General features: G+C 42.0%; 2 protein-coding genes across 2 annotated transcripts; one reads left to right on the forward strand and one right to left on the reverse strand.

Annotated features, from left to right (window-relative positions):
* Positions 1-12,927: 12,927 nt before the first annotated feature.
* Positions 12,928-26,846, reverse strand: SPMIP11 (sperm microtubule inner protein 11). The gene is made up of 4 exons (XM_073663804.1): positions 26,710-26,846; positions 24,018-24,125; positions 22,778-22,922; positions 12,928-13,225 (listed from the first exon to the last, which is right to left on the reverse strand). The coding sequence occupies exons 1-4, from the start codon at positions 26,786-26,788 to the stop codon at positions 13,177-13,179; spliced, it is 381 nt and encodes a 126-aa protein (XP_073519905.1). The 5' UTR covers positions 26,789-26,846; the 3' UTR covers positions 12,928-13,176.
* An 18,586-nt stretch (positions 26,847-45,432) lies between these two features.
* On the forward strand, positions 45,433-78,856 carry CCNT1 (cyclin T1). The gene is made up of 9 exons (XM_073663802.1): positions 45,433-45,649; positions 49,749-49,830; positions 51,679-51,807; positions 67,481-67,541; positions 68,374-68,436; positions 69,467-69,512; positions 73,704-73,867; positions 75,329-75,399; positions 77,554-78,856. Exons 1-9 carry the CDS (start codon positions 45,504-45,506, stop codon positions 78,709-78,711), a joined length of 1,920 nt encoding a protein of 639 aa, XP_073519903.1. The 5' UTR covers positions 45,433-45,503; the 3' UTR covers positions 78,712-78,856.
* The last annotated feature ends 46,414 nt before the right edge of the window (positions 78,857-125,270 follow it).

Genomic DNA, 125,270 nt, shown 5'->3' on the forward strand with positions numbered 1-125,270 from the left:
GAAAGAGAAGAAGACTGAAGTTTCCTACTGAATCAAAATCACATGATTCAAGACATAACAGAAAAATTTGGATTAAAGGATGCAAAAACAGTAAAGTCTCCAATGGAAACTAATTATCTCAAAGAGATGAACAGTGAAAAAAATATGCTACCAAATAATGAAGAATACAGAACAGCAATAGGAAAACTACTGTATCTAGCGACCGTTACAAGACCAGACATCGCAGCAGCAGTAGGAATCCTGAGTAGAAAGGTATCAAAACCAAATAAAGCTGATTGGAAAGCCGTGAAGAGAGTAATGCGTTATTTGAAAGGAACTAGCAATGTTGAGCTGAAATTACCCACAAGTGATAACTGCATTTTAACAGGATATGTTGATGCAGATTGGGCTGGAGATCCAACTGACAGAAGATCTACCAGTGGACATATTTTTTTTTTCTCTCAGGTGGACCAATAAGTTGGACAAGTAAGAAACAGTCAATTGTGACACTGTCTTCAACAGAAGCAGAATATGTTGCAGCAGCACATGCGAGTCAAGAAGTACTATGGTTAAGACAATTGTTGACAGAATTAGGACAACCACAGTTGGAACCAACAAAACTGAAAGAGGACAATCAAGGATGTCTTGTTCTTGCTCAGATTGAAAGAGTCAATCCAAGAACCAACCATATTGATGTGAAATATCATTTATTGAGAGATCATCAGGAACAAGGAGTCTTGAAGTTAGAGTATTGTCCTACTGAAGAAATGACAGCAGACATCTTCACGAAGGCATTGAATTCTGATAAACACCAGAGACTAATAAAAAAGTTGGGTTTGATTGAATAAGTCCTTACTGTTGAGAAAGGGTGTTGGCATATTCAACAGATTAGGACTTATTATAAGTGAAAGGAGGACTTTATACTAACCAGACAGCAGATGGCGATAGTGTGTATAGTTATATGCTTGCTGTAATTGTGGGAGAAAAGCTCTCAATTGTTGGTTGTTTTTACTTCCTGTGTTTCTATTTTTCATGAATGTGTTATGTCAGCAGCACACGGACTGTGTGACACTGAATTGTATCTCATGTTTAACCAGTATGAAGTAAATACTGTTTACTCAAGATATCTTGCTGATTGAAGCTCTCGTAAGTACAGTGGTGAATATAAGAAGATGCACTCTGCGACAGTTGTCAGGGTATTCCACAGAGACGACACTGGGGAGATCACACAATATCTCACCGTGCCGTCACTCTGTCGGGATTTCGTAGGGGATCCGTGAGCACACGGTCCCCACTACTCCCTACGTAGGTATCGGCAAGCGACCAGTAAGCATATGGCGTCACAGCTCTGGATTCCAATGCATGGAATGTGTTTATGCCCTCCATACAATCACTGTCTGCTTCACGATTATTATTATTCGCTATATATATATATATATATATATGTGTATATATATATGTGTGTGTATATATATATATATATATATATATATATATATATATATGTATTATAGTTAGGTCCATATATATTTGGACAGAGACAACATTTTTCTAATTTTGGTTCTAGACATTACCACAATGAATTTTAAACAAAACAATTCAGATGCAATTGAAGTTCAGACTTTCAGCTTTCATTTGAGGGTATCCACATTAAGATTGGATGAAGGGTTTAGGAGTTTCAGCTCCTTAACATGTGCCACTTTGTTTTTAAAGGGACCAAAAGTAATTGGACAGATTAAATAATTGTAAATAAAATGTTCATTTCTAGTACTTGGTTGAAAACCCTTGGTTGGCAATGACTGCCTGAAGTCTTGAACTCATGGACATCACCAGACGCTGTGTTTCCTCCTTTTTGATGCTCTGCCAGGCCTTCACTACGGTGGTTTTCAGTTGTTGTTTGTTTGTGGGCCTTTCTGTCTAAAGTTTAGTCTTTAACAAGTGAAATGCATGCTCAATTGGGTTGAGATCAGGTGACTGACTTGGCCATTCAAGAATATTCCACTTCTTTGCTTTAATAAACTCCTGGGTTGCTTTGGCTTTGTTTTGGGTCATTGTTCATCTGTAGTATGAAACAACGACCAATCAGTTTGGCTGCATTTGGCTGGATCTGAGCACACAGTATGGCTCTGAATACATCAGAATTCATTCGGCTGCTTCTGTCCTGTGTCACATCATCAATAAACACTAGTGACCCAGTGCCACTGGCAGCCATGCATGCCCAAGCCATCACACTGCCTCCGCCGTATTTTACAGATGATGTGGCATGCTTTGGATCATGAGCTGTACCACGCCTTCGCCATACTTTTCTCTTTCCATCATTCTGGTAGAGGTTGATCTTGGTTTCATCTGTCCAAAGAATGTTCTTCCAGAACTGTGCTGTCTTTTTTAGATGTTTTTGCTTATGAGTGGCTTGCACCTTGCAGTGAATCCTCTGTATTTACTTTCATGCAGTCTTCTCTTTATGGTAGATTTGGATATTGATACGCCTACCTCCTGGAGAGTGTTGTTCACTTGGTTGGCTGTTGTGAAGGGGTTTCTCTTCACCATAGAGATTATTCTGCGATCATCCACCACTGTTGTCATCCGTGGACGCCCAGGTCTTTTTGCATTGATGAGTTCACCAGTGCTTTCTTTCTTTCTCAGAATGTACCAAACTGTAGATTTTGCCACTCCTAATATTGTAGCAATTTCTCGGATGTTTTTTTTCTGTTTTTTTGCAGCTTAAGGATGGCTTGTTTCACTTGCATGGAGAGCTCCTTTGACCGCATGTTTACTTCACAGCAAAACCTTCCAAATGCAAGCACCACACCTCAAATCAACTCCAGACCTTTTATCTGCTTAACTGAGAATAACATAACGAAGGGATTGCCCACACCTGTCCATGAAATAGCCTTGGAGTCAATTGTCCAATTACTTTTGGTCCCTTTAAAAACAGGGTGGCACATGTTAAGGAGCTGAAACTCCTAAACCCTTCATCCAATTTTAATGTGGATACCCTCAAATGAAAGATGAAAATCTGAACTTCAACTGCAATCTGAATAGTTTTGTTTAAAATTTATTGTGGTAATGTCTAAAACCAAAATTAGAAAAATGTTGTCTCTGTCCAAATAAATATGGACCTAACTAATATATATATATATATATATATATATATATATATATATATATATATATATATATATATATATATATATATTTACACACACACACTACTGTTCAAAAGTTTGGGGTCGGGTCACCCAGACAATTTTGTGTTTTCCATGAAGACTCATACTTTTATTTATTAAATGAGTTCCAAAATGAATAGAAAATATAGTACAGACATTGACAAGGTTAGAAATAATGATTTTTATTTGAAAGAATAATTTTCTCCTTCAAACTTGGCTTTTGTCAAAGAATGCTCCCTTTGCAGCAATTACAGCATTGCAGACCTTTGGCATTCTAGATATTAATTTGCTGAAGTAATCTTGACAAATTTACCCCTATGCTTCCTGAAGCCCCTCCCACAAGTTGGATTGGCTTGATGGGCACTTTTTGAGTACCATACGGTCAAGCTTGTCCCACAAAAGCTCAATGGGGTTGAGATCCGGTGACTGCGCTGGCCACTCCATTACAGATAGAATACCAGCTGCCTGCTTCTTCCCTAAATAGTTCATGCATAATTTGGAGGTGTGCTTTGGGTCATTGTCCTGCTGTTGGATGAAATTGGCTCCAATCAAGCGCTGTCCACAGGGTATGGCATAGCGTTGCAAAATGGAGTGATAGCTTTCCTTATTCAAAATCCCATTTACCTTGTAGAAATCTCCCACTTTACCAGCACCAAAGCAACTCCAGACCATCACATTACCTCCACCATACATGACAGATGGCATCAGGCACTCTTCCAGCATCTTTTCAGTTGTTCTGCGTGTCACAAATGTTCTTCTGCGTGATCCAAACACCTCAAACTTTGATTCGTCTGTTGATAAAACTTTTTTCCAATCTTCCTCTGTCCAATGTCTGTGTTCTTTTGCCCATATTAATCTTTTACTTTTATTAGCCAGTCTCAGATATGGCTTTTTCTTTGCCACTTTGCCCTGAAGGCCAGCATGCCGGAGTCGCCTTTTCACTGTAGACCAGAGGTCCTCAAACTTTTTAAACAGGGGGACAGTTCATGGTCCCTCAGACCATTGGAGGGCCGGAATATAGTTTTTAAAAAAAACTATGAACAAATTCCTATGCACACTGCACATATCTTATTTTGAAGTAAAAAAAACAATACAAGAACAAATACAATATTTAAAATGAAGAACAAGTAAAGTTAAATCAACCGGTATTTCAATAGGTAGGTAACTGTACCCAATAGGCAGCATAGGTCCCCAATAGGCAGGTAAATGTACCCAATAGGCAGCATAGGTCCCCAATAGGCAGCATAGGTCCCCAATAGGCAGCATGGGTCCTCAATGGGCAGGTAAATGCTCTCAATAGGCAGGCTGTTTCCCCCTTATAATGCCATATGCAGGCTGTTCCCCCCCCTTATAATGCCCCATGCAGGCTGTTCCCCCCCTTATAATGCCCCATGCTGGATGCCACCCCCCATATAATGCCCCATGCAGGATGTCCCTTTCTCACACCATATAATGTCCCATGCAAGATATCACTCCCCTGTCTTTATAATGCCCCATGCAGGATGTCCCTTTCCCCCCCATATAATGCCCCATGCAGGATGTCACCCCCCATATCATGCCCCATGCAGGATGTCACCCCCCATATAATGCCCCATGCAGGATGTCACTCCCCTGTCTTTATAATGCCCCATGCAGCATGTCACCCCCCCCATATAATGCCCCATGCAGCATGTCACCCCCCCATATAATGCCCCATGCAGCATGTCACCCCCCATATAATGCCCCATGCAGCATGTCACCCCCCATATAATGCCACATGCATCATGTCACCCCCCCATATAATGCCCCATGCAGCATGTCACCCCCCCATATAATGCCCCATGCAGCATGTCACCCCCCATATAATGCCCCATGCAGGATGTCACCCCCCCATATAATGACCTATGCCTCCATACATTAAAAAAAAAAAAAAAAAAATCCAATACTCACCTCACTTCTCACTTGCTGCTGCTGCTCTACTCTGGTCTGGACTCCAGCGTCGCGGCGGCGTTGTCTGCGCTGCCTGTGACGGCACTCAGGAGGGCGCGGTGTAAAGACTTTACCGCGCCCTCTGACCTGAGACGTCACAGGAAGCGCAGAGCAGGAAGACAGCGGATCTGCGGAGGCACGGGGAGAGGTAAGTATCCGCCTGCCGGGGCCCTGAGCAAGCGAGGGGAAGGGCGGGCAATGGGCACCGCTCTCCTCTCCTCCGCCCATAGCCCGGCAGGCCGGATAAAAGTCCTCTGCGGGCCTCATGTGGCCCGCGGGCCGTAGTTTGAGGACCCCTGCTGTAGACGTTGACACTGGCGTTTTGCGTGTACTATTTAATGAAGCTGCCAGTTGAGGAGCTGTGAGGCATCGATTTCTCAAACTAGAGACTCAAATGTACTTGTCTTGTTGCTCAGTTGTGCTGCGGGGCCTCCCACCTCTCTTTCTACTCTGGTTAGAGCCTGTTTGTGCTCTCCTCTGAAGGGAGTAGTACACACTGTTGTAGAAAATCTTTCGTTTCTTGGCAATTTCTCACATGGAATAGCCTTCATTTCTAAGAACAAGAATAGACTGTCGAGTTTCACATGAAAGTTCTCTCTTTCTGGCCATTTTGAGACTTTCATAGAACAAACAAATGTAATTCTCCAGATTCTCAACTAGCTTAAAGGAAGGTCCATTTTATAGCCTCTCAAATCAGCCAAACCATTTTCAGCTGGGCTAACATACTTGTGCAAGGGTTTTCTAAACATCCATTAGCCTTCTTACACAGTTAGCAAACACAATGCACCACTAAAACACTGGGGTTGTGCTTGTTGGAAATGGGACTCTATCCACCTATGTAGATATTGCAATAAAAACAAGAGGTTTGCATCTAGAATAGTCATTTACCACATTAACAATGTATAGAGTGTATTTATGATTCATTTAATGTTAGCTTCATTGAAAAAAAATGTGCTTTTCTTTCAAATATAATGAAATATGTGTGTATATATACACACACACACATATATACACACACTGCTGAAAAAAATAAAGGGAACACTCAAATAACACATCCTAGATCTGAATGAATGAAATATTCTCACTGAATACTTTGTTCTGTACAAAGTTGAATGTGCTGACAACAAAATCACACAAAAATCATCAAAAATCAAATTTATTAACCAATGGAGGCCTGGATTTGGAGTCACCCCCAAAATTAAAGTGGAAAAACACACTACAGGCTGATCCAACTTTGATGTTATGTCCTTAAAACAAATCAAAATGAGGCTCAAAATTGTGTGTGGCCTCCATGTGCCTCTATAACCTCCCTACAACACCTGGGCATGCTCCTGATGAGGTTGGGGATGGTCTCCTGTGGGATCTCCTCCCAGACCTGGACTAAAGCATCCGCCAACTCCTGGACAGTCTGTGGTGCAACGTGACGTTGGTGATGTCCCAGATGTGCTCAATCGGATTCAGGGAACGGGCGGGCCAGTCGATAGCTTCAATGCCTTCATCTTGCAGGAACTGCTGACACACTCCAGCCACATGAGGTCTGGCATTGTCCTGCATTAGGAGGAACCCAGAGCCAACCGCACCAGCATATGGTCTCACAAGGGGTCTGAGGATCTCATTTCGGTACCTAATGGCAGTCAGGCTACCTCTAGTGAGCACATGGAGGGCTGTGGGGCCCTCCAAAGAAATGCCAGCCCACACCATTACTGACCCACTGCCAAACCCGTCATGCTGAAGGATGTTGCAGGCAGAAGATCACTCTCCACGGCGTCTCCAGACTGTCACATCTGTCACATTTGCTCAGTGTGAACCTGCTTTCATCTGTGAAGAGCACAGGGTGCCAGTGGCGACTTTGCCAATCCTGGTGCTCTGTGGCAAATGCAAAGCGTCCTGCACGGCGTTGGGCTGTGAGCACAACCCCCATCTGTGGACGTCGGGCCCTCATACCACCCTCATGGAGTCGGTTTCTAACCGTTTGTGCAGACACATGCACATTTGTGGCCTGCTGGAGGTCAATTTGCAGGGCTCTGGCAGTGCTCCTCCTTGCACAAAGGCGGAGGTAGCGGTCCTGCTGGTACTGTCAATGTGGTCTGTGGTCCCCACCTGCAGACCCACTCCTTTATTGAGTGTGTCTTGCTAATTGCCAATAATTTCCATCTATTGTCTATTCCATTTGCACAACAGCATGTGATATTGATTGTCAATCAGTGTTGCTTCCTAAGTGGACAGTTTGATCTCACAGAGGTTTGATTTACTTGGGAGTTATATTCTGTTGTTTAAGTGTCCCCTTTATTTTTTTGAGCAGTATATGTATATATATATATATTATATATATATTATATATATATACACACACCGTATTTTTTGGACTATAAGACGCACTGGACCATAAGATGCACCTAGGTTTTAGAGGAGGAAAATAGAAAAAAAAAATGTAAGCAAAAAATGTGGTCTGTTAAGGGGGAGGGGGTCTGCTGCTGACACTGTTATAGGGGTAATGTCCCCCAATTCTGTTAATATCCCCTATCTTGGTATATATGGCCCCCTCCTTCCTATTACACGTGACCCTCATCTCCATCCTGATATGTATGGCACCCCGATCCACCATTCTGGTATGCATGGCACCCCAATCATCCATCCTGGTATGCATGGCACCCTCATCCCTCTTCCTGGTATGTATGGCACCCTTCATCCTGTTATGTATGCCCCCCCTCACACCCATCCTGGTATGTATGGTACCTTCATTCCTCTTCCTGGTATGTATGGTTCCCTTCATCACTGTATGTATAGCACCCCTCATCCTTCATCCCTGTATGTATGGCCCCCTTCATTCCTGTATGTATGGTCCCCTTCATGCCCCGGTGTGGGGAGCAGTGACTATTCCGGCACAGAGCTGGCCACAGCACTGGAGGAGAGAGGAGGTGAGTATGAAAGTTTATTTATTTTTTCTGTGCAGCGTGACCGGGATCAAGGGGTGCCAAGCCTACCAGGATGAGGGGGCCACACATACAGGGATGAAGGGTGCCATACATACCGGGATGAAGGGTGCTATACATACCAGGAGCCGCGTTGCGGGCTCACTGTGCCGGTTATTAAGGAAAATTAATATTCACTGCTCCCCACCCCCACGGGCATGCGGAGCAGTGAATATTCATTTTCTTTAGTAGCGGGCACAGTGTAGGCTGCAGCAGGCGGCTGCTGCCTCCTGTGCCTCGCTACTCAGCCACTGTCGCTTCCCCCACCACTCACAGCCATAATATTTATGTACATCGGACTATAAGACGCACCCCCCACTTTCCTCAAATTTTGGTCACACGACCGTGCTATTAATCATTTACAGTTTCTGATGCTACAGAATTGTAATGTATCCATAAATATCGGGTGTGTACTCTGCCTCCATACTGTGGCATCCTATTTTTTTTTTCGCACACAGAGTCAGATCGCAGTTGCTACTATTTTTTTCTCACACCCAATCAGTATGAGAAAAAAATGTTTCTCTGCACGGCCTCATTGCATAACATCGGTCAGTGTGCGATCTGATAAAGCATCGGATTGCACACGCCTGATTTATATGCTTGTTTGCACGAGCCTTCGGGAACAATGGACTTCTGGATTGTTATTATTGGTTTATTATTTTCTACATTCCTATGGGCAAATAAAAATAAATCTTGAAAAGCCTGTTTAAATGGGTTATCCCAAGTTTCTTCTTAAACAGGGGATGACTTTCCGTTTGCTGTGCATCTGACCGCTGGGACCTCATGATCCTGAGAAACGTAGCTTTGAACAGCTCCATGTAAATGAAGCCGTGGTTGATCATACGCACCATGGCACCAATCACATGTGGCTCATCAGATAACTCTTTTAAAGGGAACTTATCAGCAGGATTTAGCCCTATAAACTAAAGGCATGGCGCTGTGACGCTGATTAATCTGATACCTGATGTGAAGGGATCCGATCAGTGGTTGCTTAATACTCACCTTATGAGTATTATTTTCTGAAAACTTCATAAGGTATTAAACAACCACTGATCAGATCCCTTCACATCACATAAATCAGCATCACAGCGCCATTATGGCCATGCTGTAAATTAATAGGGCTAAATCCTGATGACCGGTTCTCTTTAAGAGAGTCGTGAGGGGCATGACCACGTAAATGCAAAATTCACTGATTGGGGCATGTAGGTGTTACAGGATGTGGTCTGGTGGGGGTTTGTGTGGCAGGGCTGCTTTTTTGTCCCAGTCCAGCCCTAGCCTGGTCATACTGTGTGCGCACCCACACTGACACTTGGAACGCTACTGTGCTCCTCCAGTGTCCAGGCACAAGCACAGAAATTCAAAGTGATCTTAGATGGCACTTACTCTTACCAAAGCACCTGTTAATTATAACTGGGGAGTGATTTTAAAATACAAATAGGACGGTGTAATGGTGCACCAAGACATAGGCCACGCCAAGGGTGCACAGAAGTGTCCTCATTTGCATATAAAAAATAAAATATTAAAGTTAAAACTGTGTATGTCTGGACTACGTCCCCTATATAAGTGTGTATGCAGATTAATTTGCATTTTGGAGAAGAAAGACTCCCTTTAAATTTCATTGTTCTCAGCAACGATCATTCTGTGCACATGAAAGTGAGGCCAAAACAGGCTATTAAGTGACTGCTGATTGGCTTCATATTGCACATCAGTGGTCGTTTAAAGGCTGCAACTGGCCAATATAAATGCACCTTAGATCTAAGTACTTTACATGTCCCGACCCCATGATGACTTCACAGCCACAGCTCGTCTCTGTAGACTTCCCTTTTCTCTGGTCTTCTGCAGCACATCCCCACATGGTACCCTTAAAAATAAAAGTGTCATAATGTTCCTGAATAAAAATAACCAGCAAAGCTGTGACCTAAATAAGCCCTACACTATGCCCCTAAATACATAATTGCCCCTCACTATGCTCCTTATGCAAAAAATTATCCCACACTGTCCCTCTTATGGTGCATGGTCTTCACACTATTCTCTCCTATAAAATATTGCCACCACACTGTCTGCCCTAGTGAAATATGACAGCCACACCACCCCCTCAAACAAAAACTACCAGTGTTCTTTCCATTATGAATAATACCCACCACACCTTCCTCGCTTATGAACTCTGATCTGCAAACTGTCCCAACTCCATGTAGTCCCCTCTTCACTGTCCCCCTCATGTTATCCCCACTCCATACTGAGACCCCAATGCTACCTACTCTCCATACTAAGCCCCCTATTTTCCATACCGAGCCCCACATGCTACCCCATTCTCCATACCGAGCCCCCTCATGCTACCCCTTCTCCATACCGAGTCCCCATGCCACTCCTTCACCACAGCGAGCCCCTTCATGCTCCCCCTTATCCATACCGAGCCCCCCATGCTACTACATTCTCTATATTGAGCCCCCCATGCTACCCCATTCTCCATACTTAGCCCCTAATGCTACCCCATTCTTCATATAGAGCTACCCCATTGTTCACACTGAGCTTTGCCATTCTCCTTACCGAGCCCCCCTCTATTCTCCATACCGAGGCCCTCACCTCCCATTCTACATACTAAGTCCCTTCATATCCCTCATTCTCCATACTGAGGCCCCCTCCATTTGCCATATAGAGGCCTCCACCCCGTCCATTCTCCATATCGAGGTCCCCACACCTCCATTCTCCATATCAAGGTGCCCATCCACTCCCCCCCCCCCCCCCCCATTTTCCTCAATCCTCCAGAAAGACGCCGGTTTTGTTGAACAGTCTGGAGAAAGGAGGGAGATTTAAAAAAAATATATACAGTAGTGTTCAAAATAATTGCAGTGTGTTAAAAACATAAGCACAAAATTTATATACTAGTTTTTATTTCCATGCATTGGGAACATTGCACACTGTTTTCTAATATAAAACATGAAGAGAAATGTATATAATTTTTAACTACTTTAGAGAAAATAACAAAAAATGAACATTGGGTTGTTCTAAAAAAATAGCAGTGTCTTTACAAACTCATAATATGTAATCTTTTTTTGAGGATTTAGCATTCCTGTGAATCACTGACCTAATATTTAGTTGTATAACCACAGATTTTTTTTTAGAACTGCTTCACATCTATGTTGCATAGAGTCAAACAACTTCTGGCACCTGTCAACTGTTATTCCAGCCCAGGATGCTTTGGCTACATCCCACATTTTTTTGGCATTTGTTGGCTTTGCCTCAGAAACAGTATTTTTGATGTCACCCCACAAGTGTTCTATCAGATTAAGGTTCGGGGATTGGGCTGGCTACTGCATGACCTCAATTTTGTTGAACTGGAACCAAGATTTTGCTCGTTTACTGGTGTGTTTAGGGTCGTTGTATTGTTGAAACACCAATTTCAAGGGCATATCCTCTTCAGCGTAAGGCAACATGACCTCTTCAAGTATTTTAATATATGCAAACTGGTCCATGATCCCCGGTATTCGGTAAATAGGTTTGGCACCATAGTAAGAGAAGCAGGCCAATATCATGATGCTTGCACCACCATGCTTCACTGTCTTCAGATTGTACTGTGGCTTGAATTCAGAGCTTGGGGGTCATCTGACTAACTGTCTGAGGCTCTTGGACCCAAAAAGAACAATTTTACTTTCATCAGTCCACAAAATGTCCATTTCTCTTTAGACCAGTTGATGTGTTCTTTGGCAATTAGTATCCACTTCCCACTGTTAAAGACAAGTACTGACTTCTTGCTGAGAAATTAGCTTCACACAAGTGCCTTCTAACTGTCACAGTACTCACAGGTAACTTGAGACTGTCTTTGATCATCCTGGAGCTGATTATTGGCTGAGCCTTTGCCATTCTGGCTATTCTTCGATCCATTCAAATCGTAGTTTTCCATTTTCTTCCACGTCTCTCTGGTTTTGCTTTCCATTTTAAAGTATTGGAGATCATTTTAGCTGAACAGCCTATCATTGTCTGCACTTCTTTATACGTTTTACCCTCTCCAATCAACTTTTTAATCACAGTACGCTGTTCTTCTGAACAATGTCTCAAACGACTCATATTTCTCAGGCTTTCAAAGAGAAATGCATGTACAACATGTACTGGCTTCACCCTTAAATAAGGGCCACCTGATTCACACCTGTTTCTTCACAAAATGATTGACCTCACTAACTGAACTCCACACTGCTATTATTTTGAGCACACCCCCTTTCTAATAGTTATTTAAATACACAGACTCAAAAACCTGCAGATCATGAATGCGGAGTCTGTTGGTTTTCTTAGAATCTACTGCACCAACTGGTAAATTGTTTTACATGTGGTGATATAATTTATACTAAAAACAGTGATTAATCAGGTTAGTCATATTGGACTGCTATTATTTTGAACACTACTGTATATAGTATATTTTTTTAAAATCTTGATCCAGGCGCTACCCCCTGCAACCTGCTGCCCTAGGCACTGGACCTTCTACTGGTAAATACTGGCCTGTGTATAGCACCAAAATATTTCTTACTTCTTTACATTAGTGCTATAGGCTCAGTACATATTAAGACTGTACATTCAGTGTGATTATGGGTGATATTTAGGAGTAGATTGGGCAAATCTATCGTGTGGTCCTCATAATCAATATCTCTTATTTGAATGATATTCAATGTATTACAACAAGAGATTTGAACTATTTGTTCAGGATTTGTAAAAATCATTTAGTTCTCCATAAACCAGACCCTTGTCCCCAGGTTATGTCTAGTATTACACTTCAGCCACATTTAAATGAACAAAACTGAGCTGTAATACCCTACACAGTCCATTACCATACAATCACTCTGACAAAAATATTTTATAAAGGCTTTATTAATAATCAAAATACTACTATGAGGTCTACTACCCATGGTATACAGCATGATTCAAGTCAGTGTCTGTGTCATGTATACTGATGATTAAAAATATACCGTACTCTCTGTATATGCAGTAGATGTTTGCTATCTGTAGATCACTAAGCTTTTGCATCATTTAGATCAGATGGCGCTGTAGACATATGATTATGGAAGTATTGGGTATCAGTCGACCATAAATCACACGGGTGCTCAGAACAAGTGGAATTCTTTATTAGTTACTGCCATTTGATCCACAAACCTGCAAAAAGATAAAATAAGATGAGTTCACACATTTGTCCTACATTACTTTAGTGTAAGAGCTTTGCTATCAAGCCACCATTGATGAGGTTAGAGGCGTAGCACTCGGTATACTTTCTCTGTGCCCCGTCTTCTGATATCTACAGACCACCAATTCTTACATTACCCTTTCCTAGAATTTTTTTTTTACACTAACATTTAAAAATTGCAAAGTACAGCCTCCCCTCCCCATATTCATCTGAGCAAAAGCACGAATGCAGCTTTAAAACTGGAATATCATGCAATATGTACATTTTTCTCATTAACTTATTAACCCCAAAGTGCCTTTAGTATTGTGTGCTAGTCTCCGATATCCCCACCTACGCGGACCCCCATATATGCACATACTGACACACATGTTCTCTAGATTTGGGCACAAACGTGCAAAAATTATTGGTCTCTTATTCGTCAATGGGGGCAAAATTGGTAGTTAAAACAGGTGGTGATGGGGTTGTGGATATGCAGCTGCACCATTTACCCAATCAATTAATAGTCTCTCTGACGTTCATTTCCAGTTACATCAAGTTTAGAGAATTGTTCACACCACCATATTGCGCCTGTATTCTGTCACAGCCACAACTTCCAGGCCGGCTGCAAGTCTTAAAACCCGAATTAACAGCAGCAATCGCTGTATGATAGTGATAGTTTGGGCAATGAGACCCGTAATCAAGAAAAGTACAATACAGTTGTAAAAATATTTCATCATGTTCATTCCACATGCACTTGTATACAATTCCTACTCGGGTCGGATGTATATGATTAGGACCTACTAGTAACGTGATCAGATTACTAACATTCTTACAACATGAACAATGGTGAATCTACGGCTCAGAGAAAAGATCCTGAAAACTAGAAGTCTATCGAGAAGAAGCTCATTATTTTATTGTTAGGATAATTTACATTTTTGTTCCTTCCCATAGTTCCATACACTTCAGCCCTCCTGTGTCTAACAAAGACCTACAGCATTATCCATGCTAGAAATTTAATAATCGGCTGTGTCCGGTATTACAGCTGATCACCATTCAAGTAAAGAAGACTGATACTGTTTCTGGAGGGGAAACACATACCATGTTTTCTAATCCTGGATGTTTTGCTGCATGATTAGCACTCAAATAGGGAGCTTCTGAATACACAAAAAACAGTATTCAGACATCTGTCTAATTAGACTGATACATAAGTGTAGCAGAATACCTTATTATGTCCCGCTAGAAAGAAGCTCAGAGTCCAAAGTTTTATGTAGTGTCAGCGTTTTTTGGGTATTGAGGCAGAAGTCCTCATCCGAGTTCTGAGTGGGTACACTAACACAATGTGAGTGCTATCTAATGCCAAATTTGCACATGCGTTTGTCATGGTCCATGATTCATGGACGGATCACGGGTCTTCTGATCCAAAATCAACAACCTCTCAGGCATATATGACGCCGTCCTGTCAAGTTTTGGTCAGCAGACCCGCGGGCTAGTCTGTGCATTGTGGTCCGTAATAAGGCAGATAGACTTATATCAGTGGGTTCCCAGGATCTGGCAGACCAAGATAACCGAACCATTACGAACATAAAACCACTTAAAATTCCTTTTATAGAGTATGTCCCATATAAATGAAGTAACCATAATCAGTAAATAGTCTTTGTCCCGTTGGGGCAGTGTCCTTGGGGGCAGCCAATAACCCACCATCCTACAGGGGCGAACGAGCGTTGGAGTTTGCAGTCACACTAAAGTGTTGGCTACAAAGTTGTGCGCTCGCTCTTCTCTGTAGGTTGGCATGGTCTTTGGCCACACTGTTGAGCCCAATACTTATTTTAGGTAGTTAAAGGGGTTGTCCACTACTAGGGACAAACCATTCTCAATCCGTATGTTTCACCCTTTTAAAATGACACCTGTAGTCACCTCCGATGCCGTCCCAGCGGTGTCGGCACTGTCTCGCCCGGCGATTGTGTACCAGTGTGATGTCACGCGAACCCTGTGGTCAATCAGCGACTGCTTCACTCTCCCTGCCTTTGGACAAATTGCTTACATCTGGATGAAGTGAGAGACATTGCTGAAACTGCTGGAAAGGCACTGACACCAGCAGTGAATAGAAGTTATTTTAAAAAAGAGAAAAACACAAGGATTGAGAAGGGTTGTCCCGAGTAGTGGACAATCCCTTTAAAATGTCTAATTTAAGGGGTTACCCACTTTGGACAATACTTATTACTTAAAACATGTCACCTAATTGAACCCCCATCAATGAGCTGTGTGATCTGTCAGCAAATCTGTAAGCAAATGACCTGACACCAAAAGTTCTTACAGGGAGAGGGCAGGGACTGATTGGCTAACCACAGCAGGAGATCACCGGAGGTGGGGGGAGATCACCGGAGGTGGGTGGAAGATCACTAAAACCCCCATCAAATATGCAGCTTTTTCTACGCTCAGCATAGGTTTTCACAATAAAATACACTCAGGACTTTGTGTCTTCTGCTCATTAGCTTGGAGCCGAGGTTTATTGGTGGAAACCATTGCATTTGAGTGATATTCACTGGTCCCCACACATGGCAATAACCAACAGAGTTGTTTTATAATTCATGAATATAGTTCACTGGGAATGAATTATTCAGAGTTCTGGGCGTCAGATCAGTGGCAGAGCTGAAACAGAGTGGACAGCCCTTAATGAATACATATTCTGCAAGGGTGTAGGCAGGCAGCGTTAACCAGTACATGGCCAGCATGGACGGGGATAATTGCACTGAAGCTGCTTATTAGCAGCAGGATGTAGCAAATCCACTGTAACAAATTAAGGTTTACACATACGATGCTATGTTACTCCGTATTCATTATCAACACCTGCTTTTCTTTATTTTTTTCTTAATTTTTAATTACCATAAATGTGTCAGGATTTGTAAGGTCAAATATTTAGGAATGTCTCAAAAAACAACAAAAAAAAACGAAAAATAACAATGAGCCATCCAATATGGTGTCTTGCAGAAAACTGCTGTATGTATCAGGGCTGTGGAGTCGGTAAGCCAAACCTCCGACTCCTCAATTTCCACGACTCCGACTCCACGATCCCGACTCCCTCATACATGGCTCATGTATTCATCTCAGCTAAAAGTCTAGACCCTTAGATCAGGAATAGGACAGACATTTATAGGACATTTCAGAACTTTCCCAAATTCTTATGAAAAAAATATTCCCCACAAACTGCATTGAACAACTGTACCCTATTTATTATATATTTTAGGACTCTGAGTCGGTCCATTTTATAGCGACTCCGACTCCACAGCCCTGGTATGTATATATGCTAGATAAGTGGTCATATTTGTCCATGTCCTAACAATATTCATACAGACCTTATAGCAACTGCTGCAAACCGGGGTCCTGCTGAAGACCCATGTACCTGCCATCTTGGTCCTCCTGTGAAGCTCCGACAGAGGCCTAGCATCGTAGGAGAACCTCTATTTCAAGGTATACTGCAATACCACAGTATTGTGGTGTATAGTACAAGCAATCAAACGATGGCAGGTTCAATTTCCCTAAAGGAACTAAAATAAGTAAAAATATACAGTACAGACCAAAAGTTTGGACACACCTTCTCATTTAAAGATTTTTCTGTATTTTCATGAGTATGAAAATTGTACATTCACACTGAAGGCATCAAAACTATGAATTAACACACGTGGAATTATATACTTAACAAAAAAGTGTGAAACAACTGAAAATATGTCTTACATTCTAGGTTCTTCAAAGTAGCCACCTTTTGCTTTGATGATTGCTTTGCACACTCTTGGCATTCTCTTGATAAGCTTCAAGAGGTAGTCACCGTAAATGGTCTTCCAACAATCTTGAAGGAGTTCCCAGAGATGCTTAGCACATGTTGGCCCTTTTGCCTTCACTCTGCGGTCCAACTCACCCCAAACCATCTCGACGATGAGTATTGATTGCAAATTCTGCCAGCGGTAAGTAGGATGCCCAATCCTCCTGATTTTCGGAGACTAAACACCTGAGGTATGTCTCCAAGTTCTGACTGACACGCTCGGTCTGACCATTCGACTGACGGTGGAAGGCAGAGGAAAAGGACAGCTGCACCCCAGTCGAGAACAGAAGTCCTTCCAGAACTTGGAAACAAACTGGGTCCCCCAATCAGACACCACATCGGAGGAAACCCGTGAAGCTTCACAATCTCATTTATAAACACCTGAGCAAGTGTCTTGGTATTGGGAAGTGCAGGTAATGCGACGAAGTGAATCATTTTATTGATCCTATCTACTAAAACCAAAACCACCGTTTTGCCTGCAGAAACCGATAGGTCAGTAATAAAATCCATGGACAAGTGTGTACATGGCCTACTAGGGATAAGTTGCGGAAGAAGAGTACCAGACGGACGGGTATATGAAACCTTAAAACGCGCGCAAATACTACAAGCAGCTAAATGTTCAATCACATCCTGATGCAACCCCGGCCACCAAAAACGACGAGAGAGGGGGTCCGTGGTTGCCTTACCACCTGGATGCCCAGCAAGCACAGAGTTATGATGTTCCTTGATTACTTTGCGGCACAGATCAGATGGTAGAAATAACTTTCCTGAAGGGCAGGAGGCAGGGGCATTCCCCCCCCCCCCCGAGCCTCCAACACCTCACTCTCCAGTTCAGGATAAAGAGCCGAAATGACTACCCCTTTCTGTAATATCGGGGAAAGCGTTCTCATGGTCACCACCACCAGGGAAGCTCTGGGACAAAGCATCAGCCTTGACATTTTTGACCCCTGGACGAAAAGTGACAACAAGATTGAACCTAGTAAAAACAGGGACCATCTGGCTTGCCTAGGGTTTAGCTGACTGGAGATAAGACAGGTTCTTATGGTCAGTAATAACAGTAATAGGATGGACAGCCCCCTTCAACCAATGTCGCCATTCCTCGAACGCCAATTTGATCGCCAAAAGTTCCCTATTACCCACGTCATAATTTCTCTCAGCCAAAGACAATTTTTAAGAAGAGAAGGCGCATGGACGCCATTTACCAGGGAACGAGCCCTGAGACAACACAGCCCCAACCCCGACATCCGAACCATCGACCTCCACAATAAAGGGTTGGGAAACATCGGGTTGACTGAGTATAGGTGCAGTGGCAAAATGATTCTTTAAGGAAGAAAAAGCCTGGAGGGAAGAATCCGACCATTTGGAAAAATCAGACCCCTTCTTAGTCATGTCAGTAAGGGATTTCACTATAACAGAGTAATTTTGGGTGAATTTCTTGTAAAAATTAGTAAAGCCCAGAAGACGTTGTAGAGCCTTCAGGTTCTCGGGACATTCCCAGTCAAGAACTGCACGGATCTTCTCCGGATCCATCCGAAAATGACAAGTACCCCAAAAACTGCACCTCCTGAACAGCGAAAACACATTTTTCTAGTTTGGCATAAAGTTTGTTATCCTTTAATATCTGGAGTATCTGCTTAACATGCCCCCGATGAGTCTCAAAATCAGGTGAATAAATCAAAATATCGTCCAGATAGAACACCACAAACCTCCCCACCAAATGATGGAAAATATAATTTATGAAATGCTGGAATACCGCAGGTGCATTGGTCAAACCAAAAGGCATAACCAGACTCTCGAAATGTCCTTCTGGGGTATTGAACACTGTCTTCCATTCGTCTCCTTCTCTGATTCTAACCAGATTGTAGGCTCCCTGTGAAGAAACGGTACTAGGGGGGCCCCGCAGAATCCCGCTTCTTGCGGTAGATACACACCCCGCCACCAGACTGACGTCACACTACGCCAGACGGAACACCCCTTTTCAGAAAAAATGGCCTCAAAACCAGACAGAAAAGCAGGTAATATTTCCGTAGAGACAGTAGTAATGGAAATATCTAGACAGTTCTCATGGCAGTAATCTCCCCATTCAATAATCTCCCCGGTTTGCCAATCCACCAACGGATTATGTTTAACAAGCCAAGGTATACCCAAGACAATCTGAGTAGGAAGATTATCCAGAACATAGCAAGTGATGATTTCACAATGAACTGACCCCACCCTCACTTTTACATTATGTACAATCTGAGTAAATGCTTTCTGTGCTAGTGGCGCCGAGTCAATGGCAAAGATAGAAATAGGTTCAGCTAAAGCACAGCAAGCAAGACCATGAGTTTTCACAAACTCAGCATCAGCCATGCTGACTCTGGCTCCACTGTCAACAAACACAGAATTTTTTTCGGTTCTGCGTTCTAGCACCACCTCTGCTGTCAGGACAAAGCGGAACTGCAATTTGGCCACAAATGCACCCCTTGTTTATCCAACTCCAGACCACCGAGAGTTAATCGAGTCTCCTTTTGTTTAGGAATTGAAGGACAGGTCCCAACAAAGTGTCCCTTTTTCCCACAAAAAAAACCAAATGGCTTTTTTCTTGCGAATCTCTGGGGAGATATATGATGTAGAGACACCCCCTAATTGCATGGGTTCCTCCCCCTCCCCCAGTACTGGTTCACCCCCAGACCGCTCCGCTGGCAGAGGTACACAACCCTGGCAAGAAGGCCCCGAAGACGGTGGTCGCACCCGTTGATCCCAAAGGCGTCTATCAAGACGTATGGCCAAAGACATGACAGCCTCCAAGGACTGAGGAGTTTCATATACAGCCAAGTCATCTTCCAACCTTTCAGTAAGCCCCTCACAAAAAGAACTTCTAAGGGCTGAGTCATTCCATATGGAATCTGTTGCCCATCTACGGAATTCCGAACTGTATGTTTCCACTGACCGAATCCCCTGCTGAAGGCGACGTAGCCTAGACTCAGCCAAGGCGACTCGGTCAGGGTCATCATAGATGTGAGCCAGAGCTCCGAAAAACCCTTCCACAGATTGGAGACAAACAGAGTCCTGCGGTAATGAAAACGCCCATGACTGAGGATCTCTCGGCAATAGAGAGATCACAATACAAACCCGTTGCTCCTCATGTTTAAAATACAATTTGCCTGCCTCCTTAAACACAAAAAACTTGTCCCTACCTCCTGAAAACCTGTCCGGAAGGGCAACCTTGTGTTCAGGCTGGACAGGCCTACCTGCAGAGACTCCCATACTGGCGACCTGTAACCGCTGATGCCGCTGCTGAACCTCACAACGGAGGTCATTCACCTCCAGAGAGACACAGTGTAACTGCTCTACAAGCTCTGCAACTGAACCCATACCAAAGGGAGAAAGTAAAAAAAAAAAGGTGCACACCCAAAAACACACAAAGAAAAAAAAAATGTCAGTTCCCTTACCACCCCCCTTTCAAAACATGCTCGGCTGGCTATAATGTCATGCCAGGTGTGGGGAAGACTTAGTGTAACACAGAGGGAAAAGGGAAAGGGAGCCCAGACACTAGGGAAAGGGGGGAAGTGGAGACCTCCTAGTCTGGTCTAGCGTCATCGTGTCTCAACAATCGCCCCTATATTGCCTCCTCAGCAATCGCCGCACGCATGCCTCGCCCTACTCTCCCTGGCGTATGGCTACGGATAGGGATGGAAGGAGATGAGCACTAGTCAACCTCCACTAAACTCTATAGACAACAAGGGTGGACAAATCAGGGGGAAAACGGCTTAGCTTTAGATGAACTTTAAATAAGCACAGAGCCTCAAGCTCCAGAGAGGACGAAGTACTGCTTCTGCAAAGCTTCACAAGTAGAAATGGATATAGCCGGCGACTCCCTCTCAGACACACCAGGTATATATATACCCAGGCCAGAGAGCTAATTAGCAAGAGAGAAGTAGCCACTCGGTCGTAAAGACGTAGAGATCTCCTGCAACCCACTGCAGAACGACTGTCACCTCTGACACACCCGTGACAACTGGGCTGTGTGCTGCTGTTTCAATAAAATCAGTGTTTTATCAGCAGGAGATTATCACTACAAGACTTTCTAGTCTACTGCTCTGTATAACCCCGCCCACATCACTGATTAGCAGCTTTGTGTATATACTGTACACTGACAGAAAGCAGCTAATCAGTGGTGTGGGCGGGGTTATACAGAGCTCAGCATTCAGAAAACTGCTACATTTACAGCAGAGAAAACAGGAATTTTATCACAACTGCTGCACCCAGTAAACTAAGTCATCCATCACTGGAATCAGGGTTTCGGTTCCTACATCATGCTGCTCTCGTATTACATAGCAAAACCTGGTGACAGATTCCCTTTAAAAACAGATCCTTGTCTTCGGTCCGTGACACTCAGAGCGTTTCCTATTCTCATCCATTTTGCGGGTCAAACTTGGCCATTAAAGTTTATGGAGATCCATGAAAGGTGGGTGACACACTGAAGACATACTGTGTACTTCAGTTTTCCATCCAAGTTTCATAGTTTTTTGACCAATACATTGTTGAGTCAATGGATGTTGAATGTTCAGACAGTCTACCTGCTTCTGGGAAGAAAAAAAACAGAAGCAACAAAGATGAGAATAAGATGACACCTGAGAAAAAACGGGTCCGTTTCTCTCAGACGGTAACACTCACATAAATGTGGGAATGTAGCCACAACCTGACATTTCAGGCTGATAGTATGCAGATACAAAAATATAATGACTAGAATTCATGACCCTTCTAGAAGGCGATCTCATTCCTGTTAAAGAGGTTGTCCGGCCTTAGGCTACAAGTCTGTAGTTACTCTATGTGACTGCAGACTTGTGAATCCTCACATTGTGGACACTGCGCACTGTCTGGATTCTCCGCTGCCGACGCCAAGAGCGGGCGGGCAAATGACCTCAATTATGCAATTTGCATACTTCTGGCCAAATTCAGACTAAACTGTATCCGTCCTTGCTCAATACACTTGCATCTAGTCAGCACGGGAGACTGCTTGTATGCAAATCACATACTTGTGGCCACGCGCCCGCAGCTCCCGGCATCGCAGAATCCTCGCAGCACGCAATGTGAGGATTCACAAGTCTGCAGTCATATAGAGTGACAATTGTAGCCTAAGGCCGGACAACCCCTTTAAGGATCTTATGCTCATCAAAGGAGTATTTTGTCTAGGACGAAGCAATTCTCTATTAGGAAAGACTACAAGCATGATCTTATAAAAATGAGCTTTTCAAAAACTTAAGAAAGGGCAGAAGCTGAAAATCAGTGTTTTACACTTGAATCACTAAAGAGGTATCTGTTCTTAAGGGCAGCAGAGGATGGCTCTTATCTATGTCTATCAGTCACAGACGCAGTCACGTCTGACCGTACTGCTCCACTCAGATGCAACCCGTGAGGAGGAATAGGAAAATGGACCCCAGTTCTCAAGGTCTGTGGGATCCCAGTGATCAGATGTTTATCACCTACTGAAACACATATTTCTAGAAGAGCATTATATACAGACCTTAGTGTCACAATAAGGCTGCAAAATATATTGTGGTGGCAAAACACATAATATGCCCTAATATGAGCAAAATCGCTAAAACATGTCTTGGAATATTCTGCTCCTAGGCTTGTGTTCTTATTTAAATAAAAAATAAATGTTTTCTTGCAAGTGACATTCTGCATCTCTAGTTATTCAGCTTACAGACCTTTCCCTCATGTGCCGCCTTGTCTGCCTCACCTCGTCATAGGACTGTTGATCATGGGGTATCGGGTGCACTGGATCCAAGGATACATATTTTCGGGTTTCTCCTTGGGGTCTTGAGGCAGCCACCAGCCGTACTGCTGGCCTGTGGTCACAGGGATTTTCTGAGTTTGTTTTGGGACTGTAAAAAAAACAAAAAAAAAAAAGAAAACTAAGTTTTCTTTACAAACGATAACAACCAGTAAAGTAGTGATAGTGAGACAAACTAGCAAGGGTCGGAGCTGAATCAACAACCTGCCTCTGGTCCTACGTAATTTATGCACTCCTGACCTTACAAAGACTGCGGGATGCATACAAGAGAGTAGAAGACATTCACTTTGGCCTATGACAGCAGACAGGCGTCATGCATCTAAGTGCTTATATGTCCACCATCGGATTCTGATGATTACTATGAGACCCTTGCAATAATTGAGCAATTATTAACTATATGCCGTGATCTTGGTCACAAAACGCAGAGCAGGAATAATATTCTCTGTATGTAATCGGAGGCATACATAGAAGTGTATGGCCGCCGGACTCTGCCACTATACAACTCAGAAGTCACACAATTCTTTCCAACTTCTCTGGCACATCTGGTTCCCAAGAGAAAGGGAAGACATCGCAGACTTCTGGTAGTGCTGGCAAGTCTCCGGGCCGCACTACAAACATATGTGCACTAACAGCTGTGCTCAGACACATAAAAGAAATGCTAGGACTACAATAAGAGCTATAATACACATTATATATTATACTGGGGGATAATACCCCAGAGAGCGACACAGTGCACACAATCACAATAAGGCTTTCTAGAACTGACCCTTAAGACGGTCTCTAGTTTCCTTTCCGTTCTCAGAGATTACAGAAGACAGGGCTTTAACACCGCTGGCTCCACACGCCCTCTGCAGGGTAATGCCGGTATGACAGCCTCAAGGTTGGAATTTCATTTTAGAAAGTAGTCTATGATGCAGCCATGAAAAATAGGCCTGTGACAGACAATGGTGCTTGTGACAATAGCTGCTGTCCATGGTACATTGGCACATGTTAAAATTCAATATGCCCAATCTTTTATTTCTCTGCAGGTCAGCGATGCTAAAGAAATCTGGGAGTCACAAATCCCCACCCATCATAAACCTGTACGCTTGTCTGATCCCAGCTATGTGGATGCGGGGGGCGTCCATCAGCCCCCATACATGGACATTCACTAACAATTCTCTGGCTTGTGAGTATCAGCACTTACTTCTTAGGTGTTGGTGACGTCTTACTGTATCCCGATACTTCCCATAACTTATGTATGGAGAAGTGGGAACAAGAGAAGGCAGCTTGTTTCCGTTTTTCACATTTTCTCCTACAAAATCAATAGTGAGTTATTAATAACAGCAACTGTAAAAAGTCTAGATGTGCAGGGTAACAGTGTCCTGTAAGGATATGTTCACACGGTCCCTTTTTTCTGCGGCTTTTTTTTTTGCTGCATTTTGTAATGCAAATTAAAAGCTGCTTTTACACTACAAGCCAAAGCTAAGTGATTTCAGAGGTCTCATGCACACACTTGCTTTTTTTAGTGACTGCTGCTTTTTTGAAGCATCTTTCAGCATTTTTTCACCATAGAAAGTGACGAGCAAGTGGAAAAATGCTGCAAAAAAACGTAACGCTGCTTTTTTGGTGAATAAAATTAACTTTATTAGACATGTACTGTAGACAAATGACACATGTAATAAGCACCAAAACCTGCTTTTTGTAAGCAGCTTCTTTACTATCAAGAGAGCAGGTTTTGCCTGCAGATAAGAAAAACCTGAACAAAAACGCAGCTTGTGAACATGGCCTTTGACATGTGTATCTGATATTGAGACATAGCCCTGAGCGATGGGTGCAGGTAAAATGTTCCCAATACAGCAAGATAAAGACTGACTGATGGTCTCCACAGGTCGTTGTTCACACCGTGCAGTTTTGTACTGAGGATGGCACTGCATTAAGAGGTGCACACAAGGGCACATTCAGATGGGGCCATAATAATGTAAAAAGCGTTTTTTTTTTTACTACCCAAAATGAGGGCTGGATCCAAATGACAGATCCTTTAAGGGTGTGTGCACGCAGCATCTTTCAGGCCACGTGCACACAGTCAGTATTTGTTCAGTATTTTCCATCAGTATTTGTAAGCCAAAACCGTCACTTCTGCATTTATCACCCACTCCAGGTTTTGGCTTACAAATACTGATGTAAAATACTGACCAAATACTGACTGTGTGCACGTGGCCTTATACTCGAGCAAACCCACTAAGTTTCTCAGGAAGAAGACGTTTCAGGGCATGTTGGCCGTTTTTGTCTCTAGGCTACGTTCCCATGATGACCTTTTGATGTTGCAGAATTTCTGCACCTTTTTTATTGCGATTTTGATGCTATGGTTCTTGTCTCGTTATTGTGTCATGCTTTAAATAAAGCTGCTTTGTTTTTGATACTTACTGTTTTTTTTCTTTGACAAAACTTTATTACTATACTTAAGTGCGGATTACATGCGTTTTTGATGAGTTTCCAACATGGAAACACGTGCATTTCCTTTGTCCACATCTAATACAAATCTATGGGGAAATTCCACACACAAAACTCAGCATTCCTGCAAGAGAAATTGTCATGTTGTGGATTTGAAACCTGCACCGCAGGTCAGTTTACCCACAGTGGACATGAGATTTCTATAAATCCCATCCACTTTGCTGGAACTGTAAGACTATGTTCACACTAGGCATTTTTTCAGCAATTTTTTTCCCCAGCAAAACCTGATCTTTTGGCAGTAAAGTTTCTGCCTCCTAAAAGCAGGTTTTGCTTGTTTTTTTTTACTGTCCATTTGTCTCTTGTGCATGCTGATAAAGTTCAGTGACAAAAAAAATTACCTATCCAACTTCATTGGGTTTTGGCATAAAAAAATGCAGCAAAACCTGATACCTGCATTTTTTCAGGGTTTTTTGTGACTGCCCATTACTTTCAATGGGTGAAAAATGATGCAAAACCGCTGAAAAGAAGTGACATGCAAAAAACCATACAAAGTACAAAATACTGATGACACAAAACCCAAAGCGAGTGCAGGAGATTTCTGAAATCTCATAGACTTTGCTGGTACTGTAAAACGCAGCTGAAAATGTGCATAAAATAAAGCATAACAAAACTATGAAAAAAGCTTAGTGTGAACATAGCCTAAGAAGCTGCGTTTTTGACACAGCAAAAACACACAGCATCAAAACTGCACCAAAAGGTCATCATGGTATCATGGCCTAAGTCCTTTTTTTTTTTGCCTCTTTTAGGTAGTTTTTTTTTTTTTCAGTCATTTTTTTTCCTACATTCAGCAGTGAAGAAAACCGCTAGTGTTTTCTGAAATGGAAACGCCGGGAAAACTCTCAAAAAGACACAGAAATAGATATGTTCATTCTTCTGAGCGTTTTTTTTTCAGGCAGTTTTTGCCGCAGATAAACCTGAAAAGGATGCTGTGTGCACACACCCCGACACCCACCATAATGCAGCCGAAGCCTTTCCATAACAACGTATTCACATGCTTCATATTTGCCACGTTTTTGTACATAATCAACAAGAAAAATTGCTATAATTAATAAAAAGTATGTACATGATTGGCTGTCTATGCTGTATCTCTTCAGGCATCCTTCTACCCTTGACTGCAGTGTGAACAGGAGCATATAACGCAGCAGGTCTGATCCCACCTCACGCTGTTGGTCAGATCTCTGGGGTCATGGCTGTGAATGAGCTGTACCCCCCGGAGACAACACAAGGGTGACATAAAGGTCAGATCCAGAAGCTCGGCTTGTTCCTGGCAGCTCCTTATACAGTGACTGGGAATGGCGGAGTGTGAGGCTGAGCGGAGGCGCCTGCATGTCTGATGATCACAGACCGCGCTCTGCCTCCTCACTGCTGCCATGAGAGCCTCTCACCTGCGCCGTCACTTCCCGCCACCTGGGCGGCCCGGAGCGGAGCCTGATAGCCGAGGCCTGTGAGCCCCATGAACGCCATGCTCCGACCAACGAAGAAGCGTCGCCGGTTACCATGGTGAGCACAGGAGGTGTAAACACAGAGCGGCCGTAACCAAGGAGACCGCCTTGCAGTGAGCTGGTAGTGAGGAGGCGGCGGTCTGTGGAGGGGAGACCTGATACTCCTGTACCGGGGGGCACTACCTGACCCGCAGGAACAGTGTATTGACTCCCCCGTGAAGCAGTAATGTGTGTCATTATCACGTGGACAATGTATTTTTTAACATTAAATAAATAAATAATAAAAAATACATGTATATATCATTAACCCTTTTAATGCCCGTGCGATTTTTTTTTTCAGTTTTTCAACTTCCCCTCCACTTCTTCCCAGAGCCATAACTTGTTCCTTGTCCTATTTTTTTTTTTTTTTTACATGTTGTAGTTTTGAATGACCCCATCCATGTCACCATATAATGCACTGTAAGAAGGGACAAAAATGCTAAGTGGGCGAAATGGTGGAAAAAAAATTCAATTTTGTTTATTGGGGTTTCTCCAGGTCCGTACGGTTGCCACAATACCAGACTTCTACAGATTTTTTAAATTAAGTATTGGAAAAAATGTAGACGTTTGTAAAAAAAAAAAAAAAAAAAAAAATGGTTTCTGTCGTCCTTTTCCGAGATCGTAAAGTTTTTCTTTCGATGGAGCTGTGTTTGGGCTGTTTTTTGTGGCAAGCTGACAGTTTTATTGGTACTTTTTGGGATACAATGTTTTTTATTGCTTTTCATTGTATTTTTTTAAAGGAAGTGTGGTGCCTGAAAAAAAATCATTTCTGGTGGTTTGATTTTTTTTTTCTCATTACAGTGTATACTATACAGGTTAATTCATTTTATATTTTGATAAATTGGGCTTTTACAGATATGGTGATGCAGATCTGTTTATTTTTTTACATTTCTTTATTTTTATTGGGGGATGGGTATGATTTAATTTTTTATATTTTTGTAATTTTTTTAAACATTTTTTAAAACTGCTTTTATTTTTTATTCCGCTTAGGGTGCTTGAACCTGTGATCATCCAGTCGCTTATACTATATACGGCAATACAATGGTTTTGCAGTATAGAGTCTAAATCATGGTCTCCTATAAAGGTCAGTCTATGGCTAAACTTCACAGGAGGCCCGAGATGGCAGCAACGGGGGTCTTTAGCAGGTCCTGGCTGGTATGGAAACTCATCAGTTCACTGCAATCACGTCAAGGAGATTGACAGCAGCATCTAAATGGGTAATGGCAACAGGCGGAGCTCTTTGACATAGATGCTGTTATCTAATTTATCCGGCATGTGACATGGGCTGAGCTCCTGAGAACGCTGTATACACCTTGTCCCCTGCTCCATGACGAATTTATGTGTCGTGGGGGCATTAAGGGGTTAAAGAGATTTTAGATGTGCCCACACAATACTGACCAATTATTGACCTTTTGCTATATACGTACAGTGTGTCCCATGTTTGTGTTTGGCCACATTGTTTCCTGTTAGGCCCTGTTTACACTGCGTGCATGCCAAGCGTCTGGTGGTTCTGATGTTAGGGCATTTTTTTTACCTAAATGCAAGTATTTTAGGCAAAAGAAAAATATAATTTTTGCTATTGGACTTCATGAAAAATCTTGCACTGTGTGCCTTTTATAGCCTCTCTGTAGCACTGTCTATTGCTGCCTGTAGAATAGTTTATCTAGAAACACTTAGGCTGTGTGCCCATGATACGGATTTAATGCATTTCCGCTGCGAAAACGCATTAAAAACGCATGTCAAGTTGTCTGGCATGTTTCCCAATGATAATCCGCATGTGCTGTGCAAATTTCTGCTGCGGATTATCATTGCGGAAAAATCCGCAGCACTACCATTTCTTGTGCACAACCGCGATGAAATCGCCGCCATTAACTTGCATTGAACCTCATAACATCCGCATGCATACATGTACATGTTCAATGCGCGTATGGTACCTGGGTCTGGAGAAGAGGAGACTCTCCTCCAGACCCGGGTACCATTAGTAAAAAAAAGAATAAAATGTAAAAAATAAAGAAAAACATTATACTTACCTCTCCGGCATCCCCCGGTCTCCTTCTCCGGTGGCGTGCTCTGTCCTCGGCATCCCGCGGTGTTCTGAAAGGACCTGCGCTGACGTCATTTAGTCATGTGATGGTCAAGCGACCGCTGACCTGTCAGCTTAAAGTCCATGAATATTCTCTACAACCCACTCCCATGGGTTGTAGTCGATATTCATAAACTTTAATAGCGGGCACTCAGACCGCAGCAGGAGCCGCGCTGCGGTACAGTGTGAGCGCTATTAAGAAAAATGAATATTCCGTGCTCCCCACACCAATGGGTGTGGGGAGCACTGAATATTCATATTTTTTAGTAGCGGGCACAGTGTTGGCTACAGCAGGCGGCTCCTGCCTCCTGTGCCCGCTCCACCTCCACTGCCGCTCCCCCACACCACCCATAGCCACCATATATAGTCCATATACATTCGGACTATAAGACGCACCCCCCACTTTCCTCCAAAATTTTGGAGGAAAAAAATGCATCTTATAGTCCGAAAAATACGGTAAATTTTTATGGGCACCGTGTCGGGAATTGCAGCTGAAGACGGAGAAGAGGGAAGTCTGCGGAGAAATCTCTTAATGGCGTTGGTGCTACATGGAGACAAGCAGTGATGGGAACGACTTCAATCAGAGAAGATGTCAAATATAAGGTACCTGGATGTAATTGTTTATTTGTGATACTGATTATGTCTCATCAGTACTGTGGTTCCTGTTTGGTCCACAGTCTGATGACGACTGTTAAAAACAACTCCCAGTATCTTCTAACCATTGTCAAAGGGGTTATGCCACCATAAAGAATACATTTAACTAAGCAGAAAAGGTGAAAATAAATGGTTTTGTAATTTCCAGTTATTAAAAATTATCCTCCGTTCAAAGTTTAACAAGCTTTCATCTGCTGAAATATGCCCGCTGGCGTCATCCCAGTGCTCGATCAGCTGGCCAAGCATACGCAGTTCCTGTCATCCTAAGACAACCCCCCCCCCAACTCTCCACCCCCAGTGAGCACAACGTATGGTCCCTGCACTCACACAGGTCTGACAGAGAGAGTAGGGAGCAGATTGCTGAGAAGCTTGTCAGTGATTCTTTCCCGTGCTCAGGGCTGCTACCAGGAATTTCAGGGCCCCATACTGACAAAATTTTTAGGCCCCCTTGAAACTCCGCCCAGGCTCCACCTCCACCCCTCAACCTTCCACAGTCCCACCGCCCACTCTTGGAAAAAAGTCACTTCTGCACTACGTCCTCACTACTCACACAATGACAGTTCCCATCGAACCATGTCACATACATAGCCATCAGCTTTTGTTTTGGCCAAAAGATTTTTTAAGCTGCCACCGCGACAAGGTGGACTATTTTGGCCGGGCCTACTCTACTCTAACCTATTAAACATTTCTTATAATATCCAATACCCTTTTTTTAGCTATATTTTGATTTATCTTTCTTTAAGGGAATGTGTCACATACATTTTTTAAAACGACCAATAAAATCACATACAAAGGATTAATACCGTCACACCATGACCGGACCACATATTACCACCACCACCACCACATAGTGACTGAATAATACCACATACAAGAGACAAATACTGCCACACCGTAACCAGATCACATATTACCACCACATAGTGACTGAATAATATCATATACAAGGGACAAATACCACCACACCATGACCAGACCACATAGTGACCGAATACTACAATACTGATCATTAATAAAAAAAACCACAATACTAACATTACCATAAGTGCCATTATACACAGGATCTCTGTACATAGTATACAGTATATAGTGTCAGTGTACAGGCAATACAGTGATCACCGGTGACATTATACACAGGAGCTCTGTATATAATGTCAGTGTACAGGTATTAGGGTCTGTGCCCACTATGTGTTTTTCAAGCGTTTATGCTGCAGAATTTTTGCAGTGTAAACGCTTGGGAAATGCTTGGTAATCCGCCCCCATGGTCCCCAATGAAATTATGCACTTTCAATGCCCATGCTGCAGATTTTTCCGCAGCGTTTTTGATGCGCTCAAAAATCCGCAGCATGTCTATTATTTGTGCGTTTAAGCATGCAGAATTGCCATCTACAATGCATTCGAAAACGCATGGCAATTCCGCATGTGCAAAATGCTTGAAAAACGCGTGTCAAATTCCGCACGCATTTTTCCAGGCAAGGAGATGCTTCATTTCTGCATCGTGGGCACATAGCCTTACAGTGATCAACGGTGACATTATACAAAGGAGCTCTGTACATAGTATACAGTGTATAGTGTCAGTGTAGAGGTAACACACTGATTCAATGGTGACATCTCTAGTTGAAGTCCTTCATCTTTGTTTTTCTTCTTTATCCAGCACAGACCATCACTTCTTCCAGACAGGACTCATCTCTGCATAAAATAACATAGTTATCAAGAGCAGCTTCCAGAGCACATTCCCCAATTTTTTCCCAACTTCTACACTACACCAGATGAAAAGAAAAAAAAGTGACATAGTGTCGCCCTGCACAGTAACAGGACCCCCTCCCCACTGAAAACAGTATCCTCAAAAATAAAATACATCACAGCAGTAATATCCATAATTAGCCTACAGTAATAATATCCCACATCCTGCCCCGTCTCTCCATCCTGCCCCCACGTCTCTCCATCGCACCCCCACGTCTCTCCATCACGCCCCCAGGTCTCTCCATCCTGCCCCCATTGACTCCATTCTGCCCCCATATCTTTCCATTCTGCCCCCATGTCTTTCCATTCTGCCCCCATGTCGCTCCATTCTGCCCCCATGTCGCTCCATTCTGCCCCCATGTTGCTCCATTCTGCCCCCATAGTGCGGATTAACAAAAAAAAGTAAAAAAAAAATTCTTATCTTGCCACGGTCCAGCGGCACCTGAGCCTCTCCCATCATCTGAGGCATGGTCACCGGTGCATGACAGTGACATAATACGCCTGAACCGTGCGCGCTGATGTCAGCTGCCGGCCTGTGATTGGCTGGCGGCTGTTAACTACTGCCGTACAGGAAGCTTCCTGCACGGCAATAGATTTCAACTCGGACCCAAGTTCAGTAACTGAACCGGCAGAATCCTACTGCTGGGGCCTGGTGAGCAAAAGAGGGGGGGGGCCCGGAGCGGCCACCGAAGTCAGCGGTCGCGTGACCTGTCACATGACTAAATGACGTCACGGAAGGTCCTTTTACACCATCATGAGCCACCAGGGAGCCAGGACGCACCGGAGAGAAGACCGCAGGCCATCAGAAGGTGAGTATAATGTTTATTTTTTATTTTAAATTCTTTTTTTTAACAGGTACTATGGTACCCGGGTCTGGATGAGAATCTCCTCTTCTCCAGACCCGGGTACCATCCGCACATTGAATCGCTTAATATCCGCATGTGCACATGTAGTCATGCGGATATTAACCGATTCAATGGCTGCAATTACGCCGCGTTTCCACAAAAATAATGGACATGCTGCGGATTTTTTTGCAATGATAATCTGCAGCGGAAATTTCCGCAGCATGTGCACAGCACATGCGGATTATCATTGGGGACAATGGGGCACGTATTACCAAGCGGTTTTTAAGCGTTTTCGCTGCGGAAATTCGCATAGTGGGCAAGCAGCCTAAGAATATGAGATACAGCTGTCAATTACTGAGCTCAATTGCCTCAGTATCTATGGATGAATGCCACCTGGCCCGGGGGATTTGTCAATGTTTAATTTGCTCATATGCAGGCATACTTATTTTGTGTTAATCTAATTTTATCAGGTGGTGAACTTTGATTTTTGCCCTGTTGTAAGATCCCTGGAACAAACGGTTTGTTATTGAACATGGATGAAAAGTGCCGGTTTAATATCTCAGCCTTTCCTTTGTCCTCTATAGTTATCTTGTTATTATCATCTTTTAGAAGGCCGATACAATCTGATTTTTTCTTTTTGGCATTGGTGTATTTATAAAAAATTTTGGGATTTATTTTAATGTCGCTGGGGATTCGTTTCTCTGTAGATAACTTTCTAGCTTGATTTTTTTTACATTTCTTATTTAGGTCTTTATACTCCTTCAATGCTATTTCTGTATTCTCTGCCTTCAAGATTTTGAATGCCCTTTGTTTTTGTCTTATTAAACTTTGTACTGTCTTATTTATCCATAATGGTTTCTTTTTATTCCTGGACATTTTATTACCAGAGAGTATAAATTTTCTACAGGAATCTAGTAGTATTTCCTTAAACAAGCCCCATTAACGTTTGGTATCCCTAGTTATCATGACATGGCCCCATTCTACACGATTAAGCTCTTCCCTTAATTTGTTGAAATCAGCTTTCCTAAAGTTGCAGGTTTTTGCATTTCCTTTTTGAAATATTTTATTGAATATTACATTGAAACTTACCATATTATGGTCGCTGCTTCCCAAATGCTCCCGGACCTGCAGATCTGAAACAGTATCTGGTCTATTTGACAGCACCAGATCCAGAAGATTACCTTCCCTGGTTGGTAAAAATGTGAAGACCCGGGGTCTTCCGTGGGCGTAACGCTACTCAGACAACACAGGGTGAGGGTAAAACAGTGTGGCAATACTTTATTAAACCGCAAAGCGGACAATAAACACACAGAACAGTCCCAGCAAATACCCAAGATGGTACAACATTACACAGTCTCACCCTTCCGCTTCGCCTGGGATAGAATAGCTGCGATTTTGGAGACTTCCAGGGTTCTAGGCGAACGGTGGGTCCCTCCTAGCAACCCCAAAACAACATATCCATGGGGCCAGGTGACTTCTTTGTTCTTTCCTGGACTCCCCAAAATGTATCCATGTCTCTCTGATGGTTAATATAGTAGATCTGAATCTTTCAAGTCAGGGCCGGTACCCTTAGACTAGAATCATGTAGAATACAAATCTGTGTCTCTTTGGATGCCATGCAATCCATCTACTTTCCTAAAGGGTGTCTATCATACTCCTTTTAAGGTCTTTCTGATGTTCTTTGATTCTCTGTCCCAAGTCTCATTCTGTCTCCAGCACTACAGACATCCCTCTTTATATTTACATCTGTGTAAGGTCATCAGGCACAGGTAAGATGTAAAGGTGCAGGGCTCAAGTATCCACAACTCATCCCCCAAGATTGACTGGCAAACACCCTACAATGGTATTTAACATATCTAGCAAACATTCATTGTTCTAGCTAATCTATTTACATAGTTTGTATCACAGGGGCTCTCGTAAATACACATCATTGTTTCAGAATCAAAGAGCAGATAGCATTCAGGGTTATACAAATAGTCTGTGTTAATCAACTAAAGAAGAACACAGATTAAAGAGTTAATATAAGGCTGCGTGCCCACTATGCTTTTTTCAAGCGTTTTTGCCTCGGAATTTCCACAGCGAAAACGCTTAAAAAAAGCTTGGTAATGCGTGCCCCATGGTCCCCAATGATAATCCGCATGTGCTGTGCAAATTTCCGCTGCGGATTATCATTGCGGAAAAATGCACAGCATGTCCATTAATTTTGCGGACATGCAGCGTAATTGCCGCATTGAACCGCATGACATCCGTATGTATACATATATACATGCGGATGTTATGCGGTTCAATGTGCAGATGGTACCCGGGTCTGGAGAAGAGGAGACTCTCCTCCAGACTCGGGTACCATAGAACCTGTTAAAAAAAGAATTTAAAATAAAAAATAAAGATTATACTTACCTTCCGATGGCCCCCGGTCTCCATAGCGATGCGTCCGGTGTGTTGGGCGGCTCGCGATGGTCTAAAAGGACCTGTGGTGATGTCATTTAGTCATGTGACTGGTCACACGACCGCTGACGTCGGCGGTTGCGTGACCTGTCACATGACTAAATGACGTCACCACAGGTCCTTTTAGACCATCGCGAGCCGCCCAACACACCAGACGCATCGCTATGGAGACCGGAGACCGGAGGCCATCGGAAGGTAAGTATAATCTTTATTTTTTTACCATTTTTATTCTTTTTTTAACTATTACTTGGTCACACTATATAAATCCATGCCGGTTGCATGGATTTATATAGTGTGACCAAGTTGTCAAGCACTTTTCCAAGTGATGCTAAAATCGCTTGGAAAAGCGCTTGATAACCCGCATGCAGAAATGCATGCAAAAACGCTTGATAAACGCTTCTACCTGGCGGGAAAAACGCATGTAAAATCCGCATGCGTTTTTCCTGCCAGGGAGAAGCGGAAAAAATATGCAGCATTTCTGCATCGTGGGCACATATACATACTAGTTTACGCAACGGGTGATAAACTCACATAGTGTCCCATTCATGGAAAATGTGGGGATTAAACCATATATCAATATATATAGACCTATAGCAAAGAAATGGTATACCCCTAGAAGAGTGCAATTAATGCAGACAAATAAATTTTAAAAGGTATAAATTTATTAGAATATGTTAAAAAATATATATATACTGCAAAATGTAAGATACATATCAAATAGGTACAAAGGTGAAGAATACATGAAAAGAACGATCACCAGGGGGCATAGGGGCTCAATAGACAATGCATGAAAAATCTACCATGTAAGTAAACACAAGAGAGACAGTGTATATCATTTAAGTATGCAAACATGCATTGGCCCATACAGCAGTACCAATGTACTACATATGAATGCCAGTGTCAATTGAGCTACTAATATATGGGTATATTTATGCCAATGTAATCAGACATATAGATCAATATGAATCAGGCTTACCCATATCTGTCCGCTGTGATCGTGCCCCGACGCGCGTTTCGCGTGGTGGGCTTCCTCGGGGGGCGGTGTGGTGTGTATGTTGTCCCATGTCTCTATATATATTGCATCTAGTCGCAGCCATTGGTAGCGGCGCACGCGGGCGGGATCCCGGTATCCACCTATCATTTCCGGCTATCCTGATGACGGCGCGGGTCAGGAAAGCATTTCCTGTGACGTCACTTCCCGCGTCGCATCATATGGATGCCATAGATGGTAGTGCTATTACAGGGACCCGTTGCGCGTGCGCACATCCATTCGGCCATCTTTCTTATGGGTATAGGAAGGGCACAACTTAATACCCATTCACCAGAAACAAATATAATAAAATATTTGGGGAAGAGGGCCGAAGGGGGAGCGTGAGAACATAGCAAATAAAACAGTCACAGTCCGTGTGGGGGGAGGAAACATATACATCTCATTACATAGGACAGCATTCAAGTATATATCAGCAGATGTAGTCCCAAAGGGGATGGTCCCATATTTCTTCCACATTTCCAGACATGCGACTATATTTTTGCTTTTATGTAGGTGCTCCAGTCATTACAAGGATAAGGTCGCGTCCATCAATAGATGAAGCACATAAATAGAGACATCAGGTATGATCATATCCAACTATAAGGGATGAAAGGACATATAAATAAGAAATATATATATATAATAAATACTAAAAACATAACATACACTTAAAAAACACAAATAGGAGAGAGAGAGGAATATTAGGAAATGCGGATTAATTGTTAGTTTCAAGAAAATTATTTTGAATATTAAAGGAAGGGTGAGAATGATAGCTTTTCATTAAGTCCAGAGGGGGACATGGTGTTCAAGGTAAAAATCCAACGACATTCTCGTTGGGCTAAGATTTTCTTTTTGTCACCACCCCTGATACCACAAAATACTCTATCTATTCCAATGAATTTAATTTCATCAATGTTACACTTATGATGTTGCCTAAAGTGTTTCGGGATAGTTTTTAATGTAGAGATGTCCTCAGCTGTACTCGCAGCTTTAATGTCCCTAATGTGTTCTCTCACCCGTATGCGGAACTCACGGGATGTGAGTCCCACATAATGGAGGTTACAGGTACAAGTGGCCCGGTAGATAATGTAACTTGTACTACAAGAAATGTAGTGAGTAATCCGGTAGTCCCTACTCCCATCAGAGGATGTGAAATTAGTGGCTCTAACAATATTTCTGCATGCCATGCAGGATCCACATGGGAAGCAGCCCCATCTCTGCAGACCAGCACCGAACGGGTTCGGAGGATTTGCCACATAGTGGCTCCTAACCAGAATATCCTTCAGATTTGGACTCTTCCTTGCAGTGAGCAATGGAAAATCAGAGAGAATTCTCCTCAGAGTTGGTTCTGAGGTCAGTATTGACCAATGTTTTTGTAATGTTTGTCTCATCCTTACCCATTGATTATTATAAGTTGAAATAAATCTTAAGGGGGGATCTTTTCTTTCATTTTTGCTTTTATTCATTAGTAATAAATCTCTCGGTGTTTGTTTGGCACGGTGGTAACCCCGCTTAACGGCTCTCCTACTGTATCCACGCTCAAGGAATCGATCTGACAGGTCCCGAGCCTGAGCCTCAAAAACCTCCTCTGAGGAACATATGCGCTTCATTCTAAGAAATTGACCAATTGGTACAGCACGGATTGTGTGCACAGTATGTGCCGACGTTGCATGCAGAAGAGAATTGACAGATGTCTCCTTCCGATAAACATCCGTCTGGAGTGCACCATTGTTCTGCATTTTAATTTTTACATCCAAAAAGTCAATTTCTTTCCTTGAACATTTATAGGTAAGTTTAATATTCTTTTTGTTTTTATTAAGTTCATTCATGAAGTCATGGAGCCCAGACTCGGGACCCTGCCAGATAATAAAGAGATCGTCTATGTATCGGTACCAGCACTGCACATGGGGGGAGGCACCCGCACCGTCCATGACAACCTCCCTCTCCCAAAAACCCAGAAAGAGGTTGGCATAGGACGGCGCGCACGCCGCCCCCATCGCAGTACCCCGTCTCTGTAAGAAGAACCGATCCCTGAACGTGAAAAAATTATGCGTTAAAATAAATTGCAGGAGTTCCAGAACAAGGTGCCATAGTGCCGAATCTAAATTGCTCATGTTCAGGAAGAATTCTACTGCCTCTAATCCATCCGAATGATCGATGCTGGTATACAGGGACTCGACATCTGCAGTAACAAGAATCATATCTGAATCCAGATATAAACCGTCAATTTTCCTAAGGACGTCCGTAGTGTCCCTGACATAGGAGGGCAGAGTTTCGACCAGAGGGTGCAGGTAATGGTCAATAAACCTGCACACAGGGTCACAGAGCCCTCCGATGCCAGAGACAATTGGACGCCCCGGGGGCTCAAGAGGATTTTTGTGTATTTTGGGTAGTAAGTAGAATGTAGCCTAAAGGTATGTGCCCACGATGCAGAAATTTCCTGAGCATTTCTGCATCTCCTTGGCAGAAAAAACGCATGTGGATTTTACATGCATTTTTCAAGAGTTTTTACATGCATTTATGCATGCGTTTTTTTTCAAGTGGTTTTCCAAGCAATTTTGAGCATCACTTGGAAAAGGGCTTGACAAGTTGGTCACACTATATAAATCTATGCAACTGGCATGGATTTATATTGTGTGACCAACTTATGATATTTCTGCTTCAAATCATGCATCTAGTGTAAATAAAAAGAATTAGAAAGTAAATAAAAACCTTATGCTCACCTCTCCGGCGGCCCCTGGTCTCCTCCCAGCGGTAATCCTCTCTTCTCGGCGGCCCGCGGTGTACTGGCAGGACATGCGGTGACATAATTTAGTAATTTGATGGTCACGCGACCGCTGATGTCAGCTGACTAAATGACGTCACCGCAGGTCCTGCCAGTACACCACGGGCCGCCGAGGAGAGAGGAGGGCCGCCGGAGAGGTATGAATATTTTTTTTTATTTTTAAACTTTATAATTCTTTTTTTAACTTGCAGGTACGATGGTACCCGGGTGGGCTGAGAGTCTCCTCTTCTCCCAATCCGGGTACCATCCGCACATCGAACTGCATAATATCCGCATGTATACATGCGGATGTTATGCGGTTTAATGCAAGTCAATGTACGCAATTTTGCCGCGAAATTGCGCCCAAATTGGTTGTGCTGCAGATTTTTCCGCAATGATAATCCGTGGCAGAAATTGCCGCAGCATGTGCAGAGCACATGTGGATTATCATTGGGAAACATGGCAGACATGTTAAGCAATTTTAATGCGTTTCCGCGGCGGAAATGCATTAAATCTGCATCGTGGGCACACAGCCTAAAAATAAAGGTGTGCTGCTCTTGCCATCAGAAAGTATGTGTGGCATAATTAAGATTTTACTCTGTATCGTCACAGTTCATCTACCCGCTGACAGAGGTAATTGTCCTGAACTGTGGATAAGAACTTGCAGCTTTTAGCACAACTGGAAGATTCTATGTCCCATTGAATATCTGGATAGTTAATATCCCCCATAATAAAGACCCTATTATTATTAGCTGAATTTTTAATTTGTTGCAGAATTTCATCCTCTACCTGTTCAGCTATTTTAGGAGGATTGTAACAAACTCCAATTAGCAGCTTTCCATTATTTCCATTCCCATGTACATTTACCCAAACTGAATCTACATTGTCGCAGCTTCCCCAATGTCGTCATTGAGCACAGCTTTTAAGTTAGATCTTAAGAAAATACACACCCCTCCACCTTTTTTGTCCTATCCTTTTTAAATGTAGTATATCCTTCCATGATTGTCACCCAGTCATGGCTTTCATCCCGCCAGGTTTCCGTAATACCCACCACATCGTGTTCTGTGACCGACATAAGAATCTCCAGTTCATTCATTTTCTTTACGAGACTTCTTGCATTTGCCAGCATTTAATACTACTAGCGCATTTGTTACTGCTACTAAGCTTACTACTTTCCTTACGTATCCCAGCCCCCCTAGGTTATTATTATTTATTATTATAGCGCCATTTATTCCATGGCATTTTACATATGAATGGGGTATACATAGCACAAACAATCACAATAATTTGAACAATACAAGTCAGCGACTGGTACAGGGGGAGAGAAGACCCTGCCCGTGAGGGCTCACAGTCTACAAGGGATGGGTGAGGATACAGTAGGTGAGGGTAGAGCTGGTCGTGCAACGGTGGTTACTGCAAGTTGTTGGCTTGTCAATAGAGGTGGGTCTTCAGGTTCCTTTTGAAGGTTTCCACGGTAGGCGAGAGTCTGATGTGTTGGGGTAGAGAGTTCCAGAGTAGGGGGGATGCACGGGAGAAATCTTGTATGCGATTGTGGGAAGAGGAGATAAGAGGGGAGTAGAGAAGGAGATCTTGTGAGGATCGGAGGTTGCGTGCAGGTATGTACTGGAAGACTAGGTCACAGATGTATGGAGGCGACAGGTTGTGCATGGCTTTGTATGCCATGGTTAGTGTTTTCAATTGGAGTCTCTGGGTAATGGGGAGCCAGTGAAGGGATTGACAGAGAGGAGAGGCTGGGAATAGCGGGGGGACAGGTGGATTAGTCGGGCAGCAGAGTTTAGGATAGATTGCAGGGGTGCGAGAGTGTTATAGGGGAGGCCACAGAGCAGGAGATTGCAGTAGTCGAGGCGGGAGATGATGAGGGCGTGCACTAGTGTTTTTCCAGATTCGTGGTTGAGGAATATGCGGATCCGGGAGATATTTTTCAGTTGGAGTCAGCACGAAGTGGAAAGGGCTTGGATATGTGGTTTGAAGGAGAAATCAGATTCCAGGGTTACCCCAAGGCAGCAAGCTTGCGGGACTGGGGAGAGTGAGCATCCATTGACTATGATGGATAGGTCAGATGGGGGGTGTTGAGTGAGACGATGGAAAAATGATGAATTCAGTTTAATCCATGTTAAGTTTTAGAAATCTGTCAAAGAAGGATGAAATAGGGGACAGACATTGTGGGATTCTGGTTAGTAAAAAGGTGATATCAGTTCCAGAGAGGTAGATCTGTGTGTCATCAACATAGAGGTGACTATGAAGAGATCCAAGATAGGGCCAAGTCTGTGATGCCGAGAGATGAGAGAGTCTGTAGTAAGAGGGAATGGCCCACTGTGTCAAAGGCAGATGACAGGTACAGGAGGAAGAGGACAGAGTAGTTTCGCTTAGATTTGGAGGTTAGTAGGTCGTTGGTGACTTTAGTCAGGGGTCAGGGCAGTTTCAGTGGAGTGATGCGGTCGGAAGCCAGATTGCAAGCGGTCAAAGAGTGAGCAAGAGGAAAGGTGGGAGGACAGTTCAGAATTGACGTGCTGTTCCAGTAGTTTTGAGGTATAGGGGAGAAGTGATATGGGGCAATAGCTAGACAGAGAGGTTGGGTCAAGGGAGGGCTTTTTGAAGATGGGTTTGATCGAGGCATGTTTGAAGCATGAGGGGAAGACACCGGTTGTTACTGACAGGTTGAAGAGGTGGGTTAGGCTTGGGATGAAGACTGTGGTGAGATTAGGGATGAGGTGGGACAAGATCCTCATTAACCCCTGCTGTCTCACTCTCTTTGTCTACTCTATCCCCTTATTAGCATGACTACCCTTCCTTCCACCAGATCCTAGTTTAAAAGCTCCTCCATCCATCTGACCATTTTTTCCCCTAGTATAGCTGCACCCTCCCCATTGAGATGCAGCCCGTCCTTACCGTACAGCCTGCAGCAGACAGCAAAGTCAGCCCAGTTCTCCATGAATCAAAACCCTTCCTTCCTGCACCAATTCCTAAGCCACTTATTTATCTCCCTAAGCTCCCACTGTCTTTTTAGTGACGCGCGTGGCACTGGCAGTATTTCTGAAAACACCACCTTGAAGGTCCTGGCCTTCAGTTTCTCTCCTAGCTCCCTGTAATCATTTTTAAAGGACCTTCCACGTCCCTCCAACTTAGTCATTGGTACCGATGTGTACCATGACCGCTCGGTTTTCCCCAGCCCCACCCAGCAATTGGTCTATCCGATCTGCAATATGCCACACCCGGCAGATAACACACTGTTCGGCATTCACGGTCTCAACGGCAGATGACCCTGTCTGTCCTACTAATTATAGAGTCCCCTACCACCACCTCTGTCTTGCCTTTGCTGCACTCCTATTTCCCTTCTTCCTTCAGCAGTTTTCTTCCTGGTTGCTAGGAGCAACATCCTGCTACAGTGATCCCAGCCCTGGGCTTGCAATCCTAATATCAACTAAACAGGCATATTTACTAGTTTGTGCCAGATCAGGCACATCTCTGATTTTTTTCCTCGCACGCAGCCAATCCAAGGGAAAAAAATGCATGCCCGAGTGTAATGTGATCATCGGATCACACTTGGCTATGCAAGTCAATATGTCCACAGAAAAAAATTCTGACTGCATTTGGATGACATCAGAGTGCAGTACGATTTCCATGGACTGACACAATGGAGAAAATAGAAAAAAATGTTCTCCCTCTTATCCTAATTCGAGCGAATAGGACCACACTGTGCTCAAACTCTGATCAGAATGTGATTTGCATAATCGACCCGATTATCTTGGATGAGAGACTACACGGTCGTCTGCACCTAGCCTTAGGCTGTAAATCATGAACTACACTTATCTGTGTGATTGGCGCCCTATACAATCCTTAGTCGAGTGCATTCATAATATTAGGCATCTACCCCCTCCATGAATTGGTAGGTGTGTGAGTGGTTCTTTCATCAGTATTTTGCACATGTACTGCCTCTACCTCTATCATGGTGCAGACACCTGCAGCATCCTATAGTGCATGGTTCCTTCACCAATGGCTTGTGAGCCCCTTATGAGTGGCTCACAGCTATTGACTCAGGCAACTGTCACTCTAAACTGTATTGTCATACTCTTGGGAGCACTCAGACATTACTACTATATAAGAGAGCACTAGGGACATTATTTTAAAAGGGGGCATTCATAGTATAAAGTACTTTATAAGGGGGCCTGGGCCATTATTACTTTACAAGGGGGGTGTTAGGCGTCGGGAGTTTGCTGGATTTGAAATGGGTTCAGAGCCATCAGGGGATTCTGTGGCCTCCCATTCTGGTCCAGCCAGGGCTGATGCTGCTCAGCATTTTCATCAGTCCCAACGCCTAGCTGGTGCACGAGATGGACAAGTTGTTTCCCGGGTCTTTATCCCTAGCAACATGAAGCGTAGGTTGCGGAGGGAAACAGGGCTGCTACAGCCTAAGCCCAGGATTCTCTGCACTGAGCATGCCCGTGACATGCGGACCGTGATTGGTGGTTTGGGAGTCAGCTGATCCGGTGACCTGGCACTGCCTGATTGGTCGCGGGTGACGTCACCAATGGTGCGACGGTGGGCAGGGCTTAATCTTTAAAAAGCCCGCCCACAAACATGGCAGCGCGCTCTGATCATTGAGCAGTGATGGTGTTGTGTGGACGCTTGGTCGTTTGAGGTCCACGGGTGCTTTAGTGGAAATAGGCAGGTAGCTTCGTCTGACAGTCTGGCTCCGACTAAGGGGTCGCCATACACCCCGAGCAGTCTGCAGACGCCGTATTCCCGGTACCACCTGTAAGCCACGTGGAGAGATTCTCCTCAGTCCGGTAGCACGCCGGCTGAGAGCACTTATACACCGGCGTGAGTCAGGCTATGTGCCCACGTTGCGGACCTGAAGCATATTTTTTACGCTTCTCCCTGGCGGGAAAATCGCATGCGGATATTACATGCGGTTTTCCCGCCAGGTAGAAGCGTTTGTGAGGCGTCTTTGCATGCATTTCCGCATGCGGGTTATCAAGCACTTCTCCAAGCATCACTTGGAAAAGTGCTTGACAACTTGTTCAGAATGGTAAAAAATAAAAAAATAAACTTTATACTCACCTTCTGATGCATCCTCTGCCCCGTCCGGAGTCTTGAGCGGCTCACGCTGTTGTGTGCAGGACCTGCGGTGACGTCATTGAGTCATGTGGTGGGTCACATGACTCAATGACGTGGCAGGTCCTTCAGACAACAGCGCGACGGAAGGAAAACATCAGAAGATAAGTATAAACTTTATTTTATTCTTTTTTTTACAGGTTCTTTGGTACCCAGGTCTGGATGAGAGTCTCCTCTCATCCAGACTTGGGTACCATCCGCACATTGATTCCGCTGCGCTTCCGCAAAATTAATGAACATGCTGCGGATTTTTGACCGCAGCATGGGCATTGACATTGCGGAATGCCATTGGGGACCATGGGGTGCGGATATACATGCGTTTTTCAAGCGTTTACGCTGCGGAAATTCCGCAGCATATACGCTTGAAAAACGCTACGTGGGCACACAGCCTCACACACGCATCCTAGCGCCAACTGTGTAGTCCCTGTGCTGCAATAGGACTACAGATACTTTATTTATCACACATCTCTCGTGCAGTTAACGGAGATAGTGCGAATTCCTATTCCCGCTCCGATGTGCTGTAACACGGAGGGGATTGTTATTTAAGTTGGTTGTTTTACCTTCTCACCCGGAAGGTGTTCGGCCGCAGTCCACCAGGCTGCATCGCGGACCCCGGGGTTGGTTGCGTTCCATTAGAATAAAGTTGTTTGCAACCGTCCCCTTAACAGGGGAAGTCTGGAAATTATAACTATCAATGAGACACAGGGGCTTCTAAGATTTCTCCACATATACTGTGGCTTGTGATAATCTTTCAGAGCTGAAAGTGGCTCTCAAAGAAAGGTTGGGTTCCCCCGCCGTAGTGTGACCCAGTGTAGGTAAATACAGCAGCATTTTTTTTTACATGTTTCGACAGTGATAAGTAAGGCAACATTACCATGATGAGCTTTTGGTGTTTTTGATGTTTCAGAATTTCTGCCACTATTATTTAAATTGGGATACTTGCGCTTTTTTTTTTTTACATGCGTTTGTCTCTCTTTGGTTTGTCATTCTTTAAATAAAGCTGCTTTGTTTTTGATACTTGTTTTGTTTTGCTTTGACATATTTAGGTGCGGATCACATGCATTTTTGATGCGTTTCAGCCGCATGTGCATTTTTTTGCTGCGGATTTTTGGCCTCTAATCTAAGTCTATGGGAAAATCCTCACCGAATGCTCAGCATATTCACAAGAGAAATTAACATTTTGAAAAACGCACCGCAGGTCAGTTTACACAAAGAAAATAAGAAGTACCGTGGGCAGGAGAGTTCTAGAAATCCCATCCACTTTGCTGGAACTGTAAGATGCTGCGTTTTTGACAAAGCAAAGATATTCAGCATCAAAAGCTCATCATGGGAACGTGGCCTAAGTGTCTCGCTGAACAAAACATTGCCATTTGGGTACATGGCCAGAAAACTCCCCAGATCACAATCCCATGAGAACTTGTGGTCAATCCTCCATAAGCGAGTGGGCAAACAAAAAACACAGAAATTGTGATAAACTCCAAGAGCTGATTAGGTAAGAATGGGCGGTGATCAGTCAGGATTGGGCTGAGATCCAGATGCGGGTGGTGAGGGCCACTATAAATATTGCGGCTCTGCATAAACCTGATGCAGTTGTTAATAAAAGTGTAAAGACGTATAAACTGCTGATCATTGTACTCCAGTAACCATAGAAACATCTAGAAGCTCCAGAAACACTGAAGCAGAAAACTGTGAGAACCAACATTTGTGTCCATCTCAAACTTTTTGGCTACGGCCTGCAAAGAGAGCAAAACTGAGCTCACACGGGAATGTTAGTACAGAAACAATAGCGGCACCGACACCGGGACGGAAATAACATGAATAACGTTCACCTCTGCCCTAGATACAGTGAGCTTCCCACGCCTGCCATATAAAGCGTCGCTCTCGCTGACGTCACGCAGCTCCGCCCCTTCATGGAGCTTCTGGTGTACGCGGTGGGGCGCGCTGCGCTCGGCGTGACGTACTTCCTGTTTTCCCTCGCGCGTTCCCAGCTTTCCCGTCATGGCGCCGCCGAGCCGCTGGTATTTCACCCGGGAGCAGCTAGAGCGCAGCCCCTCCCGCCGCGCCGGCTTGGACCCGGATAAGGAGCTGTCGTACCGGCAGCAGGCGGCTAACCTTCTGCAAGACATGGGCCAACGGCTCAATGTGTATCCTTCCCCGGCCTGCGCTTGTCAGGAAGGAAGGCCTGGAGCTCGGCGCCTGTCCGCGCCACACGAGGGGCGCAGTCTAGTCCCTCTGCATGAAGCCAGCTGTATATATGGAGCTGGGGCTCAGCAATGGCCGTCCGCCTGTGACCCCGTGCTAGGGGCAGGGAGGGGCTCAGCCCCTGTGTCTGCACGCGATAATGTCGTGACATAGACGTGATGGAGGGTTTGTGAGAGGTCACAGTGTCCCTACCACACAGTGCACCCTGCTAGCTGGAGCGGACTGCTGTAACCATGGTAACCTGAGCTGACCAGTGAGGTAGTCACATGATCACATCAGCTGGAGCCGCTGACTGATCCCCATATTCCCAGGGAGCCAATATTGTATCCAGGGTCTAAAGCAGAATGACACGTAATCCAAGGCACACGAAAAATAAAAACCGCAAATACGTGTGATAATAAACTGCAAACGTGTGGTGTTGTTAATCTAATAAATAATGCATTCACTTTTTATTTTTAGTGTGCCCTGCGTTCTGGGGGAGACGACTGACTGCATAGAGAATGGCTTGTATCACATGTTGTCCAGAATCAGGGAAACATGGAAGATTTTCCTTGCCAAACAGCGCCACCTCTGACCACGGGTAGTGTCTGGTATTGCCGCTTGGCTCCGCATGCAGTCAGTGGACTGGTGTGGCACTGTTTTGGAAATAGGAAGATTGTTTTTTTTTTTCCAGTCTAGTACAACTCATTCATAGATGTCTTTGTGTTACCCGTATTCAAGTGCTAATTCTGGTGAAATGCATGAGAATAGAATTGTTGATGTTATTAAAAAAAATAGGGGAAAAATGTGACCTTCTTACAAGTAAAAATGTACTCACTGGCTCTTATCAGCACCACTGCTCAGTGTCCCCTATGGATTACACAGCAATATGTAGTTAGTGTGCTGCTGCATTCAGGATATCACAGCTGTCTGAAGTGTGACAAAAAAGATGTAACATTGGACCCTAATTCAGAGATGGAGTCCCACTGTCACACATGATCACTGATACTGTAGAGCAGGGCAACCTTTTATGTTATCAGGCTCAGGAGCCAGCCCCCAGTCTCCTCATCCCCAGTAGTTTGGATGAGATAAATCTATACTTACCTGTATGGCCCATATTACAGGTCTGATTGCAGAGAAATATCTTTTTATTCAATCCGTTTTAAAAGGCTTGGCATCCGGGGACGCCAAGAAATGCCCTCCTATATGTTTAATTTAAATATTCCCCACCCCCCTCCCCTGCACGTCACAGGACCCTGTGACGTGCAGTCTAGACCTGAACATCATGCTCAATGCCCCTTTAGCTGAAGGCGCTTTTTTTTTTCTCCTTTCGCTATTTTACTGACCTGCTCTAGTGTCCAGGCGCCAGGAGTCACTGTGACGATAGCATCCTGCTATCCGGGAGGAAGTGGGGACCAAACCTCATTGTTGCGCTCGCCGGAGGTCACTGGAGCGGACGTCACAGTGACTCCCTGCGCACTGAAGCAGACAAGTAAAATAGCGCAAAAAAAGCGCTTTCAGCTATAGGCACATAGTACATGCACAGGACGTTCAGCTCTAGACTGCACGTCACAGGGACCTGTGACGTGCAGGGAAGGGGGGGGGAGAAATTTAAATTAAGCATATAGGCGGGCATTTCTTGGCATCCCCGGATGCCAAGCCTAGAAAAACGGATTGAATAAAAAAAGATTTCTCTGCAATCAAACCTGTAATATGGGCCATACAGATAAGCATAGATTTATATTTCTATAACCTGTATGCCCATAATAGAGGTCTGATAACTCCAAAGGGGTGACAGATTCCTTGTAAGTTGCAGACATTTCTGTAACAAATCCATTCTTGAATATATTTATAGGATTGGAAATAATTAACGTTGAGCGAGTATGTTCTGTCCGAGTATGCTCTGGCCGAGCTCCGAGTATTTACAGCTGCTCGGTGATATGCTTGAATCGCTCCCGTGTGCATGATTTGCAACTGTTTGGCAGCTTTATTACATGTGAGGAATGTGTAAGAAATAGACAATCCTCCCATGTAATAAAACTGTCAAACAGTTGCAAATCATGCACATGGGAGCGATTCAACCATATCACTGAGCAGCTATAAATACTCGGCCCGAGCGTACTCGGCGAAAGGGTTAACAGAACATACTCGCTCAACACTAGAAATAATGTATCATTGGGGGTCCGACCTTTGGGATTACCAGTGATTCCAATAATGGGGCTCTGTAGAGTCCCGTGTTGAGTGATGTATCGGTGCGTGACCTCTTAACGCCTTATCTATGCACTGCCAGAAATACAGGTGCATCTCACTAAATTAGAATATCATCAAAAAGTTAATTTATTTCAGTTCTTCAATACAAAAAGTGAAACTCATATAGAGTCATTACAAACAGAGTGATCTATTTCAAGTGTTTATTTCTGTTAATGTTGATGATTATGGATTACAGCCAATGAAAACACAAAAGGCATTATCTCAGTAAATTAGAATACTTTATAACAACAGCTTGAAAAATGTTTTTTAAATCCAAAATGTTGGCCTACTGAAATGTATGTTCAGTAAATGCACTCAATACTTGGTCGGGGGTCCTTTTGCATCAATTACTGCATCAATGCGGCGTGGCATGGAGGTAATCAGCCTGTGGCACTGCTGAGGTGTTATGGAAGCCCCAGCTGCTTTGATAGCAGCCTTCAGCTCGTCTGCATTGTTGGGTCTGGTGTCTCGCATCTTCCTTTTGACAATACCCCATAGATTCTCTATGGGGGTTAAGATCAGGCGAGTTTGCTGGCCAATCAAGCACAGTGATTCTGTTGTTTTTATACCAGGTATTGGTACTTTTGGCAGTGTGGACAGGTGCCAAGTCCTGCAGGAGAATTAAATTTCCATCTCCAAAAAGCTTGTGGGAAGAGGGAAGCATGAAGTGCTCTAAAATTTCCTGGTAGACAGCTGCGCTGGCTTTGGTCTTGATAAAACACAGTGGACCTACACCAGCAGATGACATGGCTCCCCAAACCATCACTGATTGTGGAAACTTCACACTAGACCTCAAGCAGCTTGGATTGTGGCCTCTCCACTCTTCCTCCAGACTCTGGGACCTTGATTTCCAAATGAAAATTGGAACTCTGGGATCTTGTGAAGTATGTCAATGACTGCCTTCTGGACATCTTTGACGTCAGCAGTCTTCACCATGATTGTGGAGCCTACTGAAACAGACTAAGGGACCTTTTTAAACGCTTAGGAAGCCTTTGCAGGTGTTTTTTGTTAATTATTTTAATTTACTCAGATAATGACTGTTGTGTTTTCATTGGCTGTAAGCCATAATCATCAACATTAACAGAAATAAACACTTGAAATAGATCACTCTGTAATGACTCCATATAATATATGAGTTTCACTTTTTTTCATTGAAGAACTGAAAAAATTAACTTTTTGATGATATTCTAATTTAGTGAGATGCACCTGTAGGTGAGCAGTAGAGTTGGTGTGAATTCATTCCCAGGACCCAGTCCTTCTGCCACGTCCATAATCTGGGATCGAGAGCCTCTTATCACGTGACTGCATCTGTGACTCTTGAGTAGCCAGCCAGGCATGACGTCATTGTTACAATGTATGTAATGGCTCACCAGGCCGTTTAGTTAGAAGCAGAGCCACAGCAGATAGTGTTATGTAAGAGGCGGCTCTCCGTGGCCACAGAATACTGACCTCAATGGACTGGGTCCTGCACATCTATTTGCATCAACTCTAGTGAACACTACTCGACTATTCAGTGCCATTGACAAGGAATGGAACAAAGCCTAGTATGTGAACCTAGGCTTCATTCAAGACGCGACTCTGCAGAGCCCTGTTCCAGGAAACACTGGGGGTCATAGCGATCTGACCTTCAGCAAGTAGAAAGCTATTCCCTATGGATAGGGGATAACTTTTCATCCTGGGAATGCCCCAATAAACATTGTAAATGCCTGAAAGATTCCGAAGCCTAACTAATTGTAAGGACAGTGCTCTTTCTTTCCTTTCAAATTTAGAGTATTTTTGAATATTTGTTTTTCCTTAGTTTTATTAACATAGATCTCAACTGACCATTAATACAGCTATTGTCTACATGCATCGTTTCTATATGGTCCAGTCCTTTACAAGATTCCACCGTAACGTAAGTGATTGTATAGTGTCCTTTTTATTAAATGTGCTATCATTTGTAAGTTACAGTAACTCCAGCTTCAGAACACATCCCAACGTTTCGTAAAGTTACACACTCACTATGTATTCAAATCATATAGATGAATATGTATTCCTTAAAGGGATTGGCCATTTTATCTTCAGTCTAACAAACTGCACATTACTCATGTCTGTAAAATGGCTGCTGATGGAAGAGCAAATGACCGGACATGTCCATCAGCCTCATCCAATTGAAGAACACTGCAAATGACAAGGTTAATTTTTTAACAAATGTCAAATAAGGGGATCTCTGTTCTGATGAAGGCCACATGATTGGCCGAAACATTAACTATATACAAAGGATTACCTGTGTAAAAAAAAAAATTAATTAACTTTTTTCGCTTCAACTTTGGAATGCCAAGTTTAATTTTTATATACAGTATAAATAAGTGACAGAAATCATGTCCCCAAAACATTTAAGATAAAGTTGCCATCCCCTTTAATCTTTATATTTTACAGTGTACACAATAGCTTGCTGTTTCCTAAACTATAAGAGAAAGTATGCCTGACATTTGGTAACAAAAAGTTTACTGCGTCATATAATATGCCCATGACAAGTAGCGCAATACTTTATGAATAAATTTGAATGAGAAAAATATACAGGTGCATCTCACTAAATTAGAATATCATCAAAAAGTTAATTTATTTCAGTTCTTCAATACAAAAAGTGAAACTCATATATTATATAGAGTCATTACAAACAGAGTGATCTATTTCAAGTGTTTATTTCTGTTAATGTTGATGATTATTACAGCCAATGAAAACACAAAAGTGATTATCTCAGTAAATTAGAATACTTTATAACAACAGCTTGAAAAATGTTTTTAAAATCCGAAATGTTGGCCTACTGAAATGTATGTTCAGTGCCAAGTCCTGCTGGAGAATGACATTTCTATCTCCAAAAAGCTTGTCGGCAGAGGGAAGCATGAAGTGCTCTAAAATTTCCTGGTAGATGTCTGCGCTGACTTTGGTCTTGATAAAACACTGTGGACCTACACCAGCAGATAACATGGCTCCCCAAACCATCACTGATTGTGGAAACTTCACACTAGACCTCAAGCAGCTTGGATTGTGGCCTCTCCACTCTTCCTCCAGACTCTGGGACCTTGATTTCCAAATGAAAATTGGAACTCTGGGACCTTGTGGAGTGTGTCAATGACTGCCTTCTGGACATCTGTCAAGTCAGCAGTCTTCCCCATGATTGTGGAGCCTACTGAAACAGACTAAGGGACCTTTTTTAAACGCTTAGGAAGCCTTTGCAGGTATTTTTTGTTAATTCTAATTTACTGAGATAATCACTTTTGTGTTTTCATTGGCTGTAAGCCATAATCATCAAAATTAACAGAAATAAACACTTGAAATAGATCACTTTGTTTGTAATGACTCTATATAATATACGAGTTTCACTTTTTGTATTGAAGAACTGAAGTAAATTAACTTTTTGATGATATTCTAATTTAGTGAGATCCACCTGTAGTTGAGAGCCGATCTCCCAAATGTTGTATGAAACATTTGCAGTCAGGAGTTATGCATTAATTATCTTAGATGTATCTAAGCACATATATGGTAATACACTTATACAATGTACTGAACTCCATGTTTACTTCACGGAAAGGGAATCATGTGATTTTTTCATATCTGCTGCTTCATATTTTATACATTTTGTTATGAGATGCTGTACAGTTGTTTCCTTTATTTCTTTAATATAACAGGTGATTAAATGAAAGAAATAACATTTATAAGTGACTAAACACACAATGTATTTTTTTTCCCGTAACCTCAGACTGTAGCACCTGCCGCACTGTTTTTAGCGGCTAAGGTTGAGGAACAGCCTCGTAAGTTGGAGCATGTTATCAAGGTTGCCCATGCTTGTCTTAATGCTCAGGAACCCTTACCAGACACCCAAAGTGAGGTATGTGACTGATGTTATATGTGAATAGTCCCGTGTGTAAAGCTAGTCGTACATGGCACACTGTTTCAGCCTGATATAGTAATTGGGCTGAGATGTGTATTTTGTACATGTAACTGCATGTCTAAGTACAAGTACTAGTTGATATCTCACACCATATTGAAAAATTGTTTCAATAACCATGGCACAGCAAGAGTTTAATGGCATGAGATCCCTCTCTAACTACATAATACTGTGATGGTTATTCCTGTTTTGGTGAGGAACAGTTTCCAAATAATACTCAACAAGGTGGCCATTGTAGTATACATTATGCAAAAAGAGGGAGGCTGGTGCTGTCAGTGGTTGCTAATACCTGCACTATTCTACATGCACTGCAAAGAGCCAGGAGCCATTACATAGATTTCCGGCCCTGTACCTGTTTGCATAGTGCGGATTACATAGGAGCACTTACTCCTCTGAATGCAATATTTTTACTAATGTATACAATGGGGCTGAGTTACTAATCTTGCTTATTTTCTAGAGAGTGTAAACCTAGACTGCTCAGTCTTTAACCCCTTCCTGACATCTGCCATGCATATACTGCGCAAGTCGGGAGTTGGTGTATGCAGCAGACTCAAAGGATGAGCTCACCCCATTCCTGGCTGATGGTGGCTGTGTTATTCACCCATCATCTGCGTCTAACAGCTGCAGGTTTAGTTGCAATCTATGACAGGGGGAGGGGGATTTGGTCTGTTCAATACGCTCATTGAAGTGATTGTAGGGTACCAACGGGTTACTATGACAGCCAGGGGTCCCCCATGCCTGTCATTACGGTACTTCATTGAGACAGATTCTGGGGCTGGGCTTCAAGCAAGACCATGATTTTTTACTATATACTGCAAAACACCTAGATAAAAATAGCATAAGAAGCGATCAAAAAGTTTTATGTATTCCAACATGGTAGTAATAAAAAGGTCAGCTTGCCCGCAAAAAAAAAACAAGCCCCCACATAGCTTTGTCAACAGAAAAATAAAGTTACAGGTCTTGAAAAATGGGAACAAAACTAAAAAAAAAAAAAAAAGAAAGTATTTTTTTCCCAAATGTAATTTTTTTCCACCACTAAATTAATTATAAAAACTGGAGAATTTTGGTAACGCCATGATCTGATCTGGAGAATCATGATGGCAGGTCATTTTTACCATACAATGAACCCCGTAAAAATGAATCAAAAAAAGCAAATTCATTTTTATTTTGTTTCTTTTTGGCAATTACACCATGCTTGGAATTTTTTCACATTCTCCATGACATTTTACAGTAAAATGAATTGAGACATTCAAAAGTACAGCTAGCCGTGTGAAAACAAGCCCTTATATTGCTATATCTTCGGAAAAATAAAATGTTATGATTCTTGGAGGAAATTATCAAAATGAAAGTTGAGTGTGTTAGGAAGAGGTTGACAGCACTAAATGTAACGACAGTGAGATAAATCTTGTCCAGTTTTAGAAACTTCAGTCTGACTTTCTACTAACACTCAGTTGGTTTACATACTTTTAGACCACTTTTAAGACAAAAACCTTGAGCACATCTTTAACCCCTTCCTTCACCCCAATGAACCTGTACCTGTACTTCATACACTGGTTGCAGGTGCATGCAGGGCAGATGCCGGATGTATCGTGGGAGATCATAACCCCCCTTTTCCACATCTGAAAATAAAGAAATGTTAAAATCAGTATCTTAGGTTGCCGTGTCTAGAAAAGTCTGATGTATGAAAATATGAAATTAATTAACCCATACTGTAATCTGTGTATATAAAAAAATAATTGAAAAGCTATAATTGCCATTTATAAACACTGCTCCTTGTCCGTCCCCCCGCCCCCTCACAAAATCAATAAAAATTTATTGAAACATTGTATGTCTCCCAAAATGGTACCATTTTAAAACTACAGCTCGCCATGAAAAATAAAAGCCCTCCTAAAGCTTTCTACATAAAAGTTAAAGAGTTATGGCTTTCAAAAATAGGTGACTCAAGCCAATTTTATTTACAAAGTTCTGAATTTTTTTTAACCATTAAAATAAAAATATATACATGTTTGGTATCTCCGCAATAGGTCCGACATGAAGATTCATATCCCCAGTTTATCTTTAAGAACGCTGTAAAATGAAACCCAAAAAAGCAATGATGGAATTGCATTTTTTTCACCATTTCACTCCACTAAAAATCATTTTCCCATGTTTCAGTACATTTTATTGTAAAGTGAAAGGTCTCATTTAAAACTACCATTTGTCCAGCAAATAAATCATCCACATACAGCTATGGTGACACAACAATTATATAATTTAAAAAAGTCATGATTCCTGGAAAAGGTGACTAAGAAACTAAAGTGAAAATAAAAAAAAATGGCTTGGTCCGAGAGAGGTTAATAAATTTGGTGTAGCTTAATAATACATTTAGCCAGACCACATTTATAGACATTTTATAAAAGTGTCTAGTGAGGAGGATAAAGTGTCTAAAATTCTTAATAAATGTAATACATGACGTGCGTGGGATTCTGGCTTAATCTGAGACAGAATTGTGCCTCATAAATCTGCCCAAAGTGTGAATGCATGACAGAACCACACTGGTAGTAGGAGATCAAGGGTTATCCAGGGTTACACAAGAATATCTGCTTTCTTTGAGAAACATTTCTACTTTTGTCTGGTATTACAGCCCAGCCTTATTCACAAGAATAGATAAGGTAGTGTGATAGAGCCATTGAGTAAAATGACGAAAATTATATCCATAGTTTGTAACTTTGAATACTGTTTGGTCACCTTTTTGGTGGTGTTCATCGTTTTAGCCAGACACCGGCTACAAATATATATTATCTATTCAAGGAGTTGTCTGTTTTTTTAAAATGAGTACCTTTTTTAATTGTGATTTTTTTTTTTATGTATTGGATATATTTTTAAGTCTGTAGAGGGGCTATAAACTGTGGTTTGGACTAGAAATGTCTCCTATTTTCATTTTTTTTCTTGTTTTATCTATTTTTTACCATACATTGTGTCATCATAAACCTTTTTGGGTTCATTTCAGCATTATAGTTTGAAATATTGATTTATGCAGATTTCTACTGTAAGTGGGGCTGACATATTAGCCCCAGTTACAGGGTAAATGCAGTCTCCTGACCACACTATAAAAAGAAGACTGGCAGTCACTTCTTGAAGTTCAAAGCTAAAGGTTTATTTCATCAGATTAAGACCACGGCCCCACTATCAGTATTTGGTCAGTATTCGGTCAGTATTTTTTTCTCAGGAGTGGGAGCCAAAACCAGGTGAGGAACAATCAGAGAAAAGGTATAATAGAAACAAGTCACCAATTCTGCATTTATCATCCACTCCTGGTTTTGCCTCCCACTCCTGAGAAAAAATACTGACCAAATACTGATAGTGGGGCCGTGGCCTAAGCCTAATACACTCATATGATGATTTTCGGCTTTATTCAAACCATTTTCAGATATTATACATTTATGAGTATAAGTAAGAATTATAGCCACTTGGCACACCCACTTCAGGTCACCGCCACATAATGATGAAAGAGCCGAGCGTTTAACAGAATGTTTAATGCGAACAGGTTTTCAACAATATATGTTCTTGCAAACCCATCAAAAATTTAAAAAAAAACATACAGTACTGTGCAACAGTGTTAGCTAGCTGTTGAAAAATGCTGCAAAGTTAAAATAAAAGTGTTAATGGTTAATTTTTATCAATTAACAAAATATAAAGTCAATAAACAAAAGAGAAATCAAATCAATACTTGGTGTGACCTCCCTTTGCCTTTAAAACGGCATCAATTCTTCTAGTTACAAGGAAGGTTATTCTAAACATCTTGGAGAACAAAACACAGATCTTCTGTGGATGTAAGCTTGCGGAAATCCTGCTGTCTCTTCATGTAATCCCAAGCAGACTCAATGATGTTCAGATCAGGGCTTTGTGGGGACCATTTAGATTTCCCTTTGTTCTTTCAATTTGCATTTTGTTACTCTTTCTATTTTTGAAAGCATTCTTACTTTGTAGCATTATTTCCACACCTGTCTAAAACTTTTGCACAGTACTGTATATCTTAATCAAGTCTTTATTCAAGGTCTATTTTATGATCAATGATCAGAGCTACTGTATTTTATTGCCATAGCAAATAAAATAATTAAACCATACAAGTGCTGCATAGTGTGAATATGTTACATGTGACTAATGCCTCATTCAGACTTCAGTTTTTTGACATACAAGAAAAATGGACCAAGTGTCATCAGTTTTTTCGCTGTTCAGAAGAAAAAAAATGTCTCCACCTTCTACAGTATCTGTCAGTGAGTGAAAAATGATCAGCACATGGATGGCATCATGCTGAATTTGATCTGACACTCAGATCAATAACGGACATGTCTCTACAATTCTACAGAGACCGCTCAGTCACTAACATGCGATCAGCGTCATAGACTGTCACAGGGCTGAGTACTGTCCATGAAAAACATGGATAGCACTCATATGTGAAAAACTGATGTGTGAATGAGCCCTTAGACACTATTCACTGTATGGACACTATGTAGTACACGGTATCATCAGCTTGCTTGTATTAATTAGTGCTAACAAGTACATATAGACAAGACACAGCTTTGAAGTGCATCTTTTTTGGATGAATCTCATACAGAAAATGATTAATATGAAATAATGAGTTTCATGTAGTCCTTTAATAATATCTGGTCTTTCATCTATCCTTTAGGTGGTTACCCTAGGATTTAATCATTTTCTGTACGGGATATGTAAAATAAAAATGTACATTTAAAAGCTGTGCTTTGCCTTTATGCCCTTTTAGGCACAAATATATACAAGCAAGTTGGTGATACCACATATACTATTTATGTTTTTCTGCCCACAAAATGAAAAGTGTCTTGAGTCCCCCATACACATTAGACTAAAGTTGGCTGAACCTGCTGATATCTCCGGGTTCAGGTGACGGTCTAATTTGTATGAGGCACAGGCCAACTGATGGTTCGTGTTACAGGTTCCGGGTGGTGGAACCTCTATGCTGCGGAGCAAGGAGGGACCAGAGGGGCGTAACTAGGTATCAACTCGGACTGACCAAGGTCGCACGGCGACTCAATCGACTCCGTGAACCAGGGAAGGACCAAGCAGAGGGACCAGGTGCTACTCTGGGCCTGTCCTTGTATGAGAGCAGGTGACTCCCACGGGTAACTGGCAGGAGCCTCTGGGTAGGCACGGCAGGTAACTGGTAGGAGCCTCCAGGTAGGCTGACTGATAGGCACGGCAAGTAACTGGTAGGAGGCTCCAGGTAGGCTGACTGATAGGCACCGCAGGTAACTGGTAAGTTTTCCGGGTAGGCAGGCAAGCCAGGCCCATAGACAGACTGGCAGGTTTGAATCGTAGGCAGACTGTCGGGCTGGAGAGTACACTTGGCAGGCGGAGACAGGTAGTCAGGCTGGCGGACAGGACTGGTAGTCAGGCTGGCGGACAGGACTGGCAGTCAGGCTGGCAGACAGGACTGGCAGTCAGGCTGGCTGACAGGACTGGCAGTCAGGCTGGCGGACTGGACTGGTAGTCAGGCTGGCTTACTGCACTGGTAGTCTGGCTGGCGGACTGGACTGGTAGTCAGGCTGGCGGACTGGACTGGTAGTCAGACTGGCAGACAGGACTGGTAGTCAGGCTGGCGGCGGGACCTGAGGGCTGAAGCAGAGTTTAGGACACAAAGCTACAACCTTGCACGGGCACCTCCATTTTGGAGGAGGTGCCTTTTATATGAGAGGTCCTCCGGCCATTGGCCAGGGACTTCTTAGGACGGCGCGCGTGGCCCCTTTAAGAGGGAGGGAGCGTGCGCGCCCTAAGCACAGTGCCCGGGAAGGTGCGCGCGCCGGCAGCAGCAGGAGAGCCGGAAGACGCCGGCCGGGAGCGCAGTGGTAAGAGGGACTGCGTCTCTGCCTATCAGGGGGCAGAGACGCCGATACTACAGTTTGGAGTAGATGTCGATCGCGCATGTCTGATTTCAGACCACTGATTGCATTGTTCTCCCTGAGATAAGCCGCTGGCCAACGTGCCACTCACTTTCAAAGAATACAGGAGAGCTCGGCCGAGCGAGCGCTCTTGCGAATGGGACTGTCAGCTGAAATGGCTGTTGGCCGAACAATTGGCCAAAGCATCGTTCAGCCAACATCCATCTAATGTATATTGCCAGCCTAAGTTACATGTTTCATATTCAGACTATGCAGCTCTTATTTGGTTTAATCAGGTTATTTGCTAAGATGGTAAAAATTGTAATTTTCTTATAGCATTACAAGGTTATTCAGCTCAGTTTTTGGGCTCATTCCTGTTATATATGTAAGAATATTACAATCACTTACCTATGTGCAAAATTATGTCCAGTTTGCCTTTTCTTCTCTGTATTTTTGTGTTGTTCCAATACACATAAAGGAAATAAACAAGTGTGTAACAAAACATATGTAATTTCAATAATTTTCTGGGAGAAATACTTTATTTCTAGAAAAATTTCAAGGGTGCCAACACTTTCGGCCATGACCGCATATACAGTACCAGTCAAAAGTTTGGATACACCTGTTCAAGCAGCGGTTTTCCTTGTTCTTATTGGAGTTTGCGCATTGTAGATTCAGACAAAAGGCAGCAAAATCGCAAAGCAACACATATGGAAACGAGGAGTAAAGAAAAACATGTGAAATAAACCACAGTATGTGTCAAACCTTGGATATTGCAAAGTACTCCCTTTTTACTTTGATGACAGCTGTACAATTTCTTGGCATTCTGTCAGGCAGCTTCTTAAGGTATCACCTGGATTGGTTTTCCAACAGTTTTGAAAGAGTTCCCAGAGGTACCGAGCATTTATTGGCTGCTTTACTTTCACTCTGATCTCCAACTTATCCCAGTCTATCTAATGTAGATTGAGGTTCTGTGATCGTGGAGGCCATGGTATCTGATGCAGCACTCCCTCTCCTAATTGCTCACACAGTCCTTACATAGCCTGAAGGTGTGTTTTAGGTCTTTATCCTATTGTAACATGAATGATGGTCCCACAAATTGTAAACCAGATGGATGGCATGTCAATGCAGAATGCTGTGGTAGCCATACTTGGTAAATGTGGATGGGTTTTGGAATAAATCACCAACAATGTCATCAGCTAAGAATAATATCCTCCCCATCCATGGCTTCATAGTGGGCACCACAAATGTAGAAATCATCCGCCCACCTTTTCTGAGTCTCACAAAGTCGTGGTGGTTGCTATAAAAAAATCTCACATTTTGACTCCTCAGACGACAGTACAGTTTTCCAATGATCTATTGTCCAGTCCTCCTTGTGTTGCTTGGCCCAAACAAGTTTGTGGTCCTTAGTAGTGGCTTCTTTGCAGTAATGTAACCATAATGGCCTGCTTCTTAGTCTCCTCTGGACAGTTGATGTTGAGATGTGTTTGCTACTTGATGTTTGTGCATCGTTTATGAGGGCTGGCAGGGAACAGTCAGGAGATCTGTAGATATCTCCCTGCTGTTGCCCGATGTTCACGAACCAGCACTCCGCCTCCTCCTATCGTCAAGATAATTACGCAATTGGTTGACGATTAATAGTTGAGGCCGTGTCTGCTTTCACTACTAGGCCGGACATTAGGGAGCTCACAGTGGACGCATAGTATATACACATCCAATTCCAACCCATGGAATATTTATATACTCCGGTACGGTCACCGCCAATCTTCCCAATAACCCACGAAAAACTAGTTGCCACCACCAATAGTTTATACAGGTCGATTGGACACCCGACAGGTAGCATATGGCTTCAGTGGTGCGGTTTACAGAGCAAGAGGAACGGAGTTATTAAATTTTATGTATTTAATCCAGAAAAGTAGGCAGTGTTTAGAAAAATATGCAAAGATGTTACAAAATGGGAATAAAACAATAAGGTATATAGAATCACATGGAACAAAAAGGGATAACAAAATAAAAGTACTAAACCAGTGTCACGGAAATGGCTCAGAGATTACCGGGGGAATCACTCCTTAGAGCAGTAGACAAAACCACAGAGCACTTTGTCTTCCAGAACTGACAAATGACAAAAACCCAAACTCTTGATTTTTATTAGATTACGCCCACATATCTTCCCTTTTTTAAACTCATATAGGGGGCTGATCTTTGGATGTGCTAGGTCTTTAGAAGATTATGAGATCCCCAACTTTCAGGATATCTTCAACCCTGGAGGTCCCAGGCGGGAGATATTATTGTCATGTTTCCTATAATTATTTTATCTTTCTATGGAGATGGAACAATAGCATGAATAGCATAATCCATCCAACTGATATTTAAGTTGGAGGTGTTAGGCCGGCCTTACGGTGATGTGAGTGAATGTCTTATGTTCATTACAATGCCGAAAATATATCTCCCATAAATATGGGATCGATGCAAACCCCAATATTCATCACTTGCTCCAGAGTGTCCGAGATAATTCCTTTGAGCAGAAGAAGCTCTTGCCTTGGGTATTGTACTTCTCTGCCTCTGAGTATATGAAAACTAGACTTGGTGACTGCCTGTCAGATCCCCTGTTGTAATTACCTGTTCATGGCAGAAGGTATGAGGTTGAAGTGTCAGCTCTTTCTCCCTTCCCCAGTTATAATTAATCCCATATGTTTAATGTGAGGTTTATATGTCCCCTCTCCGGAGATGTCTTTATGAATTTGACAATTTTTCTATCTAAGGTGCTGTCAATTTGCTGTGTCTGAGGCTGGTAATTGATGAACTTATCCTCTGTAGCAGAGGGTCTTGGTTTTCCTTTTCTGAGGTGGTCCTCATGAGAGACAATATCTTCATGGTGATTGATGGTTTTCATGACTACACTTGAGAATACTTCATGGTTCTAGCAATTTTCCAGATTGACTGATCTTTATGTCTTAACCCCTTTAAAGCCCAAAACGTATTAATACACGTCTGTGCCCTGGGCTTTAAGAGCCTGACCCGTATTAATATGTCATTGTGATCACGCGCACACAGGCTATGCGGGCGCGATCGCCCCCGGGTGTCAGCTAGCTAATTGTCACAGCTGACACCCGGTACTATGTGCAGGGAGGCACATTAACCCCCTCAATGCTGCGATCTAAGTCGATCGCAGCATTGCGGTGGCTAAGGGGAGGTGATCTCACTAATCACCTGCTCTTCCGGCCTCCAGCGCTGTCTGCCACGGCTTCCCGGATGTTGCCATGAAGACCCGATGTCGTCATGACAACATCCGGGTCACCAGACAGCAGGAAGATTTTTTACTCATGCGCTGCGCATGACTAAACTGTCTTCTCCCTGTGCAGTGCTGACAGCCTGCATAGCACAGGTATGGTGCTCTATTTCTGTGCTATGCAGGCGATCAGAATAAAAAAAAGTGAAAGTCCCATAGTGGGACAAAGTATAAAAATAAAAAAAACTGTCAGAAAGTGAAAAAAAAAAAATCCACCAAAAATAAAAATATAATGTACCCATCAATAAATATTATTATGAAAAAAAAAAAACAATAAAAGTACACATATTTGGTATCGCCGCGTCCGGAACGACCTGACCTATAAAATTGTCCCAGTAGTTAACCCCTTCAGTGAACATGGTAAAAAAAAAAACCGAAGCAAAAAACAATGCTTTATCATCATACCGCCAAACAAAAAATGGAATAACACGCGATCAAAAAGATGAATATAAATAAAAATAGTACCGCTGAAAACGTCATCTCGTCCCGCAAAAAACAAGCCACCATACAGCTCCATCAGCCGAAAAATAAAAAAGTTATAGCTCTCAGAATAAAGCGATGCAAAAAAATATTTTTTTTTATAAAATTGCTTTTATTATGTAAAAGCGCCAAAACATAGAAAAACGATATAAATGTGGTACCGCTGTAAGCGTACTGACCCGAAGAATAAAGCTACCTTATCAATTTTACCACGCGCGGAGCAGAATAAAAAAAAAACAAAAAAAAAACAATTCCTGAATTGTTGGTTTTTGTTTATTCTGCCTCCCAAAAATCGGAATAGAAAGCGATCGAAAAATGTCACGTGCCTGAAAATGGTACCAATAAAAACGTCAACTCGTCCCTCAAAAAACAAGCCGTCACATGACTCTGTCGGCCAAAATATGGAAAAATTATAGCTCTCAAAATATGGCGATGTAAAAACTAGATTTTACAAAAAAATGCGTCTATTAGTGTGTGAAAGCTGTCAATCATAAAAACCCGATATGATTCTGGTATCTCTGTAGTCGCACCGACCCGAAGAATAAAGTCATCTAATCACTTATACCGCATGAGGAACGGCGTAAAAAATAAACTCTCGGGTTAGGGTTGTGCTAGGGTTGGGGTTGGGGTTAGGGTTGGGCTAGGGTTAGAATTGGGATTTTTTTCAAAAGTAAAAAAAAAAGGTGACGATATGGCAATTAGTGTTGAGCGCAAGTGCTCGCTACTTGAGTTTGCATCGGGTGCTCGGGTATGCATTGAGTATCGTGGGTGCTCGAGTGACATGCTCGAGTCTCCGCCCCATATGCTTTGCGGCCAAAAAAAACTCATGGGGATTGCCTGCCATGCACGAGTGATCCCCGCATGATTTTTTTTGGGTGTCTAGTAACCGTGAAACATGCGGACGGGGACTCGAGCATGTCACTAGAGCACCCTTGATACATGGTGCATACCTGAGTACCCGATGCAAAGTCAAGTAGCGAGCACTTGCGCTCAAGACTAATGGCAACTTATTCAATATGATGACCTAATGTTATCAAATTCTGTGTCGTACCTCTGGGTTCAAAATGTTCACTATACCCCTTGATAAAATCCATGAGGGGTGTAGTTTCCAAAATGAGGTCACTTGTGGGGGGTTTCCACTATTTAGGCACATCAGGGGCTCTCCAAATGCTACATGGCGTCCGCTCTCGATTCCAGCCGATTTTGTGTTCAAAAAGTCAAACAGTGCTCCTTCCCTTCTGAACCCTGCCGTGCGCCCAAACACTGTATTTTCCCCACATATGGGGTATTGGCGTACTCAGGAGAAATTGCACAAAAGTTTTTGGGGTCCATTTTCTCCTCTTACCCTTGTGAAAATAAAAAAATTGGGGCTAAAACATAATTTTTGTGGAAAATCTTTGATTTATTTATTTTCACGGCTCCATGTTATAAACTTCTGTAAAGGACTTGAGGGTTCAGGGTGTTCACCACACATCTAGATAAGTTCCCTGAGGGGTCTAGTTTCCAAAATGGTGTCATTTCTGGGGGGTTTCCACTGTTTAGGCACATCAGGGGCACATCTGCTAATTATTCAAGCAAATTTTACAATCAAAAAGTCAAATGGTGCTCCTTCCCTTCCGAACCCTGCCGTATTTCCAAGCTGTGTTTTTCCCCCACATATGGGGTATCTGCGTGCTCAGGGGAAATTGCACAACAAATTGCATGGTGCAATTTCTCCTGTTACCCTTATGAAAATGCAAAATTGGGGGCTGAAAAACATTTTTGTGGGAAAAATGTGAAAATTTTATTTTTACGGCTCAATATTCTAAACTTCTGTGAAGCACCTGGGGGTTCAAGGTGCTCACCACACATCTAGATAAGTTCCCTGAGGGGTCTAGTTTCCAAAATGGTGTCACTTGTTTGGGGTTTCCACTGTTTAGGCACATCAGGGGCTCTCAAAACGCAACATGGTGTCCGCTAATTATTCAAGCAAATTTTACATTCAAAAAGTCAAATGGCGCTCCTTCCCTTCCGAACCCTGCCGTGCGCCCAATCAGTGGTTTTCCCCAACATATGGGGTATCTGCTTACTCAGGAGAAATTGCACAACAAACTGCATGGTGCAATTTCTAACTTTCACAAGTTCCACAATGGTATCCCATATCAACAATAATAGTGATCACGAAAAACTCCAAAGATATAATGTACCAACAACTTGTATATTGGAGATAAATTAATCCAAAAAACAAGAAAACTGAGTTCAGAAGATCATAAAATATAACTTTTATTGAAATGAAATTGCACCACTAAAAAGTGTGCCTAAAAAATACACCAGTATACGTCAAAAAATGGGTCTCGTCACCCAGTGACATTCACAATGTTATTACCATGAGTATACAACACCACAGGCATGAACAATGGTATGCTACTATGTAGAAATAGCTATAATATACCATATCCCCATTTTCATGGTTGCACAGCAATCCTATAATGTGAAAGGTCGGTATACATGAGCTGAAGTGGGAAATAAAATCAAATTTGAATTGTATGAAAATTATTGACCCAAATGTTCATTACCTGGTGAGATGATAAATAGTGAATGTACAGGAAGACCAACCGCTCCGACGCGCGTTTAGTCGGCCTTCTTCAGGGAGCGCAATGTACGACGTGTAAGGTGAGGTATATATGGAGGTAATGATCGGGACATGAATGTAATCAGCTGTGAGTTGCGGACCTGAAGACCGGAAGTGAGATGATGAACGGCGCACGTGATGACTTCCTGAGAGGTAAACTTCCTTCAGCGGTCCGTGACACGCAAGCGCTGAGTTGCTGTAGCAACCTGAGCGTCAGCGGTCACATGGTCCACGTAGGGAAGGACCTGGAAGTTCGTCAATCGCTCACGGGCGCACACATCTGAAATAACGGGATATCAGGAGAAGTTATGGACAAAATATGAGTACACACTGTAGTGCTGTTTTATAATGTGCGGAACACCCAAACTAGTAAGTATGGGTTCCATATCTCCTTAAAAATATGTGCTGGAAAAATACATTAAACTACACACCGATGTTGAGAATAAATAAATAACAATGAAATAACAACAAGTGTTACAGAAAAATCAACCTTAATACATGAATACAAATACATAATAAAGAATTACAAAAAAAGGAGAAAAAAAAGGGAGTGTATTGTGACAACGTAAAGTAATGATGGCCACTCGTTTTTCTTTACTTAGCTGCTTTTTTCTTGCCATAATACAAATTCTAACAGTCTATTCAGTAGGACTATCAGCTGTGTATCCACCAGACTTTTGCACAACACAACTGATGGTCCCAACCCCATTTATAAGGCAAGAAATCCCACTTATTAAACCTGACAGGGCACACCTGTGAAGTGAAAACCATTTCCGGTGACTACCTCTTGAAGCTCATCAAGAGAATGCCAAGAGTGTGCAAAGCAGTCATCAAACCAAAAGGTGGCTACTTTGAAGAACCTAGAATATAAGACATATTTTCAGTTGTTTCACACTTTTTTGTTAAGGATATAATTCCACATGTGTTAATTCATAGTTTTGATGCCTTCAGTGTGAATGTACAATTTTCATAGTCATGAAAATACAGAAAAATCTTTAAATGAGAAGGTGTGTCCAAACTTTTGGTCTGTACTGTATCTCTCTGATTTAAGGGCATAAAAATTCAAATTTTGAAAATTGCAAAATTTTCTACATTTTTGCCAAATTTCCGTTTTTTTCACAAATAAACGCAAGTGATATCGAAGAAATTTTACCACAATCATGAAGTACATTATGTCACGAAAAAACAATCTCAGATTCAGGGGGATCCGTTGAAGCGTTCCAGAGTAATTACCTCATAAAGTGACAGTGGTCAGAATTGTAAAAATTGGCCCTTTCATTAACGTGCAAACCACCTTGGGTTGTAAAGGGGTTAAAGTAATGATGGACTGTCATTTCTCTTTAATTAGCTAAGTGGTTCTTGCCATAGTCCACTTCCAGCAGCTGTAGAATAGGGCTCAGCACTGTATGAAACAGTGTACAAATACTACCTCTACAAAACAAATCTAATGGTTACAAACACTTTCTGAAGACCGATGATTTCAGAAATGACAAAGCATACCTGATCATTAGGCGCAATTCCAGGTTAACCTTCAGCTTTGAACTTCAAGAGGTGAGAGACTTTCTTTTTTCTACAAATGTGTTTGGGAACCCAGCCCTAGACGCCAGCACTACACCATCTTCTGAGGGCCTGGTAGATTATATTATTCTTGGGCACACTGTGTAGAGCTGATATGGGTCTGCTAAGACCCTTCAGGACCTGAAAGTCTATGTGATTCCTGGCATGGATACACAATGCTTATTCATTGTGATGTATGCAGCGATCAGGAAGGCAGAGACTTCAGAAACTCTTTCTGACTGCGTCTCCTGGCTGCACGATTCTTATGCAGTTGCATACTAAGGCTACGTGCCCACGATGCAGAAATGCTCCTTATTTTTCCTGAGCGTTTCTGCATCTCCCTGGCAGAAAAAACGCATGCGGATTGTACATGCGTTTTTCCTGCCAGGGACATGCGGATGTGAAGCGTTCTTCACATGCATTTCCGCATGCGGGTTGACAAGCGCTTTCTAAGCGATTTTAGCATCACTTGGAAAGTGCTTGTCAACTTGGTCACACTATATAAATCCATGCAAACGGTATGGATTTATATAGTGTGACCCCAAAGAATGGTTAAAAATAAAAAAATAAATATATACTTACCTTCCGATGGCCCCCGGAGTCTTGCTTCACCGTCCCGGCTGCCGGCAGATCACAGTACACTGAAGGACCTGCCGACATCAGCGTCGCGTGACCCGTCACATGACCATGACGTCAGCGCAGGTCCTTCAGTCCATCGCGATCTGCCGGCTTGCAAGGAGGAGCGCATCGGGGGCCGCCAGAAGGTAAGTATATATTTATTTTTTATTTTATTTTTTTTTTTTTTACAGTTTCTATGGTACCCGGGTCCGGAGGAGAGTCTCCTCTCCTCCACACCCGGATACCATCCGCACATTGAAGCGCTTGGATTCCGCATCTACATATACAGTGATGCGGAATCCAAGCGATTCAATGCAAGTCAATGGTGGCGAAAACGCAGCTCTTCCGCAAAATAATTGGTAGTCCTGCGTTTTTTTCCTCAATGATAATCCGCAGCGGAAATTTCCGCAGCATGTGCACAGCACATGCGGATTATCATTGGGGAACATGGCAGGCCTTCTACCATGCTTTTTTTAAGCATTTCTGCAGCGTTTTTGCCGCTGCGGAAACGCTTAAAAAATGCATCGTGGGCACACAGCCTAAGGAAGGTCTGAAGTGTCCTTGTAGACTCGTATGTACACTGCCTAAACATTTTAAAAACCTTCGACAATCTATACCTCTTAAAGCCGTTCAATGTTTGTAGCCTTCCTGCTTTGATCATGATTTCTAATGATTGTGTGGGTCTTGGGAAGCAGGCAGACAGGTGTCTAGTTCATGTGGTTGCTTACTACCTTTTGTTAAGGTCTACTTTGGACACGTTTATATTCCATGAATTCTAGGACTAACACATTGTATAAGTTCAGCAAAGTGCAGGAAGCTGAGCGATTCCTGAGCTGGTGGGATAGTTTGCGGAGCATATTTGTGTTACCTACTTGTTTGCATGTAGCATTGTTTTCACTGGACCTTTTGCCTCTGTTGCTTGGCAGCTATATTTAGCAAGTAGGCTCACCAACTGGTTTGGTCTGTTCTCGCTACCAATATTTAATCAGAACATGATTGATTTTTTTTATTACACTTATCTTCTTCATCATACTTATAAAGTATAAAATTTCGCAATAATCTCAGTTACTGCAGGCCCATGACCAGTTGGTGAGTCCACCTGCATACCGTGGTTGTTTTGTACAGAGTGCTTGCCAGTGAGTAATTTGCCTGTCCTCTCAACAACAGGCATACCTGCAACAAGCCCAAGACCTGGTCATTCTAGAGAGCATTATACTGCAGACCCTGGGTAAGTCTTCCAGGATGGCTGAAAATGGAAAGCCCGAACTAAGCCTTGATCCCAGCCGTGGAACAAGACTGACCTGGACGAAGAGTCTGCACAATAGCACTATGTGCTGGATGATATTCTTGCAGCTCAAGGGCCTTATTACATGCTTGTGTTGATATGTGCTCTTTTTATTTAGTTGATTTGTCAGCAAAGAACAGTCACTGGCTATTGTTCATTTGTAGTCTCATTATGACTGTTGTTCAGCGTATGGAAAAAAAAATCTTTTGGGAAAGCTGGAAACGCTTTGAAATAGAAAAGAGAAAAAACATTCCCCATTTAATATCTGGTGGTCCCCACCAGTCACTGTTAAGCTTCCTGCAACTGATCAGGTCTGATCAAGTCTACCCTCTTGACTATTGCAGCCAATCACAGGTCTCAGTGTTCTTGTACCAGACATGCAGGCATCATCATTGACACCAGTGATTGGCTGCAGTGGTCACATGGTAGACTGCAATTAATCAGCTGCGGGAAGGTAAACAAAGGTGGGAGCGGACATAATTGGATGAGTAGTGTTTTTTATTTATTTATTTATTTTTTTACTTTCAAGTCTTTCCTAAAATGTTTATATCATGGCCCACCTCCTTAAATAGTTCTTAGTGTTTGATCTCACATACAACACTGTCTCATGAACATGCTAATGTGGTCTACAGTAAATGTTTAATATTAGAGTTAATTGACTTGTGTATCTTTCCCTTGTCATGGATACCTTCTCTGTTACATTCAGATGCTTCTCTGTAGCCCAAGTAGTCCTCTTTTTGGCTTGATATCTGAAGTACTGTCTTTTGTTTTTCAGGGTTTGAAATTACCATTGATCACCCACACACTCATGTAGTAAAGTGCACCCAGCTGGTAAGAGGTGAGCATTCAGTACACTAGTACTGTTAGCCAAAGCAGAGAGCTGGTAGACCCGGATCATCCCTGTATTACTCTCCATTAGTTTGACTGGCCAGCATGTAATACTACATTGTCCCTTTATAATCCACAGGCAAGCCCAGACAAGTGTTTTTTTTTTGTTTGTTTTTTTTTACATTTTTACCATAAAGGGGTTATCTAGGACTGTATAAGTTATTTGGCTCATAGTAAAGAAAATAACAGGTAGGTAGTTGCTAATTACCTGCCTGTTTTATCCAGCGCCGGCTCAGAGCTGTCACTGACTGCTGCTGCCGGAAATTCAGCTGCTCCACTTCAACAGAGCAGCTCTTCCTCTTCCTGGCTGCTCTTTGACACGGCGTGACTTCCGACACCATGCTGACTGACAGCCGGTTTCCCACAGTTTGGCAGCGGGGGGCATCATTACATCGGCAGTCACGCCCCATCAACAGAGTGGAAGAGAAGCTGATGCTCTGTCTGCATAATGTCTGCGGAAGCTGCAGGAGCGGTCTGTGACCACTCTGCTGGCAGAGATCTGGGCTGGGCATAACAGGCAGGGAATTAGTAACTACCTGCCTATTAGTTCTTAGGCCGATAGTAAAAAATAATGTAGTCCTGAATAACACGTTTAAGTGTCAGCTTATCAGAATATTTTAATAGGTTTTCTCACATATACAATCTGTCATCTAACCACACTTTGGGAGATGAATCTTAGATTGTTGGGGTCCTATCTCTGAAACGTCTGATCAGTAAAATGAGTGGCCATAGTGAGCAGAGTTGTCTGCAGCAGTGGCCGAGCCTGCAGACTGGTGCATGGTGCAGCTTTGTACAAACAGTTAAGCGAGTGCCCTGCTCATGTTTCGGGCATCTTGAATCACGTGATAGGTTCTCTTTAAAAATAATTATGCTGATCGTATGTGTAAGTACTATAGAGCCGGAAATAATATTGTAATATGTGAAATAGCCTTCAGTCAGGATAATTCATCCACGTAAATGATCTCTCTATTTATTCTCAGCAAGCAAGGACTTGGCTCAGACATCCTACTTCATGGCAACGAACAGGTTAATTTCTGCACATATTATTAAGTGTATAGGTTGAAAAAGTAATTGCTGTTAACATAGAGTATGTGGAATAAAGCTCCGTTTTCACAATCACTGTTATTGAACACTATACAGGAAGTCCACTTGTGAATTCGGTTTCCACTTAAAGGTGATGTCCACTTCATGTAGCCTGTCAAAAACCGGTGGAAGCAACAGGGAATAATATATGAGCTTATCAAAGTCTGTTATTTTAACCTTGGCGAGTCTTTATCAGTAAAATAATTCTGAGAAAACCCTTTTAAAATTAATGATTGTGTTAGAAAAATTGTCACTTTTAGCACTAAAAGGATCACATCTTAGTGATGTTTAACCCCTTTAAAGCCCAAGACGTATTAATACGTATCTGCGCCCTCGGCTTTAAGAGCCTGATACGTATTAGTACGTCTTTGCGATCGCGCCCGCACACAGGCTGTGCAAGCACAATCGCCACCGGGTGTCAGCTGATTGTCACAGCTGACACCCGGTACTATGTGCAGGGATCGGTCCCGCACCGCTCCCGGCACATTAACCCCCACAATGATGCAATCAAAGTTGATCGCATCATTGCGGTGGCAAGGGGAGGTGATCGCAATACTCACCTCCTCTTCCGGCCTCCAGCGCTGTCTGCCGCGGCTTCCCGGATGTTGCCATGACGACCCGATGTCGTCATGACAACATCCGGGTCACCAGACAGCAGGAAGATATTTTGGTCGTGCGCAGTGCATGACCAAACTATCTTCTCCCTGTGCAGAACTGACAGCCTGCATAGCACAGGGATGGTGCTCCATTCCTGTGCTATGCAGGCGATCAGAATAAAAAAAGTGAAAGTCCCATAGTGGGACAAAGGATAAAAGTAAAACAAGTGTCAGAAAGTCCCAAAAAAAAAAATTGTAAAAATATAAAAAAAAAAAAATCCACCAAAAATAAAAATATAATGTACCCATCAATAAATATTATTCTGAAAAAAAACAAACAATAAAAGTACACATATTTGGTATCGCCGCGTCCGGAACGACCTGACCTATAAAATTGTCCCACTAGTTAACCCCTTCAGTGAACACGGTAAAAAAAAAAAAACGAAGCAAAAAACAATGCTTTATCATCATACCGCTTAACAAAAAATGGAATAACACGTGATCAAAAAGACTAATATAAATAAAAATGGTACTGCTGAAAACGTCATCTCGTCCCTCAAGAAACATGCCGCCATACAGCTCCATCAGCCGAAAAATAAAAAATTTATAGCTCTCAGAATAAAGCGATGCAAAAAAAAAAAAATTTTATATAAAATTGCTTTTTGCGCCAAAAAATAGAAAAACTATATAAATGTGGTACTGCTGTAAGCGTACTGACCCGAAGAATAAAGCTACCTTATCAATTTTACCACGCGCGGAACAGAATAAAAAAAAAAACAATTCTTGAATTGTTGGTTTTTGTTTATTCTGCCTCCCAAAAATCGGAATAGAAAGCAATCAAAAAATGTCACGTGCCTGAAAATGGCACCAATAAAAACGTCAACTCATCTCGCAAAAAACAAGCCGTCACATGACTCTGTCGGCCAAAATATGGAAAAATTATAGCTCTCAAAATATGGCAATGAAAAAACTAGATTTTACAAAAAAAATGCGTCTTTTAGTATGTGACAGCTGTCAATCATAAAAACCCGATATGATTCTGGTATCTCTGTAGTCGCACCGACCCGAAGAATAAAGTCGTCTAATCACTTATACCGCATGAGGAATGGCGTAAAAAATAAACTCTCGGGTTAGGGATGGGCTAGGGTTGGGGTTATGGTTGGGCTAGGGTTAGGGTTGGGCTAGGGTTAGGGTTGTGCTAGGGTTGGGCTATGGTTAGGGTAGGGTTGGGGTTAGGGTTGGGCTAGGGTTAGGGTTGTGCTAGGGTTAGGTTGGGGTTAGGGTTGGGCTAGGGTTAGGGTTGGGATTTTTTTCAAAAGTAAAAAAAAAAAAAAGATGACGGTATGGCAACTAGTGTTGAGCGTAAGTGCTCGCTACTTGAGTTTGCATCGAGTGCTCGGGTATGCATTGAGTATCGCGGGTGCTCGATTCTTCGCCCCATATGCTTCGCGGCCAAAAAAAAAACTCGGGGATTGCCTGTCATGCACGAGCGATCCCCGCATGTTTTTTTTTGGGTGTCTAATAACCGTGAAATATGCGGGCGGGGACTCGAGCATGTCACTAGAGCACATGATGCATGCCTGAGTACCCGATGCAAAGTCAAGTAGTGAGCACTTGCTCTCAAGACTACTGACAACTTATTCAATATGATGACCTAATGTTATCAAATTCTGTGTCGTACCTCTGGGTTCAAAATGTTCACTATACCCCTTGATAAAATCCTTGAGGGGTCTAGTTTCCAAGATGGTGTCAGTTGTGGGTGGTTTCCACTGTTTAGGCACATCAGGGGCTCTCCAAACGCAACATGGCGTCCGCTAATTATTCAAGCAAATTTTACAATCAAAAAGTCAAATGGCGCTCCTTCCCTCCCGAACCTTGCCGTGCGCCCAAGCAGTGGTTTTCCCCCACATATGGGGTATCTGCTTACTCAGGAGAAATTGAACAACAAACTGCATGGTGCAATTTCTCCTGTTACCCTTATGAAAATGCAAAATTGGGGGCTGAAAAACATTTTTGTGGGAAAAATGTGAAAATTTTATTTTTACGGCTCAATGTTCTAAACTTCTGTGAAGCACCTGGGGGTTAAAGGTGCTCACCACACATCTGATAAGTTCCCTGAGGGGTCTAGTTTCCAAAATGGTGTCAATTGTGGGGGGTTTCCACTGTTTAGGCACATCAGGGGCTCTCGAAACGCAATATGGCGCCCGCTAATTATTCAAGCAAATTTTACATTCAAAAAGACAAATGGCGCTCCTTCCCTTCCGAGCCCTGCTGTGCGCCCAAACAGTGTTTTTTCCCCACATATGGGGTATCTGCGTGCTCAGGGGAAATTACACAACAAATTTTGGGGTCCATTTTTTCCTGTTACCCCTGCGAAAATAAAAAAAAATGGGTCTAAAGTAACATTTTTGTGAAAAAAGTTAAATGTTAATTTTTTTCTTCCACATTCCAAAAATTCCTGTGAAGCACCTGAAGGGTTAATAAAGTTCAAAACCAAAGAATGTGGTTTTGAGCACCGTGAGGTGTGCAGTTTTTAGAATGGTGTCACTTTTGGGTATTTTCTGTCATAAAGACCCCTCAAAGTGACTTCAGATGTGATGTGGTCCCTAAAAAAAATGGTTTTGTAAATTTTGTTGGAAAAATTAGAAATTTCTGGTCAACTTTTAACCCTTATAGCTCCCTAATAAAAAAAAGTTTTGGTTCCAAAATTGTCCTGATGTAAAGTAGACATGTGGGAAATGTTATTTATTAACTATTTTGTGTGACATGACTCTCTGATTTAAGGGCATAAAAATTTAAATTTTGAAAATTGCTAAATTTTCGCCAAATTTCCTTTTTTTTCACAAATAAACGCAAGTGATATCGAAGAAATGTTACCACAATCATGAAGTACAATATGTCACGAAAAAACAATCTTAGAATCAGAGGGATCCGTTGAAGCGTTCCAGAGTAATTACCTCATAAAGTGACAGTGGTCAGAATTGTAAAAATTGGCCTGGTCATTAAAGTGCAAACCACTTTGGGTTGTAAAGGGGTTAAAATATTGTAAAACAAACAGTCTGTTGATAAAACATATTAAGAAAATACCCAATTATCATAAAATGTCCCTAAACTGAATGCAAACAGTGTTAACATTTTGTTCATAGTTACAATTAGAGGCGCCCAGAGCAAAACCTACCCATCATCTGATATACGGTTTTGTCATGACTCTTTACAGCAGATGTTGGAGGGAAGAAGCACCAGGCATGCTGAATTTCAGGTGTCAGCTTATTAGCCTCTTCATGCCTAGGCCATATGCATGCTCATCTGAGCATGGCCACCTTTGCTCCTTGGGATTATGCCAGGATCCACAGCAGTATTTTTTACACTTCCTTGTCTTGGTATGCTTTGCTCAGAAATACCTACATAAATAGAGGTTGATATATGGACAATTTCAGCTACACTTTTCTAATCTCTGCACAAGTTCTAAAGGTCTGTAGAACTGTGTTTTAACACTTCAGGTGATGAGTACTAAATTTTAATTTTCTTTTATCTGTAGTCTGCATTTAACAACGTTCAGCCTCCAATACACCCCTCCGGTAGTGGCATGTGTCTGCATCCATTTGGCTTGTAAGTGGTCTAATTGGGAGATCCCTGTGTCAACAGACGGGAAGCCATGGTGGGAGTATGTGGATGTGACAGTGACACTGAAGCTTTTGGATGGTTCGTATTTCTTATTCTATATAATGTTTATTAAAGCATCCAAATATTTAAGTCGTAAAAAAGTATTGACCATGCTTCTGGAGATGTATGTTAAATGTATTGCAGCCAGACCTGTGTCTTACCTGCATGTTTTAGGCTTTTTCCTTTCTTTTCCCTGGTTGCTGAATGAATGTGCTTTTCCTGGTGTGATGTAAGTGCTATGTATTTCTATGATTTCAGATTTAGATGCCTTCGACATAATGCATCTCCTCTTAGGCTGTGTGCCCACGATGCGTTTTTTAAGCGTTTCCGCAGCGGCAGAAACGCTTAAAAAATGCATGGTAGAAGGCCTGCCATGTTCCCCAATGATAATCCGCATGTGCTGTGCACGTGCTGCGGAAATTTCCGCTGCGGATTATCATTGCGGAAAAAAACGCAGCACTACCAATTATTTTGCGGAAGTGCTGCGTTTTCGCCGCCATTGACTTGCATTGAAATGCATGGATTCCAAATCACTATATATGTAGATACGGAATCCAAGCGTTTCAATGTGCGGATGGTACCCAGGTCTAGAGGACAGGAGACTCTTCTCCGGACCCGGGTACCATAGAAATGGTAAAAAAAGAATAAAATAAAAAATAAATGTTATATTTACCTTCTGATGGCCCCCGCTGCGCTCGTCCTCCCTTGCCGGCAGATCGCGGTGGACTGGAGGACTTGCGCTGACGTTATAGTCATGTGACGGCAGTTCCTTCAGTGTACCGCGATCTGCCGGCAGCCAGGACGGAGCGAAGCAAGACTCCGGGGGCCATCGGAAGGTAAGTATAGATTTATTTTTTTTATTTTTAACCATTCTTTAAGGTCACACTATATAAATCCATGCACTTTCCAAGTGATGCTAAAATCGCCTGGAAAGCGCTTGTCAATCCGCATGCGGAAATGCAAGTGAAGAACGCTTCACATCCGCATGTCCCTGGCAGGAAAACGCATGTACAATCCGCATGTACAATCCGCATGTACAATCCGCATGTACAATCCGCATGCATTTTTTCTGCCAGGGAGATGCTTAAACGCTCAGGAAAAATCCGGAGCATTTCTGCATCGTGGGCACATAGCCTTACATTTGACTACCTAACATGGATTATGAAGGGGAGATATTTCTGCAGCACCTCTGTCTAATATATATTAACTGGTACCAATTGTGTCTCTTTAAATAATACATATATGATGATAATCAAATATAATATTTACATTTGATGCTATTATTTATAGCAACTGAATGTATGGTACATTTTGATGTATATTTTGATATAGAAAGCACACTAGTTTTGGAGATTGAATAATACACATAATTGATGTGGATATAAAATGTATACCAGCACCTGCTGTAATGTAAGCATACGTGGTGTATGTAAACTGAGATGACATTGATTTGTGTGGAGAGCCGCTATAACTGTAACTATATCTTTACTATACTTGCAGAACTGACTCATGAATTTCTCCAAATATTGGAGAGAACTCCCAGTCGTTTGAAGCGTATAAGAAACTGGAGAGTAAGTCTTCTAACATTAGTATATCAGTATAGTGATCAGTGTATGCATGACACGTGCAAACATATTGGAGAATGGTTACAAAAGAAAGCTCCATCTATCCTCCTAAATCCTCCTGGACATGTGTATAGGAAACTGCATGGCATCTCCCCTGGATAGGTTTACACATCATGTACTTGGTGCAGATTTCTAAATGGAAATCCGCAGTGTTTCTGCAACTAAAACTCGTGGAGATTTCTTGGAATTATTCATTACATTTTATGTGCATTTTTACTTTTGGGTTTGCATCCCATTTACCTCCCCACCCCCCAAAACAAGGGGGAAAAAACAATGCCTAGCTATTTAATTTGCAAAATTAGAAGTCCATTGAAATGAATAGGTAAAATCAGCTCCAAAAAGTGCTTTTGTGCACCAAAAAGTGACATGCTGTAGATTTAAATATACAGCACAAAAGTCACGTTCTTTGCGGATTCTATACCTATAAAAATGCAACATGTGGATGAGATTACTCTAAACCTCATTCACTTTGCTGTAGCTGTAAAATGCTGCAGATTTTACATGTGGAAAATTTTCACCTAATGTGCGACATGTGCACCTAGCCTTTCAAAGTTAGGCATTAGCAGATTAACCCCTTTACGACCCAGGCATTTTTCATTTTTGCGCCTCTGTTTTTTTCCTCCCTTTGTTCTAAGAGCCAAAATGTGAAGGCTTGTTTTTTTACAGGGTGAGTTGTAGTTTTGAACAATACCATCTATTTTACCATGTAACTTACAACTGATGTGAAATTGTAAGAAAGAAAAATTAAATTATGATGCCTTTTTCTGAGATTTGTAACTTTTACTTTTCCATCAATAGTTCTGTATGAAGTCTTGTTTTTTTTACAAGCTGAGCTAACATTTTTGTTCCATTTTGGGGTATGTATGATGTTTTGATCACTTTTTTATTGTATTTTGGGGGAACTGCGGCTATTGAAAAGGCGGCATTTCCATTGTTTTGCATTGCAGTGTTCAATGTACGGCGGTTTCAATAATTTTATATTTTAATTGGACATTTTTGGACACGGCAATACCAAATATGTTTATTTTTTAAATTACTTAATTTTTCATTGTGGGGGAAGGAGTGATGCAAATTGTTATATTTTTATTTACTTTTTAAAACATTTTTTTTTATTTATTTTTTTTTAAAGTCCCCTTAGGGTACTTGAACCTGTGATTGTTAATTGCTTACACTATATTCTGCAATACCATAGTATTGCAGTATATTGAGAAACTGCGGTTCTCCAAAGAAGCTCAGCATGTGGCTGAGTGTCACAGGAGGACTAAAATGGAAGTTACAGGGGCCTTTCAGTAGGCGCCTGGCTGCCATGGTAACCCATGGTTTACCCGCAATCACGCCACTGAGGGCTGATGGGAGCGAGCAGTCGGCAATGACATCATTTAAGTGCCACTGATTGACAGCAGGATTTAAATGGTAAAACTGAGATGCGCACGAAGCAGGCCCAACTCCTAAGCCTGCTTCATACATTTCTTATCAACATATCCCGAAAATGTACGTCACAGATTGTTAAGGGGTTGAAATGCATCAGGTGGAGAACTGCTATGATCATTAACCAGTCTAAATGTATAAGTATTTATAATAAGAGTCGGGTTTGAGGAGTAAAAAGGTAAGATTGCACATCTGAGGCTCTGTTACCATCTGCGTCGGAGGCATGACGGAGCCACATGATGAACACTGGCAGAAATAGACGGATCCCTTTATAAATCAATAAGGGGTTAGCGCTGGTATCCATTGTGCAGCAGTTCTGGCAGAACTTTGTGGATTCTGTTACAAATGACATTATGCTTTGATGCAAAAATATATGAGGACACCCATGAATAATCCTAAATAGCATTTTCACCAGAGAAATATCAGTATGGATATAATATAATGGGGTTTCATTTGTATCTGTTACTACTGAAAATTGTCTTTACAGCAAAAGGGATAATATGAGACATTGAAGTTGTAAAATTTAAATTCTAGTCACTACAATTGTTTGAAATCATGGTGAATTACATACGTGGCAATGAGATGGTTAATACATAATTTATTCGTCATTAATCCTACATAAAATTATTTTAGGTTTATTCTAAATATCCTTGTACTTGTTTTGTCGTCCAGACCACTGAAGCCAACAGCAAACCTAAAGAGGATGGCTGTGACGAAGAGGATAGCAACGACAATCTGTCTGACCAGACTATACTTCGAATGTTTTCCCGCGGTGGATTTACAAACTGTTCCCCCTTGTCTGATGCTTCTTCTCATTCATTCTCTGGATCAAAAGTGGATTCTGGCATGTCTGGAAGCTCATGGGGTACTTTGATACAGAACCAAAGGCAGCCACAAAGGACTAGCGAGCACAATCCATGCATAGATCAAGCCCAACTACCGGTGAACAAAGCACCGACCACTGCAAAAGTATCACTAAAGGAGTACCGTGCGAAGCATGCTGAAGAATTAGCTGCTCAGAAACGACAGCTAGAACATATGGGAGCCAACTTAAAGGAGCAGTATGCAAGTGCTGCTCAAAACCTGCTCATTCAGCAGCAGAGAGAGCGGGAGAAGGAAAGTCACACATCTCCCATCATTTTAAAGATTCCTTTGCATGATGTAAGCCATGAACGGACAGATAAATCTACCGGTCTAAAAATGCATCTTCCAGTAGCCAACCGGGAAAAAAACGAGGAGACTAAGATTTGCATTAAAGTGCCAATTGAAGAGAGTGGTGGTAACAGCAGCAAGAGTAGAGACAAACACAGGAGCAGTTCTTCATCTTCTCATCACCATCACCACCACCACCACAACAGCCAGACCCACCGGCAGCACCATCAGGACTCGTCCAGCAGCTCTAGTAGCAAGCGTTCTTCACTAGGTAGCTCTTCCCACAAAACATCAGTACCTTCTCGAAAGAGACCTCCTTCTGGTGAAATCAGCGGTCATGATCCCTCTTTTCATAAACTAAGGAGGACTTCCAAAACCCCCACAACTGAGGCTCCTGTGGCACAAGCATCTCACAGACCACGCAGTAGCCATGGCAAAACAGAGAGGGAGGCCTCTGGTGCCAATGGACACAGTGCTTCTAAGGTTATTGACTACCAAGACACTGTAAACATGCTGCATTCACTGCTCAGTGCACAGGGAGTGCAGCCCATGCAGCCACCTCAGTATTTGCAGCAGTATGGGGAGTATCGCAGGGCCAGGCCGGGCAACACAGACAAACCCAGGGCACCTCCTCTGCCTGCTGAGCCGCCTCCACCGCTACCGCCCCTCCCCAAATAACTGCTAGTAACGTCCACATCTGCAGACTTGCATGAAAGGGTTAAATAGCCACTTTCTTAGCACTATTTTACCAGCATATTTTCTCTGTGCTCTTCCATATACTTTGTCATGTATACCATGTCTTAAGTTACATTTTAAAATCTTATCTCCTTGTCTCTCTATTTTTTGACTAGAGTTTCATACAACGGTTTATGTTTCTGTCAACCACTTGTCTGTCAAAATCGCAATGGCTTTTCCTTTTACACTCTTTAACATTGTCTTGTCCTCTCTGTCTCCTTCTAAGTGGGATGTATGTTTTGAAATGTACCTTGATATTTATGTTATAATGGAGAACAACTTTTTGGTCAAGATTTTTAAGGCAACAGATTTGAGGTCCAGTCTGTGTTTTTTACAGTCATGTCCAGGTACTTCATGTGAGCATCATTTTCTGCTTTCAGGATTCACACTAAAAGTTATTGTGCATGCCCAACTGTGTGTGCTAATGGAATAAGTGGTTACAAGTGCAAACTTATAAAGAGGATTAACAGATCAAAGAAGTGAGTTTTTGATGGTTGAGTATTCAGTCACTTTCTGTGCTGTGTTAGGTTTCTTAAACTGTACAGTAACACTTCATTTTTCAGTCTGCTACTTAAAAAAAAGATCTCAGTTTCTTACTATTTCATCTATCACTGATGGTATTTGACAGGTGTTTGTGTCATTTAATGCCAGTCTAACCTAATGGTGTTCATTATAGTGATAATATATATGTATATATATATATATATATATATATATATATATATATATATATCATATAAATATTTATTCAGGGAAAAGAAAATAGACTTAAATATTAATTAGAAACAGCCACACACCCACCTTCCATTCATATTATTCAATACTTTTAGCTTGTTGGTATTCTGGATTATCTGTATATCCATTTATCATGGATACATTTTAATATTTTAAAATTTGGTATTGCTGTGAAAGTTGTGGTAGATATCATAACTCTTGAAGGGAACGTGTCATCTGAAAATTTCCTCATGTTTAAATCAGGTTTTTTGTGTTAAATGTATTAAAAAATGGCAATGTTTTAAAATATAAATTAAAAATCTTGCAATTTTCGTACTGGTGGCCACCTGGCTATTTTCCACTCCCTATTTCCATTTTTTTTCTTCAGGAAATCCGCATGCACATTAGCAACAATAGACCTTATCTTTTTTTTATTGAAGCATCTGTTGAGCGTGTGCAAAGGGAGGGGAGCGGAGTCAGCTGTGACATCGTCTATTGTGATTGCTTCCTGTGTTATCAGCTGTGTATAGATGTATTGCCTGTCATTGTAAGGCTACTTGAGATTATCATGAGACTTCTCAAAAAATATTCTCTAAATAACAGGGCTCATGCAAACGTCTGTGCAAATCGGTCCAAGCACAGACTGGCTGCGGCTCTCCTGACCCGAGTGTAACAGGCTCATAGGAATATATGAAGCTGTCACGCTCGGGTTGGAAGAGCCGTGGCCAGTCCATGCATTGCGGTCCGAGATCTACAGACGTCTTCATGAGCCATTAGTATGAGTCTAAAGTAACAAGTGTCAAAATTGAAGATTTTTGTTTTTTTAATACAGATAATGATATTAATAAAAAAAAATATATATAAAAAACATTTAACACAAAAACCTGTTTTAAAAATAGGTCTTTTTCTGATGATAAATTTCCTTTAAAAAGCAACTGTGGTAGGGAAACACCATGTCCCTTACATGTATTTATTGAGAGAATGACTTGTTAGCACACGGCAGGATTGATTATCCTGCTCCATATCTGGTGCTGGGGAGGACATGATAGTAGCATACAACATTTTGTGCTGATAGCACTGTCACCTATTACGGGTTACACATCGCCATCTCCACAAGCATGCTTAGATACTGACGTCTCACCCATACTGTTTGCTTTACTAAACTTATTTGGCCAATTTCATAAAAAAAAATAGGTGAAATAATGAAGTCCTTAAGGATTTCTAATGAATTATTACAATGGCAAGCTCTAGTTTTTACAGTAGTTTATCTTTAAAGTTAAACAAAAGTTAAAACGTGATTTAATAAGTTATTTGTACCCCAAAATTGTGCCATTGAAAAATACAACCCATTGTTCAAAAACTAATCCCTCATATGACTACATTGACAGTAAAATAAAAGAAATTATGGCTCTCTGACTGTGGCAACACAAATACTATAAAAAAAAGGCCACCAAAGTAGTTAATCACGAATCTCACACACATGATGAGAAACCACAGACTGCAGGACAGTGTTCTGGTGTTTCGTACATTCACATGTACTCTTTCCCGTTTTTAGGGAATTTCTGTTGTTGGTCAGTGCACTTTTCCTACCATTTGCTGTGCAGTACTGTGTTTCATGAACTGGCACAATGCATAAGGGGTTAGCTAATTTAAAGTGGTTGTCTATGTTTCAACTTTTTTTCTCCCAAGGGCTTGCTTCTTGTAAAATTAACAAATCAGCCTCACGTACCCCCGCTGCTCCAGCATTGCTGTCCCCAGTCTGGTAACATCACGACTAATCATGGGATGCTGCAACTACTCGCTGTCCTTAGCTGTCTTCTGCATGGCTGCAGCGGTTACATATTGTGGGCATGATGTTGTCGCCGCTGCAGCCATGCCAAAAAAGACCAGAGTTAGCAGAGATGGAGCGCCAAGGGGTAAGTAATCATGATGTGGGGGGGTTGCAAGCTTCTGGGAGAAAACCAATAAATGTAGACATTCCTTTTAACAAAACATTACAATTATGACAGTATAGTGCCCAAGCCTTATCGGATTACCTTTTATTGTGTCAAGCATTTTACATCCAAAAATGTAGCAATATAAAATTATAGACTGAACAATATCCAGTTGAATACTTAGTTGTTTGTTATTGGCTTTTTGATTGATTATCAAAACCAGCACTGAATTAAATAAGAGACATACAATGTAAGCATGTTCTTCTCTGGTCCTATTTTTTTGTGTTAAGAATAAAGTACCCATAAGTACACCAAAATGGCACTGTGGTAAACAGCTACAACAGTAGTATAAGCTACGTATGGCTAAAAGCAAACACAAGCATATCAGTACCCTGCCCTGTTCCCCAACACTTCCCTGTATATTTGGCTACAGCAAAACACTGCTGTGGTCTGTGATTGACTATCGGTTTATGTGACATGTTGGCATTGCTGCTAAGTAAGCAAAGAACCACAAGGCACCTCATAATCATTAAGGAGATGCTATAGGATTTAAAAGGTGTGTGTCTATATTTCATTTATAGCCATATGCAGCCGACAGCCAGAGAACTCCTTTAAAAGACTGTCTGGTCAAAACATATTGATGACCTATTGATATTTACCTCATCAATATTATATTATGGGTGGCACTAAACATTGACAGCAGATAAGTGGGGGTGCCTATTGTCACTCCCCCCCATAACCACCAATCTCCTACAGCTAGTTCATCAATATGCTATGACCAGACACTCCTTAAATGCCATTTTCCTCCATATTAACTCCTTATTTGTTAGGTCCTAACAATGTAGCTATTATTAGCCAATAGAGCTATTTACATGTTAGCTTTGAACACTCTGCTGATGGCCTTAAGGCCGGGTTCACACTGCCACGCACATCCACAAATTGTGTAACTGACTGGCTTTTTGTGAAGCTTTGTGTGCTCATCCACATGTGCTTTTACATGCATAAGTATGGTCCAAGAAACGGACCAGACTAGTACAGACCACCAGTGTGCACTTGCATATAGGTTATATACATCACCCCACATTATATCTGTATATGATATATAGAAGAAAGTGCTGATGATAAAACCAGACGTGGAGACAATACAGATGACACAGACATAACACAAAAGTGCTACATAAATAGGGACAAAATAATGTGACCATACTCTGCTACATACTTTCTATGTATTTCAGTACACTGTTAGTAAATTGTGACAAGTCTAGGAATGTTAGGTTTTCTTGCTGTTTCATGCATTTAGCTATTGGTCAGATCACTTTTGATCTTCATAGAACATCATGTCGTTGAAGAATCGACGTGACCAGACTTCTCATTACTGGAGGCTGTTATTACAGTTTATGGAAAGCACTGTGCACCAGGATAGCGCGTGTTTATTATTTTAGAGCAAAAAGGAAATATTCTCAGGAATTAGTATTTGATGATAGTCATGTAGAGGTTTATTTCAGGAATATTATTTTGTTGTGTAATATTTTGATCGATGGTTTTGCACACTGCTGGCTTTACGTGAATGTTTCATGCCAGACATACATTATTATTATTATTATTATTGTATAGATGGATCACGGCATAGTTGTACAAAATTGATTGTTTATTGGTCTTTCCATGTTTACGCTTCATATGTGCAGTTAGTACAGGAAACAGATTTATATCGTTTGTTCTTTGTTTTACATAGCAGAAATTTTAATAAATCTTTTGTGGGGTGATCAATTTGTATTAAAAGTTTTCTTCTCGAAGAACAAACTGACACGTTGCAAGGACATTTCAGGATTCTTTCAGCAGTAAATGAATTTCCCATTATAAATAGAATAAACGGGCCCTAGTGCTCCTCCAAGATCTTAAGTATTTCTTAGCTTATTTACATGGAAAGACTTTGCAACCAATGTAGATGATTGGTGATTTAAAGGGAACCTCTCACCAGGTTTTTCCCATATAAAGTACAGCCACCCCCTGTAAGCCCTTATATACAGCATTCTAGAATGTTGTCTATATGTCCCCAATGCGCTAAAACTAAAAATTGCTTTTATTATACTCGCCTACGGGGCGGTTCGGTCCGATGGGTGTCACTGGTCTTGGTCAGGCGCCTCCTCTTTACTTGATATAACCATCCTCCTTCATGCTTCATGTGGATGATGCGTCCTACGTCACGACCCAGTGTCCTCCCATCGCGCTTCTGTGCAGGTGCACTTCTCTCTGCCCCACCGAGGGCAGAGCAAAGGACTGTAATTCTCATGCGCACTACAATACTTTGCTCTGCCAGCACATGAAGCAAGGAGGACGGCGATCACAAGAAGAGAGGAGATGCCGGACCAACACCAGCGGCGCCCAATGAACCAGACCAAGCCATGGGTGAGTATGGTAAAAGGTATATTTTGTTTCATAGAGAGCGTATTGGGGACATATAGCCAGCATTCCAGTATGCTGTAACAGAGGGTTACAGGTGCTGAGCCTACTTTATATAGGAAAAAGCTGGTGACAGGTTCCCTTTAAGGGAGTGTCATTGTTGCCACGTGACTACTTTTAGAAAAGTATTGTGATAAACAGTGATGAGTTTGGCAAGTGTTGCTACATTTATCCAGCATTATTTTTATGTCACCATGATCAAGATTAATGATCATTAAGACTTATCTTTAAAGACAGCGGAGAGACCTTGTTCAATGCTATTATTATATATAACTTAGTTCAATAAATGAATGAACAGAAACTTTTCTTGAAAATAGGGAACATATTAAAAAAAACTCCTAAGTACGTTGATAGCTCCTGAGATTTTTTTCAGTCCAGCCCTAAAAAAAACATAAGTTTATTACATTTTTTTGTATACTCATAAGTAAAATTTGAGTAATTTGTCCAAATAACCCTAATACAATTTATGTATTTTTTCTGTAAAAAGAATATTTTCATCTTAAGCTATTTACTTTTATATGAAAATGTTAGAAAGACCATGAGAAACATCAGCTATATTATTTAATTTTTTGCATCTTAGTTTATTTTTTAAATAATAAATTTTAAGATTTATTTAAAAATATATTTATAAAGAATCTAAAAGTATGTTTTAGCTCAAAGACAAATGTAATATAAAGAAATATGCCTGGCACCCGGTCGACAGGTTATTGGATCCAGATATTCAAAGTGTTAATGATAATTAATGTTGATTCTATATTAGGTGATAATTTTCATTTTTTTAAGTCTATATGAATGGATGTTCATTGCTATCATTTATAGATCTGATCTGACAGGCTCCTTTTTAGCTTACTTGAAAATACAACATGATTTACCTCTTGCCAAGGTGTCACACACTACTTTATTACCCTCATATATTATATAGAGTCATTACAAACAGAGTGATCTATTTCAAGTGTTTATTTTTGTTAGTGTTGATGATTATGTATTACAGCCAATGAAAACACAAAAGTCATTATCTTAGTAAATTAGAATACTTTATAACAACAGCTTGAAAAATATTTTTAAAATCCGAAATGTTGGCCTACTGAAATGTATGTTCGGTATATGCACTCAATACTTAGTCGGGCTCCTTTTGCATCAATTACTGCATCAGTGCGGTGTGGCATGGAGGCAATCAGCCTGTGGCACTGCTGAGGTGTTATGGAAGCCCAGATTGCTTTGATAGTAGCCTTCAGCTCGTCTGCATTGTTGGGTCTGATGTCTCTCATCTTCCTCTTGACAATACCCCATAGATTCTCTATGGGGTAAGGTCAGGTGAGTTTGCTGGCCAATCAAGCACACTGATACTGTTGTTTTTAAACCAGGTATTGGTACTTTTGGCAGTGTGGACAGGTGCCAAGTCCTGCTGGTGAATGAAATTTCCATCTCCATAAAGCTTGTCGGCAGAGGGAAGCATGAAGTGCTCTAATATTTCCTGGTAGACGGCTGCACTGACTTTGGTCTTGATAAAACACAGTGGACCTACAGTGCCTACAAGTAGTATTCAACCCCCTGCAGATTTAGCTGGTTTGATAAGATGCAAATAAGTTAGAGCCTTCAAACTGCAAACGAGAGTAGGTTTTATGAACAGAAGCATAAATCTTACAAACCAAAAAGTTATGTTACTCAGTTGAATTTTATTAAATTTTAAACATAAAAGTGTGGGTCAATTATTATACAACCCCTATGTTTAATATTTTGTGGAATAACCCTTGTTTGCAATTACAGCTAATAATCGTCTTTTATAAGACCTGATCAGGCCGGCACAGGTCTGTGGAGTTATCTTGGCCCACTCCTCCATGCAGATCTTCTCCAAGTTATCTAGGTTCTTTGGGTGTCTCATGTGGACTTTATTCTTGAGCTCCTTCCACAAGTTTTCAATTGGGTTAAGGTCAGGAGACTGACTAGGCCACTCCAACACCTTGACTTTTTCCCTATTGAACCAGGCCTTGGTTTTCTTGGCTGTGTGCTTTGGGTCGTTGTCTTGTTGGAAGATGAAATTACGACCCATCTTAAGATCCTTGATGGAGGAGCGGAGGTTCTTGGCCAAAATCTCCAGGTAGGCCGTGCTATCCATCTTCCCATGGATGCGGACCAGATGGCCAGGTCCCTTGGCAGAGAAACAGCCCCACAGCATGATGCTGCCACCACCATGCTTGACTGTAGGGATGGTATTCTTGGGGTCGTATGCAGTGCAATCCAGTCTCCAAACGTCACGTGTGTGGTTGGCACCAAAGATCTCGATCTTGGTCTCATCAGACCATAGAACCTTGAACCAGTCTGTCTCAGAGTCCTCCAAGTGATCATGAGCAAACTGTAGACGAGCCTTGACATGACGCTTTGAAAGTAAAGGTACCTTACGGGCTCGTCTGGAACGGAGACCATTGCGGTGGAGTACTTTACTTATGGTATTGACTGAAACCAATGTCCCCACTGCCATGAGATCTTCCCGGAGCTCCTTCCTTGTTGTCCTTGGGTTAGCCTTGACTCTTCGGACAAGCCTGGCCTCGGCACGGGAGGACACTTTCAAAGGCTGTCCTGGCCGTGGAAGGCTAACAGTAGTTCCATAAGCCTTCCACTTACGGATGATGCTCCCAACAGTAGAGACAGGTAGGCCCAACTCCTTGGAAAGGGTTTTGTACCCCTTGCCAGCCTTGTGACCCTCCACGATCTTGTCTCTGATGGCCTTGGAATGCTCCTTTGTCTTTCCCATGTTGACCATGTCTGAGTGCTGTTCACAAGTTTGGGGAGGGTCTTAAATAGTCAGAAAAGGCTGGCAAAAGAGATCTTTAATCCACACATGTGAAGCTCATTATTCTTGGTGCCTGAACTACTTCTTAATACTTTAGGGGGACCAAACAGAATTCTTGTGGTTTGAGGGGTTGAATAATAAATGACACTCTGAATTAACTTTTTACGTTTAAAAAAAAAAAAAATTTGCTGCAGTGCATTTCCCACTTCCAGGCTGATCTACAGTACAAATGTCACAATGCCAAGTTAATTCCGCATGTGTCAACCAGCTAAATCTGCAGGGGGTTGAATACTACTTGTAGGCACTGTACACCAGCAGATGACATGGCTCCACAAACCATCACTGATTGTGGAAACTTCACACTAGACCTCAAGCAGCTTGGATTGTGGCCTCTCCACTCTTCCTCCAGACTCTGGGACCTTGATTTCCAAATGAAATGCAAAATTTAGTTTAATCTGAATACAACACCTTGGACCACTGAACAACAGTCCAGGTCTTTTTCTCCTTGGCCCAGGTAAGATGCTTCTGGCGTTGTCTATTGGTCATGAGTGGCTTGACACAAGGAATGCGACACTTGTAGCCCATGTCCTGGATACATCTGTGTGTGATGGCTCTTGAAGCAATGACTCCAGCAGCAGTCTACTCCTTGTGAATCTCCCCAAATTTTTGAATGGCAAAAACAACAATCCTTTCAAGGCTGCGGTTATCCCGGTTGCTTGTGCACCTTTTTCTACCACACTTTTCCTTCCACTCAGCTTGCCATTAATATGCTTAGATACAGTACTCTGTGAACAGCCAGCTTGTTTAGCAATGACCTTGTGTGACTTACTCTCCTTGTGTCAATGACTGCCTTCTGGACATCTGTCAAGTCAGCAGTCTTCCCCATGATTGTGGAGCCTACTGAACCAGACTAAGGGACCTTTTTTAAACGCTTAGGAAGCCTTTGCAGGTGTTTTTTGTTAATTATTCTAATTTACTGAGATAATGGCTTTTGTGTTTTCATTGGCTGTAAGCCATAATCATCAACATTAACAGAAATAAACACTAGAAATAGATTACTCTGTTTGTAATGACTCCATATAATATATGAGTTTCACTTTTTGTTTTGAAGAACTGAAATTAACTTTTTGATGATATTCTAATTTAGTGAGATGCACCTGTGCTTGCAAGATGTAGTCACTAGAGGTGGTGTGCGTGGATTCACAGGACCCTGTCCATCAGCTTCGTCAGTGACCTGTGGTCGCTTGGCTGAGTCCCTGAGTTTGCCTACTACTTGACGGCATCTGCAGCTCTTCTTTTAATTTGCCAGCTTGGCTTGACGTCAGATGTGCATCAGGCTGCAAGGATAGCATTGTGCCACGTCGGCTGATCAAAACTTGAAAAGCATGTCACAGACAGATTGCTCAAACTTGGTTAATCATCGTGCCTGAGGCTTGATGTCATGTAACCTATATTGAAGCAATTACCGGTGCCATGTTGGGTAGCTTTGCAGTGACTGAACTGTTTGCTCTAAATTGTGCCTATAGGATACCAGGGCAGGTACATACTAGAACTTATTGTATACTACTGTAACTCTGTATGCCTCCAAATTCATTCAGAGACAAGGTTAGTAGTTCACATTGTGTGCAGGGGGCTTATGGATGTTGAATCCCTGCAGACTTATGTTCAGATAAAAACTATGTTAATGAATTGTTTGTTATGCTTCACTGCAATTAGGTAGCTGGTTGTATTATTACATGACACGTGCATGCATCTGCATCAGCAACTCCTGCCCAACATGCCGCATCGTCTCTCCACGCCCTATGCCAGATCAGGCGTCATGATATTTTATCCCTTTTTTATTATGTGTTCAGTCCCTTTTAGCTCTTTAGTTATTTTTACCCTCTAAGCAGCAGATTTGTAAAAGGGAATATATGTACATGAAAAAAATAATGTGTATACAGTATATACGTAAGTAGCTATGTTCATAAAACTAGACTGCATTATGTGAAAAATTACTTTCTGAATATGTACAACATGCCTATGCAATGTGAAAATGAAATTTGTAACAGTCACTGTTTTGTGTCTTTTTTAGAGGTGGGTTCTGTAAAGCCTAATGCAGAGATCTGTTTTTTTTTCCCACATATAGAAAAGAGCAGACAGATTTTCATCGGTGTTTTGTATGAGATTTTTATGAGTGTTTGTTCAGTGTTTCATGTTTTGCCATCAGTGATTTTCTGGTATGCAAAAAAAAAAAAAAAAAAAGTTTGCACACCTCCTACCCATTACAATGTTAAAAACAGAAAGCACACGAATGACAACTGTGTGCTGCCGATCATAGACCCATAGATTTGTATAGGTGAATTTGGTATAAAGAGCAGACATGCTTTGTTATTTTATTTGTGGGCACATTGTCTACACAAATACGGATTTGTGAACAGCCCCATAGACTATACTGGGTACGTGTTTTATCCTTGAAAAAACAGCATTGAAACACATACATGAAAAACGCAAGTCTGAATGAGGCCTAAGTTAGATACGCATAACAACAGATTACTAAAATGTCAACTGTTTGCTACTGACATGATTGCAAAGGCCCATTCTGGCACGTCTGTAATATGATCTAGTAAATGATTGTATTATCCTATCCCATTAGCAATTCATGAATTATATCCATTTATATATGACATTTTTCCAAATGATGGTCTGATATGTACCTAACTTGAAAATTAAGCTTATCAGGGTTAACCTATTTCTTTGCCCTGGTTTTGATAACTAATAAAATGCTAAAAAATGGCACAAATGTTCCATATTTCATTTTGAAAAGAAATGCTTGTCTGTTGCAATGATTTACTGAAGTTTACATGGAATATCCACAAAAAGCATATGTGCGAAGTCATTTATGAGTTTGTTTAAAGTGAAGAGCAACTTTCGGACAACTTGTATCCTGTGATTGGACTAATCTCGAGGGCTGTTGCATAGCGCTAATTGGCACTGGACAGCGAGGAACTCATTCACTGAACACAGTCTGCCAGAAGTGTCTCTTCCGAACACTTTGATTTTGTAATATTGTGTTTTAACTCCCTGTCTTTTTCATGATATTCAGCAGACTTGAACTGCTGCTGTGTTGATCTCACAAAAGATTGCGTAGAAAATGTGTTCTGCGTATAGCAACAATCTGAGGATTATAGATTGTTGATGTATATTGGTGCTGTCAAAAAAGCTTGTTAGTGCACATTGGTTCTGCTTGTTTTCTTTTTGTTGTATGATTATAGCTTATATTAATATTGATGTTTTATTTTTTATGCTATATAACATAATGGCCGTACAAAAACAATGCATGTACAAGAATCCCTAAATGTTTGATCCATATTTATGACAATGATTGAAGTTTACACTTTTGTAGGCAGTCCCTCAAAATAAAACAGCAGTAGCTGGGATACATGGATTGATGTCCTTTCCTGGGTTTAGTCCAAGCTGACAGTTCTCTACATCAGTTGTATAAGCAACACTTGGCCAGGATCTGTACAGTACAAAGTATATTAAAAAATGTGCAAGACTGTTAATTATGCAGTGATTCATCTTTTTTTTTCTTTAACATGAGAAAAGAATTCAGTAAAGGTTTTCCTTGAGTGAGCCTTAGTTTATATACTGGGGAATTGCCTTTACGGTAGGTTCACGCAAGGGTATAAAATATCGGTCAGAGTGTCACCCATAAAAGTAGGATGATTTTTTTCTCATTTACAGTTTCCTATGTTACAGAATTGCAATGTATCTGTAAAAATCGGTTGCTAAACTGTGGCTCTGTATGGCATCTGATTTTTTTTACACACCCATAGACTTGAATGGATGAATCTCATCTGATTTACGGAAAAAGCTAATGCATGCTGCAATTTTTTTCACAATCAGATTCGGGAAGGGGGGGGGAATTGCACATCTGCAATACGCCATTGAATAACATTGGTCCGAGTCCTGCCCATTTTTTTTTCATGGATAGCACTCAGACAGAAAATATGGCTGTGTGAACAGGCCCTTACAGAAAGTCTCTAATTTGTATTTCTTAGACAAACTAATTTTTGTTGAGAACAGGTACAGTGTTTTTTTCTTTTATTATCCTGTTATCCAAATTGCTCCTGTTGAAATTCTTTCAGACTGCGGTCTTAGAGTATGTGCACTCTACATCTTTAAAGCGAACCTGTCAGCAGGATTTTGCTAAGTAAACTACAGGCAGTGTCATGTTGGGGTTGCTGCACCGATTAATATGATACCTGCGGTGAAGAAATGCATCTTGTGGTTCTTGTGTAATCAGTGTTTGCAGTTTTGCTGGACTGTAGGCAGGGTCTGTAGGCAGGGTCTTTCCTTGGTGCTCTAGTCCAGATCAGCCAGAAAAGACCTGCCCACAGGCCGCCCGAAGCACAAATATGTTCCTCCTCATAAAGAGAGATAGGGGCGGCCTGTGGGCAGATCTTTTCTAGCTGATCTGGCCTAGAGCACCAAGGAAAGACCCTGCCTACACTCCCGCCCCAGAGCACGGGAATCTAATTAACTCCAAACAGCAAACACTGATTGCACAAGAACCACAAGACGGATTTCTTCACCTCAGGTATCATATTAATCAGTGTAACAGCCCCAACATGACAATGCCTGTAGGTTACTTAGCAAAATCTTGCTGACAGGTTTGCGTTAAGATACTAGTAGACCAGAGATTTTTCCAGGAGAGGCCAATTCTGAAAAAAGCTGGTGGTCTTTTTTTTTTTCTTGAAGCAGTTTTGCTGTCATTTTTAGTGGCGGCCTCCGTCGGCATCTTTTTCCTATACTTTGAACTGTAAAGAGCGGGCGACTTCTAAAAAAAAAAGCTGCCTGAACAGTGAATATGTTACTTTTTTTAACCATTTAATGGTTTCCGTACGCTAAAGCGGTTAAGAGAAGTAACAAAAGACTGAACATGTGAACAGCAATGTCGTTTTTACATTGCTGTGCATTATGTTGAAATTGTGTTGGGGTTGTACAGACTTTTTTCAGGCGGAATCTGCCTGAAAAGACGCTTCCACATACTTTTAAAGGGACAATCAGCACAGAATGACTGTTGAAACCAAGTACAGGTGCTTGGTGCTCCATGGCGCCGCAAATCATTTAAGTGCACCTTCTCACCTGCTTGTTTTCCCTTTATCTCCACCCTTCTCTGGCTGCTCTATGAAGCTAGAGCTGTCAGTCAAATAAGGGTGATGGAGATAGAGGGACAACAAGCAAGTGTGAAGGTGTATCAAGACAACTTTTGTCTCCATCATTTACCTATACACCTGTGTAGCGATTGTATTGTAACAACAGTGCACTAGGAAGCCAAAGGTTTGATTCAACTATGTGGTTTTTTTTTTTTTTTAATCAGTCAGGAGTGTATCCAAAAGGAAGGAAAAGGGTGAATCCACATGCTCTAGTTTTGCAGTAGATTCTAGTTACAATGGAATGAGATTATACAAATCTCACCCACATAATCTCATGCTCAGACATTTTCATGAGTGGAACTTGCCCTGCTCTGCAGATTTCTGTTGTGCATTTGCCACAGATTTTCACTATTGATTTCACCACTTTCAATGTATTAAAGGTAAAGTCCAGAGCAGAATCTGCGTGTTGCACATGTTGATTTTGCTGTGGATTTAGGGTGAGATCTATGAAAAAATATTGCTGCATGTGAGTAAAGGAGAGACTCTTAAAGACTAAAAGGCCAACAAAAATTAATGGAAACAAAGAAATGGTGCTATTGAATCAATCCTGACAGACTTCCCAATGGAGTTGCTGTTAAAATAGAGCCCTAGTCCTACATAATAGATATGAAAAACCTTAACAGATACTGTATTTATTGTTATCAGTTTATTGCTGAAGAGAGAATATTGTATGCAGATGTAGCTTGATGTTTGGATGTGCAGGTTAAATGCTACATTGAGGATTGTTGATGTAAGATGTTAAATTCATGTATACTAGCAATCTGTTTTTTTCAGTGCCCTGCACGATGTGAACAACACTTTTATGATATCTTTTCTAGGTCCAAAGTTCGGTGGTAAATAATTTTTTAATTTATCTTTGTATTGGATGAAGCCCAATAATTTTTTTCAAGAGCCTATAAATTTTCAACAAAGCATTAAAGAGCTACAGCCACCACCACTATCTAGCGATTAACAGCTTACTGTATATATCTTACAGAGAATTACAGTATGCAGTGATGCCCTCTAGTGGTGGCAACTACCAGTCCAATATATTTAAACCTATGTGTAGGGGATCTGGAGCTCTGAATAAAAACTGAACCACCAACCTCTATAAAGATATATTAAGCACTGAACTTTGAACCTATAAAGTTTATGGAAGGCAAAATTATATCTAAACTTGGATATTAATTTGTAAAGCCAGATTCACACTAGCATTAATCAATGTAATTGTTCTGTCCTGTCCTAAGAGGAGAGCAAAAAAATGATTGGCAGTGCCGAATATGTCACATGAGGGAAACTAGTGGCCTGGTCTGGTTTCTGTCATCATGTCCGGCAGTTTACCAAGCAGAATAGCGTAGCGTGCTCCTCTATCTTGTCTGCGGCAAAGCCTCCAATAAAAATTTGAACTGACCCCATATCTTAATGCTTGGCCTCGCTAAAACTTTAGGCTGCAATCTAAATGCCAATGAGACATAACTAAATGACAGTGCAAAACGCGATGCAGTGTATTTTTTAATATGCAAATTGCCTCTTCAGAAAGGAAGAGGACTTGAACTCTATAGCGCCACCTGTTGGAAGGAGCGATCCTACAAGTCACTTTAACCCTTTAACAAGCCTTGCAATATGGCTTAGGATATTTTTAAATATCATACATTTTATATCAACTGCTTGATATATATTTGGAATATAATAAAGGGTTTCATCCCTGCATTCCTCTTTTGGATGGTGTCAGCTACTGTACAAGCAGCAAGTTTTTATATCTAAAATAACTATGTTGCCGACATTTTAATCATTCAGGGGTCTTCTAGACCTAAAAAGAATAATTATCTGGAACCAGTAAACAAATGTATATAAGTTATGCATCATCACATCTCTGAAACAGATCATCAAGCAGTTGAATCACTATTTTTGGTTTTAAAGCCGAAAACTGAATTGGGCCATGGGGACATTTTTATGCTGTTGGGTTGAAATATGTAGTTGGTAAAATGCTTGGTGCTGAGGATTACGTGAGAAATGCATGTTTGCAATTTTTTTTTATACATGTACAGTACAGACAAAAAGTTTGGACACACCTCATTTAAAGATTTTTCTGTATTTTCATGACTATGAAAATTGTACATTCACACTGAAGGCATCAAAACTATGAATTAACACAAGTGGAATTATATACTTAACAAAAAAGTGTGAAACAACTGAAAATATGTCTTATATTCTAGGTTCTTCAAAGTAGCCACCTTTTGCTTTGATGACTGCTTTGCACACTCTTGGCATTCTCTTGATGAGCTTCAAGAGGTAGTCACCGGAAATGGTCTTCCAACAATCTTGAAGGAGTTCCCAGAGATGCTTAGCACTTGTTGGCCCTTTTGCCTTCACTCTGCGGTCCAGCTCACCCCAGCTCACCCCAAACCATCTCGAACCATTGGGTTCAGGTCTGGTGACTGTGGAGGCCAGGTCATCTGGCGTAGCACCCCATCACTCTCCTCCTTTGTATACAGTTTAATTGCTCGTTCTAGAGAACTCTTTTTTCAATTGGTGTACAATGCCCTTTTGTCTTGGACAGCGTTCCATTTATGGATCCTGGCAGGATTCTGTGACTGGAGTCAGAGAGAAGTAACTGTGATAACAGACCATATCATATCTCCAGTCTGTAATTCTTTAATGTATAAAGCTCTGTTCACATCACCATTGCAGCTCGTGTTTATAATAAAAAGCATGTAAATAAATAATAAAGCATACCTTAGAAAATTAACTTCATTTTTACCCAAGTTCAAATGACTTCTAAAGTGTCTGCTGAGTATTTAATTTATTAGTCAAGTGTCCTGCATTCTCAGCTGCAACCCCTCCTATCTGCTCAAGATTGACATCTCCTGTGGCCTCCGTCCTCATCTGACTTCTTCAGGAGATGTCACTTTTGGGCAAATTGGAGTGATTGCCATAAAAAATGCAAGACGCTTCATAGATGAAGGCCCACTGGACACTTCAGGAGTTATTTGTGTATGGCACTGGAGTGAAATTAGTTTTTTGTAAGGTAGACTATTATCAGTGATGACAAACATGGGTAGGGTTTGTACTTCTCTCCTTAGCACCTTTTCAACGGTGATAAATTCAATTTGAGCAACGAATTGGTTCAGGAAGAACTGTAGCCTAGTGGGTGCTATCAGTTATCTGACGAACAACATAACTGGCTACAAAACAATAATAATTTTTATTTCTATAGCAAAACATATTCCACAGCAGTTTACAATTCAGAAGAACAAGATAAGGCGTTACAGGGTAACACAGATAACAGACCAAGAGGACTGAGGGCCTTGCTCGCAAGCTTAAAAACTATGAACAGTAAAGTGCAGAACACTCTTACAATTCAGAACTCTGTTGTACCAGTAGCTTATTGTTATTAGGGCATCTTGTAAATTACTTATTCAGACAAGATTCTCTTTCATGTTTTAGTGGTAATTGTTATAGGTTAAACAGAAATTGACATTAAAATAGTTTAAGTAGATTTATCGTTAACCGGTGATCCATGTTTAATCCACAGTGTTCTAAATTTTTGCCCCGTTAAGTGCAATTGTTATATATTACCACTATTAAGGAATGATCAATGTACAGATCCACAGTTAATCACTCGGCAGACTCAAACCATTCTGCACATTTACATATAACTGAAAAATGACAGAATATAAGATATATTTACTTTTTTCATTGGACCAAAGAGCAAAAAGGTTATGCTTGGTATAGGGAAGTGGGGGACATCTTAGGAATAGAAGTAACATGGTGCTGGTGTAGTAAAGGGGCCTGTGGCTTTCTTTGAAAACTCTGCTCTGAGCATCCACAGCCCAAAAATCATCTCTCTTTTTATGTGGTAGCTGGGAATCTTTACCAACAATTACAGCAAGGGCTTTTTACTACAGCTTGAATGCTGTAAATGATTTTTTGTAAATTAATGTTTGATATATTGCTATGAGTACGTGTTTATCCATTTCATCAAATAAATGTTTTTTTGCTCACATAAAGGAATGAAGCAGTGTCTGTTGTATTTCTTTAATGTTCCAAATGGTAACTATTTAGTTGTAAGTATCCTCTCTGCATATTCCTCCAGAGATAACAAATTGTCTCTGTGCATTATAACAGACAGAGCTACAGCATTTAGAAAAGCGGTTGTCTACAGGGGCTTGCAAAAGTATTCACCCCCTTGGCTTTTTACCTATTTTGTTACATTACAACCTGTGTTTAAATATTTTTGTAATCTGATTTGTGTGTAATGCATCAGCACTAAATAGTCTAAGCTGGTGAAGTGACAAAAATCTAGGCATAAATTAAATGTATGGGATCAAATAATGAAAAATTGGTGTGTGCATATGTATTCACCCCTTTTGCTATTAAGCCCCTAAAAACTTCTGGTGCAAGCAATTACCTTCATAAGTCACATGCTTAGTGAAAGGAAGTCCACCTGTGTGCAATCTAAGTGTCACATGGTCTGTCAGTATGTACACTTTACCTTTTCTGAAAGGCCACAGAGGCTGCAACACCATTAAGCAAGAGGCACCACTAACTAAACAGCATCATGGAGACCAAGGAGAACTCCAAACAAGTCAGGGACAAAGTTGTTGAGAAGTACAAGTCAGGGTTGGGTTATAAAAAGATATCCCAATCTCTGATGATCCCCCGGAGCACCATTAAATCCATTATCATCAAATGGAAAGAACATAGTACCACAACAAAGCTGCCAAGATGAGGCCGCCCACCAAAACTCTCAGCCCGGGAAAGGAGGGCATTAATCAGAGAGGCAGCACAGAGACCAAAGGTAGGAGGAACTGCAGATTTCACAAGCAGAGACTGGAGTATCTGTCCATACAACCACAATGAGCCATACACTCTATTGAGGTGGCCTTTATGGAAGAGTAGGCAGAAAAAGCCCTTACAAAAATTGTAAGGCTCATTTTGAGTTTGCCAAAAGACGTTGGGGACTCCTCAAATGTATGGAGGAAGGTGCTGTGGTCAGATGAGACCAAAGTTGAACTTTTTGGCCACCAAAGTAAACACTATGTTTGGCGCCAAACCAACACAGGTCATCACCCCAAGAACACCATCCCCATAGTAAATCACGGTGGTGGCAGCATCGTGCTGTGGGGATGTTTTTTGGCAGCAGGAACAGGGAAAATGGTCCAAGTCAAGGGGTAGATGGATGGTGCGAAATATAGGGATATTCTTGAGCAAAACCTGTTTCAGTCTGTCAGTGATTTGAGACTGGAACAGAGGTTCACCTTTTAACAAGAAAATGACCCAAAACATACTGTTAAGGCAACACTCGAGTGGTTTAAAGGGAAATGTGTAAATATTTTGGAGCGGCTGTTAACCAGAGGAAATGCTCTAACTTGAATGAGCTGGAGCAGTTTTGCAGTTTTGCCTTGAGGAATGGGAAAAAAATCCCAGCTGACAAGATGTGGAAAGCTCATAGAGACTTATCCAAAGCGACTTGCAGCTGTAATTGCAGCAAAAGTAGGCTCCTCAAAGTACTGACTTTAGGGGGGTGAATAGTTATGCATACTGAAGTTTTCAGTTATTTTGTCCTATTTGTTGTTTGCTTCACAATAAAAAGAAAACCAAATGTTCACAGTTGTAGGCATGTTCTTTACATGAACTGATGCAAACCCTCAAAAAAAACTGTGAAATTCCAGGTTGTGAGGTAGCAAACCACAAAAAAATGGCTAGGGATGTGAATACTTTCGCAAGCCACTGTAGTTTCAGAAGTTTTTCTTTCCATATTGCCTTATATATATAGTTATCAGTGTAATGTCAAAGATATACTGTAATTATGGCTTAGTCACAGAGATGTAAAATATGAAAATGTGTTATGGATCTTTTGTTTTCCAGATATCTGTGTTTTCCATGAAAGTAAAGGCAATCATGGATCCAATGAAGCATGTTGCATAATTAAACTTACAGACTGTGTAGAAATTCAGCAGTATAGACATATGAATATGTTTATTTTCCACAACATAACACTTGTTTTATATTTCAGATCTATTCTACATGGAGAGTATTTTTGTACTCACCTTAAAAACTGTTATAGTCTTTATTGGAGGACATAAGAAACACGGCTGCTGCTACTAGGAGAAGAATGCTAAAAACAAGAAGATTTGGCACCTTCTAGGCGGACTTTACCATTCTACTGCTCGCTAAGCCAATCTGTTTGTGCCTCAGTAGTAGGAGAAGCAATGGTAAAAAGATATGGCGACAAAGTTCAAAGAAACGCAAGACAAACTGCCATGCAAAAGCAATGCAACTGAACCATGGAAAACAAGGGTGGAAGCTACGTCCGCCAGAGACTACTAGAAAGGGAATGAATTTTCAGTGAGTACAAATATCCTCTTCTCTCAGTTGTTTCATTGAGGAACACCCTAAATCAGTGCCTGGGGTAGGAAAAATATGTAAAAGAAAGCTTTAGACGGCTGCGCAGGCCATCATACCTGCAGCACCTTCTGGCCAAAACCCACAATCACAGATGCAAAGTGTGCACCCTTGTACAATTTGGGAAAGATACAAATAGAAGACCAGGAAATGGCCCTGAAGAGCCAAAGCCTGATGATGTACTGCCCAAGAGGCACCCACTCCATGGATAAAGTGCTGTTATCTCAAAAGAAAGTATCAGTCCCTTGACACAGTAGCCTTCCAGGTTAATGGAGTGAAATATGGGGGAAATATGGTCAAAACCTTAATGTAAAAGGCGAGAGGGCGACCCTCTGTCTGCATAAAAAAATGTTCAATCTCTTTAGGAGGTAAAGCTTCTTTACCATGAGAACTATTAATCTGTGGAACAGTCTACCTCAGGACCTGGTCACAGTGGGAACCGTCAATGGTTTCAAAAAAGGCTTAGATGCTATTTTAGAAGACAATAAAATACTTATGTACATGTATACAACTCTTGTTCTGAATGTTGATGCAGTTGATTATCACTGGGGATCAGGAAAGAAAACTTTCTCTTTAGAGCAGACTGGATCATGCATTATGGATATATCTATAACCCTTCCCTTTAGACTTCTCCACCCATCGGTTGAACTTGATGGACATGTTTTTTTCAACTGTACCATGAAATGGAAGGCACATGTACCTTTCTAAGAATGTCATCCAGGTATAGGGTAATTACAACTCTCCTAGATGATTGAAGTGTCATAACAGCTGCGATGACATTCATGAAGATTTGAGGAGCCTTGGCTAATCTCATCTCATTTGTGTCAGCAAATCAAGCAAGAGGTTGCCAATGTGATTGTACAACGCATAAAACAGCCAGCCAATATGCCTACTGAACTTCACCTCTTTCCATTGCTTCTGGTAAGTCCAAAGCTCTCCTGGAAGCCAGTCTTTACAAAACTGACACTGTAGGGATCTTCCAAAAAGAACATATCTCCAAAAAGAACATATTTCTTTATATGTTCTACAGAACTCCATTAGTCCCCTTCTATCTGGAACTCTGGTTGGATTACTCCTTGAGGTTAACAATGCCACTCTTGTTGCATGGCATTTATTTGTCCACTTATGCCTCAGCCCAAAATAAAAGACTTGTCTGGATTGCCCACACCTTATTCAAAACTTTGTAGGTATCTTCAACAAATAACAAGCAGAGACCATATGATTGCCCATTGTATCTACTCCCTGGAGCTAACTCAAGAGAGGGTAAATCCATTACCAGTCCGGCTCTGGAGGCTGTACATGTCCTCTCCGAGACAGAGGACATGTACAGCCTCCAGAGCCGGACTCATCTTTGTCCAGAAAAAGTATGGGTCGCTATACCTATCAACTACAGAATATTAAATACAATTACGGTCAAGAACAAACGTCTGCTTAATCTGCTTTCCAAACTCTTCTATGAAAGTTTTTACCAAATTGACTTGAAAGGGTTAGGGCTTTGAAACTGCACACTTGTGATGAATATTTTGAGTATCTAATGATATTTTTTTATCTCAGCAATTATCCATTCACTTTCCTTGAATTTGTCAATGATATATTCCTATATCGTTTTTATATTTGTGTAAAGGTTGTTCATTGATGATATTCTAGTATTTTCTCCTGACAGATTTTCATAGATAACATTTCTTTTTGCAGCGGCTGAGGAAAAGTCAACTCTGTGGTAAGTTTAAGAAGTGTCTCTTTCAAAGACTTGGCTGCCTTTTGTATGATTTGTGTTCTCTGACAGAGCTCTTCTGTTGGTTCCAAAGAAACACTGTACTGTATGTGACAAAATCCTCAGTACCTTTGCGCAATCTAACATTTCTTGGCGTTCCCTAAATATTACCATCAGTCTATTGCCCATTTTTCATCTATAGTGGCCTTATTACATCTCTGCTGATTCTCTTTATTATTATATCGCCATTTATTCCATGGCGCTTTACATCTTTAGACCAAATGCCAGTTGCAATTCTTCCTGACGTTAGAGGATTCATTTATGGATGTCAAGAATATTTCACAAAAAGGAAATAAGGGAAAGACTTTTCTTGTAGCTTTCTTTCTAAAGCATTTTCCCCTGCAAAGACGAATTTCAGTATTATTGACCAAGTACTACTGACAAATAAGCTGGAATTTTAGACTTTTTAGAAGAAGCTCGGCACTTAACCACTTCGCACCAAAGCCTGTTTTTGCCTTCGTGACCGGGCCAATTTTTTCAATTCTGACCACTGTCACTTTATGAAGTAATTACTCTGGAACGCTTCAATGGATCCCCCTGATTCTGAGACTGTTCTTTCGTGACATATTGTACTTCATGATAGTGGTAAAATTTCTTCGATATCACTTGCGTTTATTTGTGAAAAAAATGGAAATTTGGCGAAAATTTTGCAATTTTCAAACTTTGAATTTTCATGCCCTTAAATCAGAGAGATATGTCACACAAAATAGTTAATAAATAACATTTCCCACATGTCTACTTTACATCAGCACAATTTTGGAACCAACATTTTTTTTTGTTAGGGAGCTATAAGGGTTAAAAGTTGACCAGTGATTTCTCATTTTTCCAACAAAATTTACAAAAACATTTTTTTAGGGACCACATCATATTTGAAGTCACTTTGAGGGGTCTTTATGACAGAAAATACCCAAAAGTGACACCATTCTAAAAACTGCACCCCTCAAGGTGCTCAAAACCACATTCAAGAACTTTATTAACCCTTCAGGTGCTTCACAGGAATTTTTGGAATGTGGAAGAAAAAAATTAACATTTAACTTTTTTCACAAAAATGTTACTTTAGACCCAATTTTTTTTATTTTCACAGGGGTAACAGGAAAAAATGGACCCCAAAATTTTTTGTGCAATTTCTCTTGAGCGCTCTGATACCCCATATGTGAGGGAAAACCACTGTTTGGGCGCACTGCAGGGTTCGGAAGGGAAGGAGCGCCATTAGACTTTTTGAATGTAAAATTTGTTTGAATAATTAGCAGACGCCATGTTGCGTTTGGAGAGCCCCTGATGTGCCTAAACAGTGGAAACCCCCCACAAGTGACACCATTTTGGAAACTAGACCCCTTAGGGAACTTATCTAGATGTGTGGTGAGCACCTTGAACCCCAAGGTGCTTCACAGAAGTTCATAATATTGAGCTGTAAAAATAAAATTTTCACATTTTTCCCACAAAAACGTTTTTCATCCCTTAATTTTGCATTATCATAAGGGTAATAAGATAAATTGCACCATGAAATTTGTTGTGCAATTTCTCCTGAACACGCTGATACCCCATATGTGGAGGCAAACCACTGTTTTGGCGCACGGCAGGGTTTGAAAGGGAAGGAGCGCCATTTGACTTTTTGAATGTAAAATTTGTTTGAATAATTAGCGGACGCCATGTTGCATTTGGGGAGCCCGTGATGTGCCTAAACAGTGGAAACCCCCCACAAGTGACACCATTTTGGAAACTAGACCTCTTAGGGAACTTATCTAGATGTGTGGTGAGCACCTTGCACCCCCAGCTGCTTCACAGAAGTTTATAATATTGAGCCATAAAAATAAAATTTTCACATTTTTCCCACAAAAAATGTTTTTCATCCCCTAATTTTGCATTATCATAAGGGTAACAGGAGAAATTGCACCATGAAATTTGTTGTGCAATTTCTCCTGAGTACGCCAATACCCCATATGTTGGGGAAAAACCACTGCTTTGGTGTACAGCAGGGTTCGGAAGAGAAAGGAGCACTATGTTGGCTGGGATAGGTTGCAGACACTATGTCACATTTGAAGAGTCGCTGACATGCCGAAATAGCAGAAACCCCCACAAGTGACCCCATTTTGTAAACTACACCTCTCAAGGAATTCATCTAGGGAAGTAGTGAGTATTTTTTAATTTATACCATTGGGCAGTGAAAAAAGCATAATTATATTTTTACCACAAAAAAATGTTTTACCCTCAGATTTTACATTTTCACACAGGGCAATGGGTAAAAATGGTGCCGAAATGTGTCACACAATTTCTTCTAAAAGTGGCAATACCACATATGTGGCTGTATCGTACCGCTCAGCCATATGGCGAGATCTGGGGGGGACGGAGCGCTATTTGACAATTGGAGAACAAATTATTGTAGAATAGGCATTTGGATTTGGGAGCACAAAATTTTCTGAATTTCTTTTGGGGGGCAAGGGCCATTTAGCTTTTCCAGAGCCTTTCTGCTACCAGTAACTTGGAAGTCCCTTATATTTTTAACAGATGACGGACCTGAGTGGGGACTAGCTTTTTTTGAGGACTGAGTTGAAGCTTTTATTGGGAACATTTTACGTAACATTTATCCGGCGCTCTAGGCTGAGCACTTACATCGGGGTTTCCATCTAAATTTCTAAGTGATGTAATTCAGATGAAACCCCTGCGGGATCCATTCACTGTAATGAGGCAGCAGAGTTACTCTGGACTCCGTCTGGCCTCTGTTTAGCGGTGTCCTTTTTTTCTGAAGTGCACAAAACTGTGGCCAACCGCACTTTTATGCACGCCTAAAACAAATGACACCGTGGGATCACAGGCCAGGCGGCATCCACAGTGGCCTATATCTGCCTCATTACAGGGAATCTTCTGTCATGGGTTCCATCTGAATCACGTATTTCAGAGATTTACGCGGAAACTCTGGTGTAAGTGCTCAGCGCAGAGCGCAGGATAAATGTGGGCAGAGCCTTACTGCGATCTTTGGAAGACATAATAAACAAATCAGTAGCAGGTGAAGAATTGGTTTTATTTATTTTTTACGCCGTTCCTCGTGCGGTATAAGTGATGAGATTACTTTATTCTTCGGGTTGGTGCGATTACAGAGATACCAGATTTATATCGGGTTTTTATGACTGACAGCTGTCACACACTAAGAGATGCTTTTTTTGCAAAATCTAGTTTTTGCATCGCCATATTTTGAGAGCTATAATTTTTCCATATTTCAGCCGACAGAGTCATGTGACGGCTTGTTTTTTGCGGGACAAGTTGACATTTTTATTGGTACCATTTTTGGGTACGTGACATTTTTTGATCGCTTTCTATTCCGTTTTTTGGGAGGTAAAATTAACAAAAACCAACAATTCAGGAATTGTTTTTTGAGGTTTTTTTTTATGCCGTTCTGCGTGTGGTAAAAGTGATAAGGCAGCATTATTCTTCGGGTCAGTACGTTTATAGCGATACTACACTTACTGTATATTTTTTTTATGTTTTGGCGCTTTTACACAATAAAACTATTTTATAGAAAAAATATTTTTTTTGCAATGCTTTATTCTGAGCGCTATAACTTTTTTATTTTTCAGCTGATGGAGCTGTATGGCGGCTTTTTTTTTGCGGAACAAGATGACGTTTTCAGCGGTACCATTTTTATTTCCATTTTGCTTTTTGATCGCATTTTTTTACACTTTTTGTTTGGCGATATGATGAAAAAGCATTTTTTTTTGCTCCGTTTTTTATTTATTTTTATTACGGTGTGCACAGAAGGAGTTAATTAGCGTGACAGTTTTATAGATCGGGTTGTTTTGGACGCGGCGATACCAAATATGTGTACTTTTTTTGGTTTTGCATAAATATACGGATTTATTGGTTTAATATTTTATTTATTTATTTTTATTTATTTTGTGATTTTTTTTAACAGTTTGAAATCATTTTTTTTTACTTTTTTTTACATTTTTACTTAGTCCCTGTATGGGACATTAATTTTTATTTTTCTGATCACTGATCTCATGTAATGTAATAGACATGTATTACATTACATGAGATCTTTGCTGACTGTTTCACAGTCAGAGTCTCCTGCCAGGCTTCAGCTGCAGGCTGTGCCAGGCAGGACACCATATATGGCAGATCTGGAGGCGGTCATGTGACCTCCAGCTGCCATAGCAACGCCAGGTCCTGGAAGGTATAAGGGGGCCGTCGGAGAGGTAAGTGGACCATCCCCTCTCCTCCTGCTGGCTTCTATATGCCGCGATCACTATGGATCGCGGCATATAGAACATAGCAAAGGGTTAACATCATTGGGACCTGATCCAATCAGGTCCCGATGATGTCCCCTGTCAGAGCTAACGCTCTGCACTGGAATCGCAGCGCTTGCAGGACCCTACGGGTCCTGAGCGCTGCGAGACCACCCACCGTTTTTAAACGTCGGCGCTGCACAGAGCCCAGCAAGCGCCAACGTTTATCTACAGTGGGCCGTCGCAAAGCGGTTAATAACCATTTATATTGACCAAAGCAATTTAATCTGCTCCTTGCCTCTCAACGCATTGGTCTTTATTCTCCCACTTTGACTTTTATGTATATTTTTTTTTACTGCAGACACAAATATAAAGGTAGATGTCTCTCCCTTTTACCATTATTTTCAGAATCTCAGTAAATCAATGCCCCAAGTCGGATACTGCCTGTGACTCTGGTCGAAGTTTGTTTAATTTCTCTACAAACGTCATCCTGTACCAGTTTGAAATTCAGCTTGGACTCATATTGCATAGATTTTATAACTGATTTACCAAGTTCCATTAGCAGTACTACCATTAGGGTAAAAATAGCTTTTCCAAAATGGCACATCATATTCTTCTTCCAGGTCTTCTAGTTGCAGTGCAAATGTCTCGTTTATGAAGCACATCTTTTTTTTTTTACAGCATTTACCACTACACATTGTCTCAGACTGCGGAGTTGAGGCTTATTGTTGGCCAAGCTGGATGTCTCTTCATCCAATGACGTCTTGAAGAAATAGCTTATGACTTTTATCACTTCTTATCAGAACAATTGGACAATTCCATGGGTAGAATTATTCTACAACAATCATGCAGAAGAAACTTATAAGATCTCATAATTTTTTTATGGGCAGCACCCAAGGATTCTTTGCTCTCTGAAGTTCCAGCAGCTATCTTTAAAGACTAACTTCCTACAGGTCTGGTAAACAATAAAGAATTCTCAATGCGGAGCAATTTTAAAAGAAATGCACATATAAAATACTTGTTTCACCCTTAGTTTTTTATCTGAAGTTTGTCTCAAGAAACAGATGTCTAAAGACACCTTGTTACATACTCTCCCCGATTTTGGGGGACTATATTCTCTTCATGAGTAAATTAATCCCATAATTCACAAGTTTTGTATTCCAGCATTCTTGATTGTTTTTCTCAGACTCCTACTGCAGGTACAGAGCCTTCTTCTGCTTGAGATTCTGAGTTTGAAGTTAAAGAGAACATCAATAAAAATTGTTACTTTGTGGACAAAAATTTTGGTCCAGAAGAGAGATCTTGAGAACATGTAGAGAATGTCCATACTTCATGTCTGTAGCATATCTTCTTCACAGCTATAAAAAGGAGTAAAACAAAGTTTGAGTTCAGTTTTACTCCTTCACCCACTTCCTGCCATCTCTGCCACTGCTGACTGTATGCTATTTTCCAGGTTTATTCAGGTCTACTTTATAAGTTTAGCTATGCTGGCTTGTATACACTTTGGTTCTCCTGTGGCTCTCGGGCTGTCTTTCGTGCTTAAGCAGACTCAGCTGCTCTAATCAAGCCTTCAGTTAACACTCTCTTTTGTTCCAGGACTGTAATTGTGATGTTATGGTCTCATTCACCATTACAGGTTTTCCACTCTCTGTGCAAAAGAGCAAACAAAAGACTTAAGGCCCCGTCTCACATAGCGATATCACTAGCGAGATCGCTGCTGTGTCACGATTTTGGTGACTCACCAGCGACCTCACCAGCGATGTCGCTATGTGTGACACTTTGCAGCGATCAGGCCCCTGCTGTGAGGTCGCTGATCACTGCAAAGTGTCCTGGACCATTTTTTGGTCGTTGGCCTCCCGCTGGCCAGCACACATCGCTGTGTGTGACCAGCGGGACCAACGATCTGGCTGGTAACCATGGTAAACATCGGGTTACTAGGGGCACGCGCGCACTTAGTAACCCGCTGTTTACCATGGATACCACTCTGCTACGGTGCGCGGAGGCTACCGTTCACCTTAGCAGAGTCGTATCCATGATAAACATCGGGTTACTAAGTGCGCGTGTGCCCCTAGTAACCCGATGTTTATCATGGATACGACTCTGCTAAGGTGAACGGTAGCCTCCCGCGCACCGTAGCAGAGTGGTATCCATGGTAAACAGCGGGTTACTAGGGGCACAAGCGCACTTAGTAACCCGATGTTTACCATAGTTACCAGCCTGCTCCTGCTTAAGCAGCAGGCTGGTAACGGGAGCAGGACATCGTGGAACGATTCTTTCCACGATATCGCTGCTCCCCTGATCGCTGGCGAGCCTGCCTGTTTGACAGCTCACCAGCGATGTATTAGCGATGCAGCAACGATCCCTGACAGGTCGTATCATTGTCGGGATCGCTGCTGCATCGCTTAGTGTGACGGGGCCTTTACTAATAGGGAATTTAGATTGTGATCCTTAATGGGAACAGTGATGATGAATTCTTTAAAATCCTGCAGAATATAATGGCGCTACATAAGCAAGTGTAATAAAAAAAAACTTGCTATGTATCCTGGTAAAGATATGTCTTATTCCTGACCAGTATTCCTTTTTGGCACTTGCCCTGACCTTTTGATGATCGACTACGAAATGCAGTCTCCTTATTAGGCCAAGTTCACATGACCATATTTTCTGCCGAAGTACTGTCCATGGAAGAACCCACAACACTAAGACCAATGCTATTCAATTGGGCTGTTTAGACGTGCGTTTATTTTTTTCATGGACCGTTTCTGCGCATTAAAAATAAAAACTAGAATAGCGATCACAAGAAAAACATCCGATGACCCTTTTCTAGTCACCTGACCGCTGCAGCCAAACACACGGCTCAGCAATCCTGCGAAAGTTTAACCCCTTCACCCCAAATCCTGATTTCACTTTCCTGACCAGGCCAATTTTTTTAATTCTGACCACTGTCACTTTATGAGGTAATTACTCTGGAACGCTTCAACGGATCCCGGTGATTTTGAGATTGTTTTTTTCATGATATATTGTACTTCATGATAGTGGTAAAATTTATTTGATATGACTGGCGTTTATTTGTGAAAAGATCGGAAATTTGTCAAAGATTTTGAAAATTTCAAAATTTTAATCTTCATACCCTTAAATCAGAGAGATATGTCACACAAAATAGTTAATACATATTTCCCACATGTCTACTTTACATCAGCACAATTTTGGAACCAAATTTTTTTTCCGTTAGAAAGTTATAAGGGTTAAAAGTTAACCAGAGATTTCTCATTTTTTTTAAACAAAATTTACAAAACCATTTTTTTAGGAACCACATCAGATTTGAAGTGACTTTGAGGGGTCTATGACAGAAAATACCCAAAAGTGACACCATTCTAAAAACTGCACCCCTCAAGGTGCTCAAAACCACATTCAAGAATTGTATTAACCCTTCAGGTGCTTCACAGGAATTTTTGGAATGTGGAAGAAAAAATAAACATTTAACTTTTTTTTACAAAAATGTTACTTTAGACCCATTTTTTTTTACTTTTACAAGAGTAACAGGAGAAAATGGACCCCAAAATTTGTTGTGCAGTTTCTCTTGGGCACACCAATACCCAATATGTGGGGGAAAACCACTGTTTGGGCGTATGGCAGGGTTCGGAAGGGAATGAGCGCCATTTGACTCTTTGAATGTAAAGTTTGCTGGCATAATTAACGGACGCCATGTCATGTTTGGAGGGCCGCTGCCTCAGCAGTGGAAACCCCCCACAAGTGACACCATTTTGGAAGCTAGACCCCTCAGGGAACTTATCTAGATGAGTGGTGAGCACTTTGAACCCTCAGGTGCTTCACAGAAGTTTATAACGTTGAGCTGTGAAAATAAAGAAATCAAATTTTTCCACAAAAATGTTTTTTTTTCAGCCCCACATTTTGCATTTTCACTAGAGTAACAGGAAAAATTGAACAATACAATTTGTTGTGCAATTTCTCCTGAGTACGCAGATACCCCATATGTGAAGGAAGACTACTCTTTTGTCGCATAGAAGGGCTTCAAACTATATGAGCGCCGTTTGACTTTTTGAATGTAAAATTTGCTGGAATAATTAGCGGATGCCATGTTGCATTTGGGGAGCCCCTGCTGTGCCTAAACGGTGGAAACCCCCAACAAGTGACACCATTTTGGAAACTAAACCCCTCAAGGAACTTATCTAGATGGGTGGTGAGCACTTTGAACCCCCAAGTGCTTCACAGAAGTTTACAACATTGAGCCGTGAAAATAAAAAAATAAAATTTCCCGCAAGAATGTTTTTTAGCACAAAATTTTGCACTTTCACAAGGGTAACAGGAGAAAATGGACCCCAAAATTTGTTGTGCTATTTCTCTTGAGTATGCAGATACCCCGTATGGGGTCAAAAACTACTTTTGAGGCATAGTGCAAAGCTCAGAAGGGAAGAAGCACCATATTGGAGTTCAGATTTTGTTGGACTGGTTTGAGGGTGCCATGTCACATAGGTAGAGCCCCTGAGGTGCCAGATAAGCTGACCCCCCCCATAAGTGACCTCATTTTACAAATTACACCTCTCAATGAATTCATCTAGGGGTGCAGTGATCATATTGACACCACAGGTGTGTCACATAATTTTATACCATTGGGCAGTGAAGAAAAAATAATTACATTTTTACCACAAATATTTTGTTTTAGCCCCAGATTTTACATTTTCACACTGGGAAATGGGTAAAAATGGCACCAAAATTTGTCACACAATTTCTGCTGAATGTAGAAATACCACATATGTGGCTGTACAGTACTGCTTAGCCACACGGCGAGACTCGGGAGGGAAGGAGCGCTTTTTGCCTCCTGGAGTGCAGATTTTCCTTGTATAGTTTGCGGACTCCATATACAGATACCCTACATGCTAGAACAGCAGAATCCCACTCAAGTGACCCCATTTTGGAAATTATACCCCTTTGTGAATTTATCTACAGGTGTAGTGATGATTTTGACTCCATGGGTGTTTTCCAGAAACAAGCAGCAGTGGATGTTGCTAAGTGAAGTTTGCAAACTGCCGTTGTAGTGACCAGTACGCTGTAGTGACCAGTACGTTGTAGTGTTCAGTACATTATGCCCAGTTTGTTCTTTTGGAGACATTGCACCCATAAATTAGGCAGCTTCTCATTGCTACAGGAATGCTAAAAATGTGGACGTTAACTGAGGTTTAGACACACACTGGAGTGCAGAATGGAGGGGGACATTTGGATTTGGGAGCGCAGAATTCGCTGGATTTCTTTTCGTTTTTCCAGAGCCTTTGTGCTACCAGTAATGTGGAAGCCCCTATATTATTGTTAACAGATGACGGACCTGAGTGGGGGCTTTTTTTGTGAATGGAGTTGAAGCTTTTATTGGGAACATTTTACATAACATTTTGGATCACTTTTTTCCTGCGTTCTACGCTGAGCACTTATATCGGGATTTCCATCTAAATCTCAGAGTGATGTGATTTAGATGAAATCCCCAAAGGATCCACTTACTATAATGAGGCAGCAGAGTTAGTCTGGACTCCATCTGGCCTCTGTTCAGCGTCGTCCTTCTTTTCAGAAGTGCACAGAACTGTGGCCGACGGCACTTTTATGCAATAAGGGAAACCTAACTAAGGGACAAGGGAACAATGTAAGGGAAAGGTAAAAAGAGAGTGTGGTAGAAGATGGGAAGTGAGAAGAAGAAGAATGAAGAAGAATACCTAACTAGTTTGATGTGCTACCTTTATATCAGTTACACAGTCAGACATGGCCCATACATTGCCCATCCCAGTAACACCTCCAAATAATGGTACCATCCAATCAGGTCACAGTCTTTGAAGTTCTCCAGAAACATTGCACATGGCTGCTGATGCAGACACTCTTCTGAAGGTGGCGCTCTTAGGTTTAGAATGGGTAAGAGTATCAGAGGTCATACATGATTGCAGTGGTCTTCATCTTCCTGCTGATGGCGTCTGGTATATAGCCAAATGGTCTTGGTATCAAGTGGCCTGAGGACAGGTTCAACTGCATTTTGCTTGGAGATAAGAGGTCAACTTGAAGAACAATGGTTTGTAATCCAAACACCACAGGGGTTATGTACCTTTCAAGAGGCCAGACAAGATGTCCATCTGGCATGTAGGTGCTCTCTTTACTCTATCAATAGAACAAAAGGCACCACACCACAGGACACACAATGTCTTCCTGCCTCACAGGTTTTATGACTCCACAGCACATGGTCAATCTCTTTGATGTAGTCCTTTGATGAACTTTAGTGCTATACAGGGTTTGTGGATCAAATTGTGAGTTCAGTCATTCATATTACAGGTACGATAGATATTGTCCATGTTGGGTTCCAACACCTAATAAAAAGACTGACACCGTGGGATCACAGGTCCTACGGCGTCCAAAGTGCCTCCATCTGCCTCATTCCAGGGAATTTTCTGCCGGGGTCCGTCTGAATCACATATATCAGAGATTTACACGGAAACCCCGGTGTAAACGCTCAGCACAGAGCGCCGGATAAATGAGAGCCGAGCCTTACTGCAATCTTTGGGAGGCAGAATGAATAAATCAACAGCATGTGAAGAATTGGTTTTATATATTTTTTACGCCTTTCCTCGTGTGGTATAAGTGATTACACGACTTTATTCTGCAGGTCGGTGCGATTACAGTGAATACCAGATTTATATCGGGTTTTTATGATTGGCTGCTGTCACACATTAAAAGACGCTTTTCATTGTAAAAACAAGTTTTTGCATTGCCATATTTTGAGAGCTATAATTTTTCTATATTTTGGCCGACAGAGTCATTTAAGGACTTGTTTTTTGTGGGAGGAGTTGACGTATTTATTGGTACCATTTTTGGGCACATGACATTTTGTGATCGCTTTCTATTCTGTTTTTTTTGAGGCAAAATGAACAAAATCCAGCAATTCAGGAGTAGTTTTTTGGGGATTTTTTTATGCCGTTCCGCGTGTGGTAAAATTGATAAGGCAGATTTATTCTTCAGGTTGGTGCGATTACAGCGATACCACATTTATATATTTTTTTTATGTTTTGGCGCTTTTACAGAAAAACTTTTTTATAGAAAAAATAATTATTTTGGCATCGTTTTTTTCTGAGAGCTGTAACTTTTTTTATTTTTCTGCTAACGGAGCTGTATGGCAGCTTGTTTTTTTGCGGGACAAGATGACGTTTTCAGTGGTACCATATTTATTTACAAGCGTCTTTTTTATCACGTTTTATTCCACTTTTTGTTTGGCGGTATGATGATAAAGCATCGTTTTTTGCCTTGTTTTTTACTTTTTCTTACGGTGTTCACTGAAAGGGGTTAACTAGTGGGACAGTTTTATAGGTAGGGTCGTTACGGACGCGGTGATACCAAATGTGTACTATTATTGTTTTTTTTACACAACTAAATTGGATTAATATTTTTTAGTTTTTTTTCTTTATTTTGTAATTTTTAAAAACAAATATTTTATAATTTTTATTAAATGTTTAATATTTTTTTTTACATTGGCCCAGGGTGGGACATCATTATGAAACTGTCAGATCACTGATCTGATGCTCTGCAATGCATTTAAAGATTTTTCTGTATTTTCATGACTATGAAAATTGTACATTCACACTGAAGGCATCAAAACTATGAATTAACACATGTGGAATTATATACTTAACAAAAAAGTGTGAAACAACTGAAAATATGTCTTATATTCTAGGTTCTTCAAAGTAGCCACCTTTTGCTTTGATGACTGCTTTGCACACTCTTGGCATTCTCTTGATGAGTTTCAAGAGGTAGTCACCGGAAATGGTCTTCCAACAATCTTGAAGGAGTTCCCAGAGATGCTTAGCACTTGTTGGCCCTTTTGCCTTCACTCTGCGGTCCAGCTCATCCCAAACCATTTCGATTGGGTTCAGGTCTGGTGACTGTGGAGGCCAGGTCATCTGGCTTAGCACCCCATCACTCTCCTTCTTGGTCAAATAGCCCTTACACAGCCTGGAGGTGTGTTTGGGGTCATTGTCCTGTTGAAAAATAAATGATGGTCCAACTAAACGCAAACCGGATGGAATAGCATTCCGCTGCAAGATGCTGTGGTAGCCATGCTGGTTCAGTATGCCTTCAATTTTGAATAAATCCCCAACAGTGTCACCAGCAAAGCACCCCCACACCATCACACCTCCTCCTCCATGCTTCACGGTGGGAACCAGGCATGTAGAGTCCATCCGTTCACCTTTTCTGCGTCGCACAAAGACACGGTGGTTGGAACCAAAGATCTCAAATTTGGACTCATCAGACCAAAGCACAGATTTCCACTGGTCTAATGTCCATTCCTTGTGTTCTTTAGCCCAAACAAGTCTCTTCTTCTTGTTGCCTGTCCTTAGCAGTGGTTTCCTAGCAGCTATTTTATCATGAAGGACTGCTTCACAAAGTCTCCTCTTAACAGTTGTTGTAGAGATGTGTCTACTGCTAGAACTCTGTATGGCATTGACCTGGTCTCTAATCTGAGCTGCTGTTAACCTGCGATTTCTGAGGCTGGTGTCTCGGATAAACTTATCCTCAGAAGCAGAGGTGACTCTTGGTCTTTCTTTTCTTGGGGCGGTCCTCATGTGAGCCAGTTTCTTTGTAGCGCTTGATGGTTTTTGCAACTGTACTTGGGGACACTTTCAAAGTTTTCCCAATTTTTCGCACTGACTGACCTTCATTTCTTAAAGTAATGATGGCCACTAGTTTTTCTTTACTTAGAATTTGTATTATGGCAAGAAAAAAGCAGCTAAAAGTCTATTCAGTAGGACTATCAGCTGTGTATCCACCTGACTTCTGCACAACACAACTGATGGTCCCAACCCCATTTATAAGGCAAGAAATCCCACTTATTAAACCTGACAGGGCACACCTGTGAAGTGAAAACCATTTCCGGTGACTACCTCTTGAAGCTCATGAAGAGAATGCCAAGAGTGTGTAAAGCAGTCATCAAAGCAAAAGGTGGCTACTTTGAAGAACCTAGAATATAAGACATATTTTCAGTTGTTGCACACTTTTTTGTTAAGTATATAATTCTACATGTGTTAATTCATAGTTTTGATGCCTTCAGTGTGAATGTACAATTTTCATAGTGATGAAAATACAGAAAAATCTTTAAATGAGGTGTGTCCAAACTTTTGGTCTGTACTGTATATTTATTACAACAACAGAGATATGAAAAGGAGAATGTCTTTACAGGCTTTACATTACCTAACGCTGCAGATATTTTAATTGGGGAAAGAAAGCATTTTAATTGGAAATAACAAAATCGTAAATTATGGAAACATCTGCAGATGTCCTTGAACTAAAACTAGCTTTCTCCAATTAACTATACTTTAAAATAACAAAGGAAAGTGTAACAGAAACACAGCTCTACACCCTGTGTTATCGCTTTTATGAATAACACTTATAAAAGCTAATATTAAATTACCAAAGATATATAGGTAGATTTAATTGTCTAAAATAATGATCTAATCAAAGTATAAATATTTACCACAATTCCTCCCTTTTTATTATTTACAGACAATTTATCTATCAGCGACTTCCCCATGCTATGGGAGCCTGGAGGGGACCGATCCCGCTCACTGACAGATACCTTGTCTACAAATCTCATCATAACAAATACACTAGTTCTAGCGGTTACATACACTAGTAATACCAACATTTATGTAATTAAAGGGTAAATGAATATACTCTTATTCCGTATCCCCATTTCCACTATATGAGGTCTATCATTCGGTCTGGGGCAATTGTCTGCAGCTCATGTACATAGGGAATGTTTGGGGACAGCATTTGTATCTAGATCACCATGTGGAAGTCTGAAGATTGCAGGCGTAAGGTGTGCTAAGGTGCAGGTTCCCTCTGCACCCGGGAGAAGCCATTTACAGGCCTGGTGACACATACTACAACCCCTGGCAAAAATTATGGAATCACCGGGCTCGGAGGATGTTCATTCAGTTGTTTAATGTTGTTGAAAAAAAGCAGATCACAGACATGGCACAAAAGTAAACTAAAGTCATTTCAAATGGCAAATTTAAGAAACACTAAAAGAAACAAAGATTAAAAATGTGTTACTCAGTAAGGGTAATTTTTTTCAGACCAAGCTGAGGGAAAAAAATATGGAGTCACTCAATTCTGAGGAAAAAATTATGGAATCACCCTGTAAATTTTCATTTCCTAAACTAACACCTGTATCAAATTAGATCTGCTCAGTAGTCTGCATCTAAAAAGGAGTGATCACACCTTGGAGACCTGTTGCACCAAGTGGACTGACATGAATCATGGCTCCAACACGAGAGATGTCAATTGAAACAAAGGAGAGGATTATCAAACTCTTAAAAGAAGGTAAATCATCACTCAATGTTGCAAAAGATGTTGTTTGTTCACAGTCAGCTGTGTCTAAAATCTGGACCAAATACAAACAACATGGGAAGGTTGTTAAAGGCAAACATACTGGTAGACCAAGGAAGACATCAAAGCGTCAAGACCGGAAACTTAAAGCAATATGTCTCCAAAACAGGAAATGCACAACAAAACAAATGAGGAATGAATGGGAGGAAACTGGAATCAATGTCTGTGACCGAACTGTAAGAAACCGCCTAAAGGAAATGGGATTTACATACAGAAAAGCTAAACATAAGCCTTCATTAACACCTAAACAGAAAAGAACAAGGTTACAATGGACTAAGGAAAAGCAATCGTGGACTGTGGATGACTGGATGAAAGTCATATTCAGTGATGAATCGCGAATCTGCATTGGGCAAGGTGATGATGCTGGAACTTTTGTTTGGTGCCGTTCCAATGAGATTTATAAAGATGACTGCATGAAGAGAACATGCAAATTTCCACAGTCATTGATGATATGGGGCTGCATGTCAGGTAAAGGCACTGGGGAGAGGGAGATGGCTGTCATTACATCTTCAATAAATGCCCAAGTTTACATTGATATTTTGGACAGTTTTCTTATCCCATCAATTGAAAGGATGTTTGGGGAATCTGACATCATTTTTCAAGATGATAATGCATCCTGCCATAGAGCAAAAACTGTGAAAACATTCCTTGAAAGAAGACACATAAGGTCAATGTCATGGCCTGCAAATAGTCTGGATCTCAATCCAATTGAAAATCTTTGGTGGAAGTTAAAGAAAATTGTCCATGACAAGGCTCCAACCTGCAAAGCTGATCTGGCAACAGCAATCAGAGAAAGTTGGAGCCAGATTGATGAAGAGTACTGTTTGTCACTCATTAAGTCCATGCCTTAGAGACTGCATGCTGTTATTAAACCCAGAGGTGGTGCAACAAAATACTAGTGATATATTGGAGTGTTCTTTTGTATGTTTGTTTGTCATGATTCCATATTTTTTTCCTCAGAATTGAGCGATTCTATAATTTTTTCCCTTTGCTTGGTCTGAAAAAAATTACCCTTACTGAGTACCACATTTTTAATCTTGATTTCTTTTAGTGTTTCTTAAAGCCCTAAAGTTACCATTTGAAATGACTTTAGTTTTGTGCCATGTCTGTGATCTGCTTTTTTTCAACAACATTAAACAACTGCATGAACATCCTCCGAGCCCAGTGATTCCATAATTTTTGCCAGGGGTTGTAGATATAAATCCTTAGGCAGTATACAGGGTATGATGTCAGTGAGTCTCCCAAGACAACGTATATGTCAAAAGTCATTGCATCAGAGGTTTGGCATAACAAAGTTTGGTTGTTTTGTAAAACCAACCTCATTCATTCGGCATGTCTTAGACCAGTGTTTCCCAAACCCCATCCTCACGGCCCCCCACAGGTCATGTTTTCAGGATCTCCTTAGTATTACACAGGTGACTGAAGTATCATCAAGGCATCAGGAATTCTCTCACCTAAGCAATACTAAGGAGATCCTGAAAACATGACCTGTGGGGGTCCGTGAGGATGGGGTTTGGGAAACACTGTCAGACTCAGAAGGGTAAATAAATGGGTTAAGTCATTCACAAGTCTGGGTAGAATCTGTAAACCACATCTCGCTATTATCCAAATTTCCATGGTTATTTTTCTGGAAGCAACGAACATTAAAAATCATAGAAGTGCTCTCACACCCTTCTTAGTCCTCGGAGTGTGGGTATCGCAGGCTTTACTGGCATCTCAGCTACTGGAAACGTCTTAGCCCTGTGTGTTATGAATTTACCTTGTACTAGGTCCAGCTCATACCAATGTTTTAAGCTACCCATAAGATTTATCTGTAACCAAGGACTCTCCAACCACCCCACAGTCTGGACCGGTACCACATGGCTGCTGGTGAGGTTTCCTCTGTCATAATGGGCAGTATCAAAAGTCTCTTTGTGGAAACAACTATAGTTGAAAGCCTCATATGGAGTTGGGGCACTGCGAGATATGGCATAGTAACAGAGGATATTGGGCTATGGGTGCATATCCAGCAAATCTTAGGACAGTCTTTAGAAACTATGTCTCACTGCAGGACTTGGTGATACTTATCAGTTTGTTGCCCCAGTCCTCTCCTCTTTTAGGACGTCATTGAGAGTTAGGGTTAGGGATGCAATTGCCACCAGCATAGTCCAGAGGGGCAGGATTATCACCTTTGCTGCTGTCTGGTTTCAGGACCTTTTTCAGTGGCTAGTGTTGATCCATGTATCTTTGCCTTGGAGTTTGACAGAAATAGTGGTGGTCAGTAGTATTTAAAATCGCTCACTGTATCTGGGTTCAGTGGTCTCCTCATATCTCTTGACCACAACCCAGTCTCCTGGTACCAATGTGTGTGTGCCGCTTATACAATTGGGATATATCAATAAGTAGTAAATCACTGCACTACCTATATATGGTGCTCGGGCAGGGTCAAACGCCAGTAATATATATTGCAAGAAAACGGCACTCAAGGTAAAGTTTCAAAAAATTTAATAAGACAACAGAGAGTGTTATACAGCAGACGTTTCGGTTAAAAAACCTTCACCAGTACACTCTATAATAATAGAACCAAAAGAAAAAAAGGGGATACATTAATACAACATGTATAGAAAAAATATCAAAACAATAGACAAAAAGGAGAAAAGAAGCAAAAAAAGAAGAATGCAATACAATCCTTATAGACAAAATAAAATATAATATATAGCTCAATCCTGGGCTTCATGAATGAAAACAGCAAAAATACATTCTAATACAATGCATGCAAAAGGAAGGAAAGAGGGGATGGGAAGAAAGGGCGGGGGGAAAGGATAAAAATGAGGAGAAGGAGAGCTAGGAGAAGACAGACCATACCTGCAAGGCTATGTAGTAGAAGTATCTCACCAGAGAGATGTCAGGCTGTGGAGAAAGATGAGTAAGATAACAATACACCATGCCAAAGACAGCCCCAGTAAGTAGAAATCAAAGGCATACCATGTGACATTTAACAGGCTTCCTGTATTATGCCATACTGACGCGGTATCCACCGCTTGTCAGTGAGTTGCGCCTGTGTGGAGAGGCATCCGGAAGTGTTTTATACAGTCACAGAATGAGTGAGAAAGAGCCGCGGCCAATAAGAAAAATATGAGCGCAGTGGAAATGACGCGATTAGTTGCTAGGTAGATTAGTAACCGGTAAAGTGATATCAATGTGAGTTCCAGATGAGCGGAAGCATAGGCGGATTATAATGAGGTCAATCTGGGCTACTGCCCGGGGCCCCGGAACTCCAGGGGCCCCGAGGCTCCGGGGTGTCTATGGCCAGATTGCCCTCATTATATGTGCGGCGCCGCGACACATACCGGCAAACAGTGGCGGGGGGGGCCCCCGGACCGCTCCCCCAGCAGCGGCGCACTGCCGCTACTTCTTCTTCGGCCGGGCCAGCACTGCAGCTGTTAACTTCCCTGTGTGCTGGCCCGGCCGCGTCACTGCTAGGAGACACGGCCCTGTGCGCGGCCGTGTCTCCTAGCTGTGACGTCACGCAGTGCGCGCCCGGCCTGCACTGCTGCCCCGGAGAAGAGCAGGAGGACTGGAGCCGGGGGATGGTGAGTGTGTGAGAGTGTGTGTGAGTGTGCAGGCAGATATCATTGTGTGATGTCTGTTTTATGTATTTTTGTGTTTCAAATGTGTTTATGCGTGTATGTATGTCTGTATATGTTTGTGTGTGCGTGACTGCGTGCGGCCTCCCGCTGTCTCTGGGGGGGGCGCCGTGTGGCCTCCTGCTGTGTATAGAAGGAGCCGTGCGGCCTCCCGCTGTGTATAGATAGCTATGTGCGGCCTCCCGCTGTATATAGATGGCACCGTGCGGCCTCCCGCTGTGTATAGATGGCTACATGCGGCCTCCAGCTGTGTATAGATGGCGCCATGCGGCCTCCCGCTGTGTATAGATGGCTACGTGCGGCCTCCCTCTGTGTATAGATGGCTACGTGCGGCCTCCCGCTGTGTATAGATGGCTACGTGCGGCCTCCCGCTGTGTATAGATGGCTACGTGCGGCCTCCCACTGTGTATAGATGGCTACGTGCGGCCTCCCGCTGTATATAGATGGCTCCAATTTTCTGCAACACGTCTGTCCCTAACAAATTAAAAGATTCAGCTGAGAAACTAAAACCTGGATCACAATTGAAATTGAATCATGCAAATGAGGGGCTGAGACATTTGTAATTTAGTAGCTCGTCCCTCTACCCCTTCAGAAGTGACATATTTGGGGGACAGTATACCTTCTGATCTGTGTTCTTGCATTAATACTGTACTGGCTGCTCCAGTATATATCATGAATGTAACAGTCTGTCCGTCCCCAGAGAAATAGAGAAATTGGGACAGTGAGTGTAGGTCCCTGAGAGGTGACAACAGGGCACAGGGAGACATCTGGATTGCCAGTTTCCTACAGGGGGTTCAGGATAGTAGCTGTTGATTTCGCAGGACATTTGGACATAAGTCCCTTTTCTTTCCCAAAACACCAACATGTACTTTTCTGCAATCTCTATTTCTTGATGATTGCTTCCCCCTCTCCCCCCTCCCTCTTCTCTTTCTTGCTGCACGGTCCTAATTAACTCTTCCTTTGACATCCTTTCTACTTCAGCACCCTGGGCTATTTCATTCAGATCCACCCATTGCATATTGCGCCACTCCGGGCAATTAGTGCTTAGTGTGGTCAGGACTATAGAGCTAAGGCTCTTAATGAAACACTGCAGCAATAATAAGGGGTCACTGTAAAATGACTGAGACTAGATATGTGGCCCGATATGCCTCCTCAACACCATGGAGATGCATTCTAAATGTTAGCGGGGTCGGGAGCTGGGTAACGAGCGATGAGCTCACTAGGAGACCAGGGCCAATGTATTATGCTATTGGCTATACCTATGATGGATAATGTACCAGCAGGTTATTCTCTATCCCCTAGGAGGTAGAAAGTGTAAATGACTCGTGGTCCTTATGGGGGCAGAGGCACCTTGGACATCCATGGACATGGGGACCCACAGGACACAGTAATTAACCCCACAGAAATTCTGTACCCAATATTATTATTATAGCGCCATTTATTCCATGGCGCTTTACATGTGAAGAAGGGGTATACATACAAGAACAATTACAATAATCTTCAACACAATGTGATGGCGACTGGTACAGGAGGAGCGAGGACCCTTCCCGTGAGGGCTCAGTCTACAAGGGATGGGTGAGGATACAGTAGGTAAGGGTAGAGCTGGTTGTGCAGCGGTATTGGTGGTTACTGCAGGTTGTAGGCTTGTCGGAAGAGGTCGGTCTTCTGGCTCGTTTTGAAGGTTTCCACGATCGACGAGAGTCTGATGTGTTGGGGTAGAGAGTTCCAGAGTAGGGGGGAAGCACGGGAGAAATCTTGTATGCGATTGTGGGAGGAGGAGATAAGAGGGGAGTAGAGAAGGAGATCTTGTGAGGATCGGAGGTTGCGTGCGGGTATGTAGCGGGAGACTAGGTCAGAGATATATGGAAGAGACAGGTTGTAAATGGCTTTGTATGTCATGGTTAGCGTTTTGAACTGGAGTCTATGGGAAATGGGGAGCCAGTGAAGAGATTGACAGGAGAGGACGGGGAATAGCGGGGGGGGACAGGTGGATTAGTCGGGCAGCAGAGTTTAGGATGGATTGGAGGGGTGCGAGAGTGTTGGAAGGGAGGCCACAGAGCAGGAGGTTGCAGTAGTCAAGGCGGGAGATGATGAGGGCGTGCACTAGTGTTTTTGCAGATTCATGGCTGAGGAATGTGCGGATCCGGGAGATATTTTTGAGTTGGAGTGGAAAGGGCTTGGATATGTGGTTTGAAGGAGAGTTCAGAGTCCAGGGTTACCCCAAGGCAGCCAGTCTGAGGGACTGGAGAGAGTGGGCAGCCATTGACTATGATGGATAGGTCAGTTGGGGGGGTTGAATGAGATGGCAGAAAGATGATGAATTCTGTTTTGTCTATGTTAAGTTTTAGAAATCTAGCAAAGAAGGATGAAATAGCAGACAGACATTGTGGGATTTTGGTTAGTAAGGAGGTGATATCGGGTCCAGAGAGGTAGATCTGTGTGTCATCAGCATAGAGGTGATAATGAAAGCCATGAGACTCTATGAGCTGTCCCAGGCCTAAGGTGTAGATGAAGAGCAGGGGTCCTAGAACTGAACCTTGGGGGACACCGACAGATAGGGGGCGAGATGGTATGTCTGTTAGGTATAAGGAGATCCAGGATAGGGCCAAGTCTGTGATGCCGAGAGATGAGAGAGTTTGTAGTAAGAGGGAATGGTCCACTGTGTCGAAGGCAGATGACAGGTCTAGGAGAAGGAGGACAGAGTAGTGTCGCTTAGATTTGGCGGTTAGTAGGTCGTTGGTGACTTTAGTCAGTGCAGTTTCAGTAGAATGGTGCGGTCGGAAACCAGATTGTAGGCGTTAAAAGACGGACCAGGAGGAGAGATTGGAGGACAGCTCAGAATGGACTTGTTGTTCTAGTAGTTTTGAGGCATAGGGGAGAAGTGATATGGGGCGATAGCTAGACAGAGAGGATGGGTCAAGGGAGGGCTTTTTGAGGATTGGTGTGATTGAGGCATGTTTGAAGCATGAGGGGAAGACACCAGTTGTTAGTGACAGGTTGAAGAGGTGGGCTAGGGGTGGGATGAAGATAGTGGTAAGGTTTGGGATGAGGTGGGACGGGATTGGGTCAAGTTTTCAGGTGGTGAGGTGTGATTTGGAGAGTAAAGAGGAAAGTTGATCTTCCGTAATGGTGGAGAATGTGGTTTTGGAGGAGGAGGGTTGAGTACGTGTGGGGAGGGGCTGTGGGGGCTTTAGGCAAAAGCTTTGTCTGATGGTGTCAATCTTCTGCTTGAAGAATGAGGCAAAGTCTTCGGCTGAAATAAGAGGAGAGGGAGGAGGCACTGGGGGATGGAGGAGAGACTTGAAGGTGTTGAATAGTTGTTTGGAGTTGTGAGACAGGTAGGATATGAGAGATGAGAAGTATGTTTGTTTTGCTGCAGTGAGTGTGGACTTGAAGGTAGTGAGGGACTGTTTGAATGCGATGAAGTGCTCATTGGAGTGGGACCTTTTCCATTTACGCTAAGCAACCCTGGAGGCCCGTCGCAGTTCTTTAGTTAAGCCCCCGTCTCACATAGCGAGATCGCTAGCGAGATCGCTGCTGTGTCACGGTTTTGGTGACGCAACAGCGACCTCACCAGCGATGTCGCTATGTGTGACACTTTGCAACGATCAAGCCCCTGCTGTGAGGTCGCTGATCGCTGCAAAGTGTCCTGGACCATTTTTTGGTTGTTGCTCTCCCGCTGGTCAGCACACATCGCTGTGTGTGACCAGCGGGAGCAGCGATCAGGCTGGTAACCTTGATAAACATCGGGTTACTAGGGGCACACGCGCACCTAGTAACCCGTTGTTTATCATGGTTACGAGCCTGCTAAAGTGAGCGGTAACCTCTCGCTCACTGTAGCAGAGTGGTAACCATGATAAACAGCGGGTTACTAGGTGCGCGTGTGCCCCTAGTAACCTGATGTTTACCATAGTTACCAGCCTGCTCCTGCTTCAGCAGGCTCGTAACCAGGAGCAGGACATCGTGGAAAGATTCTTTCCACGATGTCGCTGCTCCCTGATCGTTGGTGAGCCTGCCTGTTCGACAGCTCACCAGCGACCACATAGCGACGCAGCAACGATCCCTGACAGGTCGTATCGTTGTCGGGATCGTTGCAGCGTCGCTAAGTGTGATGGGGCCTTTAGGCTGGTGTGCCAGGGTTGTCTGTTGATTGTGCGAGCTTTGGTATGTGTGAGGGGGGCGATTGAATCGAGAGCTGCAGCTGTTGTGGTGTTGTATAAAGTGGCAGCAACATCTGCATCATGTAAGGAACTAATGTCTGTAAGAGGGAGAAGGGATTCAGAGAGTGAGTGTAGGTCAAGGTGTTTGAGATTTCTGCGAGGGTATGAAAGTTTGTGGAGTGGGGATTGTTGCCCTGGAGAGGAGAGGGTAGAGAATGTAAGTAGGTTGTGGTCAGAGAGAGATGGAGAGGTGAGTTAGAGAGGTTAGATAGGGAACAGAGGCGGGTGAAGATGAGGTCCAGCGTGTGGCCGTCTTTGTGAGTGGGTGTAGAAGACCACTGGGTATGACCGGAGGAAGTGAGGGATAGAAGCTTAGAGGCAGCTGAGAGGGAAGTGTCAATGGGGAGGTTGAAGTCGCCCATGAGGATAGTGGAGATGTCAACGGAGAGGAAATGAAGTAGTGAAGTGGTCAAAGAAAGTGGTGGCTGATCCTGGGGGGCGGTAGATGACAGCCAGTTGGAGGTTGGAGGGGGAGTAGATGCGCACGCAGTGCACTTCAAAAGAGGGGAGAGTAATTGAGGGCGGCAGAGGGATATGGGTGAAGGAGCAGTTATCTGAGAGGAGGAAACCTATTCCTCCACCGTGCTTGCCGGTGGGGCGGGGGGTATGGGAAAGGTGGAGTCCGCCGTATGAAAGTGCAGCTGGAGAGGCCGTGTCGGAGGGGGTGAGCCAGGTTTCATTGATGCCTAGGAAGGAAAGCTTGTTAGTGATGAAGAGATCGTGAATGTAGGAAAGTTTGTTGCAGACAGAGCGAGCGTTCCATAGAGCTCCTGTTAGGGGGTCTGGGGAAGCAGTGCTGGGTGGATGGGTATAAGGTTAGAAGGGTTACGAGAGTTTGGGATAGATCGTGGGTAGGAGGTGGAAGTGATTGTAGGGATGTGGTGAGGAGGGCCGGGATGTGGAGAGATGTCGCCGGCAGTGAGGACGAGCAGAGAAAGCGTTAGTAGGTGGGAGCAGGAGAGTGCATGAGGTGGCTGTCTGTGTTTGGAGGCAACGGATTGAGATGAAGGATTCGTTACCAGGTGTAGGGATTAGGGGTGGTTGGCAAAGGTGAAGGATTAAGGGGGTGAGAGTGAAAACAAACACAAACATTGTATACTGTGACTTAGTATCCAGTTGCCTTCAGTTCACTTCAGGTTCAATTCAGGATTAATTCATGTTTCTCACACTTCAGCTAATGGCCACAGACTCCTGGCCCACAATATATTTGTAACAGAATGCATTCAGCTGTGAACAAGAGGGGAGTGGTCTGTGCTCATCTTGATCAGCTGATTAAGGCTGAACCAGATGCTGGATACTCAAAGGCTAAGTATACAAGGTCATAAATAAAAGTGGGGGGTAGCTGGTGTAACTTGAAGAACATACCATAAGTAAATAGGAGCAGAGAGGTATAGAGAAGTCTGCAAGGAAATCAGGATGGGAAAGTTGGGTCACGTACCTGTAAGAGGAATGGATAAACAGAGATGCTGATTAGAGTGCGATGGTGGCAGGTAAGGTACAGTCTGCATGCATCATATTATTCAGGATTAATTCATGTTTCTCACACTTCAGCTAATGGCCACACTTAAGGTGATGGACACAGACTAAAGTCTGACACAGACTCCTGGCCCACAATATATTTGTAACAGAATGCATTCAGCTGTGAACCAGAGGGGAGTGGTCTGTGCTCATCTTGATCAGCTGATCAAGCCTGAACCAGATGCTGGATACTCAAAGGCTAAGTAAACAAGGTCATAAATGAAAGTGTGTGTGTGTGTGGGGGGGGGGGGGTAGCTGGTGTAACTTGAAGAACATACCATTAGCAAATAGGAGCAGAGAGGTATAGAGAAGTCTGCATGGAAATCAGGATGGGAAAGTTGGGTCACGTACCATTAGTAAATAGGAGCAGAGAGGTATAGAGAAGTCTGCAAGGAAATTAGGATGGGAAAGTTGGGTCACGTACCATTAGTAAATAGGAACAGAGAGGTATAGAGAAGTCTGCAAGGAAATCAGGATGGGAAAGTTGGGTCACGTACCTGTAAAAGAGGAATGGATAAACAGAGATGCTGATTAGAGTGCGGTGGTGGCAGGTAAGATACAGTCTGCATGCATCATATTATTCAGGATTAATTCATGTTTCTCACACTTCAGCAAATGGCCACACTTAAGGTGATGGACACAGACTAAAGTCTGACACAGACTCCTGGCCCACAATATATTTGTAACAGAATGCATCTGCAATTCCTGCATAAGGTAGGGGTGTCACAAATGATAGAAGTTTTACATCAAGTACAAAGGCTACAGGGATCTCTGCGTTTTCATGTATCATAGATTACATTCTCAGTTCTGTGTCTTTTTTTTCCCTCTGATTTATGTTCACTCATTGAGAGACACTTTGAATACTTCTAACCAAATCCTAGCCAGCTCAAGTCTGCTCCTTTCCATCTTCCAGTAATCCTTCCCAATTGCAAATACACTTCTCCCATTCCTTCTTAGTCTTTTCACTATATCACATGCATGGACAAAGGTGGTACCTCTCAGATTGCTTATTTCCTTTCAATTGCCAGTCCTCATGACTGCAACTTTAATACCTGCAGTTAACAGAAGAACTCTACTCTTCTCCCAGATTCCTTAGCTGACAAGAGAAGGAATTCAACTCCCAGAACCAAAATGTTCTCGAAAAAGAATTTTAGGAAATATCAACATCAAGTAACCAGCCATATGTACCCATGCAACTTTAATACCTAACCAAACAAATAATCCAAAAACTA

This window comes from Phyllobates terribilis, unplaced genomic scaffold, assembly GCF_046119375.1.
Source record: "Phyllobates terribilis strain yellow unplaced genomic scaffold, ASM4611937v1 Scaffold_2__4_contigs__length_985480577, whole genome shotgun sequence".
NCBI classification, from domain to species: Eukaryota; Metazoa; Chordata; class Amphibia; order Anura; family Dendrobatidae; genus Phyllobates; species Phyllobates terribilis.

Bases quoted from the DNA above. Each gene is read 5' to 3' on its own strand.
- SPMIP11 (XM_073663804.1), bottom strand. From the start codon at position 26,788: ATGGCGTTCATGGGGCTCACAGGCCTCGGCTATCAGGCTCCGCTCCGG. The intron at 24,126-26,709 runs GTGAGAGGCTCT...TTGATTTTGTAG, and splicing joins GGCGGGAAGTGACGGCGCAG to GAGAAAATGTGAAAAACGGA. The intron at 13,226-22,777 runs GTGAGGCAGACA...ATCTTTTTGCAG, and splicing joins ATCAACAGTCCTATGACGAG to GTTTGTGGATCAAATGGCAG.
- CCNT1 (XM_073663802.1), top strand. From the start codon at position 45,504: ATGGCGCCGCCGAGCCGCTGGTATTTCACCCGGGAGCAGCTAGAGCGC. The intron at 45,650-49,748 runs GTATCCTTCCCC...TTATTAACATAG, and splicing joins ATGGGCCAACGGCTCAATGT to ATCTCAACTGACCATTAATA. The intron at 75,400-77,553 runs GTAAGTCTTCTA...TTTGTCGTCCAG, and splicing joins AGCGTATAAGAAACTGGAGA to ACCACTGAAGCCAACAGCAA.